General features: G+C 43.5%; 1 protein-coding gene and 1 pseudogene across 6 annotated transcripts; both read left to right on the top strand.

Moving 5' to 3' along the window:
• Positions 1-37,289: 37,289 nt before the first annotated feature.
• Positions 37,290-119,464, top strand: AK4 (adenylate kinase 4). 6 transcript variants are annotated; one of them, XM_050759248.1, is made up of 7 exons: positions 37,290-37,400; positions 38,012-38,286; positions 80,930-81,040; positions 82,301-82,420; positions 110,631-110,803; positions 116,677-116,795; positions 118,323-119,464. In XM_050759248.1, the coding sequence occupies exons 2-7, from the start codon at positions 38,142-38,144 to the stop codon at positions 118,435-118,437; spliced, it is 783 nt and encodes a 260-aa protein (XP_050615205.1). In that variant the 5' UTR covers positions 37,290-37,400; positions 38,012-38,141; the 3' UTR covers positions 118,438-119,464. The 6 variants fall into 6 exon arrangements, with proteins under 6 accessions (XP_050615205.1, XP_050615232.1, XP_050615309.1 ...); XM_050759275.1 differs by lacking the exon at positions 80,930-81,040; XM_050759352.1 differs by lacking the exon at positions 38,012-38,286 and having other exon boundaries at positions 37,310-37,400.
• LOC126936811 (40S ribosomal protein S29-like) lies at positions 38,885-53,437 on the top strand (annotated as a pseudogene).
• Positions 119,465-121,896: the final 2,432 nt, after the last annotated feature.

Below are 121,896 nucleotides of genomic sequence, written 5' to 3' on the forward strand. Positions count from 1 at the left end.
ATTTCCCTGTGCCTTTTGGTAGACCTCTCCATAGTTGGTTACCACGACTCTTGAGTTCTGTTCTTTATTATCTTCTTACCTGGTTGGTAGGATGTCTGCCTCAGTCCTGAGATATTTTGCCTGATCCTATCTTGTCTCATTCCTTTTTTTTTAGTCCTTGGGGACACTGTTTTGATGACCAGACCCAGTTTCTTCTATCTGAATGTCTATTTATGTCATTCCACAAGGCTTGGTCATCCCTGCTGGATGGCTCTAGTCCCAGCTTCCGATTCCTTACTACTCTAAGTAACTAGGTTAGTAGAAAATTAAAAGTCATGATAACTAGACATTATAATGTATATGCTTTATGCACTAAACATCTATTATTTCTCTTTTTTTCTTTTTTTGGGGGGTGGTGTGGATGGAGTCTTGCTCTGTCGCCCGGGCTGGAGTGTAATGGTGTGATCTTGGCTCACTGCAACCTCTGCCTCCTGGGTTCAAGCGATTCTCCTGCCTCGGTCTCCTGAGTAGCTGGGATTACAGGCATCTGCCACCATGCCTGGCTAATTTTTGTATTTTTAGTAGAGACAGAGTTTCACCATGTTGGCCAGGCTGGTCTTGAACTCTTGACCTCATGATCTGCCCGAGTGCTGGGATTACAGGAGTGAGCTACCGTGCCTGGCCAACACCTATTATTTCTAATCCTGACAACTCCAGATAAGATATAAAGAGACAATGGCCTTCAAATTGGGATATGTGTACACCCTCCTCTGAGTCAGGAAGACTTCCAAGAGGGATACAGGTATGGATAATACTATGGTCTGAATGTTCATGCCCCCTTCAAGTATATATATTGAAATCTTAACTTCCTAGTGATGGTATTAAGAGATGGGGCTTTTGGGAGGCGATTAGGTTATGAGGGCAGAGCCTTTTGAGTGGGATTAGTGCCCTTACAAAAGATGCCTGAGGAAGCTTGTTTACATCTTCCACCATAGGAATACACACTTAGAAGGTGCTATCTATGAACCAGGAAACTGGCATTCACAGACACCAATTCTGCCGGGCTGTGACCTTGGACTTCCAAGACTTCAGAACTATGAGAAATACATTTCCGTTATTTATAAGCCACCCAGTCTATGGTATTTTGTTATAGGAGCCCTAATGGACTAAGACAAATAGGTTTAAAGAAATCAGTTTTCAGATCCTGAGCTTCCATATGTGCTGGTCCTAAATTGATCTTCCTAAGAAGTGGACTGAGGGAGATGCAGGTCCTTTGTTCCTACCTTCCTACCCACCTACTACTTCACACAAAGAGAGATGTGCACTCCATCCATCTTAAGCTTACTTTGGTGCATTGCTCTGGGGTAAAAATATCCAAACAAAGAGGCAATTAGAAATATTGATGATGGTGTTGAGAACTGAGTAACCCTAATAACTGGGTATCGATCCCTTTTTGTAAGTCAGATGGTTTCTAATATTTTGTTTTCAACAAAACTGAAGGAGATCCTAATTAAGGTTGACAGTAGATAGATCATCGAAAAATCATTTTCGATGACATATAACTATGTGATTCTTTTTTTTTTTTTTTTTGGAGACGAGTCTCACTCTGTCGCCCAGGCTGGAGTGCAGTGGCGCGATCTCGGCTCACTGCAACCTCCGCCTCCCGGGTTCAAGCAATTCTCTTGCCTCAGTCTCCTGAGTGGCTGGGATTACAGGTGCCCACCACCACGCCCAGCTAATTTTTGTATTTTTAGTAGAGATGGGGTTTCACCATGTTGGCCAGGATGGTCTCAATCTCTTGACCTCGTGATCCGCCCCACCTGGGCCTCCCAAAGTGCTGGGATTATAGGTTTGAGCCACTGTGTGCGGCCAACTCTGTCATTCTTTTATTTATTTATTTATTATACTTTAAGTTCCAGGGTATATGTGCACAACGTTCAGGTTTGTTACATATATATACATGTTGGTTTGCTGTACCCATTAACTTGATATTTACATTAGATATTTCTCCTAATGCTGTCCCTCCTCCAATCCCCCACTCCATGACAGGCCCCCATGTGTGATGTTCCCCACCCTGTGTCCGAGTGTTCTCATTGTTCAGTTCCCACCTATAAGTGAGAACATATAGTGTTTGGTTTTCTGTGCTTGCGATAGTTTGCTCAGAATGATGGTTTCCAGCTTCATCTATGTCCCTACAAAGGACATGAACTCATTGTTTTTATGGCTGCATAGTATTCCATGGTGTATATGTGTCACATTTTCTTAATCCAGTCTATCAGTGATGGACATTTGGGTTGGTTCCAAGTCTTTGCTATTGTGAATAGTGCCACAATAAACATGTGTGCATGTGTCTTTATAGTGGCATGATTTATAATCCTTTGGGGATATACGCAGTAATGGGATCATTGGGTCAAATCATAATTCTAGTTCTAGATCCTTTAGGAATCGCCACACTGTCTTCCACAGTGGTTGAACTAGTTTACACTCCCACCAACAGTGTAAAAGTGTTCCCATTTCTCCACATCCTCTCCAGCATCTGTTGTTTCCTTTTTATTTTTTTTTTATTTTTATTTTTTTTTTTTGAGACGGAGTCTCACTCTGTCGCCCAGGCTGGAGTGCAGTGGCCGGATCTCAGCTCACTGCAAGCTCCGCCTCCTGGGTTTACGCCATTCTCCTGCCTCAGCCTCCTGAGTAGCTGGGACTACAGGCTCCCACCACCTCGCCCAGCTAGTTTTTTGTATTTTTTAGTAGAGATGGGGTTTCACTGTGTTAGCCAGGATGGTCTCAATCTCCTGACCTCGTGATCCGCCTGTCTCGGCCTCCCAAAGTGCTTGTTGTTTCCTTTTTAATGATCGCCATTCTAACTGGTGTGAGATGGTATATAATTGTGGTTTTGATTTGCATTTCTCTGATGGCCAGTGATGATGAGCATTTTTTTTAGGTGTCTGTTGGCTGCATATGTCTTCTTTTGAGAAGTATCTGTCCTTATCCTTTGCCCACTTTTTGATGGGGTTGTTTGATTTTTTCTTGTAAATTTGTTTAAATTCTTTGTAGATTCTGGATATTAGCCCTTTGTCAGATGGGTAGATTGCAAAAATTTTCTCCCATTCTGTATGTTGCCTGTCCATTCTGATGGTAGTTTCTTTTGCTGTGCAGAAAGTCTTACGTTTAATTAGATCCCATTTGTCAATTTTGGCTTTTGTTGCCATTGCTTTTGGTGTTTTAGTCGTGAAGTCCTTGCCCATGCGTATGTCCTGGTATTGCCTAGGTTTTCTTCTAGGGTTTTTATGGATTTAGGTCTAACATTTAAGACTTTAATCCATCTGGAATTAATTTTTATATAAGGCATGAGGAAGGGATCCAGATTCAGCTTTCTACATATGGCTAGCCAGTTTTCCCAGCACCATTTATTAAATAGGGAATCCTTTCCCTATTTATTGTTTTTGTCAGGTTTGTCAAAGATCAGATGGTTGTAGATGTGTGGTGTTATTTCTGAGGCTTCTGCTCTGTTCCACTGGTCTATATCTCTGTTTTGGTACCAGTACCATGCTGTTTTAGTTACTGTAGCCTTACAGTATAGTTTGAAGTCAGGTAGTGTGATGTCTCCAGCTTTGTTCTTTTTACTTAGGATTGTCTTGGCTGTGTGGGCTCTTTTTTGGTTCCATATGAACTTTAAAGTAGTTTTTTTTCCAATTCTGTGAAGAAAGTCGTTGGTAGCTTGATGGGGATGGCATTGAATCTATAAATTACCTTGGGCAGTATGGCCATTTTCACGATATTGATTCTTCCTACCCATGAACACAGAATGTTCTTCCATTTGTTTGTATCCTCTTTTATTTCACTGAGCAGCGGTTTGTAGTTCTCCTTGAAGAGGTCCTTTGCATTCCTTATAAGTTGGATTCCTAGGTATTTTATTCTCTTTGTAGCAATTGTGAATGGGTGTTCACTCATCATTTGGCTCTCTGTTTGTCTGTTATTGGTATATAGGAATGCTTGTGATTTTTGCACATTGATTTTGTATCCTGAGATTTTGCTGAAGTTGCTTATCAGCTTAAGGAGATTTTGAGCTGAGACAATGGGGTTTTCTAAAAATACAACCATGTCATCTGCAAACAGGGACAATTTGACTTCCTCTTTTCGTAATTGAACACGCTTTATTTCTTTCTCTTGCCAGATTGCCCTGGTCACAACTTCCAACACTATGTTGAATAGGAGTGGTGAGAGAGGGCATCCCTGTCTTGTGCCAGTTTTCAAAGGGAATGCTTCCAGCTTTTGTCCATTCAGTATGATATTGGCTGTGGGTTTGTCATAAATAGCTCTTATTATTTTGAGATACATTCCATCAATACCTAGTTTATTGAGAGTTTTTAATATGAAGGACTGTTGAATTTTGTCTAAGGACTTTTCTGCATCTATTGAGATAATCATGTGGTTTTTGTCTTTGGTTCTGTTTATGTGATGGATTACATTTATTGATTTGCATATGTTGAACCAGCTTTGCATCCCAGGGATGAAGCCAACTTGATTTTGGTGGATAAGCTTTTTGATGTGCTGTTGGATTCAGTTTGCCAGTATTTTATTGAGGATTTTTGCATCAATGTTCATCAGGGATATTGGTCTAAAATTGTCTTTTTTTGTGGTGTCTCTGCCAGGCTTTGGTATCAGGATGATACTGGCCTCATAAAATGAGTTAGGAAGGATTCCCTCTTTTTTTTTTTTTTTTTTTTTTTTTTTTTGAGACGGAGTCTCGCTCTGTCACCCAGGCTGGAGTGCAGTGGCCGGATCTCAGCTCACTGCAAGCTCCGCCTCCCGGGTTCATGCCATTCTCCTGCCTCAGCCTCCCGAGTCGCTGGGACTACAGGCGCCCGCCACCTCGCCCGGCTAGTTTTTTGTATTTTTTAGTAGAGACGGGGTTTCACCGTGTTAGCCAGGATGGTCTCGATCTCCTGACCTCGTGATCCGCCCGTCTCGGCCTCCCAAAGTGCTGGGATTACAGGCGTGAGCCACCGCGCCCGGCCTACAAGATTCCCTCTTTTTCCTATTGATTGGAATAGTTTCAGAAGGAATGGTACCAGCTCCTCTTTGTACCTTTGGTAGAATTTGTCTGTGAATCTCTCTGGTCTTGGACTTTTTTTGGTTAGTAGGCTATTAATTATTACCTCAATTTCAGAGCCTGTTATTGGTCCATTCAGCAATTCAACTTCTTCCTAGTTTAGTCTTGGGAGGGTATATGTATCCAGGAATTTATCCATTTCTTCTAGATTTTCTAGTTTATTTGTGTAGAGGTGTTTACAGTATTCTCTGATGGTAGTTTGTATTTCTGTGGGATCGGTGGTGATATCCCCTTTATCATTTTTTTATTGCATCTATTTGATTCTTCTCTCTTTTCTTCTTTATTAGTCTTACTAGCGGTCTACCAATTTTGTTGATCTTTTCAAAAAACCAGCTCCTGGATTCATTGATTTTTTTGAAGGTACTTTTGTGTCTCTATCTCCTTCATTTCTGATCTTAGTTATTTCTTGTCTTCTGCTAGCTTTTGAATTTGTTTGCTCTTGTTTCTCTAGTTATTTTAATTGTGGTGTTAGGGTGTTGATTTTAGATCTTTCCTGCTTTCTCTTGTGGGCGTTTAGTGCTATAAATTTCCCTCTACACACTGCTTTAAATGTGTCCCAGAGATTCTGATATGTTGTGTCTTTGTTCTCATTGGTTTCAAAGAACATCTTTATTTCTGTTTCCATTTCGTTATTTATCCAGTTGTCATTCAGGAACAGGTTGTTTGGTTTCCATGTAGTTGTCCGGTTTTGAGTGAGTTTCTTAATCCTGAGTTCTGATTTGATTGCACTATGGTCTGAGAGACAGTTTGTTGTGATTTCTGTTCTTTTACATTTGCTGAGGAGTGCTTTACTTCCTATGTGGTCAGTTTTGGAATAAGTGTGCTGTGGTGCTGAGAAGAATATATATTCTGTTGATTTGGGATGGAGAGTTCTGTAGATGTCTATTAGGTCTACTTGGTGCAGAGCTGAACTCTGGATGTCCTTGTTAACCTTCTGTATCTTTGATCTGTCTAATATTGACATTGATTATCATTGATCTGTCTAATAATTATGAATCTGGGTGCTCCTGTATTGGGTGCATATATATTTAGGATAGTTAGATCTTCTTGTTGAATTGATCCCTTAACCATTGTGTAATGGCCTTCTTTGTCTCTTTTGATCTTTGTTGGTTTAAAGTCTGTTTTATCAGAGACTAGAATTGCACGCCTTGCTTTTTTTGCTTTCCATTTGCTTGGTAGATCTTCCTCCATCCCTTTATTTTGAGCCTATGTTTGTCTCTGCACATGAGATGGGTCTCCTGAATACAGCACACGGATGGGTTTTGACTGTTTATCCAATTTGCCAGCCTGTGTCTTTTAATTGGGCATTTAGCCAATTTACATTTAAGGTTAATATTGGTACGTGTGAATTTGATCCTGTCATTTTGATGTTAGCTAGTTATTTTGCCCGTTAGTTGATGCAGTTTCTTCCTAGCATCAATGGTCTTTACAATTTGGCATGTTTTTGCAGTGGCTGGTACCAGTTGTTCCTTTCCATGTTTAGTGCTTTCTTCAGGAGCTCTTGTAAGGGAGGCCTGGTGGTGACAAAATCTCTCAGCATTTGCTTGTCTGTAAAAGATTTTATTTCTCCTTCATTTATGAAGCTTAGTTTGGCTGGATATGAAATTCTGGACTGAAAATTATTTTCTTTAAGAATGTTGAATATTGGCCCCCACTCTTCTGGCTTGTAGAGTTTCTGCCGAGAGATCTGCTGTTAGTCTGATGGGCTTCCCTTTGTGGGTAACCCGACCTTTCTCTCTGGCTGCCCTTAACATTTTTTCCTTCATTTCAACCGTGGTGAATCTGACAATTACGTGTCTTGGAGTTGCTCTTCTCAAGGAGTATCTTTGTGGTGTTCTCTGTATTTCCTGAATTTGAATGGTGATCTGCCTTGCTAGGTTGGGGAAGTTTTCCTGGATAATATCCTGCAGAGTGTTTTCCAGCTTGGTTCCATTCTCCCCGTCACTTTCAGGTACACCAATCAAATGTAGATTTGGTCTTTACACATATTCCCATATTTCTTGGAGGCTTTGTTTGTTTCTTTTTACTTTTTTTCCTCTAAATTTCTCTTCTTGCTTCATTTCATTCATTTGATCTTCAGTCACTGACACCCTTTCTTCCACTTGATCAAATTGGCTACTGAAGCTTGTGCATGCATCACGTAGTTCTCGTGCTTTGGTTTTCAGCTCCATCAGCTCATTTAACGTCTTCTCTATGCTGTTTATTCTGATTAGTCATTTGTCTAATCTTTTTTCAAGGTTTTTAGCTTACTTGCAATGGATTCGAACATCCTCCTTTAGCTCAGAGAAGTTTGTTATTACTGACCTTCTGAAGCCTACTTCTGCCAACTCATCAAAGTCATTCTCTGTCCAGCTTTGTTCCATTGCTGGTGAGGAGCTGCGATCCTTTGGAGGAGAAGAGGTGCTCTGATTTTTAGAATTTTCAGCTTTTTTGCTCTGGTTTCTCCCCATCTTTGTGGTTTTATCTACCTTAGGTCTTTGATGATGGTGACCTACAGATGGGGTTTTGGTGTGGATGTCCTTTTTGTTGAGGTTGATGCTATTCCTTTTTGTTTGTTAGTTTTCCTCCTAACAGTCAGGTCCCTCAGGTGCAGATCTGTTGGGGTTTGCTGGAGGTCCACTACAGATCCTGTTTGCTGGGGTATCACCAGCGGAGGCTGCAGAGCAGCAAATATTGCAGAACAGCAAATATTGCTGCCTGATCCTTCCTCTGGAAACTTCGTCTCGGAGTGGCACCCGGTTGTATGAGATGTCAGTCAGCCCCTACTGGGAGATGTCTCCCAGTTAGGCTACATGGGGGCCAGGGACCCACTTTAGGCAGTCTGTCCATTCTCCGAGCTCAAACACCATGCTGGGAGAACCACTGCTCTCTTCAGAGCTGTCAGACAGGGATGTTTAAGTCTGCAGAAGTTTTTGCTCCTTTTTGTTCAGCTATGCCGTGCCCCCAGAGGTAGAGTCTATAGAGGCAGGTGGGCCTCACTGAGCTGCAGTGGGCTCCACCCAGTTCGAGCTTCCAGGCTGCTTTGTTTACCTACTCAAGCCTCAGCAATGCTGGACATCCCTCCCTGAGCCCAGCTGCTGCCTAGCAGTTCGATCTTGGACTACTGCACTAGCAGTGAGCAAGGCTTCGTGGGCGTGGGACCCGCTGAGCCAGGTGCAGGTTATAATGTTCTGGTGTGATGTTTGCTAAGACCATTGGAAAAGCACAATATTTAGGTGGCAGTATCCCAATTTTCCTGTTACAGTCTGTCCCGGCTTCCCTTGGCTAGAAAATCCCTGGGCCCCTTGCGCTTCCCAGCTGAGGTGATGCCCTGCCCTGCTTTGGCTCACCCTCCATGGGCTGCACTCACTGTCCAACCAGTCCCAATGAAATGAACCTGGTACCTCAGTTGGAAATGCAGAAATTACCTGTCTTCTGCATCAATCACGCTGGGAGCTGCAGACCAGAGCTGTTCCTATTTGACCATCTTGGAACGGACCCCATATTTTAAACCAACCATGTGATTCTTGACATATAACTCAGGAGTTCAGAAAACTGAGTGATGTTGCTATAATAAAACTCCTTTTATTCCTATCTTCTTATTTATATGAACAGTTTTCTTGACTGTTAATATCCATAGAAACAAAACATAGAAATAGAATTGAAATATAATCTATTCCAGTAATAGTTAACATTAACTCATAGATTCATGAATATGTTGAAAACAACAACAATAAAAACCAGCTCATTGAAAGATGCATTTTCTACAAAATTTGCTTTTTTTTTTTTTGAGACAGGGTCTTGCTCTGTCTCCCAGGCTGGAGTGCAGTGGTACAATCTTAGCTCACAGTAACCTCAAACTCCAGGGCTCAAGCAATCCTTCTGCTTCAGCCCCCTGAGTAGATGAAACCATAGAAGTGTGCCACTGCACCTGGCTAATTTTTAAAATTTTCTTGTAGAGATGAGGTTTTGTTACTGCCCAGGCTGGTCTCAAACTCCTGAGCTCAAGTGATCCTGGTCTCAGCCTCCCAAAGTGCTGGGATTACAGGCATGAGACACCAAGTCCAGCCCCAAAATTTGTTTTAATATGTGAAAACAAGTTATTAACATATATATACACACACACATATATATACGTATATATATATTTAAAAGAGCTGTTATGTAAGAATGACCTCATGGATAAAATAAATCATGGTAGAATACAATTTTGAAGGAGAAGTGATAGAGAAATATGAGTCCAAGAAGAAAAGGGAATGATATAAAATGTTCAGGTGGGGCCCGTGGCTCACACCTATAATCCCAGTACTTTGGGAGGGTGAGGCAGGCAGATCATCTACGGCCAGGAGTTTGAGACCAGCCCGGCCAACATGGTGAAATCTCATCTCTTCTAAAAATATAAAAATCAACTGGGCATGGTGGTGCACACCTGTCATCCCAGAAGACTGAGGCATGAGAATCTCTTGAACCCAGAAGGTGGAGGTTGCAGTGAGCTGAGACTGCACCACTGCACTGCAGCCTGGGCGCCAGAGTGAGACTATGTCTCAAAAAATTAAAAGAAAAAGTTCGGGGACTATAGACCTGTTCATGTATTTTTTTTTTTTAACGAATGATATGCATATAAACTTACTTTTTGTTTTCTGGTTTTGTATCTTTTTTTTGTTTGTTTCTGAGGCAGGGTCACACTTTGTCACCCAGGCTGAAATGCAGTGGCACAACCATAGCTCATTGCAGCCTCGACCTCCTGGGCTCAAGCAATCCTCCTGCCTCAGCCTCCTGAGTGGCTAGGAATACATGCACTACCATTGTATTAGTCAGGGGTTCTCTAGAAGGACAGAATTAATACAAGATATATATATATATATAAAGGAATATATATATTTACACACACACACACACACACACACACACAGGAGATTACTAAGTATTAACTGACATAATCACAAGGTCCCACAGTAGGCCATCTGCAGGCTAAGGAGCAAGGAGAGTCAGTCCAAGCTGCAAAACTGAAGAACTTGGAGTTCGATATTTGAGGGCAGGCAGCATCCAGAATGGGAGAAAGATGTAGGTGGGAGGCTAGGCCAGTCTAGCCTTTTCATGTCTTTCTGCCTGCTTTATATTCGATGGCAGCTGATTAGATGGTGCACATCCAGATTAAGGGTGGGTCTGCCTTCCCCAGTCCACTGACTCAGATGTTAATCTCCTTTGGCAGCACCCTCACAGATACACCCAGGATTAATACTTTGCATCCTTCAATCCAATCAAGTTGACACTCAGTATTAACCATCACAACCATGCCCAGCTAAATCCTCCCATCCCAGCTTCCCAAAACGCTGGGATTACAGGTGTGAGCAACTATGCCCAGTTCACTTTAAGTTTTAAACTTCTTTGAATATATCTTTAAAAGTGATGTGGCCCTTTCTTTCTGTCTCTTATTGAACCTAAGTTGGAAGAGGTGACTGTGGTCTCAAAATGGAGGTAAAAACCACTACCTGGTTACTCCCAGCCTGACACCAGCTACTGCCAGAGGACCAGGACCCAAAGGAATCAAAGCAGTTGAGAAAAATGTTTATTGGTAGCTTGAGGTTTCAAATTGCAGGTGGGGCCAGGTGCAGTGGCTCATGCCTATAATCCCACTGCTTTGGGAGGCCAAGGTGGGATGATTGTTTGAGCCCAGGAGTTTGAGACCAGCCTGGGCAACACGGTGAGGCCCTGTCCCTACAAAAATTGTTTAAAAATTAGCAGGGCATGGTAGTGTATGCCTATAGTTCCAGCTACTAGGGCAGCTGAGGTAGGAGGATCACTTGACCCCAGGAGTTCAAGGTTACAGTGACCATGACTGAGCCACTGCACTCCAGCCTAGACTATAGAGTGAGACCCTGTCTCCAAAAAAATAAAATAAAATAAAACTGCAGATGATAGTTTAAGTGAACATTTGGAGAAATAGGGCATACTCATACATTGCAAGGTGATGCGCTTTCCCAAACAAAATGTTCCAGGGACTTTGATTTTCTGACTTACTCTCGTGTTGAAGATGCGGCAACACGTGATCACCACACAAAGTTGACGGGTGTGTAGTAGATAGATCCAAAGAGAATTGTTTCTAGAGGAGATTCCTTAAAGCCTGGTGCTCATCTCACAGTGAAAAAATCTGGGGGACTGTGCATGGTGGCTCACACCTATAATCCTAGCACTTTGGGAGGCCAAGGCAGGGGAATCACTTGAGTTCAGTAGTTGGAGACCAGCCTGGGCAACAGAGTAAGACCCCGTCTCTACAAAAAATACAAAAATTAGCTGGGCATGGTGGTGTGCACCTATAGTCCCAGCTTCTCAGGAGGCTGAAGTGGGAGGATCACTTGAGCCTAGGAGGGGGAGGTTGCAGTGAGCGGAGATCGTGTCACTGCACCCCAGCCTGGGCAACAGAGGGAGACCCTGTCTCAAAGAAAAAGAAAAAAAGAAAAAAATTTTGGATGGTGGTATTAAGAATATAATTTGAAAGACTATTTTGAAAATATGGGAAGACTGAAATTATAAAAGTTATAGAAGACAGGAAGAATAGAAGAGAGGATTTGATTTTGTAATTTTGATTATTATGATATGGTTGGTAAAACTATTGTTCAGAATATTGGTACAGTTGGTAAAACTATTGCTCAGAAATTCTTTTTTTTTTTTTTTAGACGGAGTCTCGCTCTGTCACCCAGGCTGGAGTACAGTGGTACGATCTCAGCTCACTGCAAGCTCTGCCTCCCGGGTTCACGCCATTCTCCTGCCTCAGCCTCCTGAGTAGCTGGGACTACAGGCACCCGCCACCACGCCTGGATGATTTTTTGTATTTTTAGTAGAGACACGGTTTTACCGTGGTAGCCAGGATGGTCTCGATCTCCTGACCTCGTGATCCGCCTGCCTCGGCCTCCCAAAGTGCTGGGATTACAGGCGTGAGCCACTGCGCCTGGCCGTGCTCAGAAATTCTTAACTCGGCTGGGTGCTGTGACTGAGGCCTGTAATCCCAACACTTTGGGAGGCCGAGGCGTGAGGATTGCTTGAGCCCAAGACTTCAAGACCAGCCTGGCCAACATCCTGAAACCCCGTCTCTAGTGATAATACAAAAATTAGCTGGGTGTGGTGGTGTGTGCCTGTAATCCCAGCTGCTCAGGAGCCTGAGGCAGGAAAATCGCTTGAACCCAGGAGGGAGAGGTTGCAGTGAGCCTAGATGGCACCACTGCACTCCAGCCTGGATGACAGAGCAAGATTCAGTCTCAAAAAAAATAAATAAATAAAATAAAATAAAGAAACAATAAACTCTTTTTTTCTTCTCTTTCTTTCCTTTCCCTCCCTCCCTCCCTGCCTCTCTCTCTCTCTTTCTTTCTTTTTTCTTTCTTTTTGTTTCTTTCTCTCTTTCTTTTCTTTTTCTTCTTCTTTTTTTTTTTTTTTTTTAACAGGGTCTTGCTCTGTCACCCAGGCTACAGTGGTGCAGTGGTGCAATAATGGCTTACTGCAGCCTTGACCTTTTGGAGCTCAAGCAATCCTCCCATCTCAGCCTCTCAAGTAGCTGGGACTACAGGTGCATGTCACCATGCCTGGCTAATGTTTTTGTATTTTTTGTAGAGATGGGGTCGCACCATGTTGGCCAGGTTGGTCTCGAACTCCTGACCTCAATTGATCCACCTATCTCGATCTCTCAAACTGCTGGGATTACAGGCATGAGTCACCACGTCCAGCTAGAAATAACAAACTCTTACTGGACATAATTGTGAAGTGAAAAAGGCTATTTTAAAACAAGTGGTAGAGTCTGCTGGATCACAAAGAGATCTTCACAGTGGATCTGACAACTTCATGGGTCATGGAGGAAACTCTGGAGGTGGTGGAGGGAACTCTGCTTGCAGTGGAAAATTCAGTGAAAGAAGAGGCCATGGTAGTGGAGGTGGTGGCAGCACAGGTAATTATGAAGGACATGATGGTAGATATAATAGATTTGAAGATGGTGGTAACAATGGTGGCAGATATGGTCCTGGTTATAGAATTAGAGGGTATGGTGAACTGGGATATAGAAACCAAGGCAGAGGCCAGGTGCGGTGGCTTATGCCTGTAATCCCAGCACTTTGGGAGGCCGAGGTGGGAGGATCATCTGAGGTCAGGAGTTCAAGACCAGCCTGGCCAACATGGTGAAACCCCATCTCTACTAAAAATACAAAAATTAGCTGGGTATGGTGGTGGGCACCTGTAATCCCAGCTACTGGGTAGGCTGAGGCAGAATTGCTAGATCCCTGGAGGCGGAGGTAGCAGTGAGCCAAAATCACACCGTTGTACTCCAGCCTGGAGACTGAGTGATGGAGAGAGCCTCCATCAAAAAGGAAAAAAAAAAAAAAAAAAGAAACCAAGGTAGAGGATATGGTTGTAGTGTTGGAAGATATGATAGTTACAACAAGGGAGAAAATTTTGGCACAACATTTATTTAAAATGTTCAAAAATTAAATATAATTAAATACAGTTAACAAAATCTTGTTAACAGTAGTGGCAGTGGGAATTATAGTAATTTTGAAAATTATAGTGGACAACAGCAATCAAATTATAGAACCATGAAGTGGGGACTGTTTTGGTGGGAGAAGCTTGGGCAGTCCCTAGTGTGTGGCTATGGATCTGATGGTATAAGTGATAGACGTGGTAGTAGAAGGTTCTTAGCAGGAGAGAAAAGAGGAATTGTCAGAAAAGCTGCAGATTATTTTGAGATAGTTGTCCTAAATGTAATAGAAGAATTATAAAAATCTGCCACAAAGGAACAATGATCATCCATAGCTAGAAAAGTTTCTGCAGCTTAAACAGTAAACCCTTCTTGTTCAAGACTGTTATAGCCACAGTTTGCAAAAAGTACAGTTAATAATACAGCTGGGCACAGTGGTTCACGCCTGTAATCCCAGCACTTTGGGAGGCCTAGGCAGGGAGATCACTTGAGGTCGGGAGTTCAAGACCAGCCTGGACAACATGGTGAAACCCTGTTGCTACTAAAAACACAAAAATTAGCAGGGTGTGGTGGCGCATGCCTGTAGTCCCAGCTACTCAGGAGGCTGAGGCAGGAGAATCGCTTGAACCCAGGAGGCAGAGGTTGCGGTGAGCTGAGATCGTGCCACTGCACTTCAGCCTGGGGGACAGAACGAGACTCTGTTTAAAAAAAAAAAAAAAAAAAAAAAATTCAGTCTAGTGTCAATTAGATGTACATTGCTGAGGTATTTTATCTATTGCAGATTTTTTTCCCCTTTTGATTGCATCAGGCATATTGCCCTGTAAATTGTGGTAGTGATACCAGGAATAAAATATTAAATAATTTTGGCCGGGCGCGGTGGCTCAAGCCTGTAATCCCAGCACTTTGGGAGGCCGAGACGGGCGGATCACGAGGTCAGGAGATCGAGACCATCCTGGCTGACACAGTGAAACCCCGTCTCTACTAAAAAATACAAAAAAACTAGCCGGGCGAGGTGGCGGGCGCCTGTAATCCCAGCTACTCGGGAGGCTGAGGCAGGAGAATGGCGTGAACCCGGGAGGCGGAGCTTGCAGTGAGCCAAGATCACGCCACTGCACTCCAGCCTGGGCGGCAGAGCGAGACTCTGTCTCAAAAAAAAAAAAAAAAAAAAAAAAAATTAAATAATTTTATTGGAAGCAGAGGACTGCCAAGTTGACTGAGGAGGGGTAAACTGGCCCAGGTTGGAAACAGAGCAGGTCAAAATTCTCATGCTGGTTAGTAGTGAGTCACACCTGTGAGTAGCCACTGCACTTTATCCTGGGCAGCAAGACCCTGTCTCTAAAAAGAGCAAGGAATTTAAAGCTTAAAAAAAAAAAAAATTGATGCAATAGTTTTAAAAGGTCAACATTTATAATACTCTGGAAACTACAGCCTTTGTAATTACTTAATGATTTAAATTCAAGATATCAACATAAAAAGGTGCAAGGAGGTGTATGTTATACAACAATTATTTTAGGGGTATGTGAATAAAAACACATGAAGACCACAGTCATAGAGGAAAGAACACAGGCTTTGGAGTTTGGAGGCTTAGAGGCTGTTTCCTAGCTGTGTGTCCTAGGGCAAGTCACTCTGCCTCTTCAGTTGCAGCCTCTGTGCTATTATTAAAATGGATTTAATAGTGGGGAGGATTAAGCCAAATAATACACATAAAAGAGGCTGAAATATGGTAGATAATAAATATTTCTTCCTCTCTCCTTACAATACAGTAAGAAGGTATTGATTCATCCACCCAACAGTAATTTTTAGCACCCATGTGTCAGTCACTATTCTAGGAGCGAGGGATTCAAGGTGAATGAAGCAAGCAGGGTCCCTGGAAGATGGATAAGAGTGGGCACATGGGGCTGGGCAAGGTGGCTCACGTCTGTAATCCCAGCACTTTGGGAGGCTGAGGTGGGTGGATCACAAGGTCAGGAGTTCAAGACCAGCCTGGCCAAGATGGTGAAACCCCATCTCTACTAAAAATACAAAAATTAGCTGGGCATGGTGGTGGTTGCCTGTAATCCCAGCTGCTTGGGAGGCTGAGGCAGAGAATTGCTTGAACTCGGGAGGCAGAGGTTGCAGTGAGCCAAGATAGTGCCACTGTACTCCAGCCTGGGTGACAGAGCAAGACTCCATCTCAAAAAAAAAAAAAAAAAAAAAAGAGTGAGCACAAGGAACCAGATTGCCTGGCTGGAATCCCCTCTTTACTAGCTGGATAATCATTGACAACTCACTTAACATTTCTCAATTTTGTGGTCTGTATGACAGGGATAATAATAGCACCTTGAAGAGTTTATGTGTTGAGTTGTTAAGGAGTCAGCACCGTGCCTGGCACATGGTATGCACCCGGTACATGTGAGCTATTCACGTTATTCTTCATGAAGCTTCCATCTGATGTGGGGAGAAGGAGGTGAGAATATTTGTCTGCATCTTACCTGTAAAGGAACTGAAGTTCAGAGAGGTTAAGTAAACTGCCTCCTAAGTCAAATAAATAGGAAGGGTGGAGGTGACACTTTGTCCTCTGTCCCATCAGACTTCACGGCCTGCACTATTTCTACCATGCTGAGTCGGCTATTTCATGACAGTTCTTCTCTCTCTTTTTTTTCAAATTGAGATGGAGTCTCGCTCTATTGCCCAGGTTGGTGTGCAGTGGCATGATCTTGGCTCACTGCAACCTCTGCCGCTTGGGTTCAGACAATTCTTGTGACTCAGCCTCCTGAATAACTGGGATTACAGGCGCCCGCCACCACACCTGGCTAATTTTTTTGTACTTTTAGTAGAGACGGGGTTTTACCACACTGGCCAGCTGTTCTTGAACTCCTGATCTCAGGTCATCCACCTGCCTTGGCCTCCCAAAGTGCTGGGATTACATGTGTGAGCCACCGCGCCCGGCCGACAGTTATTCTCGAGGACATTTCCCATTGCAACATTCTATTGGTGGGAGAAGGAGTTTTTTTAAAAAAAGTTTTCAATGGAGGACTTAGAAAAATCCAAAAACACAATTTATAAGCCCCCAGAGCTCTTCATGATCTCAGATCTGTACACTGAAAAGTCTAGTTTCTTTCCTTTTGGGTAAAACAGCATCTGTCAGATTGTCACAAGTCATCTGGAAGAATTCAGAATTAGACCCAGGAAACATGTAATGCATGGAGGTGGTGATTGCCTTACATTCAATATAATATAAACTGGTCTTTGCTTTAAGTTTTGAGGCTATGCCATGCTCCAGACACTTTCCTAAGTGATGAGGTTATCAGGTCAAATACAACAGTCTCTGCCTCTTTACAGTTAGTGCGGAGTTCCACACAGGAGACAAGAAACCTCAGCGTAATCCTAGACAGTGACAAGATGAGAAACCAGCAGGAGGAATCCTGAGAAGGAAGTGATTAACTTAGCTGTAAGCCAGGTGGGACCTCAGAGGAGTGGCCTGTAAGCTGGACCATGAGGGATGAGCACGCCCTCTTTAGTCCGTTCTTATGCTGCTAATAAACACATACCAGAGGCCGGGCGCGGTGGCTCACGCCTGTAATCCCAGCACTTTGGGAGGCCGAGACGGGCGGATCACGAGGTCAGGAGATCAAGACCATCCTGGCTAACACGGTGAAACCCCGTCTCTACTAAAAAATACAAAAAACTAGCCGGGCGAGGTGGCGGGCGCCTATAGTCCCAGCTACTCGGGAGGCTGAGGCAGGAGAATGGCGTGAACCCAGGAGACGGAGCTTGCAGTGAGCTGAGATCCGGCCACTGCACTCCAGCCTGGGTGACAGAGCGAGACTCCGTCTCAAAAAAACAAACAAACAAACAAACAAACAAACAAAAAAACACATACCAGAGACTGGGTAATTTATAAAGGAAAGAGATTTAATTGACTCACAGTTCAGCATGGCAAGGGAGGCCTCAGGAAACTTACAATCATGGCAGAAGGAGAAGCAAACACCTCCTTCTTCACATGGCGGCAGCAAGTAGAAGTGCAGAGCGAAGTCAGGGGAAAGCCCCTTCTAAAACCATCAGATCTTGTGAGAACACATTCACTATCACAACAGCAGCAACATGGGGGTAACTACCCCCATGATTCAATTACCTCCCATGGGTCCCTTCTGTGACACTTGGGGATTATGGGAACTCCAATCAAGATGAGATCCGGGGCTGGGCGTGGTGACTCACGCCTGTAATCCTAGCACTTTGGGAGGCCAAGGCGGGTGGATCACCTGAGGTCAGGAGTTCAAGACCAGCCTGGCCAACATTGTGAAATCCCATCTCTACTAAAAATACAAAAATTAGCCGGGTATGATGGCAGATGCCTGTAATCCCAGCTACTCGGGAGGCTGAGGCAGAATTGCTTGATCCCGGGGGGTGGATGTTGCGGAGAGCCGAGAACACGCCACTTCAGTCCATCCTGGGCAAAAGAGCAAAACTCCGTCTCAAAAAAAAAAAAAAAAAAAAAAAAGAAGGATGAGATTTGGATAGGAACACAACCAAACCATATCACCAGAGAAGAGGAAGAAGAGGATCCTGAGCCTGAACAAATATCTGGAGGTCTGAAAAGGAAAGAGCTAGGCAGGAGGGTCTGAGATACTCTGGGTGGGAGGGAACACTGTGGTGAGGCAAGAGGGTGAAGCTCCATGAAGGCAGGGATCCTTACTCACCCGGATGCCTAAAATGGCGCCTGGCTAACACTTAGTAATTACTTGTTGGCTAATTGGTAAAATCCTACCTCTTCCCCCAGAGATTCTGTCTCAGTTGGTCTGGGATAGGGCTGTGGTACTGGTATATTTTAAAAGCTCTCCGGGTTATTCTGATGTACTTCCAGCTTTGGTACCACTGAACTAAATGAACCACCTGAACCCATGGATTTGAGAAAAAAAAATTTTTTTTGAGACAGGGTTTTGCTGTGTCACCCAGGCTGAGTGCAGTGGTACGATCTCAGCTCACTGCAACCTTGGCCTCAGGTCTCAAGTGATTCTCCTGTCTTAGCCTCCTGTATAGCTGAGATAACAGGCGTGTGCCACCACATTTGGCTAATTTTTGTATTTCTTTTTTGTAGAGATGGGGTTTTACCATGTTGCCCAGGATGGTCTCAAACGCCTGGGCTCAAGCGATCTGCCTGACTTAGCCTCCCAAAGTGCTGTGATTACAGGTGAGAGCCACCATGCCTGGCCGAGAAATTTTCTTTATAGTTTTCTGTGGATCAGAAGCCCTACTCCTTGAAAAGACCTCAGATGATGGTATGTGGTATTTTCCTATTTTATGGAGCTTAGGGGTGGGAATGTAAACTGCCAAGGATTTGTTCGCTCTTGTCTTTTATCCCAGCGTTTTGGGAGGACAAGGCAGGAGGCTCACCTGAGACAAGCAGTTTGAGACCAGCCCGGGCAACATGAAGACACCCCCATCTCTACCAAAAAATATTAGCCAGGTATAGCAGTGCATGCCTGTGGTCCCAGCTACTTGGGAGGCTGAGGTGGGAGGATCTGCTTGAACCTGGGAGGATGAGGCTGCAGTAAACAATGATCATGCTACTGCCCTCCAGTCTGGGCAACAGAGCAAGATCCTGTCTCAAAAAAAAAATCTGGTAAGTATAGTAAAATATTAATGGTAGAATCTAGCTAATGCGTATACAGTTGAGTATATAAATATTTTTCAACTGAGATATATTTTTAAATTTTTTCTTTTTCTTTTCATTTTTGAAACAGGGTCTCGCTCTGTAGCCCAGGCTGGAGTGCAATGGTACCCAGGCTCAAGCCCTCCTACTACCTCAGCCTCCCAATTAGCTAGGACTACGGGAGCCTGCCACCACTCTTGGCTAATTTTTAAAATTTTTTTGTAGAAATGGGGTCTTGCTGGTCTTGAAATCCTGCCCTCAAGTAATCCTCCCACGTCTGCCTCCCAAAGCATTGGAATTGTAGGTATCAACTATCATGCCTGGCAGAAATTTTTCTTAATGAAATGGGGGAAAAAATTAGCTTGAGCCAAGGATAAAACACACTAACTGAGTCTAAATGAGAAATTGTAGAAACCTGAGTGTCATTTAGACCAGCATTCTACAAGGAGGCAGAGAGAAGGAGCTAAGTTAATCACTTCCTTCTCAGGATTCCTCCTGCTGGTTTCTCATCTTGTCACTGTCTAGGATTACGCTGAGGTTTCTTGTCTCCTGTGTGGAACTCCGCACTAACTGTAAAGAGGCAGAGACTGTTGTATTTGACCTGATAACCTCATCACTTAGGAAAGTGTCTGGAGCGTGGCATAGCTTCAAAACTTAAAGCAAAGACCAGGTAGAAAGGCCAGTGGTGCTGGGAGCTCTATGTTGGTCTGCTTAGCTAGAGCAGAAATGGAGGACTCTGCTGACAGAGGCCAAGATACTGATTCAGCTAGGTGCAAGTGACCTTGGATAATTGGACTGATGTCTCTGCACCTTAGTTTCTTCATCTCTTAAATAGGAGTCACATTAACGTCATTGTAAGTACCAAACTCAAAGAGCTGTTGTGAGGATCAAATGATATATCAAACAGTTTTCAAAGACAGATAGAGGGACTTTCCAAGAGATATGATGGCACAGATGATTTGAAGGGAGTCAGTGTCTGGATTTCCATTTCCATATGTAATTCTGCTAGAAAGAATTAATCTGAGAAAATGCTGAGTGTTGAGGTGTTATGCCAGTTGTCCTTTTCTGCTCACCTTTCCTAATCACTCATACTCCATTTGGTAAAATAAAAAGGCATGCTTGTCCCTATCTTGTTATGATACCTTGCATTAGGGGTAAAAAATTCCAGGCTGGGCGCAGTGGCTCACACCTGTAATCCCAGCACTTTGGGAGGCTGAGGAGGGCGGATCACATGAGGTTGGGAGTTTGAGACCGGCCTTTCCAACATGGAGAAACCTCGTCTCTACTAAAAATACAAAATTAGCCAGGCATGGTGGCACATGCCTGTAATCCCAGCTACTCAGGAGGCTGAGGCAGGAGAACCGCTTGAACCCGGGAGGCAGAGGTCGCAGTGAGCTGAGATCGCGCCGTTGCACTCCAGCCTGGGCAGCAACAGTGAAACTCCATCTCAAACAAACAAACAAAAACTTCCAGGGCTCCAAAAAGATTATTGAAGATACTAGAAGAGGTGAAAGCTCTTTGAATGCAGGCAACATGCATTCAAAGCAGGGCTGGCATTTTTTTTTTCTGATTTAACACATGCCCTGGGAAGGAAGAAGTATGGCCTCTGGAATGGCCTATTTTGGCCCCTGTTGGAATGTTCTAAATTCAGTTACACTGTAGAGTGGGCTAGGGATAAGATGACAATTTTTGTTTAACAAACTCAGCCTTTCTATCCCCTGACGGTTGTCGAAGAATCTATCACTTCTTCTGATAGGGGGCTTTTTGATAGCCAAAAACAAAGCAAAACAAAACAAAACAAAAAGGGTGTGGGGAGTGGGAAAGATAGGTAAAAAATATTGAAGAGAATAACAATTTTATTTAGGAGCAAATTCTTAGCGGGGCTCTCTCTCTCTCCTCTCTCCCTCTCTCTTTCTCTCTGAATTCAGAAGTGAAATGGTTGTCATGGGGATGTGTCTTTTTTTTTTTTTTTTTTTTTTTGACACAGAGTCTCGCTCTGTCACTCAGGCTGGAGTGCTGTGTTGCAATTTCAGCTTACTGCAACCTCCACCTGCTGGGTTCAAGCGATTTCCAGCTAATTTGTGTATTTTTCGTAGCGACAGGACTTCACCATGTTGGCCAGGTTGGTCTCGAACCCTGATCTCACATGATCTGCCTGCCTCAGCCTCCCAAAGTACTAGGATTACAGGTGTGAGTCACTGTGCTTGGCGGAGGTGTGTCTTAATCTGTTTATTTGAATAGAAAAATGTAGTCAGATCTTTACTGACCAAAAAGTTTTACTTGGCCCCTTGGTTTGACAGTGAAGGCTGACTTTGCTAGTTAGTTAATAGGTAGACATTTTTCATAAATCAAATGAGCTAAAAATATAGCCCTGAGATTTTGAATAAAATGTATTTAAATCACATGATGAGAGAGAAACGCTTTGTCAAAATTTTTATTACCCAAGGTATTTTGAAATTAATATTTTTGGCCAGGCGCGGTGGCTCATGCCTGTAATCCCAGAACTTTGGGAGGCCGAGGCAGGCGGATCATCTGAGGTCGGGAGTTCGAGACCAGCCTGACCAACGTGGAGAAACCCTGTCTCTACTAAAAATACAAAAAATTAGCCAGGCATGGTGGCGCATGCCTATAATCCCAGCTACTCAGGAGGGCTGAGGCAGAAGAATCGCTTGTATCTGGGAGGTAGAGGTTGCAGTGAGCCAAGATTGCGCCACTGCACTCCAGCCTGGGCAACATGAGTGAAGCTTGGTCTCCAAAAAAAAAAAAAAAAAAAAGAGAAATTAATATTTTCATTTCCTAAACCTTTCTGAATATATCAGGTTAGTCAAAATGTTTCTAGGTAGAAAAAAACAGGTGTAATTTAATAATCATTTGATAATTCTGGAGAGAGTCTTTTTGGCAAATGTTTCAGAAACTGAGAAAGTGAATGACTCTTATGACTGGACAGTGAACCCTTTTCTAAGTCAGGTGCTTTCTAATTCTTTGCTTGCCACAGAATTTTGGGAAGAATCAAGTTTTAGCCAATAGATCACTAAACAATGCATTTGTTTATTTATTTATTTAGAGATGGAGGCCGGGCGCGGTGGCTCAAGCCTGTAATCCCAGCACTTTGGGAGGCCGAGACGGGCGGATCACAAGGTCAGGAGATCGAGACCATCCTGGCTAACCCGGTGAAACCCCGTCTCTACTAAAAAATACAAAAAACTAGCCGGGCGAGGTGGCGGGCGCCTGTAGTCCCAGCTACTCGGGAGGCTGAGGCAGGAGAATGGCGGGAACCCGGGAGGCGGAGCTTGCAGTGAGCTGAGATCCGGCCACTGCACTCCAGCCCGGGCGACAGAGCGAGACCCCCTCTCAAAAAAAAAAAAAAAAAAAAAAAAAAAAAATAGAGATGGAGTTTGACTCTTGTTGCCCAGGCTGGAGTGCAATGGCACGATCTCAGCTGCCCACAACCTCTGCCTCCCTGGTTCAAGCAATTCTCCTGCCTCAGTCTCCCGAATAGCTGGGATTACAGGCATGCTCCACCATGCCTGGCTAATTTTGTATTTTTAGTGAAGAGGGGTTTCTCCATGTTGGTCAGGCTGATCTCAAACTCCCAGCCTCAGGTGATACGCCCACCTCGGCCTCCCAAAGTGCTGGGATTACAGGTGTGAACCACTGCAGCCGGCCTAAACAATGCATTTTAATGATAGATCACTCTGCGATTTTTGGAATACAATTTGGAAGGACTTAAAAGAGTTTAATGACGTTACTGTAAAAAATCTTCTATTCACATCCGCTGTCTTACATAAATGAGATTTCTCAATACTTTTATCTATGAAAATGGAACAGGCCGGGCGCGGTGGCTCACGCCTGTAATCCCAGCACTTTGGGAGGCCGAGACGGGCGGGTCACGAGGTCAGGAGATCGAGACCATCCTGGCTAACACGGTGAAACCCCGTCTCTACTAAAAAATACAAAAAACTAGCCGGGCGAGGTGGCGGGCGCCTGTAGTCCCAGCTACTCTGGAGGCTGAGGCAGGAGAATGGCGTGAACCCAGGAGGCGGAGCTTGCAGTGAGCTGAGATCCGGCCACCGCACTCCAGCCTGGGTGACGGAGCGAGACTCCGTCTCAAAAAAAAAAAAAAAAAAAGAAAATGGAACATAGAGTGGAATTAATGTTGAATACTATCTCAGCTGAGCAATTATATTCACATGTAATATGCATATGAATGAATTTCTTAAAATTATAATTTATCTTAGAGGCATTTATTATAAAGTATTAATTTTTATTTAATGATTTTGATCAAAATTAGTAATGCATTGGTCATTTTGCTCATTAGTGTACTACTAATAATTATAATGATAACTTAATTCTGAAGACTTGGGTTCTAAAAAAGAAGAGCTTATGATCACAGGAGATTAGCAAAATTAATTTCCATCTATATGCATATTTTTCTTGCTGAGTATATTAGGGTGATCAAGAAAAGTCTTCTAAGAATAAATATATGTTATATCACAGTAAAATGGAGGGAAAGTGGAGTGGAAATTTTGGTTCAAGGTGAAAAAGAATTCATGTAAAAATTTGGCTGTCATAAAAGAGCTTGTTCATGTAATTTCCTGTTTTTCTTTTTAGAGACAGTCTCACTCTGTCTACCAGGCTGAAGAGCAGTGGCAGTGGTACAATCATAGGTCACTGCAGCATTGAACTCCTGGGATCAAGCCATCCTCCCACCTTGGCCTCCCAGGTAGCTGGAACTACAGGCACATGCCACTATGCTTGGCTAATTTTTTTAATTGATTTTTGTAGAGATAGAGCCTTGTTATGTTGCCCTGGCTGGTCTCAAACTCCTGGCCTCAAGCAATCCTCCTGCCTTGGTCTACCAAAGTGCTGGGATTCCAGGCATAAGCCACCATGCCTGGCTTTGTAATTTTCAAGAGGATGCTAATGGCTATCAATTTGATATGGTATTTAGATTTCATTACACACATTAAAGGAGTGATGTGGCCGGGCGCAGTGGTTTAGACCTGTAATCCCAATACTTTGGGAGGCCAAGGCAGGAGGATTGCTTGAGCTCAGGAGTTAAGACTAGCCTGGACAACAGAGTGAGACCTGGTTTCTACAAAAAGTAAAGAAAATTAGCCAGGTGTGGTGGCGCGTGCCTATAGTCTCAGTGATTCAGGAGGCCTAGGTGGGAGAATGGCTTGAACCTGGGAGGTTGAGTCTTCAGTGAGCTGAAACTGTGTCACTAAACTCCAGCCTGGATGACAGAGTGAGACCCTGTCTGTCAAATAAAAACAAATAAATAAATATTTTTAAAAGGAGTGATATAAGTTTTATTTTAAAATGTGGGTATTTATAGGATGATTGGAAATTTCACCCCTTAAAACATTTCACATTTATGACGTACAATTTTAACAGTCAATGTCAAAATGTGTCTGGGTTACATGTTTCAAAATAATTTTGGGAAGTATTAGGATACAAAAGTTCAAAGGCTCCTGATACAGTATATGTGAAAAAATCATCCCCTCACCTATTTCTCTCCTTCCTGCGTATTCCAGCTAGGTGTGAGGGGCCGTTTTCCCTTAAAAGCCAGAATCCTGAGCACCATCCATGCTTCTCTCTATTCCTCTACATCTAACCAATTTATGCTATATCTAGGCAAAGCGTGTGTTCATCTCTTCTTTTCCATTTCCCCTGCTATTGTCTTATTTGAAGATCCTAAGATCTTTCTCCTAGAATATTGTTTTTGTTTTTGTTTTTTGAGGCGGAGTCTCGCTCTGTCGCCCGGGCTGAAGTGCAGTGGCCGGCTCTCAGCTCACTGCAAGCTCCGCCTCCCGGGTTTATGCCATTCTCCTGCCTCAGCCTCCCGCTCCTAGAATATTGTTAACATCTTCTTAATTAGTTTGTCTGACATCAGATTCAACTCCTTCTACTGAGTTATCTGTGAGGAAAAGAAATTTATCTTTCTTTTTCTGTTTTTGCTTTTTTTTTTTTTTGGAGATGGCATCTTGCTACATTGTCATGGGTGGTCTCAAATTCATGGCCTCAAGCTATCCTCACGTCCCAGCCTCCCAAGTAGCTGGGAATATGGGAGTGCCCCAGTGGGCCAGCTCCAGATTTATCTTTCTAAAATATCAAGTCAGTCACATCACTCTTGTACTTGTATAACTCGATGATTCTCCATTCCTTTAAAATAAAATCTAAATGGTTAGGATGGGCTGGGCATGGTGACGCATGCCTGTACTCCCAGCACTTTGAGAGGCCAAGGCAGTTGGACCACTTGAAGTCAGGAGTTTGAGACTATCCTGGCCAACATGGTGAAACCCCGTTTCTATCAAAAAATACAAAAATTAGCCAGGCGTAGTGGTGCACACCTGTAATCCCAGCTACTCAGGAGGCCAAGGCATGAGAATCACTTGAACCCCAGAGTGAGTCGAGACTGCATTCCAGGCTGGGCTACAGAACAAGACTCCACCTAAAAAAAAAAAAAAAAAAGTTGGGCATGGTGATGTGTGCCTGCAGTTCCAACTACTCCAGAGGGTGGGGGTGGCGGCGGGGGGGGTGGTCGCTTGATCCCAGGAGTTTGAGGGTGCAGTGAGCCCTGATCACATCGCTGCACGCCAGCCTAGGCAACAGAATGAGACCTCCATCTCTTACAAATGAAACAAAACAACACAATTCAATAATTACCAGTTTTGCTAGAAAGGCTTCTTGTGTCCTCAGACAGACTTGAGTGCTTTCCCCTTTCTTTTTCTTTTGTTTTTATTTATTTATTTATTTGAGACAAAGTCTCACTCTGTCGTCCAGGCTGGAGTACAATGGCATGATCTCGGCTCACTACAACCTCTGCCTTCTAGGTTCAAGCGATTCTCCAGCCTCAGTTTTCCCAGTAGCTGGGATTACAGGTTCCCCCCACAACCACGCCCGGCTAAGTTTTGTATTTTTAGTAAAAACGGGGTTTCACCATGTTGGCCAGGCTGGTCTCGAACTCCTGACCTCATGATCTGCCCACTTAACCTCCCAAAGTGCTGGGATTACAGGTGTGAGCCACCATGCCCGGCCTTGTTCTTTATTTTACGTATTTATTCAGAGCCTATCACATGCCTGGCACTCAGCGAGCACAGCAGAGCTGTTGGTTCCTTACCCATATTCCCCTCAGCCCTCTCATCAGATTTTCTGCAGAAAATTCTTGTGCATAGCAATAGCTTTCTGGGTCTTTCTGCTTGAGGGATGCCTCAGGAACAACCTTCTACCAATGAAAAACAAGTTGGTGGACAGATATCCCAGGACAATTCTGAAGTGTGTTCTACACAGCCATTCAGAGGGTCTCTGTGAGGTTGAGTTCCACTTGCTCATAGAGGTAACTCACTAATTCAGTATATTGTGTTGGCCTTTCTCCCTTTCCTGTTTGACTTTTTCTGTCCTTTACTGTGCTATCTAGGACCACCTCTCAAAGAAGTGACTTGATCCAATTCATTTTCTCAGGAACTGGGGCAATCCCAAGCCCAGACAACTAGACTCTGGGGATAAAATTGTTACCGGTGGAGGGTGCCCAGGTTCTTGGCATCTTGAACAAAGAATTGGACAACACTCACAAGAAAAGTAAGGAAAGAATGAAGCAACAAAAGCAGAGATTTATTGAAAATAAAAGTATGCTCCACAGGGTAGGAGCGCGCCAGAGCATAGGGGCTCAAGAGCCCCATTACAGAATTTTTTTGGTTTAAATACCCTCTAGAGGTTTCCACTGGTTACTTGGTGTACGCCTTATGTAAATGAAGAGGAGGATGTAAAATTACAAAGTCATTTACTTGGTGTATGCCCTATGTAAGTGGAGGGGATGTTACCTGTCATAGCTGAAGTGTTTCCATTTGAATTACTTCTAGGAAGTCCTTAGGTTCCCTGCCTCCAGGCCCTATTCTTCTGCCTCAAAATGGTGAGCATTCATACTTTACCATATTGCATGGAAATATCAATAGTAATGTAAGCTGCATAAGGACAGAGATATTTGTGTTTTATTCATTGATGTGTTGCCAACATCTAGAACAGTGTTTGAAATACAGTGTTGAATGAATAGTAGCAATAGCTAATATTTATTGAGGGCTTACGATGTGTTTGATGTCATTTTTCAGAGATAATTTAATCCTCAAAAACCTTATGAAAATAGATATTAGTACTATTAGTGGTAATTATTCCTCTTTGGATATAGGAGAATTAAGGTTAAACAATAGGTCTAAATCACCCAGCTTGTAAGTGATCGCCGGAGCTCAGAAATTAATACCCCAAAATATGGGGCTTTGACTTGCTGAATTGAAGAAGCCTCAAGATCTCTCTGACCTCCCACCTCCACCGTCTCTCCCAAAGCACAGGATGAAGTTGAAGTTCCTTTATCTGCCTAAGATCCAGACCTACCAAGAGCAATTGTTTTTAATTCTCCTCCTTTTAAGACCAAAAATGTAACCACAGCTGAATAGACCCTTTCACGAAGCAACGTTTCTGCCTCTTTCATTCAAATTCCAAAGAGAATGATTTACAAGTTAATCTCTGTTCCCATTCGCTGATCTATTCATTTTTTCTCTTCTCCCCTCCAAAAATCTATTTTTCCACCATAATCTGTTTTGCTAAGATGATATATAACTTTCTGAACCCTACTGGGAGAGTAGGTAATCACTGTGTGATTACACGTTAATAAAATGTGTATGCTTTTTCTCCAATTAATTTGTCTTTTGTGAATTGATATTTCAGGGAACCTTAGGAGAGCAAAGAAGTATTTCCCTTGGCTCCTAGAGTAACATTTAAAAATAATCTCTAGGCTGGGCGCGGTGGCTCAAGCCTGCAGTCCCAGCACTTTGGGAGGCCGACACGGGTGGATCCCGAGGTCAGGAGATCAAGACCATCCTGGCTAACACGGTGAAACCCCGTCTCTACTAAAAAATACAAAAAACTAGCCAGGCGAGGTGGCGGGCGCCTGTAGTCCCAGCTACTCAGGGAGGCTGAGGCAGGAGAATGGCGTAAACCCGGGAGGCGGAGCTTGCAGTGAGCTGAGATCTCACCACTGCACTCCAGCCTGGGTGACAGAGCGAGACTCCATCTCAAAATAAAATAAAATAAAATAAAATAAAATAAAATAAAATAAAAATAAAATAAAAAATAATAAAATAAAAATAATCTCTAAATATTTTCATAATTAAGCGGGGTGCAGTGGCTCACGCCTGTAATCCCAACACTTTGGGAGGTCAAGGTGGGTGGATCACCTGAGGTCAGGAATTCGAGACCAGCCTGACAAATATGGTGAAACCCCATCTCTACCAAAAATACAAAAATTAGGCCTGGCTCGGTGACTTACGCCTGTAATCCCTGTGCTTTGGAATGCAGAGGCAAGTGGATCATTTGAGGTCAGGAATTCGAGACCAGTCTGGCCAACATGGTGCAACCAATACAAAAAATTAGCCAGGCATGATGGCAGAAGCCTGTAATCCCAGCTACTTGGGAGGCTGAGACAGGAGAATTGCTTAAACCCAGGAGGTGGAGGTTGCAGTGAGCCGAGATCACGCCACTGCACTCCAGACAGGGCGACAGAGCAAGGCTCTGTCTCAAATATAAGTAAATAAATAAAATAAAAATACAAAAATTGGCCGGGTGTGGTGGCAGGTGCCTGTATTCCCTGCTACTTGGGAGGCTGAGACAGGAGAATTGCTTGAACCTGGGAAGCGGAGGTTGCAGTAAGCCGAGATCACGCCACTGCACTTCAGCCTGGGTAACACAGGGAGACTCCATCTCAAAAAAAAATTTTTTTTTTAATTATTATATCTCTATTTATCTACCTATATCTTACAATTTCCCTGGCACACAGTAATTACTCAATACATGCTAATTATCATCTTCTGCTCTTAACAGAAGCCCAAACTTAGAAGTCTCTCCTAAGTGGGATCCCCTTTCCTTACCCAGCCTTGAGGAGCTAGGCTTGGACAGAATAAACTCAGTATTCAGTTTCAGCCCCTTCATCCAGCTGGAGCAGGAAGAAAGCTGTACTTCCTCTGGCAGTTAACTTTGCACAGAGGAAAGACACGCCCAAACACATCTGATCTCCAGGCATGCCTACAAATCCCAAGGCAGCTTCTAGAAGGAATTCTGCTATTGATTGTAGTTGGGAAGATGGGAGTGAAGAATGTGAATGACACAGTCCTGTCCATCCCCATTACCAGATGTACAAATCGGAGCAAAGTTTTGAGCAAGACATCATCATTGTATCATTATGTTTGGGGGAAGAGAATAAGAGATTGTTAAACTGCTTTCTAGTGTTTCAAGGTGAAGAGACCAAGGGTGGGAGTTCCACATCTCCTGAGAGCCTGCCTCTATCATATACTGTTATTCTAGGAATGATTTGTAAACTCTGTTGCTCATGGAGAATAGTGGGCCATCCCAGGTAAGAATGTTGACTTCTTTCCTTCTAGTTTTCTTTTTGTAACAGCTTGGGAGCTTTTTTCTTTTCTTTTTATCTGAGAGGGCAGGGTTGTAAAATAAGTGCTGCTGCCTTTTCAAACCCTGTTAAGATGTTACAGGTTAATTGAAGGGGTGGCCTGCCCCTCCACACCTGTGGGCGTTTCTCGTTAGGTGGAACGAGAGACTTGAGAAAAGAAATGAGACACAGAGACAAAGTATAGGGAAAGAAAACGTGGGCCCAGGGGACCGGCGCTCAGCATACAGAGGACCCACTCTGGCACTGGTCTCTGAGTTCCCTCAGTATTTATTGATCATTATCTTTACCATCTTAGAAAAAGGGAAGTGGCAGGATCATAGGATCATCATAGGGAGGTCAGCAGTAAGACATATGAATAAAGATCTCTGTGACATGAATAAGTTTAAGGAAAAGTGCTGTGCCTTGATATGCATATGCAAACATCTCCATAAACCTTTTTAGTGCATAAAGAGCAGCATTGCCGCTAGCATGTCCCACCTTCAGCCCTAAGGCGGTTTTCTCCTTTCTCAGTGAACAGGACATACAATCGGGTTTTACACCGAGATGTTCCATTGCCCAGGGACGGGCAGGAGACAGATGCTTTTCTCTATCTCAACTGCCAAGAGGCCTTCTTTCCTCTTATACTAGTCCTCCTCAGCACAGACCCTTCACGGGTGTCAGGCTGGGGGACAATCAGGTCTTTCCCTTCCCATGAGGCCATATTTCAGACTATCACATGGGGAGAAACCTTGGACAATACCTAGCTTTCCTAGGCAGAGGTCCCTGCAACCTTTGGCAGTGTATGTGTCCCTGGGTACTTGAGATGAAGAGAATGGTGATGACTTTTCAAAAGTATACTGCCTTCAGGCACTTGTTTAACAAAGCACACCCTGCACAGCCCAAAATCCTTTAAACCTTGAGTCACCACAGCACATGTCTCTTGCAAGGACAAGGTTGGGGGTAGGGTCACAGATTAACAGCATCTCAAATACAGAATAAAATGGAGTCTCTTGTGTCTACTTCTTTCTATATAGACACAATAGCAGTCTGATCTTTCTTTTCCCCACATTAATAACCACGTGGGCTGGTAAAATTGGGGCTAAGATGATTATTTCACTTGTAAGAATGTATTAGGTCGGCCGGGCACAGTGGCTCATGCCTGTAATCCCAGCACTTTGGGAGGCCAAGGCAGGTGGATCATGAGGTCAGGAGTTCAAGACCAACCTGGCCAAGATGGTGAAACCCCGTCTCTACTACAAAATACAAAACTTAGCTGGGCGCGGTGGCAGGCACCTGTAATCCCAGTTACTCGGGAGGCTGAGGCAGGAGAATTGCTTGAACCCAGGAGGTGGAGTTTGCAGTGAGCCGAGATCATGCCACTGCACTCTAGCCTGGGCGACAGAGCAAGACTCTGCCTCAAAAAAAAAAAAAAAAAAAAGAATGTATTAGGTCACAAATAATACCATGTTAGTCCCTTGTACACCATGTATTCTTCTTTCAACACAATCTTTTGGCTTTTTGAGTATTTATTGAGTGCCTACAGAGAGAAAGGAACAGCACATGCTGGGACAGATATCTTACTACTCCTTCCCATTATTTTCCATTATTTTCTTTTCTGAATCTCTGCACGTATGAGCCATTAGCCTTTCTGTTGTCTTTCCAGAGAAGCTTCACAGAAGGCAAAGAGAGACATAACTCTATCCACTCATTCATGCAGCAGTCCGTCTTTTAACAGTGTTTGCTTGATAGTCTCCATGTGCTGCATTTTTACTAAGCTGTGTGGAAACCATGGTAAAAAAGATAAAGCTGAGGCCGGGCGCGGTGGCTCACGCCTGTAATCCCAGCACTTTGGGAGGCCGAGGCGGGCGGATCACAAGGTCAGGAGATCTAGACCACGGTGAAACCCCGTCTTTACTAAAAATACAAAAAATTAGCCGGGCGCGGTGGCAGGTGCCTGTAGTCCCAGCTACTTGGGAGGCTGAGGCAGGAGAATGGCAGGAACCCGGGAGGCGGAGCTTGCAGTGAGCCGAGATCGCGCCACTGCATTCCAGCCAGGGGGACAGAGCGAGACTCCGTCTGGAAAAAAAAAAAAAAAAAGATAAAGCCACTATGTTAAAGGAGCATACAGTCTTCATCAAATGCACCAGAAATAAACATGAAATTATGATACATGACAATGATGGAGAGATGTGGTAGCTGGAACAATGGGGGTTTGAATTTAGAGGTGAGGTCAGTGTCGTGCCTGTGAACTGTTGTTTGGGTGATATTCTTAATCATAGCATTACAAAAATCTGGTAAGTCATATTAAGTTTTTTTTTTTTTTGAGACGGAGTCTCGCTCTGTCGCCCAGGCTGGAGTGCAGTGGCTCCGTCTCGGCTCACTGCAAGCTCCACCTCTGGGGTTCACGCCATTCTCCTGCCTCAGCCTTCCTGAGTAGCTGGGACTACAGGCGCTCGCCACCACGCCCGACTAATTTTTTTTTTTGTATTTTTAGTAGAGACAGGGTTTCACCTGTGTTAGCCAGGATGGTCTCCATCTCCTGACCTCGTGATCCGCCCACCTCGGCCTCTCAAAGTGCTGGGATTACAGGCGTGAGCCACCGCGCCCAGCCCATATTAAGCTTCAAAGATATGGCCGGGCGCGGTGGCTCACGCCTGTAATCCCAGCACTTTGGGAGGCCGAGACGGGCGGATCACGAGGTCAGGAGATGGAGACCATCCTGACTAACACGGTGAAACCCCGTCTCTACTAAAAACTACAAAAAACTAGCCGGGCGAGGTGGCGGGCGCCTGTAGTCCCAGCTACTCGGGAGGCTGAAGCAGGAGAATGGCGTGAACCCAGGAGGCGGAGCTTGCAGTGAGCTGAGATCCGGCCACTGCACTCTAGCCTGGGCAAGAGAGCCAGACTCCGCCTCAAAAAAAAAAAAAAAAAAAACAGTTTCAAAGATATACTTTGAGGTACATTAGATTATGTGCAATGTATTACCAATAGTGGAGGAGATAATTTGATGTGGTACTATAAATGATTCAAAGTGGTACGTGGTCTGAGGCCCAGCATGGTGGCTCATACCTCTAATCCCAGCACTTTGGGAGTCCGAGGCTGGTGGAGTACCTTGCAATTAGGAGTTCCAGGCCAGCCTGGGCAACATGGCAAGACCCCCATCTCTCCTAAAAATACAAAAAAAAAAAAAAAAAAAAAAAAAAAAAAATTCATGGGTGTGGTGGTGCATGCCTGTAGTCCCAGGTACTTGGGAGGCTGAGGTGGGAGGACTGCTTGAGCCTGGGGGGCAGACACTGCAGTGAGCCAAAATCAACTCACTGCACTCCAGCCTGAGTGACAGAGCAAGACTCCGTATAAAAAAAAAAAAAAATTAAACTGAATGTTAGAAAGTAGTCCCTGTCTTATTTTGAGCCATGTGATTTCAGTTAAGCAGAGAGTCTCATTTAGATGCTGTATGTCTTAAACAGCTTTTAACACTTGGTAAACAAACTGTCCAACCTTCATCCCACCCTGCTTGACTCTGTTATTTTTTTTGTTTTTTGTTTTTGTTGTTTTTTTTTAAGACAAAGATTAAGCTCAGAAAATCAACAGGTGGTAGATTCCAGCTGGTATTTGGTACCTTATTTGGTTTTTCTTGTATTTATTTCAGTGTATCCTTTTACCTATGGTTAGTAAGTTATTATTATATACAATTTCTTTTTCAAATAAATTTATTTATTTATTTATTTATTTTTGAGACAGAGTCTCACTTTGTTCCAGGCTAGAGTGCAGTGGTGAGATCTTGGCTCACTGCAACCTCCATCTCTTGGGTTCAAGGGATTCTCTTGCCTCAGCCTCCTGAGTAGCTGGGATTACAGTCATGCACCACCACACCCAGCTAATTTTTGTATTTTTAGGAGAGACGGGGTTTCACTATGTTGGCCAGGCTGGTTTTAAACTCTGGACCTCCGTCCACCTTGGCCTCTCAAAGTGCCGGGGTCAGCCACTGCACTCAGCCTGAAATCAATTATTTAAACATACTGAGTCAATAAAAAAAAAAAACAAAAAACAAAAAACAGAAAAAAAAAACATGATAAGCAGATAACAGCCAAGGTGGTACAAGGTTATGGCAAAACTGTAAAAATAGGTGGAAATGACTGAAGTTTAGAAGAACAAGAGCACTGTGCTCAGAATGAGGAAATCTGATTTGAGGCCCGGCTGCCTCACCAGCTAGCTCTGTTACCTTGGGCAGATTGCCTAAGCTCTCAAATCCTTCATTTTCTCATCTGTAAAAACAGGAATAAGAATCTCTGTGCCACCTCTTTGCAGCTTGTAAGAATCTGATGAAGGAATATTTAAAAGTGTCATCAAATGTAAACTTTGTACTATCGTCCCAGGCAGGCAATGCTGCATGATGTTGAGTGTGCTCTGAGGGATAGAGACTTGCCAACATGAACGGATTATTACAAAGTGTATATGTTTGAGTATAGAAACCTCAGACTTTAAAGTGTGAGAGGGGAGACAAAAACATAAATAGTTGTGTAATAATTCAAAGACTGTGGTAAGTATTACAAATGGGTTAAAAACTCTAGACAAAGGAAATACGAAGAAGTTAATTACCTGAGTGTATGTATATGATAAGAATGGCTATCACTTACTGAGTATCTTTCAAGCACCAGGGAACTGACTAGGTGCTTTGTTGCATTATCTCGTTCATTTCTCACAATTCAGTAACTGGGTTTAGAAAGGCTAAATAATTGACCCATGATTAATACTGGTGGTGATGATGTTTACGACTGAATACTTAATGTATGCCCAGCCCTGTGCTGAGTCCTTTATATACATGATCTCATTTAAGTTTCATCACAAGACTTTGAGGTATTATTTTCCTTTTACAGATAAACTAAGGCTCACAGAGATCATGAAATTTGCAGCTAGTGAATGGTGCTGTTGCAATTTGATCTCAGGTGTGTTGGACTCCAAAGTCTGTTTCTTTATCTTCTGCTTCACTTCCAAGTCAGCAGCAGCTGAGCTGAGGGACCTTGAGATGGCCTTGCACTGAGATGGTCCGTTGAAGGCTCTTTTGTGAAATGCAAGTTTCCAATCTTGACTTGGTTTCTCTAATGTGTGTCACAACTCTTTGTTTCATAATTTATATTCCTAAAAGCATAAAGTCCTAGAATCATGTGAGTGGCTAGCACTGTTCCATGACACTATAAGGTGATGTTGGTAAAGACATTTCAAAAGTAGACAAAAGATCTAGATGGTAGGGTAAGGTAGGGCTATAGTATAGCTAGTCTGTGTGCACTAAAAGTCATATTTCCTGTGGAAAGTTACAGTCAATTATTGATAGATAGGAAGGGATCTTCAGGATGTACTAAATCCAACCTCCTCATTTTACAAAGTAAAGAGGTTAAGGGTCAAAGGTCATATATTGGCAGAGGAATCAGGACACCACACATCTTGTGTCTCAATGCTTTGTTCACTATGGCAGTGGTTTTCAAGGTGTGGTCTCCAGATCAGGAACCTCAGCATCACCTGGGAACTTGATGGAAATGCCCACCTTCAGTCCACTGAATCAGATTCTGTGTCAGGCCTCTAGCCCAAGCTAAGCCATCATATCCCCTGTGACCTGCACGTATACATCCAGATGGCCTGAAGCAACTGAAGATCCACAAAAGAAGTGAAAATAGCCTTAACTGATGACATTCCACCATTGTGATTTGTTTCTGCCCCACCCTAACTGATCAATGTACTTTAATTCTCCCCACCCTTGAGAATGTACTTTGTGAGATCCACCCCTGCCCGCAAAACATTGCTCCTAACTCCACCGCGTATCCCAAAACCTGTAAGAACTAACGATAATCCACCATCCTTTGCTGACTCTCTTTTCAGAGTCAGCCTGCCTGCACCCAGGTGAAATAAACAGCCTTGTTGCTCACACAAAGCCCGTTTGGTGGTCTCTTCACACGGACGTGCGTGGCACTGTGCAGGTGGAGCTCAGCAACATGTTTCAACATGCTTTCCAGGTGATTCTGATGCATGCTCACTTCTGAGAGCCACTCCAAAGAAGTATCTGCTACATATTATACATCATATGCCCCTACCCCCAAACCCCCAAGTTCTTCTCCCACTTTGTTCCCAGATGAAAGTTTGAAGGGGCTCAGTATCAGGTCTACAACATACTGAGATTTATTTATTGATCATTTATATGGGACAGACTCTCGCCCTGTCGCCCAGGCTGGAGTGCAGTGGCGCGATCTCAGCTCACTGCAACCTCCACCTCCCAGGTTCAAGCGTTTCTCTTGCCTCAGCCTCCGGAGTAGCTGGGATTACAGGCATGCACCACCACACCTGGCTAATCATTGTGTTTTTAGTATATATGGGGTTTCACCATGTTAGGCTGGTCTCATACTCCTGGCCTCAAGTGATCGTCTGCCTCGGCCTCCCAAAGTGCTGGGATTACAGGTGTGAGCCACCGCGCCCAGCCACACTGAGACATTTTAGCGGGAGATCAGTCTATGGAACAAACGCTGGTCTGGGGTTGGTGGCCTGGGTGTGCTGTCTGGCCAATTTTGTGCGTGGAGTAAGCAGTGGGGAGAGGCGCTGGGTGTCAGGAAACTATGCCAGGCCCTGCCCTCCACCAACCCCAAAGAGCAGTCAGAAACTGAGAGGTGGTTCTTCTCCACACCATCCTACTACTTGTGTCCCTCACCTTCTCTGAGCCCTGGGTATTGGCGCTGGGAACTCTGCAATGGATTTCCCGAAAGGCAGGTGGCCTGTGGAAGGCAGGCAGAGGAGGGGGCCTGCAGAAGGCAAAGGTGTACGGAAGGTATCTCTGCGCCCCTGCTGAAGATTTTTCACTTTATCCTGAAGGGAAGACAGTATCTGAGGCCAGGAAATAATAAAAATTGATTTTCACTTTAGCAACATTCCTGGCAACTGCACGGAAAATGGAATGGCACAGAAACTGGAGTCTTATGGGCAGTTATCCCACTAGTTGGGGTGGGAAATTAAAGGTTGTGTGTAAGGTGGGCACAGATCTAACAGAACGGGAATTGGGATATGCAGGGGAAGGTGGGTGGGGGAAGACAGACTCCATTTGGACTTGGTGAGTTATAGGTGCAGCACCAACATAATGCGCATGGAAGTCCTGGAATCATTTACCAAGAAGGTCCTGAGCACAGGTGAGTGACATCCCCTTCTTCCCTGTTCCCCAAGGCGCCTAGACTTTGGAGTCGGTCAGTCTTGGGTTTCAGCCTCCCGCTAGGACGCAATTTCTTGACCGCAGGATTCCTGTTGTTCACGGCTAGATCCCAAGCGCCTAGAATAGTTTCTGGCACACAGTAGGCACTCAACAAACATTTGCGGAATGAATCAATGAATGGATGGTCACATTCCATTCCTCGGCTGTAAACACAATGAAATCACCTAGCCGCAAACTTGGCGCACAGTAGGCGCTCATCAAGTTGTATTTTTCCCTTCCCTTGCAGTAGACCGCGGTACCCAGGCGACCGCGAAAGAGGAAAAGGGGTTTCTCTACCGCGCGTGGTCTGCACTTCGCTTCGCCCCCGCAGCCCTCGCTGGGTCGAGGGGAGCACGTGGGCCAGGCAGGCAGGGTGGGAGTGGAGTGGAGGGGAGGGGAGGGGAGGGGAGGGGAGGGGAGGGGGCGGTGGCTAGCGGCTCGCGCGGAGCCGGTCTCCCGGGCTTACGTAAGGCGCGAGTCCCGTGCGGCCGGCCCGGGCTCCGCGACTGGGCGGGCGGAGACGGCGCCGCCCTGCAGGAACCGGGCTGGAAGCCTTTCGGAGTGCTGCCTCCAGCCAAGGTGTGTGTTTATTTGATTGCTTTTGGTGGCGAGGCGCGGGGCTCGGGCTCGTCGCGCGCCCCACGGCCGGGGAGCGCATCCGCCAACCCCGGGCGGAGGTGGGCCCCTCCGAGCGCTCGCGGGCGGTGGGCAGCGGCGGCAGCTGAGACGCCGGGGGATGTGACAGCCGCCGAGGAGGGGGCGAGACGCCGACCACACGTTTCCCACGTGCGAGGACCCGGCAGGGGCTCAGCCCCTAGGCCGCTCGGTGCGTGGGGCGGCGGGGGCTGGCTTTGAGTCACCCCCTTGTGCCAGCTTCCCCGGCTTGGCGGAGACTGGCTTGGGGATGCCCGGCCGCCCGGCCCCCTTCTCGGACGCGGCGTGGGGAGCGAGCTGCAGGAAAGGATGAAAGTGGGACTGGTCGCGCCGACCTCTGACCCCTGGAGGCCGAGTCGGCAGGGCGGGGCACGGCGCGCTCCAGCAGCTCTGCGTGGGGGCGAGGAGGTGGAGGAGGGCGAGGAGGTGGAGGAGGGCGGGGAGGTGTAGCGTGGCGCTCACTCCGCCTGCGAGTTGGTCCCGGCGCTGGGCTGAGGGGAGGGGTTGTCTTAAAAAGTCTCTCCTTCCCCCTGTAGGGGCGGTCGGCGAGTCCCAGTGCGAGCTGAGGGTGCCAGAGGTAGGGGGCCGAGAAAGAAAGTTCCCGGGGCTCCCTCCGGGGCCGCGGTCGGGGCTGCGCGTTTGGCCGCCCCCCTCCTCGCGAAGGCAATGGCTTCCAAACTCCTGCGCGCGGTCATCCTCGGGCCGCCCGGCTCGGGAAAGGGCACCGTGTGCCAGAGGATCGCCCAGAACTTTGGCCTCCAGCATCTCTCCAGCGGCCACTTCTTGCGGGAGAACATCAAGGCCAACACCGGTGAGGGGCTGCGGGGACGAGGGCTGGGGGCGAGCCGCGTTGGGCTGGGGTGAGGCCCTGGAGGGACTGGGGCTCCCGGATCGCGGCGCCCTTCCCCCGCCCGCGTGTGGTCGTGCAGGCTCGTACGTGCCGGGGCGCATGCAGCTGGCGGCCGCGCGGCTTAACCGCGCCCGGGAGGAGGCCGAGACTCCAGGGGCGGCCGGTGGGAGGTGCCCGCGGCTCTTGTCTCCACCGCTCCTCCTGCCGCGAGGAAAAGCCCGAACCACCCGGGCGAGGGAACGAAAACTAGGCAGGGAAAACCCGGAGCTTCCCTCTCACGCTGCCCTCCTTAAAGCAGAGCCGCCCCCCTACCCCTTAGCCCTGGCCCCCTCCCGCGAGTCCCTAGAGAGCCGCGCGCCCCCTCCCGCGGCAGCCCAGAGGCGGAGCGCCGCCCACCTGTGGCAGTCGGGCGGGGCTGCGCGCCGGGGAACCTGTGGCGCCGGCGGGCTAGCAACCTTGCGCCTCTCCAGCCCCTCCACGCAGCCTCGGGGCTCGGGGCAGAGCCCTGGGTGGCTTTGAAAGGCCTGTCTGTTCGCTGTCGCCTTCTAAGGTAAACTCTTCCCAGCAACTCCCCCTCCTCCCGAAGCCGCCGGGCCTGGACGTCAGGAGACTCGGAGGAGACTCGTTCTGATAAATTACATTTTGAATGCAGCTTTCCTGGAAATGGCTTCTTGAGCTGCCTCCCTTGGCTTGAGATGCCTCCTTTGGCCGGCGTGGTGAACTTGGGGATATAGATCGCCTGATTTCTTAGTCTGACGGTGTTGAGTGCGTCCCTTTCCCCCTCTCCTCCCACTCCACGTTCACACCAGTTCCAAAAGAATTGGCGTTAAAGGGCGAGAGGTAGCGGTTGTGCTGCTGCGAGGCTCTTAACCCTTTTGGGATGGAGATACTGGTAATTAGCAACTCCTTTATGAAAAGTTGTTCTTCCCAGCGGGGGTCCTTTACTGTCGCTGCAGTTCTCAAGGGTGTCCAGGGTGGTTATTGCCCATCATGGACTAATTATCCGGGGATCTACATTTCAGAAGCACAGAGTGGTTTGAAAAGGAAGGTGGAGGACAGTACCGGAAAACAAAATGAAAGCTTAAAAGCAAGGAATTAAGTATCTGCCGAGTTTTATTCCCGACCTCTTAAGCAGGTTGAAAAAGCGGGCTTTTGCAGGAAAACTCTTCCCCCACCCCCATGTCTCAAAAGGAAGAATTATGTGTACCAGATTGCACTTGAGTTTTCTTTTGTGGGTATTGTTACCTCAAGTGCGCCTATTTTGATTTTGATACATTCAAATGCATTTTATTCTTGGAATGCTGCATTTGGAACGCGGTTGAGGGGAGAGCGGCCTGAGAGGGAAAGCTGGCTCTCATCCTAAGGGTTTTGTGTTTAGGTTGGGCTTCTTCATGATAGCATGGAGTCAGTGAAGGAAGACAACGAGGAGAGATGAGCCCATTCCATAATTCTCTGCATCTGACTAGGTGACTTGTTTCCTTCTATGAGCCCATTCTATAGTTCTCTGTACCTTACTTGGTGACTTGTTTCCTTCTGGAATGAAGGGCTTCACACTGTCCATCCTGGGGCTGGACTCAAAGCGCTTTCCATTTTTAAAGAGTGTGATGGGAAGTGGCTTATTTCTGCACTTTCTTAGGGGCTTTGAAAATTTTCCATTTGCTCTTTTCCCTTGTTCTCTCTCTCTCTCTCTCTCTCTCTTCAACTTTCCTCTGTTCTAAATTTTAGTTTCCATTCTCTTTCAAATGCCTTCATTTCCTCCCCAGTGTTCATCCCTGGAGTGAGAAGTGACCATGAAATGTTTAGATTTTCTTTTTTCTGTTGGGAATCAAGCAGTTTTTTGCATGAGCCAATTAAGAAAAAAACTTTTATCAAAGAAAGAAGAAAAATAAAGGACAGCAATTTGTTTTGAAAATGGCTTGTTTCTAGTGGACTTTCGGGTTATCGGATTATTTTTCTCTCTCAGAAGGTCTGAGAATCTTATAGGCTTACTGCCTGGTAAATAAAACATTCCATTCCACGGTATTTTTCTGTCTGTTACCTGCTGTTTGCTTTTAGCTAATTTCCTGGTGGGAAGCACAACCACCCTTCTGTATGTACCCTTTATAATGGAAGGTTTGGAGGAGACGATGAAGCCCAACAAAACCCAGGAAATAAAAACCCAGGAAATAAAAACCCAGGAAATAAAACCGTGTAGGAATTTGAATTGGAAAGTAGCTCCAGCCTGGATTTGGGCACACTCTTGTCTACATGGCTTTCCTCCTCCTGCAGCCTGGTAAAAAGCTGCTCTTTCAGGAAAGGGCCATTCTGATGTCATTGCTTCTTGGAAGTCTTCCCTCACCTCCTCTGGCAGAATTAATCTCTTTCCTCTGCACATTTTTTTTTTTTTTTTTTTTTTTTTTTTGAGACGAATCTCGTTCTCTCACCCAGGCCGGAGTGCAGTGGCGCTATCTCGGCTCACTGCAACCTCCACCTCCCGGATTGAAGTGATTCTTTTGCTTCAGCCTCCCAAGTAGCTGGGATTACAGGCGTCTGCCGCCACGCCCAGCTAATTTTTGTATTTTTCGTAGAGATAGGGTTTCACCATCTCTACGAAGGTTTGAGGCCAGGCTGGTCACGAACTCGGGACCTTAGATGATCCACCCGTCTTGGCCTCCCAAAGTGCTGGGATTACAGATGTGAGCCACCGCACCTGGCCTTCTCTGCACATACCTTATTGATTCTAATGTTGCAGTCACATATCATGCAGTGTAAAAATGCCTGTCTCTCACCCAGTGAGATATCTGCTGAGTGACTCTTGCGTGTCAGTGTTCTAGGTGCTGGGGACAATAGCATTGTTTAAGATAATTTTGTGCCTCTTTTATTTTTTTATTATTATTTAGAGATACGGGGTTTTGCTTTGGTGCCCTGGCTGGTCTCAAACTCTTGGCTCAGTCTCCCAAAATGTTGGGACTACAGGTATGAGCCACTGCACCTGGCCCATTCTTGGGCCTTTTGTTCTTTCTGTCTCTACCATTGCACACTTCCCACTCTGAAACTTGGAGGACAGGGATCAGGCAAAGTACCTAATGCATAAAAGGAGCTTACCAAGTTTGTGTGAAAGGCCTGGGTCACAAATTCTAGACAGTACATCTTAATCCAGAAGTCAAGCCACCTATAGCATGGAGTCCATTTTGTTTAATTAGCTCTGATTTATGGTAAAAGTTTGTACTTAATATGGATCTGAGATTAGCTTCATGATAGCTGTCACCCATTGGCCCTTCCTGCACTGCCTAAAGTGGTATAGGCTGAGGCTTATCAGATACCTCATTTGAAGAGTCACCCCCATATCTTTGGCTCAGATTTTCTTTAGCACACTGCAAGAGTAAATAGAAGGGAAAGTTCTCTTAGATTGTCAGGAGTTGGGTCTTACACTCTGTCATAAGGAATATTAGCTTTTCTCTGTGTATGTGTATGCACATGTATGTATGAGTACACACACACACACACACGGACTGGCACTTTATTGAGTGAGTCCCATTATAAATTCTGATCAAATTCTGATATTTAATGATAGATTCTTTTATTGGGTCATATCTAAAGGATATGCAAATCTTGTTTTAAAGGTTGGAGAAATAGTGATATTTTTAAAAACCACGTTATACTGGATCCACTATCTCAAGTGCAGGAAAACTGGCACATCTCTGTTTGGAAGCATCTTGGACTTCATTGAGATAAAAGATGTTAAGGAACAAACCTGTTTCTGCGCACGCGCTCTCTCTCTATATATATTTTTTGAGACGGAGTCTCGCTCTGTCACCCAGGCTGGAGTGCAGTGGCACAATCTCGGCTCACTGCAACCTCCGCCTCCCAGGTTCAAGCAATTCTTCTGCCTCAGCCTCCTGAGTAGCTGGGAACTACAGGCACGCACCACCACGCATGGCTATTTTTGTATTTTTAGTGGAGATGGGGTTTCACCATATTGGCCAGGCTGGGCTTGAACTCCTGACCTTGTGATCTGCCTGCGTCAGCCTCCCAAAGTGCTGGGATTACAGGCGTGAGCCACCGCATCCGGCCTCTGCTCTCAATATTAACTGCAGCTCTTGCTGGAGTTTTGCTGATGGGACTAGCATTTCAAGTTAGTCTATGGGCTGAGAGCCTCTTTTTGAAAAAGATGGCCTAGTTCAGAGGGCTCAGGGTTTTTTTGGTGCTCATTAAGTATAAATGTGTGTCTTATGTAAGAGGGAAAACTTCTGAGAACTGGAAGATAGAAACATTTTATTAGAGAGACTTGAGAGCCAGAGTCTAACAATGTATCTAAAACAGGTTTCAATAGTTATCCTTTTTATAGATCATACAGAGTCTTGGCTTATTACAGGGTTTCTAGAGTATATTCTATTCCATTTCCCCTCATAGCTTGGTGAGACTCAGGAAGTAGCACAGGTCAAGCAAGGATCTGACTGGTTTTGAGACCACTTCATATACACATTATTATTGCTTTTTTGGTTTCTTTGTTTGAGGATTTTCACACGTATTTGAAGAACACTATTTGTGACTTGAGTAAGGCATTCTGTGACAGTAAGTCTGCCTTAGCCACATGCACGGTGAATCTTTGCACATCCTTCCAGTGGGATTTTTTTTCTTTTGTTTTGAGGCATAGTTTCACTCTGTGACCTAGGCTAGAGTGCAGTGGCATGAACAGGGCTCACTGCGGCCTTGACTTCCCGGGCTCAAGCGATTGTCTTACCTCAGCCCCTTAAGTAGCTGGGGCTACAGGCATGCGCCACCATGCCCAGATAATTTTGTATTTTTTTTTGTAGAGATAGGGTTTCTACTTGTTGCCCAGGCTGGTCTTGAACCCCTTAGTTCAAGCAGTCTGCCCGCCTCGGCCTCCCAAAGTGCTGAGATTCCAGGTTGTGAGCCACCATGCTTGGCCAGGATCATTTGTTAGAAGTAGTTTTCTTCTGATCAAAGTCATGCCTTGTACAAAATTTAGAAAATTGTTTTAAAACGGTAGAAGAAATGGAAGCAGTAAGTAAAAAATTACCCTTAATTCCTTAAGGGTAATTGAAGCTAATAAATTAAAGGCGCCTGTCTTAGGTTGTGTGTTTAGGGAAGGCGTCTCCAGGAGGTGAATGTCCTTATTCATACTATAGAGAATGAGCTTGTGATGATTAGGAACAGAGTGTTTCAGGAAGAAGGAACAGCAAGTGCAAAGGCCCTAAGGTGGGAATTAGCATAGCGTGTTTGAGGAACGGAAAGAAGTGGCAGTATGTTTGGAGCGTAGCAGGCAGAAGGGATGTGGAAGTAGGTCAGCTCAGGTCAGAGAGACGAGCAGGTGCCAGATCAGGTAGAGCCTGGAGGATCCTGGTAAAGATTGGATTTTATTCCAAGGGCACTGGAAAGACAAGGAAGGGTTTTACATAGGACAATGACGTGAAAAGATTTACTTTCTAAAAGTTGATCTTTTGCCTGCTGTGTGGAGAGGTGAGGAAAAGGGAGACCAGTATGGATGAGGAGAGTGGCCTGTGTTTGGAACTTGTTGGTGGCAAAGGAAGAGAGAAATAAAGGGGTTTGAGATATGCACGAAGGCAGAGCTGACTGGAATAATGAATTGGTTGTGAGAGGTGATGGAGAGAAAGAAGTCTACAGTGAATCCTAGGATTTTGCCCTGAGCGCCTGCCTGGGTGAATGTGCTATAGGGTTGAATGAACTAGAATGTGGCTAACCAATCTTTTTGGAACAGCACATGCGTGGGCTAGCGCCTTCCTTTTACCTCGTTGCACTCCTGAGAGCAAGATGGGTCACCAGCAGCTGTACTGGAGCTACCCCTGAAAATTTAGCCAGGGTTCTCACTCTTGTCACGTCTGTTCAAACCGGCACGGTCTGATCCAGAAATATGGCCTTAATACGTGCTGCCAGTGTTTCTGTCAGTACGCGAAGGATATCAGCTTTATTAAGTTGGACTAAATAGTCTTCCTTCAAAGGATTATCCAAGTCATCTACCCAATAAAAAACCATGATGGTTCTTTGTACATCAACATTTAAACAAATAATGCTCTTACAAATGTCATTGTGTACAAATCACTGGACAAATACACTTTCTTTGGGATAGGTTTCTGGGAATAAAACTACTGGCCAAAATAGAACTTAAATCATAGTGATAATTTTTTTTTTTTTTTAAAGATGTAGTCTTGCTCTTGTTGCCCAGGCTGGAGTGCAATGGCGCGATTTTTGTCTCACTACAGCCTCTGCCTCTCGGGTTCAAGCAATTCTCCTGACTCAGCCTCCCAAATAGCTGGGATTACAGGCGCCCACCACCATGCCTGGCTAATTTTTGTATTTTTAGTAGAGACGGGGTTTCACCATGTTGGCCAGGCTGGTCTCAAACTCCTGACCTAGGTGATCCGCCTGCCTTGGCCTCCCACAGTGCTAGGATTACAGGCTGAGCCACCACACCTGGCCGACATAGGGAGAGTTTTAAACGTAGCTTACAAATATTCACTCAAGTTCTTGGTAGTTTATAGGTGCTACTTTATTTGTGTACTTTTTGGCTTAGTAAGTGTTTCAGTTAGGCCAGGAGTTCGAGACCAGCCTGGCCAACATGGCGAAACTCTGTCTCTACTAAAATACAAAAATTAGCTGGGCTTGGTGGCGCGCGCCTATAGTCCCAGCTACTTGGGAGGCTGAGGCAGGAGAATCGCTTGTATCCAGGAGGCAGAGGTTGCAGTGAGCTGAAATTGCACCACTGTACTCCAGCCTAGGCAGCAGAGCAAGCTCTGTCTCAAAAAGTAGATAAAAAAATAAAATGAAAAATATTTTATTTAGGTATAGATATACTTCATACATATATAAACTGATTTTCTGATTATAGAAATAGTATGTATAAGTTAGCAAAAGTTTAGAAAGATGAAAACAATCACTTGTAATTTACCAACTGGAAGGAAAAGTTATTGCTAATACTTTTTTTTTTTTTTAGATGGAGTCTCGCTCTGTTGCCCAGGCTAGAGTACAGTGGCACGATCTTGGCTCTTGGCTCAGTGCAACCTCCACCTCCTGGGTTCAAGTGATTCTCTTGCCTCAGCCTCCCAAGTAGCTGGGATTACGGGCACGTGCCACCACGCCTGGCTTAATTTTTTGTATTTTTAGTAGAGACAGAGTTTCACCATATTGGCCAGGCTGGTCTCGAACTCCTGACCTCAAGTCATCTGCCCACCTCGGCTTCCCAAAGTGCTGGCATTACAGGCGGTTGAGCCACCATCCATGGTGCTAATACTTTTATATACAGTATATCCTTCTAGACTTTTTCAGGAATACACACATACACATACATTTTGAGTTACATTATTATTGCATTGTATTATAGTATTACTGTTTTGAAAATTGCTTGCTTTAACAATGTATCATCTAATATTTTCCAATTCTGTTAAATACTGTTTTTTAATGTGAGTTACTTATGTACAATTCCAATATTCATATATAATTTGTTATTCCATTTTTAATTTTGAAAATGTAATACAGGTACATGCAGATGGTAAAAATTTTCAAATAGTATGCTCGGAATAGAATGGAAAGTTTCACACCCGTCCCTGACTCTTGGTTCCCCGGTTTCTCTCCACAGGGGCATCTGCTTTTAACTTTTTTTGGATGTTTATCCAAAGATTTTGTTATATATCTATAGCATTCATGTGTCATATCTATAGCATATTATAGTAGTGCCTCTTTTTTTTTAATGTACACATTCATTCTTTCTATTACACTTAAGATTAGATATTGGTTTCCATCAGCATGTATCAGTTTATTCTTTTAAAAAGATATCTGCATTCTCTTTTATTGTACAGATATATCATAGTTTGAAATCACACATTTAAATATTGAGAACCAAAGAAGCTTTGTTTATGTGGGTTATACATATAGATGTTAAATGTATTTGAAATTAAAATTGAGAAAATTTGCTGGCTGTGGGGGCTCATGCCTGTAATCCCAGCACTTTGGGAGGCTGAGGCGGGTGGATCACGAAGTCAGGAGTTTGAGACCAGCCTGACCAACATGGTGAAACCCCATCTCTACTAAAAATACAAAAATTAGCCGGGTGTGGTGGCACGCACCTGTAATCTCAGCTGCTCTGGAGGCTGAGGAGGGAGAATTACCTGAACCCAAGAGGCAGAGGTTGCAGTGAGTCAAGATAGCACCACTGCATTCCAGCCTGGACCACAGGGCGAGACTGTGTCTCAAAAAAAAAAAAAAAAAAAAAAAAAAAAAAAAAAAAAGAAAATTGAGAAAATTTAAAAATATTAATTCATCAAAAACAATAATAAATCCACTGTATGTTAACAGATTTCTGTGAAAATTAACTATTTTCCAAAATGAAATCTAATGAGAAAAGTGCTGTTGTTTTTGCACATTTGCAATTTTTTTATTTTTTTTTTGAGATGGAGTCTCGCTCTGTCGCCCAGGCTGGAGTGCAGTGGCCAGATCTCAGCTCACTGCAAGCTCTGCCTCCTGGGTTTACGCTATTCTCCTGCCTCAGCCTCCTGAGTAGCTGGAACTACAGGCACCCGCCACCTCGCCCGGACGTGGTTTCACTGTGTTACCAGGATGGTCTCGATCTCCTGACCTCGTGATCCGCCCGTCTCGGCCTCCCAAAGTGCTGGGATTACAGGCTTGAGCCACTGCGCCTGGCCTACATTTGCAAATCTTTCTGGCCTAATAGAATAAAACTTTATTCTCATATCTAGTTCTTCATTCGGTCTTTGGTGCTATGCTGTTTTGGTTAAAGTATTTGAAGAATATCCGGTTTTATACACATGTAATTAAAGGGGAACTCATGGACCCCTGAAAAGGTCTCATGGACTCACAGGAGTCCTGGAACCACAATTTCATCAGTCCGCTGTTGATTGGAATTTAGGTTATTTATAGTCATTCGATATACAGAGTGTGCTGCACTGAATGTCCTGGTAAATGTGTCTTTCAACAAATGTTTGAGTGCCAGGCAATCTTGGCTTGTGGGATGCAAAGAGGTGAAACAAGGTCTGTTCCCTGAAGGAGCTGCTGTTTTTTGGTGGAGACAGGCAGTCAGACAGGCAGGCAAACAAGAAGAAAATAACCCAGTAGGGCCGGGTGTGGTGGTTCATGTCTGTAATCCCAGTGCTTTGGGAGGCTGAGGCTGCAGGATTACTAAAGACCAAGCAAGTGTCCAAGACCAGCTTGGATAACATAGCGAGACCTCATCTTTACTAAAAAATAGTGTAAGAAAATTAGCTGGGTGTGGTTGTGCGCATCCGTAGTCTCAGCTACTCAGGACGTTGAGGCAGGAGGATCACTTGAGCCCAAGAGGCTGAGGTTGAAGTGATCTGTGATCATGCCAGTGCACTCCAGCCTGTGCAACAGAACAAGACCCTGTCTCGGAGAAAAAAAAAATTAATTGAGGCTGCAAGATGTGCATGCTTACAGAAGAGGCAGCTAACCCAGCATTTAGGAGGAGATGAGATTTGGGAAGGCTTTTTAGGGGAGGCGATTCCCGAGTTGAGTTTTGACAAATGAGTACAGCTACAAAAAGATGGCGTGGTCATTGTCATAGCGTACCTGAAACTCCTCTTCTGGAGGAGTTTATGGTCCACAAGACGTCCTTGCTTTTATGGCTTGGCCTTACTTTTTCTATTATCATGTTAGTCCGCATCCATCTCTAATGATGTTGTCAAAGGAAAGGGTTATCATGCCTGCCCCATATCACCTTTCCAGCCCTCATTACTTGTGTTTGCCTTTAAGATATACATAAACATAGTGGCGTTATAGTATATGCATTTAAATTTCGGCTTTTAACTTCTGGAACTGAAGGATGGCAAACAATCCTGAAACTAGTAAATTGGGCTTCAAACTGTTAACTGTAAATTCACCCATTCTGAAGGGCATGTTGAATTACCTGTTCCCTTCAAAATCTACCAAGTAAATTGTTAAATCGTATTAGATTATGCTAGTTGGCTGTTTAACAATCTGTATTGGTACATATTGTGAGGTTTAAGGACTTGGAAATTTTGTAAATTTTTTGGATGATGTACTTTCACAATGGACAATGGATCAGACATCTCAACCGTGTATTTTTCTTTAGCAAACTAGATTTTTTCTTTTTTTTTGAGACGGAGCTTCACTCTGTTGCCCAGGCTGAAGTACAGTGGTGTGATCTTGGCTCACTGCAATCTCTGCCTCCTGGGTTCGAGTGATTATTGTGCCTCAGCCTTCTGAGTAGTTGGGACTACAGGGTCCTGCCACCATGACCTGCTAAGTTTTTTTTTTTTTTGCATTTTTAGTAAAGACGGGGTTTCACCATGTTCGCCAGGCTGGTCTTGAACTCCTGACCTCAGGTGATCTGCCTGCCTCGGCCTCCCAAAGTGCTGGGATTACAGGTGTGAGCCACCGTACCCGGCCCAAACCAATTTTTTTTCAAAAAGCTTGAGTAGATAATAGAGGCTTTTGGATTACTCTGTGTATTTTACTCCCTCCATTTGATGTTTAAGCTCTCAGGTTGACCTTTGAGACATAGTACAAAAGGTCTTGTTTGTACAGCTTCATGTAGTTGAATTTAAATGGTTGATGTTATATTTTAACAGTCTCTAAGTTCTGAGAGTTTTTGTACTAGTTAAACAACAGATCCAGCAGCAAGCATCCCTTACTTAGCCAGACGGATAATATTGAAATAATGCAGAGTCATTCTTGTTTATCATCTAGCTTCCAAGAAGCTAGAAATCAACTATTTTCTGATCTTCAGCACCTTTTGTCTGGGCAGCAGTAACCTGTGACCCTGGCATTTTATAATTCTTGTGACTTGGTCATAACCAACATTTGCAGTGGGCGAAGCAACTGCCAGGCCCTGGACTGACTAATGAATACATATTATCTCTAATTCCCACACAGTTCTCCAGAGCAGTTGTTGTTATATCATTTGCTTTACAAATAAGTAAATGGCCTCAGAAAGGTTGAGTAACTAACTTGGTCAGGTGCAGTGGCTCATGCCTGTAATCCCAGCACTTTGGGAGGCCGAGGCGGATGGATCACTTGAGCCCAGGAGTTCGAGACCAGCCTGGGCAACACGGCAAAAGCCTGTCTCTACAAAAAATAACCAGAGTTAGCCAGTGTGTGTGGTGGCACATGCCTGTAGTCCCACCTACTTGGGAGACTGAGGTGGGAGGATTGCCTGAGCCCAGAAAGCTACAGTGAGTCTATAGTGAGGCTACAGTGAACTGTGTTTGAGCCACTGCACCCCAATCTGGGCAACGGAGCGAAACCCTGTCTCAAAAAGAAAAAAAAAGTTGACCGAGCGTGGTGGCTCACACCTGTAATCCCAGCACTTTGGGAGGCCGAGACGGGCGGATCACGAGGTCAGGAATTTGAGACCAGCCTAGCCAATAGGGTGAAACCCCATCTCTACTAAAAATACAAAAATTAGCTGGGCATGGTGGTGTGCACCTGTAGTCCCAGCTACTCGAGAGGCTGAGGCACAAGAATTGCTTGAACCCAGGAGGCGGAGGTTGCAGTGAGCCAAGATCATGCCATTGCACTCCAGCCTGGGCAACAGAGCGAGACTGTCTCAAAAAAAAAAAAAAAAAAAAGAGTTGAGTGACTTACCCTAAGTCAAACAGCTTTCCACACACAAACCTCCAGAGAAGTTGTTATATCATTTACTTACAAACAGGTATGTGGCTCAGAAAGGTTGAGTAACTTGTCCTAGGTCGAACAGCTAGTTAAAGAGAAACTAGCATTCAACCTGGGGCTCCATAGTTAGGATTCAACTTCTTCCCATTATGTTGTGCTGACATCTGAGTACTCTAGAAACTAGTGAAATACTTGTCTTATAAATACCATGTAGAGACAGTATGTCTTTGTCTGTTTGTGCGGCTATAACAAAATACCTGAGATCGAGTAATTTATAAACAACAGAAATGTATTTCTCACAGTTCTGGAGGCTGGGATTTCCAAGATGAAGGTGCTGGCAGGCTTGGTGTCTAGTAAGGCCTGTTGACTGCTTCCGAGGTTGCACCTTGAACTTTGTATTCTCACATGGCAGAAAGGATGGAAGGGGAAAAGGGCCAAAGGCCACATTAAGCTTCTTTGATTTTGTTTTTGATTTTTCTAATTTTTAAAATTTTCAACTAGAGACAGGTTCTCACTTTGTTGGCCAGGCTGCTTTTGAGCTCCTATACTCAAGCAGTTCTCCTGCCTCAGACTCCCAAGGTGATGAAGCCTCTTTATAAGACACAAGGCTTAATTTATTGTTTTTGTGTGGTTTTTTTTGGAGATGAGGTCTTGCTCTGTTGCCCAGGCTAGAGTGGAGTGGTGCAATATTGGCTCACTGCAGCCTGGAACTCCTGGGCTCAAGCAGTACTCTTGTCTTAGCCTCCAGAGTTGCAGGGACTACAGGCGCGTGCCACCGTACCTGGCTAATTTTTAAATTTTTGGTAGAGATGAGATCTCCCTATATTGCCCAGGCTGGTCTTGAATTTCTGGCCTCAAGTGATCTGCCTGCACCAGCTTCTCAGAATGCTGGAATCACAGGCGTGAGCCACTACACTACAGGGGAGGAGCCCTCATGACCACTTAAAGGCCTCACCTCTTAATACTATCACATCGGTTATTAAGTTTTAGCATGTGAATCTGGGGGGCACGTTCAGACCATAGCACCATGGATAGCAGGGAACAAGTATGCCGAGGCTCAGAAGGCCCTTTAAGGGTAGGGTAGAAGGATGTACTTTTTGTTATTGTTGTTCTGTCCCTAAAACATTAAAAAAAAAAAACCTGAAAAAGGAAGCACTGACTTCCTGCCATAATAAAAAGGACCAAAGGAGGTCAAAAATAGAAGCCATTTGTGTTGTGAGGAGGTAGAAATTGCTTTTCATCATAATGGTAAGAGTTCAGGAATAATGCCTGAACTTGGTGTTATTTTATTATTCATTTGTCCCATTTGTCACATGTCCCAGCGTTAGGTATGGGGAGGCTGGCAAAAAAGTAAAACTTGTTCTCTGTCCTTGAGGTACTGACAGTCTAGGGTTTGAGCTCTAAGTTCTACATTATGTTCCCAGAAGGCATGGCGGTGCGCGCGCATGCATGCAGGTAGAGCATGGGCGTCATAGACAAGGCAGCAAGGAGTGCTTTGTTCACATGTACCTTTTGCCTGTAATGCCTTTCACACTTCTTTAATCTCTCCTCTCATTGCTTCCATGAAGCCTTTCCACACCTGTTGTAGCTACAGGTCATTTTCTTCTCTAAAATTCTTATACCCATTGGTACCTTTAATTTGTTATTCATTATCTTTTATAAGATGTTCTATTTCATAATTTCAGTTATTGTCTGTTGCCATTTGAATAGAAAATTTTTTTCATGACGGTTCAGTTCAACTAATGTTTTAATAGGCTGTAATGAGAGGAGAGGAGACAGAAAAAATAAGACACCTCATATACCTTATGTCTTGTACCTGATATCTTCTGGAAGTACTCTAAAGAAAATAAGATAAAGAAAATAAAGAGTGGGAAGACTACTTGTGATTGTGAAGTTAGAGACCTCTTTGAGGAGGTAGTATTTAAGCTGAGCTCTGAATAAGGGTAGGAGTCAGGCATGTGAAGATTTGGTAGCAGGTGGGGCACAGTGGTTCACGCCTGTAATCCCAGCACTTTGAGAGGCTGAGGCAGAAGGATCACTTGGGGCTAGGAGTTTGAGACCAGCCTGGGTAACAGTGAGACCCCATCTCTATGGAAAATAAAAATAAAGTTAGCTGGACGTGGTGGTGCAGGCCTGTAGTCCCAGCTACTGGGAGGCTGAGGTGGATCACTTGTGCCCAGGAGGTGGAGGCTGCAGTGAGCTATGGTCACACCACCGCACTCTAGCCTGGGCGATAGAGTGAGAACTGTTTTAAACAAAAAGATTTGAGGCTGCGGAAACAGTATGTGGAAAGAGCCTAATATAGGAGTGAACTCAGTAAGTGGAGAGGAGCGGGGAGGAGGCTGGTGTCTCGAGCATTTTAAGTGGGGAGGAGATGGTAGAAGTGGAGACTGTATGTAGGGCCTTGAGGCATGGCCAGGAGTTTGGGCTTCATTGTAACTGGGTGAGAATCCATGGAAGGTTTTTAGGTTGTTACTTTTATTTATTTTTTATAGGTAACAGCTATACTGAATGTAACATTTGCATACAGTAAAATTTATTCTTTAAAAGTGTACAAATCAGGGCCGGGTGTGGTGGCTCACTCCTATAATCCCAGCCGAGGTGGGCGGATCATGAGATCAGGAGATTGAGACCATCCTGGCCAACATGGTGAAACCCTGACTATACTAAAAAAAAAAAAAGTGTACAAATCAGAGGTTTTTCTGTATTTTACAGAGTTGTAAAACCATCACCAGTATCTAATTTCATAACATTTTTATTTCCCCAGAAAGAAACTGTGTACCCATTAGCAGTCACTCCCCATTTCCCTCTTGCCCCAGCCCCAGGCAATTACTACTCTAGTTCTGTTTGTTTGTATGGATTTGCCTATTCTGGATAGTTGTATGTTAATATATGTGACTTTTTGTGTCTGGCTGCTTAGCATGTTTTCAAGGTGTATCTATATTGTAGTATGTATCAGTACTTTATTCACTTTTATTGTCAAATAATTTATTGAATGGGTATACCACATTTTGTTTATCCATTCATTCATTAATGGACACTTGGGTTGTTTCCTGCTATGGGACGTTTGTATGTAAGTTTTTGTGTGGATGTAAATGTTCATTTCTCTTGGGTATATACCTAAGAATAGAATACAGGTTCATCTGGTAACTCTATGTTTAATAGTTTGTGGAAGTGCCAAACTGTTATCCAAAGCAGCTGCATCATTTTACCTTCTCACCAGCAATGAATGAAGGTTCCAGTTTCTTCTCATCATTGTCAACTTTTACCTTCTGATAAAACAAAAACTTCAGCCAAGTTTAATTGAGCAATGAATGAGTCACGAATCGGGCAGCCCTCAGAATCACAGCAGATTCATAGAGACTCCAGCACAGCCACATGGTGGAAGAAGATTTACAGACAAAAAAAGAGAAATGACTACAGAAATCGGAAGTGAGATACAGAATGGCTGGATTGGTTACAGCTCGGTGTTTGCCTTATTTGAACACAGAACACTCAGCAGTGTATGAGTGGTTGGAGTATGGTCACTGGGATTGGCCAAGACTCAGCTATTTTTACAGGCGCGTACTCCTAAATTAGGTTTTTAGTCTTATCTACCTAAGCCATGTTGCAGTTTGTCCGCAAGTGTAACCTCCCAATGGGCTCACCTTGCCTGCTGCCTAGACAGAGCTGATTTATCAAGACAGGAATTGCAGTGGAGAAAGAGTAATTCACGCAGACCTGGCTGTATGGGAGACTGGAGTTTTATTATTACTCAAATCAGTCTCCCTGAGCATTCAAGGATCAGAGTTTTTAAAGATAATTTGGTGGGTGGGGCTTGGGAAGTGGGAAGTGCTGATTAGTCAGTTGGAGATGGAATCATAGGGGGTCAAAGTGAGGTTTTCTTGCTGTCTTCTGTTCCTGGGTGGGATGGCAGAACTTGTTGAGCCAGATTATGGGTCTGGGTGGTGTCAGCTGATCCACTGAGTACAGGATCTCCAAAATATCTCAAGAACTGATCTTAGATTTTACAGAATGATGTTATCCCCAGGAGCAATTTGGGGAGGTTTGGACTCTTGGAGCCAGAGGCTGCATGACCCCTAAACTGTAATTTCTAATCTTGTAGCTAATTTGTTAGTCTTGCAAAGGCAGACTGGTCCCCAGGCAAGAAGGGGGTCTTTTCGGGAAAGGGCTGTTATCAGTTTTGTTTCAGAGTCAAACCCATGTACTGAATTCCTTCCCAAAGTTAGTTTGGCCTACACCCAGGAATGAACAAGGGCAGCTTAAAGGTTAGAAGCAAGATGGAGTCGGTTAGGTCTGATTTCTTTCCCTGTCATAATTTCCTCAGTTATAATTTTGCAAAGGCGGTTTCACAAGGACTCAAATACAGAAGTATGGAGTCCTTCTCAGGTCATATTTTGCTTGCTTTAACCACCCCTCACTCCCTCCCTCCCTTTCTCTCTCTTTCGATTTTAACTACCCTGTTGAGTATAAAGTGGTATTTCATTGTGGCTTTGATTTGTATTTGTCTGAGGACTAACAATGCTGAACTTCTTTTCATATGCTTACTGACCATTTGCATATCTTCTTTGGAGAAGTTCCATTCAAATCCTTTGCCCATTTTAATTGGCTCATTTGTCTCCTTATTGAATTCTTTATATATTCTGGATACAAGTCACTTATCAGATACATGATTTACAAATATTTTCTCTTATCCTGTTTCACTTTCTTGATGGCTCCCTTGAGAGCACAAGTTTTTGATTTTGATGAAGTCCAGTTGATCTGTTTTTTCTTTTGTTGCTTATGCTTTTGGTGTCATAGCTAAGACACCATTGCCTAATCCACAGTGTAGCCATTGTTTTTAAACATGGGACTGACATCTGACTCACATTTTGAATAGATCACTCAGGCTATTTGGAAACTGGGGTTGAAAGTTCTACTGTGAAACTAGGGAGAACAGTTAAGAGGCTGTCAGTATTGGCAGACAAATGGGTAGACTTTAAACTTATTAAGCACTTGTAAAATCAGTCTGTTCCAAAAGCATTTTGTTAATCAGAGTAAGAAATGGTCTCTGCCTTCAACAATTTGCAAGATAAAAATACACCTAATTATTTTATAAAGCAAATTATATTGAGTGCTATAAAAATAGGAATGAAAACACTTTTTTAAGAACAGTAGAGGGAAGAGTTACTTGTATGAACTTTTATTAAGTTCATTTAAAAAACCTCTAGTGTCTAACATACAGTGCTTAATAGTTGTTTGTTACACCTCTGGACAGAAGAATTAGAGGGCTTTGGGAAAGATGGCGTTAGAACTGAGCCTTGAAGGATGGGCCAGGTAGTAGTAGGTGGAAACATGTGAAAGCAGGGTATTTTTTGAGACGGAGTCTCGCTTTGTCGCCCAGGCTGGAGTGCAGTGGCCGGCTGTCAGCTCACTGCAAGCTCCGCCTCCCGGGTTTACGCCATTCTCCTGCCTCAGCCTCCCGAGTAGCTGGGACTACAGGCGCCCACCACCTCGCCCGGCTAGTTTTTTGTATTTTTAGTAGAGACGGGGTTTCACCATATTAGCCAGGATGGTCTCGATCTCCTGACCTCGTGATCCGCCCGTCTCGGCCTCCCAAAGTGCTGGGATTACAGGCTTGAGCCACCGCGCCCGGCCACGGGTATTTTTTAATGTAGGGATCATGTCTGTGAGTAGACAATTAAAATTAAGGCAACTTTGTGAGGTGAGATGACACACACCACACCTGTAGTCCCAGCTGCTTGGGAGGCTGAGGCAGCAGGATCACTTGAGCTCAGGAGTTCAAGGCTGTAGTGCATGATGATCCTGCCTGTGAATAGCCACTGCATTCCAGTCTAGGCAACACAGGGAGATCCCATGTCTGGGGGGGAAAAAAAAAAAGGAACCTTCATTGAAACCTAGAGTTGGAGGAATTATAGACAAGAAGCTGGAAATGCCCCTTGGGGCTTACATGTAATTCCAGATTGAGTTCATAGTCGCTCGTGGGTGATGAATGCCTTCCTCAAACTCCTTTTGGTGGCTGTTTTTTGTAGCAGAGTGTGAAGTGGATTGTAGTGGGGGGAAACTGAAGCACAGCTAAGATGGTGCCACAACAGTTTAGATGGGGTCTAAACTGTAACAGTAATGGATAAAAGGGGATGTGAGAGGAGTGGGGGTAGTGATGGCAGTGTCTGATAGGACTGTAGGAGAATGGTGGGTGGGGCAGAGCCAAGTGCTGCCTTTTGAAGGGGTGAACTTGAATGACTGTGCTGGGAAAGTGGTCCCATTTAACACAAGGACGGCAGTCCAGGCAGTCCAGGCGTAAAGAGGATAATGAGCTTAACATACCTGTGAGAAGTTTCAGGTGGAGGTATCTGGTGGCCTTTGGCACAGCAAATGGTAGGCACAGGGAGTTAGCTATATGCTGTAGAGAAAATATAGGTGGACTTTAGAGGCAGGCATAACTCTGGCTCTACCTTTTCCTGGGGGAAGTTAATTAAACTTGATTCCTGAGGGTCAGATGGGGTCGTCTGTGTGAAATGCCTGGCAAGTAGGGGACTTTTCTCTATTGTTTGTTCCCTTCTTTTCTGGAGTCCTAATGCTTTGATTTCATTTATAATCTTCCTTAGTGAATGTGGAGCTTTGAATGGAAGCACTAGCACAATCCAGTGAGATTTAAGCTGTGTGTGCGTGTGTGTGCGCGTGCGTGTGTGTGTGTGTGTGTGTGTGTACCACCCAGCAGAGGCCACACTTGCTCACTGTTTATAAACCCCCTATTAGTTGTGCTGTCCTTCTGTTTTCCCTTGTACTTCTCTTGTGTTCAGTCTTGTCCAAACAAAAATATTTGCATTAAAGTTATGTGTATTCCTCTTTTGGAAGACTCCTTGAATCCATAATTGCTTTTTAAAATTTTTTTTGAAACAGTCTTGCTTTATCTCCCAGGCTGAAGGAATACAGTGGTGTGATCAAGGCTCACTGCAGCTTCAACCTCCCAGACTCCAGCAATCCTCCCACCCCAGCCTCCCGTGTAGCCGAAACTACAGGTGCTTAACACCACACCACCAATTTTAAAGTTCTTTTGAAGACGGGGTCTCACTGTGTTGCCCAAACTGGTCTTGAACTCCTGGACTCAAGCAGTTCTCCTACCTTGGCCTCTCACAGTGTTGGGATTACAGGTGTGAGCCACTGGGGCTGGCCATACTTCCTTTTTACAAATTGTGTCATCTTGGCCAGTGTGGTGGCTCGCTCCTGTAATCCTAGCACTTTGGGAGGCCCAGGTGGGCGGATCACTTGAGGTCAGGAGCTCGAGACCAACCCGGCCAACATGGCGAAACCCTGTCTCTACTAAAAATACAAAAATTAGGTGCGGTGGCTTGCGCTTTTAGTCTCAGCTACTCAGGGGGCTGAGGCAGGAAAATCACTTGAACCTGAAACCGGAAGTTGTAGGGAGCCAAGATCAGACCACTGCACTCCAGCCTGGGTGACAGAGCAAGACTCTGTCTCAAAAAACAAAAACAGAAACAAATTATGTCATCGTTAAGAGGGGCAGTTTTCTAAGTTTTCCTGTTGGTCTAATCGGATGGATTTTTTTTCAGGGCCTTTTAATGTGCTGGGCTGCTGATATATCTGATTCAACTCCTGGTCTGCCTGGTCTGCTTTGTTTTTTGAACTCAGCTGCTTCTGTTTTTTTTCTTCTGCATGACTGTGGTAGAACAGCCAATGTAGTTTACAAGAGAGCTATAAAATATTGATCGCATGTATGAGTACAGTTTCCCAGTTTTCTTAAATGGTAACTATAAATACTGTCTCAGGATATAATTTTGTTTTTCCAAAAGGGAAATAGTTTTTTTTTTTTTTGTTTGTTTGTTTGTTTTTTTTACTTGTGTTACTTTAGTGGCTTAGTTTAGAAAACAAAATCAAGGATCTAGCTTGGAGCACGAAAAAAATGCAAGATCTCCTTTCCGTGGAGCTCAGAGTTCTGTTTTGGTTTTCTAGGGTTCTTAGAGACTAAACACTATGCATAACAATGAATGTGTTAATTTTAATGATTTGTTCCATTTCTTAATGTCTTAGAATTGGAAGGGATTTTAAGTCATTCTGTCCAAGTGGCCATTCTGTGCTGGATCCCTTCTATAGCAGCTGACAGCTAACTCGCCTTCTCTGGAAACAGGCTCTTTCATTGCTGGACAGGTCTAATTGTTGGAAGATTTTTTTCCCCTTATACTGAGATGAAAGCCAGCTCCTTGAAACTGTCATCCATAAACTGTCATCCATTTGTCCAACTTCAGTCTTTTGTTGTCACATAAATTAAATCCACTAGCTCTTCAGATAATTGAAAATAGTTGCTAGGCAGCACTTCTCTGACTTAAGTTGTCTTTTTTTCCACCAAGGAAAATGGCCCCAGTTCTCTCTACCATTCTTCCCATATCATTTCTAATTCTTTTTCAGCCTTTCACCATGACCCTTTTAAATTGCAGTGGCCACCACTAACAACTGGTTAAGTGTGGTAGAACCACTGTAGTAGCTTTAGCAGGTTACTCTGCATTTTTTTTTTTTTTTTTTTGAGACAGAGTTTTACTCTTGTTGCCCAGGCTGGAGTGCAATGGTGTGATCTCAGCTTACTGCAGCCTCTGCCTCCCAGGTTCAAGCTATTCTCCTGCCTCAGCCTCCCAAGTAGCTGGGCTTGCAAGCATGTGCCACCATGCCCAGCTAGTTTTGTGTTTTTAGTAGAGATGAGGTTTTACCATGTTGATCAATCTGGTCTTGAACTCCTGACTTCAGGTGATTCACCCGCCTCGGCCTCCCAAAGTGCTGGGATTACAGATGTGAGTCACTATGCCTGGCCCTGCATATTCTTTTTGTTTGTTTTTGTAAAGATGAGGGTCTCTGTTGTGTTATCTAGGTGGGTCTTGAACTCCTGGCCTCAGGTGATCCCTCCCCCTTAGGCTCCCAAAGTGCTGAGATTATAGGTACCAGCCACCATACTCACCACACCCAGCCACCACACCCAGCCTGCTCTCCATATTCTATTCTCTTTCTAAATAAACACATTATTTGGAAAGTACTTCTGAACATTGTCCTGCAGGCCACACTCTAGCTCAGTTAGTCTCAAAAGCCTACCTACCGTATTTGAGGGTGCATACCAGGGCTGTCTCAGAACCTACCAGCTACTCCAGGACTCAAATCTGTAGTTCTGTCCCTTTGAGTCTGGCCAGAGATTTTCTCCCTTGGCTTATGCTGAAGAGTAAGATGGCTATCTAAAATCAATGGCAGGACAAAAATGCTGGGAGCATGGTGGAAATAACACTTAGCTTAGGCCAGGTATAGTGGCCCACGGCTGTAATCCCAGCTCTTTGGCAGGCTGAGGTGGGAGGACCACTTGAGGCCAGGACTTCTGAGACCAGCCTGGGCAATGTAGCAAGACCCTGTGTCTACAAAAATAAAAACAGCTGGCTGTGGTGGTGTACCCCTGCAGTCCCAGCTACTAGGGTGGATGAGATGGGAGGATTGCCTGAACCCAGGAGTTCAAGGATACAGTGAGCTATGATTGCACCACTGTACCCCAGCCTGGTTGGCAGAGTGAGAACTTGTCTCAAAAAAAAAAAAAAAGAGAAAAGAAAAACTTAGCCTAAATATTGCAAGATACTGTTCAGCAGTGAACAACTCATGACTGAATTTCCCTAAATTATCTTTAATTATAGTTAATTTGGATTGTTTCCACATATCTGGATTTTCTAAAATCCAGAACTGTATTGATTTATACCAAATGACGTGGTGATGCAAAGCTCAGAGAGGTAGTGTGGTTGTGTTTAAGAGTGTAGGCTCTGGATTTAGATCCTGATTTGACCACGCTAGCTCTGTGACCTTCGGCACAGTAGTCGAAGTGTTTTGGGTTTACTCATGTGTAAATGAGAGTAATGGTGGAGCTAGCGCACAGGGTTTTCTAGTATTACACAGATTCATGCATACTGACGGCCTGGGCAGGGCAAGGGGAGTGAAGCTGAGGCACTCTCCTCCAGTGAAGAGTTTAAGGGGGCACCAAAAACACTCAGCAATCAAGATAAATAATAGTTTAATGTGATAAAATGAACAACATACCAAAATTTCAAATAAATTCCAGATCTGGCCTGGTCAGGATGAGGGTGAAGTAAGACTGTCAGACATATGTAGGGTCGGATCCTATTTGCATTTAAACTTTCCATAGTTTTTTTAATCATGGATTTTTTGGGCGTGTTTAAAAGTATTACATTAGGGCCGGGCGCAGTGGCTCAAGCCTGTAATCCTAGCACTTTGGGAGGCCGAGACGGGCGGATCACGAGGTCAGGAGATCGAGACCATCGTGGCTAACCCGGTGAAACCCCGTCTCTACTAAAAAAATACAAAAAACTAGCCGGGCGAGGTGGCGGGCGCCTGTCCCAGTTACTTGGGAGGCTGAGGCAGGAGAATGGCGTGAACCCGGGAGGCGGAGCTTGCAGTGAGCTGAGATCCGGCCACTGCACTCCAGCCCGGGCGACAGAGCGAGACTCCGTCTCAAAAAAAAAAAAAAAAAAAAAAAAAAGTATTACATTAAAGTATTATTTTTTCTTGGTCATTGGTTGGCCGGTTTTGTGTGTGCGTGTGGCCCCTCTTCAATTCTTTGCTCACAGTCCCTCACTTCCTCACCCTAGGGTGGTGTGAGGCCAGTGTATTGGTATTTGTTGTTAGTAGTGATTACCCTAGGGTTAGTTTTGTAGAGGACATGAATTTTAGTGCCTCATGGAAAGTCCTGCCATTCCCCCACCCCCCAGCCCCAGGACATTTTCTGTTAGGTTGTCTCAGAGTCCCAATCCAAATCTCATAATTAAGATCAGTTTTAAGGTATTAGAGGATGTCATTCTTTCTTGTCTTCTGTTAAATGGTGCTTTGAATGTCATGTTTCAAACACTGCTGGAGCTCAGATCCCAGAAAATGAAAAATAGGTGCACTTAGCTTATGCGTAGAGGAGCCTAGCCAAACCAAACAGCACGTTTGAAACATTGCTTTTCCTTTATGGCTGAGATTGTGAAAGACAGCCACAGATGGTGGCTGAGCTCTAGCTGGAACTGCTGTTAGTCGGCGCGAGATGTTCTAAGTGACGGGAGCCAGGAACTCACTGTGGTGTTTCTAGAAGTTAAATTATGATGATAGGATCTTCCTGTAATACTGGTTCTGTTTCTTGCCTTTAGTTATATCTTGGAAATCTGTCACATCGTTAGTGACTGGTGAAAGGCCAAAAAAGTTTGCAGAATCAACTATTTAAAGCTTCGTTCTTGATAGTTCAAGTGTTATGCAAGGCAGAGCAGCCCTCTGTTAAGGGTTTCAGGCTAGGCATCTTCCTTGTTAGGGTGTCATTCCTGTTCTAATTACTGGTCTGTCTTTTCTTCTTCTTCCTTTTTTTTTTTTTTTTTTTTTTTTTGAGACAAGGTCTTGCTTTACTATCCAGGCTGGAGTGCAGTGGCATGATCATAGCTTAGTGCTGCCTCCACCTTTTGCTCAAGAGATCCTCCAGCTTCAGCCTCTTGAGTAGCTGGGACTACAGGCACACGCTACCATGCTTGGTTTGTTTTTGTTTTTGTTTATGTTTTGTACAGATAGGGTCTCACTGTATTGCCCAGGCTGGTCTGGAAGTCCTGGACTCAAGCAGTCTGCTTGCCTCAACCTCCCAAAGTGCTGGGATTACAGGTGTAAATATAGGCCTGTTTTTTTTTTTTTTTTTGGATATAGACTTATTCCGTGTTTCAAAAATAGTTGCTTTTTTATTTATTTATTTTTATTTTATTTATTTTTAAATAATTATTATTATTTTTTGAGACGGAGTCTCCCTCTGTTGCCTAGGCTGGAGTGCAGTGGTACAATCTCCGCACTGCAGCCTCCACCTCCCTGGTCAAGTGATTCTCCCGCTTCAGCCTCCCTGGTAGCTGGGACTACAGGCGCCCGCCATCACACCCGGCTAATTTTGTTTTTTCAGTAGAGACAGGGTTTCACTAAATGGCCAGGCTGGTCTCAAACTCCTGACCTCCTGATCTGCCTGCCTCTGCCTCCCAAAGTGATGGGATTACAGGCGTGAGTCAACACACCCAGCCAATAGTTGCTCTTAAAAGGTCAGGTAAAACGAATGTTGTTGATGCTTTGCCTAAAATACATAGGGCTGAATAGACTGATAATCACCATAGCAGCTATCATTGGATTTTATTAGGTTTAAATTTATCTGAAGATTGTCATGTCTTTAAGTCGCAAAGAAGTGGAATCTAATTATATACTTAGGGCCGGGCATGGTGGCTCGTGCCTGTAATCCCAGCACTTTGGGAGGCTGAAGTGGGTGGATCACTTGAGGTCAGGAGTTTGAGACCAGCCTGGCCAACGTGGTGAAATCCTGTCTCTACTAAAAATAAAAAATTAGCACATGCCTATAATCCCAGCTACTCAGGAGACTGAGACATAAGAATTGCTTGAACCCAGGTGCAGAGGTTAAAGTGAGCCAAGATCGTGCCACTGCACTCCAGCCTGAGCAACAGAGAGAGACTCCATGTCAACTCTCTCTCTATATATATAAAAAATATATTATTATATATTATGTAATATATAATATTTTATATATAGTTGTATAATATGTAATATATATATATTTAAACTCATTCCACTTCCCAAATATATATGTTATATATAATGTTATATAATGTGTGTGTGTGTATATATATATTTGGGAAGTGGAATGTGTTTAAAACGTAAACTTTACGCTTTTTAAAACGTAACTTTTGTTTTTTGACTGATTCCTTGGTGAAGTAGCTCTACTGCACCAATTGATCATCTTTAAAGACTGCAGGTATCTTCTGGTTTAGTGTTAAATGAAAAGAAAAAAGGGAGGGGATATTCTTGTCTCAAATATGTCACCTTCTTTGTACCAGTTTTTAGAGAGCAGCTGTGGCAGCTGCTGAATTATATATGCCTGCTTTGTTTTCCTCCTTTTATTTGGTGCTGGAGAAAGTGTGACAATTTTAAAGTGACTCTAAAATTAGTATATCTGGTGGAGCATTCAATTTCATGCATGTGTTATTTGGAATAGCAATATGGAATCAAATAAGATGCAGAGACTTGGGTATAGAATAAACTTACTGATGGAAATCAAGGGCCTGATGCACTGCAGGCAGTTTGATTTATGATGGAAACACCCTCAGATATCCAGGAACTCATATTGGAATAGAGACAACTGTGGGAATAGATTGTCCTACCCAGAAAGCAAAATCTGGCAGAGTTTGAGGTTTCCTATTGGGTAATTTTATTAGCTCGTTTTTAGATTAATTAGTAGAGTAAGACTTCCAGAGTTGCAAGATGAAACCCAATGCTTTCTTCTCTTCCTCGTTACTATTTCTACTTCTGGGCCATCTTGGCCAGCAAGAGCTTTTCTATTTATTTATTTATTTATTTATTTATTTATTTATTTATTTATTTATTTGAACTCTCACTCTGTTGCCCAGGCTGGGGTGCAATGGCATGATCTGTGCTCACTGCAACCTCCGCCTTCTGAGTTCAAGCGATTCTCCTGTCTCAGCCTCTCGGGTAGTTGGGATTGCAGGCATGTACCACCATGCCTGGCTAATTTTTTGCATTTTTAATAGAGACGGGGTTTCACAATGTTGGCCAGGCTGGTCTCGAACGCCTGACCTCAAGTGAGCCACCTGTCTTGGCCTCCCAAAGTGCTGGGATTACAGGCGTGAGCCACCACGCCCGGCCTAGCAAGAGATTTTTGAACCACAAATCTTGGTTGTCAGTACTGAATCATTATGGTGTGTGGCATGGTAGTGGCTACACCATATGGGAGTAGATGTGTTCTCATGGTGGAGGTTATTAGTGACCCTGGGTGACAGTCTGTGGCACCTGGCTTGCACCACAGAGTTAACATACAACTTTCTCACTTAACAGGAGATCAGCTGTCCCTGTCTCCTGTTTTATCTGCCAAATTAGAAAGACTCGGGCCCTCATCCTTTACTCAGTGGCTTCACAGCCCTCCACACCACATCTCTAGTACTGGGTATTCTCCTTGGTCACCTCTTCCTCAGATTGCATGCTTCTGTAATTTTTCACTTCTGCCTTTCAGTCTTTCCTTGGAAAGGCTGCCCTTTCTGTATGACTTCATCCCATGTTGGACCCAACCCTTCTTCTTTCCTTCTCCCAAAGCACTACTCATACCTGTAATCCCAGTACTGTGGAAGGCCAAGGTGGGCAGATCGCTTGTGCTCAGGAGTTCGAGATCAGCCTGGGCAGCATGGTGGAACCTCGTCTCTACACAATACAAAAAAATTAGCCAGGCGTGGTGACACACGCCTACAGTCCCAGCTACTTAGGAGACTGAGGGTGGCAGGATCCCCTGAACCCGGGAAGTCGAGGATGCAGTGAGGCATAATCGTGCCACTACCCTCCAGTCTGGGTAACAAAGTGAGAGCCCGTCTCAAAAAAAAAAAAAAAAAAAAGACTACTTAGGTAAGTTGGTTGTATTAAGGTTTGGGGTGATGGGGATTAAAGTCTGGTGCAAGGAACTTGACATGGCGGGTTAGACACCAGTGTCCTAAAAACCTATCAGCCATTCCCCACACACCCCTTCAGCCACTGCCTGCCCCTCCCCTGGCTTAGGTTCAGCTCATTGATTTCTTGCTCTTTCCCCTTCTGGAGATTCTGTTCTTTTTCTGTCTCTCAGCTTTCAATCCTCCAATACCAGAAGGATTTGGCTTTCTAATCCAGAAGGTTTCCCTCTTCACCCTCAATCCCCCAAATAAACCCTAGCCTTTTTTTTTTTTTTTTTTTTTTTTTTTTTTTTTTTTTTTTTTTTTTTTGAGACGGAGTCTCGCTCTGTCGCCCAGGCTGGAGTGCAGTGGCCAGATCTCAGCTCACTGCAAGCTCCGCCTCCCGGGTTCACGCCATTCTCCTGCCTCAGCCTCCCGAGTAGCTGGGACCACAGGCGCCGCCACCTCGCCCGGCTAATTTTTTGTGTTTTTAGTAGAGACGGGGTTTCGCCGTGTTAGCCAGGATGGTCTCGATCTCCTGACCTTGTGATCCGCCCGTCTCGGCCTCCCAAAGTGCTGGGATTACAGGCTTGAGCCACCGCGCCCGGCCCCTAGCCTTAACTTTATTGATCCAAAAACTCATTAAATTGTTTTTCCTGAATGAAGGGCCCAGAACAAAGCATAGGCAGATGTTTTGACACTCTAGTTGGTTTTTTTCCAACCTGATTAAATTTTTAGGTGAAGTTTATTTTCCCCCAAGTCTCTCTAAGAATGCAAGGAACTTGTTTCCTTAATTCAGAGACTGAGTTTTCTTAATTTTCTTTCCTAAATTCAGAGACTGAATTTCCCTTTGTCAAAGACAGACCCTCGAGTGTCAGGGATTATTATTATTTTTTTTCTTGGCTACAATTTGCCTTCTTTTTTCTTTTTCCATTCTTCATTTACTCACTTAATTTAAAATTTTGTACTTATGGGATCCTTTGCTCCCTGATCCTTTGTTTAAGTCACTCAGCACAACAAGACCTGTCCTTGAGATGTTCTCGTTCACAAGGGGACAGGGACTGATGGTTGAACAAAGAATTACGGTGTGAGAGAAATTGCTTGAGGAAGTGAGGGAAGGCTTTGGACCCAGGGTCTAGGGAGCCACTTGCTGTAGGACACGTGTTAAGAGTTCAGGCTTTGGAACCACATTGCCTGGGAAGCCAGCCAGGCAAGTTACTCAAACACTTTCTATTTCTTTAACCACAAACCAAGAATAATAATGGTACTACTTCATACGGTTGTTGAAAGAATTAATTGAGATAATACGTACAAGGGATTATAAAAAGACTTGGCCCAATATTTGCTTATTTATTTTTTCTTTTAAAATTTTTATGGATATTTATTTTTAATGTGCTTCACAGTAGGAATGAGCTTAACCCTGCAGTTACGTGAAACACATTTTAATAATTTATAATATTTTCTCTTTTTGTGTGCCAAACACTTTTTATTTTAAACAACCAAAATAGTGGTCATGACCTTAATTTGACAACCCACGGTCCAGTACTTCCTAAGTGTTTCATTACTGTTGCTACTGGTATCGTTCTTGCTAGCTGTTGAAGGATGATTGCGTGTTGGCCCGCTCAGTGGACCGCTTGACCTTGCTGAGAGCTGAGGAGGTCCTGTCAGAAGAGTGTCCGCATCAGCTCCCTCCCTGTTCCCGTTTCCCTTCAGGAGGTTGCTGAGCAGCACACATTTTTGGAGCCCTTGCTGTAGTTCTCTAACAGGGCATTGCCAGAGTTACTACAGAGAGAGAGAGGGAAGACTCTCATGGGCAGCAGTAGCAATCCATCCTGTGTGAGCAGATGGCACTGGAGAATAGCAGCCTTGCTTCTGCTGAGCTGCAGCCAAGATCCTGCTCAGGGAGGCAGCCAACAAGGTGCACGGCACAGCCGGATAGATTCACACTCCGGGCCTTGTGCAATGGCAAGGAATTACTATTTGTGTTGCTTTAAAAGTGACATTCGTCCTTATCCTCTGAATGCAGCTAGTACTTGGGCTATGCTCAGGTTACAGGGAGGCTGTTCTGTGGTTTTTACAGAGTAAGAAAATCCAGAGGTCCCCTGAGATTTCCAGTGTAATCCTACTCTGTAGGGCTGAAAGTGCCTGCTAGAGTGGATACCAAGGCAGATTTGCAGAACATGAGCTTGAGGAGACGGTTAAACATTCTGGGTTTAAAACTCTTCTGTGATTTTGGCAAATCTTTCAGATTACTTGCCGTTTTCCTATTTGCTCCCTTGCCCAACTTCTGTTGCATTCATCCCAATCTGCTTTTCTCCTCTGCTGCTTATATAAAGCCGCATGTGGTGTTACACCAGATGTTCATGGTGTGTTTATGAATGCATGTGTTCCTATCCTAGGCCAAGAAAATACTCTTGACGTAGGACGTCCAAAATTTTTTGGCTTATGAAGCTCCAGTATCTTTTACTTTCATGACTTATTTAGTTTTAAAAGAAGGTTACTGTACTGTTTTATTCTTTGAATAAATATGAAGGATCAAATAATAATTGATTTGCTGGAGGAATGAGAAAACCTAAGGAGAAAGAATTGGCTGGATATCCTTTGTGCTTAGAGATTGGATCACCTTCTTTTTCAGTAATGCCAGCCCCTCCCCTACCCAAAGTCATGGCTGTTGTCCATGCATCTTTTTATCTTGGCTATTATAGAAACATACCCACTGCCAACACATTTCTGGACCCTGGATACAAAATTAGACTAAGTGAATATAAATATCCAGTCTGGCTAGAGAGAAAAGAGTGAAGAGGCCTCACAAAGCATTGGCCCTTATTCTCAGGAAGTGTTCTAGGGAAGGAATGGTAAAAAGAACACTAACTGATGATTCAGGCCTGAGTTCCCGTCCTGACTCCCACCCTCACGTTTAGAATGGTCATGATGATCAGTTGCTTTCGCTGCCCGTAAATGCCGGGAGACTCTTAGTCTGTAAAGTCCCCTCCTCACCACAGAGATGGAACCTTTGTGGTTTAAGGGAAGCTAGTGTGGGGAGGCTAGTCCTCTACCCTTCACACAAGGCCCCAAATGCAGGGAATTGAAGTGCCACCGCAGAGACTGCAGAGGTCCAACGGTCTACCTCTTTCTTGCAGATGAGGAAACTTGAGGCCATGGTAAGTGAAATACGTTGCTGTGTTCAGAGTCCTGTGGGCAGTGAGTTGAAAGCAGAACAAAGAGCTGGGACTCCTGATTCCCAGCCTGGCAGTAGTAGTTCCTGGTATCATATATGCCATTGCCTCGGTGTGAAGCCGTTCCAGTGTGTCAATGTTTTTAAAAAGGGATTGTCCCTTGATAAAATGCAGATGTCAGGAAATAAATCACATTACAAATTCTTTTATTTTTAATCTCACAATTAGTGATTAAGAGATGTGCATTTGTACTTTTGAGCTCAAATCTAGGTTAAATAATTTTTCATTTTACTATTAATCTGCTTTTGACTTAGGTAATAATCGATTGTGCAGATCACAGATTTGAGTAATGTTGGCTACAACTTCCTTTGGTTGAAGACCAACAATAATTGCCCCTATCGTGAGCTAAATATTGCAGACTAAATGGCAAAGGAAAGGTATTGAAGACAGATGTATTCCATGTGAGGTCTCTTTTCCCTCAGAGACCAGTGATTGGTGACTTGATGCCACGAGCATACTAGTCTAATGACCAAAGGAACAAAAATGAGTAGGATTATAGTCTTCATGATTTCAAAGTTTTAAAAATTATATTAAATAAGGTGTAAACCTGTCTTTGTTACCTTCTTTAGAAATAGCTTACAAATCTCTACTGGCTTGGGGTTTATTAGGACACTTTTAGGGTAAAGTTTATCTGTGTCACACAGACACTCAGGAAAGATGGCTCAAAGAGAAGCAGTTGGGCTTTGTTGGTGAAGCCTTGTACAACCTCCCTTGAGGTGACTTCCATGTACCTATATGTTAAAAACGGTAAATCATTTCCTTAATGCTAACCTTTCTGCTGCTTCTGTCAGAGAATACTTTGGAATCCTAATCTCAGAAATCTTTCAGAGTTGACTCATGCGTTTTGTGGGTGTTTAAGAATGTCAGATAGCTTCAGGAGGAGCAAGCATCCACTTGTGGGAACAGATCCTTCCTTGTTAAGAAATTAGGCTTGGGATCCAAACACAACCTGTGGTAATGATCTTTCTGCACCAACTTGTGTAGACTGAAGCAATAGTTGTGAGCACCAAGGGCAATATGCACCAAATGTCCACTTATGTAGTCTAATCAGGTAAAAGAATGCTTAATTCAGTAATTTTCCTCAGTTGTTCAAGGCTTGCCAAAGAATCAGACTATAAGATAGCATTTAAAGAAACCATTGCTGCACATGATGTTTCATTTGTTGAGAAGGCTTTTCTGAGTCTTAATTGCCTGAAAGTCATGACCGTGACTGTCAGGGGTGAACGATACAATACGTAAGATATGGTAAAGGGTGTAGTGAGAAGTTTATCTAATAATTTGTAGGGTCCTATGGATAGGAAGGTGGAAGAGTTTAGAGGTATGATACTTCTTCATCTCAAGTAGAGTGGCTCTCGCTTGACTGTTAAGATAGCCTCTGGCCTCAAGGGGATGATAATCTGCTCTGGAGGATTTGTAAACAATGTCTGCTCCACTGGAGGAGTGAAATGTCAGGTAAAGGTACAAGGCCACTGCATATGATTGTACAAATCGTGACCTGTCGGGGGGAACCTGGCTAAGGGGTGTGCGGGGCCTGCAGTCCAACCCTGGTTCTGCCCACCAAGTGTTCCCAGGCACACGGCTGAGTCTGCCTGGAGAAATGAGCATCTTGAAATGTGTGCATAGTCACAGTGTGTTTACTCAGCTGGGGGCCCACAGGGCTGCCTCTGCCCACAGGGAACACCTCTGTAGTACAGACACTGAATGGACTAGCTTTAGCCCATGTGCTGGTGGATTACAGAAGTGGGGATTAACTCTCAAGGTAAGATAGGAGAAAAATGATCCGCGAAAGCTTCTTGGAGGAACACACAAACTGAAGGGTGTTTCTTCCAGCCAACTTTTCCTAGCCCTTCAGAAGCCCAACTCCAGTGTGGTAAGCTTCTTTCGGACCTGAGGTCAGATTGGAGTGTCCACCTCTGTGTTCTGTACTGTCTTTCCTCCACGAGTCTGTAGATTGTGGTAGGGTAGGAACCACAGTTGCACTTGACTCTGTGCCTGGCACAGATACGGGGTCGAAGGATGAACGATAAGGAAATGAGGGTGGGAGGTAAGGTTGAGAAGTAGTTTCTGGCTAGATCAGAGAGACTTTGAATGCTATCCTAAGGAGTATTCATCCATGCCATCCGACAAACCAAGGAACACACTGTGGTGTCAGCAAGATAGTGACTTGTGCCACCTTGTGTTTTCAGAAGGTCTCTCTTGGAGTTGTGTCTAGGATGGATTGGGGGAGGGAGAAGGTCTGGGAGAGAGGAAAGGAAGCTGACTGGTGAGAAGGTATGGAATTAAAGGATGCTTATAGTTTGGTAGGAAGCAGCCACATAGAAACTAAGTTTTTAGTTAGTTAGAGATACAGTACCTAAAGGAAGTGGTGGTTATACAGAGCAGAACCAGGTATTTCCTTACAGTCATCAGCTCAGTTCTTTAGTAAGAACCTATCCCTTTTATACAGGTGCTAGCATCATGTTTCAGCAGGGTGTACGCTAACATGCAAAATATTTCTGTTCAAGGAAATGCTCACAAACATTAAGAAGCAGCATGTAGTGATTAAGAAAATGAACTGGGGCCAACTTGCTTGAAGTTGAGTCTAGGCTGTATAACATTAACTCAGTTACTTTGGGTAAGTTACTTAATCTCTCTGTTTCAGTTTCCTCATCTAAGAAATAAGGAATATTATACCCTAGACTTCATAGATATTTGTGAGCATTTGATGAGTTCATGTATACAAACTTTCTAGAATTGGCCAGGTGCGGTGGCTCATGCCTGTAATCCCAGCACTTTAGGAGGCCCAGGCAGGAAGAGCCCTTGAACTCAAGAGTTTGAGACCAACCTGGGCAACATGATGAGACCCCATCTCTACAAAAAAAAAAATTAGCCAGGCATGGTGGCATGTGCCTGTAGTCTCAGCTACTCTGGAGGCTGAGGTGGGAGAATTGCTTGAGTCTGGGAGGTGAAGGCTGCAGTGAGCTGTGATCACACCACTGCACTTCAGCCTCAGTGACAGAGTGAGACCCTGTCTCCAAAACAAGAACAAAAAAGAAATGGTCTAGAACAACCCTTGGCACATAGAAACAAATACTTAGATCTCCATGTTCTTGAATGAAATTTGCAAGCAGCATCATTCCAAGTCCTTTATACATATTATGTTAATCACATACAACTTTCAAAACAACCCTGAGTGATATTATTCCCGTTTTATTGATGAAGAAACTGAGGCACAAACTTGACTGAGGCAAAAATATACATGACAGAACTCTTATAGCCTTTAAGTACTGGTGCCAGGATTTGAACTCAGTCAGTCTGGCTCTGAAGAGTATGTACTTGACCAATTATACTGGATTCAGAATTTTCTTTGGGCCTGGCACTGGGGCTCATGTCTGTAATCCCACCACTTTGGGAGGCTGAGGCAGGAGGATCACTTGAAGTCAGGAGTTCGAGACCAGCCTGGGCAACAAGGTGAAACCCCATGTCTACTAAAAATACAAAAACTGGGGCTCATGTCTGTAATCCCACCACTTTGGGAGGCTGAGGCAGGAGGATCACTTGAAGTCAGGAGTTCGAGACCAGCCTGGGCAACAAGGTGAAACCCCATGTCTACTAAAAATACAAAAACTGGGGCTCATGTCTGTAATCCCACCACTTTGGGAGGCTGAGGCAGGAGGATCACTTGAAGTCAGGAGTTCGAGACCAGCCTGGGCAACAAGGTGAAACCCCATGTCTACTAAAAATACAAAAACTGGGGCTCATGTCTGTAATCCCACCACTTTGGGAGGCTGAGGCAGGAGGATCACTTGAAGTCAGGAGTTCGAGACCAGCCTGGGCAACAAGGTGAAACCCCATGTCTACTAAAAATACAAAAACTGGGGCTCATGTCTGTAATCCCACCACTTTGGGAGGCTGAGGCAGGAGGATCACTTGAAGTCAGGAGTTCGAGACCAGCCTGGGCAACAAGGTGAAACCCCATGTCTACTAAAAATACAAAAACTGGGGCTCATGTCTGTAATCCCACCACTTTGGGAGGCTGAGGTAGGAGGGTCACTTGAAGTCAGGAGTTCGAGACCAGCCTGGGCAACAAGGTGAAACCCCATGTCTACTAAAAATACAAAAACTGGGGCTCATGTCTGTAATCCCACCACTTTGGGAGGCTGAGGTAGGAGGGTCACTTGAAGTCAGGAGTTCGAGACCAGCCTGGGCAACAAGGTGAAACCCCATGTCTACTAAAAATACGAAAATTAGCTGGGCATGATGGCACGCACCTGTGGTCCCAGCTACTCAGGAGGCTGAGGTGTTTTCTTCATAGTTACCCATAGCAAGTGCCAGGGAGTGATTTAAAACTGTATTTTTGGTGTGAAGGAAAAGAAGGTCAAGCTTTGAACAAAAACCAATTGAAGGGTGGATACTGGATGTCTGAAATGAGTCACTTAAGTGCCAAAATGCCTTAAATTTAAGAGTTTCTGCCGTAATTTCTGCCTCTAAAGGACTTTGACATCTATTTTTTTAACCAAGGTTTTTTATTTTTTAAAGCTTATTTTCTTATTGGAAGAGATTCATCAAAGTGATATTAGGGATAATTTATAGAATGAAGTTTTTCTTCACTGTATTTTTTTTCCCCCCAAATAACTACTTTAGTGCCAAAATACTCTTACAAGTGGGGAGATAAAGAACTTGCAGTTTGAAGAATCACAAAGCTATACAGTTCATCTTTGACCAGGCCCCTTGATGCATGTATGTGTGTGTGCATGTGCGCGCACACATGTGCACTGCTGTTATTAGTGGTATTTTGGTGAAGGGATGATACCAGGGTGAGCAAGCCTTCTCCTAGTTCTGTCCCATACACACAGTCTGATACTTCACGGTAGAGCAGTCTTACAACGGACTTGAGCTCGTTTACAGGGGTCTTTCACTCTCAGCATTTTCTGTAGAACAATGAAAAGAACATTGAGTAATTATCTCTTTCTGGTGACTTAGCCAGGCATCTTGGAAATTTGCTGTTTTGTGAACATTCCTTCAGCTCTGTCTTGTGTATCTAGTTTGCCTTCACTTTACAGACGGTCAGAACAAAAAGGTAATACAGATGTGTGGGTATATGTGTGCTACAAAGGATAACAATTTTGTATCTCCCACCCAGCCCAAGAAACAGAATGGTATCAGTACCCTTGAAGCCCCCATAGCTCCTTTCTCCATCTCTCTCCTCCAGCACTATCCTGCATCTTGTAATTATTCTCTTGCTTTACCATATACTTTTGTATATGCATGTAGCCCTCAACATTATATTGTATAATTCTGTGTTAGACTTTTACATAAACTGGCAGGCTCGTAAGGCAAAAAACTATAGAATTAAGCCTCTTTTTTGAGACACAGTCTTGCTGTGTCGCCCAGACTGCAGTGCAATGGCGCGATCTCAGCTCACTGCTACCTCCGCCTCCTGAGTTCAAATGATTCTCCTGCCTCAGCCTCCCAAGTAGCTGGGACTACAAGCGTGTGCCACCATGCCCAGCTAAGTTTTGTATTTTTAGCAGAGACAGGGATTCGCCATTGTTGGCCAGGCTGGTGTCAAACTCCTGACCTCAAGTGATCCGTCTGCCTCGTCCTCCCAAAGCGCTGGGATTACAGGTGTGAGCCACTGTGACCGGCCAGAATTAAGCCTTTATTATTTTTATTTTGGGGTTGTGCCAGTAAATGATAGGAAGCCATTGTTATAACTTGACCTTATTTTGATAGGCCAAGTTGTCATCTGTTTGATGTCACCTGGCCAAGCAATCTGAAGACAATCACAGATAACTTTTTTTTTTTTTTTTTTTTTGAGACGGAGTCTCGCTCTGTCGCCCAGGCTGGAGTGCAGTGGCCGGATCTCAGCTCACTGCAAGCTCCGCCTCCCGGGTTTACGCCATTCTCCTGCCTCAGCCTCCTGAGTAGCTGGGACTACAGGCGCCCGCCACCTCGCCCGGCTAGTTTTTTTGTATTTTGTAGTAGAGACGGGGTTTCACCGTGCTCGCCAGGATGGTCTTGATCTCCTGACCTCATGATCCACCCGTCTCGGCCTCCCAAAGTGCTGGGATTACAGGTTTGAGCCACCATGCCCGGCCACAGATAACTTCTGATGCCCCCTCCCTTTGTGGTTTCTCTGACACTTAGGAAAATGTGCCACAGCCTGGCACAGAGTAGTTGCTCAGTAAATTTTTTATTTTTTAGAGGCAGGAGTGCCTCTCTCTGTTGCCCAGGCTGGAGTGCGGTGGCGCAGCCATAGCTTGCTGCACCCTGGAAATCCTGGGCTCAAGTGATCCTCCCACATGAGTCTCCGGAGTCGCTGGGACTACAGGTGTGTGCCACCATGCCTGGCTAATTTTACATTTTTTATTGAAATGGGGTCTTGCTATTAATATGTTGCCCCGGTTGGTCTTGAATTCCTGGCCTCAATGGATCTTCCCGTCTTGGCCTCTCAAAGTGTTGGGATTACTGGTGTGAGCTACCACACTCAGTTCAAGGGTACGATGTTTGTATCTTGAGTGCCTTGTGTGGTACCTGGTGCATAGATTTGCAGAAAATTTTTGTTGGAGAAGTGGTGTGTTCAGAGAGTTTTCAGCTGTGGTTCTGAGTAATTGGAGTGGCTTTGGAATCGAGGTGATGATCTGGGGTGAAACAGGAGTAGCTCTCTCATAGGTCATTGCATGGCTGACTTTTCCTTTCCTGAGTCACAAAACACACTTGTCATTGTCCTTTTGCTGGCCTTGCCTGCATTACTTACTGAAAAAAGAATATGACAAAGAGAGAAATAAGACATTCAGATAAAAAAAAAAAAGAAAAAAAAAGACCTCATTTGCCTTTGCTTAAAGCATTAGTAGTTGAGATTTGATCCTGAGATGCTTTCATTCCAGTTGATGGATTTTACCTAACTAAAGTCAATTATTTTGAGGTGTTAATCACCACTTTTATTAAAACAAATCTTTTTGTCTCCAGTGTCAAGAAACTAAGGTAACCTAGTTGACTTTCTGTAACCCTGGACTAGTATTTTAGAGATAATCTCTTCAGTAGTGAAAGGTGAATTGGCTGGCAGATTCAATGTTTGACTAAATGCTTTCATTTAACTTCTGACCTACAGCCTATTCCTATTTCATAATGTATTTATGTAGAACTGTATTGGCAGTGTAAGAGCCTCTCTACCTTAATTGTGATAACTACTGGCTGTTTAATTTTTCTGCCTGACACAGAGTAAAATTCCATAAACTTTTGCTATTGAAAGCTTTTGGTGGATTAGCACCCAATCCCAGTGATTGGGATTCTAAGCTCTGGAACAGACCTCATGCTAGATTGATATAGGGCCTGGCACATAGATGCTTAATAAATATCAGCTGAATGAGTATTTAGTGGATTTAAAGAGTATTCAAACCACAAAACTAACCATACCCTATATTATCAGAGGGAACAGTGTACCTTTTTTTTTTTCCTTCCTATTTCAGGACCAAAATCAACCTTTTCTATTTTGGATCTTTATTTATTTTTTCTTTCCTTTGTTTTGTTTTGTTTTGTTTTGAGTCAGAGTCTTGCTTTGTTGCCCAAGCTAGAGTGAAGTGGCGTTATCTCGGCTCATTGCAACCTTCACGTCCTGGCTTCCAGCGATTCTCATGCCTCAGCCTCCAGAGTAGCTGGGACTGCAGGTGCACACCATCACGTCCAGCTAATTTTTTGTATTTTTGGAGGTTTTGCCATGTTGGCCAGTCTGGTCATGAACTCCTGAGCTCAGGCAACCCACCCAACCTTGGCCTCCCAAGGTGCTGGGATTACAGGCGTGAGCCACCGTGCCCCGCCAATATTTATTTCTTTTTGAGAGTCATTCAGTCCATGCAGTGTTTGTGCTGACTGTCCTGAGTATTTAGGGTTGCTGTAGAGTGGATTTTGTGCTATATAAATATCCGTGTGTGTGTGTGTGTGTGTGTGTGTGTGTGATTTTGTGCTATATAAATATCCGTGTGTGTGTGTGTGTGTGTGTGTGTGTTCTCATGGTTTTTCTAAAGAAATGTCATCTGCTTATTGGCTCTTCAACTTAGAGGTATTTTCTTTTTAACCAGCCTTAAGATGATGCAGAATGTAAGTCCAACATCCTACTCCTTCAGCAGTTGACAGTGTTTTGGCATATGTGCTGCCCTGAATACAGTGATTTATTTCAGTCTGTTGATGTAAATGTGGACCGTTTTAATGTGTAGGAATTGAGGCTAACAAAATGTCTTTCCATATCCTGGAAGCATGAATTTTGGAGAGATGACCAACTTAATAGATAGTCTTAAGTTTTGTGTTATCGTATAATTTTAAATGCAGTATTATCTTAAAATGCACAGTTTAATAGATAGTCTTAAATTCTGAAAATTTGTATATTATCTGATCTAGTTAGAAATTGAAAATGTATATTTCCCAAGGTTACCAAGATTGTATCTATTTGAATTTAGCAGTGATTGAATGAAATAGGTTGTTAAGATGAATTGCCACAAAATTCATATTGTTGTAAGATAGGTGGAACATTGATTTTCTTCTACTATACTTCACATTGTGGATGATACCATCCATCTATCTTTCTCTCTATATGAACACATAATTTTGTTATATGTAATGTTTATAATCTGACACTTCATCTTTCCCTTTCTGAAAAAATTCTTTTATTTGTCACCTTAATCAATGGTGTTTTGTTTAATCTCATAAACACATGATGGATTTATTTGTTGGTTTTGTTGTGAAACTTAAGAAAAAGGCAAAGATAGTGGCCTATTTGGGACACCTTGTATTTATTACACTTATTTGAAACCTTTCTAGTGCTTTCTGAATTATTTGTGTGTGTGATGTGTGTGTTTGTGAACACACTCAGGATTCAGAAGCTGCGTGGGACCACGTATGTGTGTCCACAGCCCTTCTTTGGAATACTGCTTCAGAAATTAGAGCAGGTATGTCCATGCATGCTATCATCCGTATTTAATGATGCTGCTTTCTCTTCCAAGCAAACTGACAAGGGCAGATGAAGGTCCAGTTTTCCGAAATGGGCCTCAGTCTTCTGACATGATGTTTTACTGCAGTTTGCTGTTGTCATGAGGTCTTCATTCAGATGCGGATATGTTAAGGTCATTTTGCTTTGTCTGGGGATCTTTCTGGGTTTTCATGGTGGAGATTGAGATATGTGGGACAAGTTTGATCTTCTCTCAGGTTAGAGGACATGTTGCTTGCCCTGCTTCAGAGAAGAGCCAAAGCTGGCAGGAATGGCTGCAAAAGTATGCTGCACTTAGATCATTCAATTAGTAAATTGGAGTAAGATGCCTTTGGAAGTCTTCCACAGAGTTATTTTAAACTTGGGGTCATACTGCTTGTGTTGGATTAACTCAAGGTTCTCTCTCAAGGGGCACATAAAGATTTTCCTCCACTGCTTCTGCTTTATTTAGTTCAGGCCTTCATCTTGTGCTTGGATTATTATTGCAGCCCCTTTTCTTCTACCATGCCACCTACATCCAAATGTCACATTGCCATGGGCCTGCGACCTGTGTAGACATGTAAGGCCCTGTGCTTAGTTTAGTGCTATGCTGTTGTCACCTTGAAATTCTTCATTTTCCAACAAGAGGAACATTTTCAATTTGTACTAGGCCCTACAATTTCAGTAGCTGGTCTTGGCTCTACGAATAGCATTTCTAAAACTACCTACTTAAAATTCCTCAAAGTTCACGCTCCGTATCCTGCCCATCCAGCACCATCTCTTAGTGGTGCGCTTTTCTTTGACTGTTAGTGCTTGAAGACGTTCTTCCAGGTGTACCAAATGGCCCCACACCTGTGTAACATTTGCTGTTGCTGTTTCCTTCTTCTCATTTCCCCTACCCCAACTAGTTCACTTCTATTCCTATTCATGTTTTGAAATGCTGAAGAAATGAGACTGGGCTGTGAAACCTAATATGACCTTCTTTTTTTTTTTGAGATGGAGTCTTGCTCTGTCACCCAGGCTGGTGTGATCTTGGCTCACTGTAACCTTCACCTCTTGGACTCAAGCTTTTCTGCCTCAGCTTCCCGAGTAGCTGGGATTACAGACAGGCATACGCCACTGTGGCCGGTGAATTTTTATATTTTTAGTAGAGACAGGGTTTCTCCATGTTGGTCAGGCTAGTCTCAAACTCCTGACCTCAGGTAATCCGCCCACCTCGGCCTCCCAAAGTGCTGGGATTACAGGTATGAGCTACTGTGCCTGGCCTAATATGACCATCTTAACTAGTCATGATCACACTTTGCTTGTATTATACCTCTTTTCTAAAGGTTGCTATCTGGTGAGGTTGGGCCATATTTGATTTTGGGATAATGATTCTATGGTAACTCTCCAAGATGATCAGATTGATTTTTGCAAGGTAAAAGAAAATTCTCTTATCTTCAGGTGTTCATTCATGCAACTTATTTTTTAAATTTTTTTAATTTTGATTTAATTGTTTGAGACAGAGTCTCACTCTGTCGCCCAGGCTGTAGTACAGTGGTGCAGTCTCAGCTCACTGCAACCTCTGCCTCTTGGGTTCAAACTATTCTTGTGCCTTAGCCTCCCAAGTAGCTGAGATTACAGGCATGCATCACCATGCAGCTACTTTTTTGTATTTTTAGTTGGGCGACTGTGTTGCCCAGGCTGGTCTCAAACTCCTGGCCGCAAGTGATCCGCGCCCCCTTGGCCTCCCAAAGCGCTGGGTTTACAGGCATGAGCCATCATCCTGGCCCATGCAACACATTTTTATGGGGCATCTAATATATGCCAGACTATATTTTAAGCACTGAGGATGTGGCATTGAACAAACTATTTTAACTTTTCCTTCATTGAGCTGATAATTTCTAGTAGAGGGGGCAGAAAGTGAATGAAAAAATACCTCAATATGTAATTAGATCTGGAGTTCTAGAAAACAATGCAGAATACACATTTTGGTCTTTCACCTTGGAAGATGTATATTGTTTATCTACCTTAAAGTTTGGTGGATGAGACTAAGAATGGGGCTCTCGGCCTAGCGTGACTATTGCAGAGTGGGACAGCACCCAAGTTGCCAGTTACTCCATGCATCTTTTCTGATAGTGATTGTTTAGACATAGAACATAGATACCACCCAGGTATTACCCAAGAGAACTGAAAACATACACTCACACGATGTATATGAACATTCACTGCATTGTTATTCATAATAGCCAAAAAGTAGAAACAACCCAAATATCCATTATATATATGAATAAAATGTGGTATAACCATACAATGAAATGTTATTTAGCTATAAAAAGGAGTGAAATATGGATATGTGGTACATGGAAAACATTATGCTAAGTGAAAGAAAACAGTCACAGAAAACTATGATTCCATTTATAAGAAGTGTCCAGGGTAGGCAAATCTACAGAGACCAGAAAGATTAGTAGTTGCCGGGGGCTGGAGGGAGATGAGAAGAAGGAGTGACTGCTAATGGGGCAGGGTTTCTTTCTGAAGTAATGAAAGTGTTCTGAAATTAGGGAGTGGTGATGGTTGCCCAGCACTGAGAATATACTGAAAGCTGCTGAGTCCTAGATATAAAAATGGCAGATGTTATAGTGTGTGAATTATCACAATAAAGCTGTCATAAAAAATACTTGGGATTACCTTCTATTTGAAGGTGAGGATCTTATGAAGATTAAATGAAATGAAATAACATAAAGCACTTAAAGCCCAGTGCCTGGGACATAGTGTGCACTCAACTAATGGTGGTTGTTGTCGCTCCTAAAGTAATACTGTTTAAATATCTCTAAACTGGAACTTTTATTTATTCACTGCTACATCTCCAGAATATGACCTGTTATGGGGTGTGCAGTCAATAAATATAATACTTGTCGAATGAATGTGGCTTGCTCACATTCATGTTTAGTCACATTCACCAATGGGACTGTCTTTCTTGTTCCGCCTCTTGCAGCATGTTAGGGAGACTGCATCAAGTGGGCCTGTGTTTTGAGCTTCTTGTCTACTGGTAGTACTCAAGAGGTATGGAGCTCTTCACAGCCCATCTTTCAGTGCTTAAGTTGGGGTTGGGGGGGTATAGACGCAGTCTGGGGAGGCAAGGGCTCTACCTAAATTAAAGGTGAAAGTGGGGAGGCCAGGCATGGTGACTCACGTCTGTAATCCCAGCACTCTGGGAGGCAGAGGTGGGCGGATCACTTGAGGTCAGGAATTGGTGACCAGCCTGGCCAACATGGTGAAACCCTGTCTCTACTAAAAATACAGAAATTAGTGGGGCGTGGTGGTGCACACCTATAATCCCAGCTACTTGGGAGGCTGGGGCAGGAGAATCGCTTGAACCCAGGAGGCAGAGGTTGCGGTGAGCAGAGATTGTGCCACGGCACTCCAGCCTGGGTGAGACTCCATAGCAAAAATAAAAAAAAAAAAATTGGGGTCAAATGATTCTTGAGCCTTTTTCTAGTAATATAATTCTGCTTATTTTATTTTATTTTTTTGAGATGGAGTCTTGCTCTGTCGCCCAGGTTGGAGTGCAGTGGTGCAATCTCAGCTCACTGCAAGCTCTGCCTCCTGGGTTCATGCCATTCTCCTGCCTCAGCCTCCCGAGTAGCTGGGACTACAGGCGCTCGCCACCACGCATGGCTAATTCTTTGTGTTTCACTGTGTTAGCCAGGATGGTCTTGATCTCCTGACCTCATGATCCGCCCGCCTTGGCCTCCCAAAGTGCTGGGATTACAGGCGTGAGCCACCATGCCTGGCCTACTTATTTATTTTTTTTGAGATGGAGTCTCGCTGTCACCCGGGCTGAAGTGCAGTGGCACGACCTCGGCTCACTGCAGCCTCTGTCTCCCAGGTTCAAGTGATTCTCCTGCCTCAGCCTCCCTAGTTGCTGGGATTACAGGTGTCCGCCACCACACCCAACTAATTTTTTTTTTGAGATGGAGTCTTGCTCTGTTACCCAGTGCAGTGGTGCAATCTTGGCTCATTGCAACCTCTGCCTACTGGATCAAGCAATTCTCCTGTGTCAGCCTCCCAAGTAGCTGGGATTACAGGCACCCACTACCACACTCAGCTAATTTTTGTATTTTTAGTAGAGATGGGGTTTCACCATGTTGGCCAGGCTGGTCTCGAACTCCTGACCTCAGGTGATCCGCCTGCCTTGACCTCCCAAAATGCTGGGATTACAGGCATGAGCCACCACACCTGGCTCTTTGTGTTTTTTCAAAAAACTGAACTGGTCTGTTGAGAATGTGATTCTCTCTCTCTCTCTCTCTCTCTTTTTTTTGAGATAGAGTTGTTGCCCAGGCTGGAGTGTAATGGCGCGATCTCGGCTTACCGCAACCTCCACCTCCCGGGTTCAAGTGATTCTCCTGCCTCAGCCTCCCGAGTAGCTGGGATTACAGGCATGTACCACCACACCCGGCTAATTTTGTATTTTTAGTAGAGACAGGGATTCTCCATGTTGGTCAGACTGGTCTCAAACTCCCGACCTCAGGTGATCTGCCTGCTTTGGCCTCCCAAAGTGTTGGGATTACAGGCGTGAGCCACTGCGCCCAGCCGAGAATGTGATTCTTAAGCATTCATTATCAGTTCCCCAGAGAGCAGAGGATTTCATTTGTGGTTAAAAAAATCAAACAACAAAAAACAATAAAACACAAATTTAGTTCTTAGAAATGTACAGATTTAAACTGATAGTTTGTTCTGCTGAACCTAACCACAATTTCTACATGTAGGAAATTAATATTTTAAATGAAGATAGAAACAGTTTTCCCCTGAAAGTATTTATATCATTTTCTTAAAACTTCACATCCTTTTATGAACTTGGCATTCCACTAATAACACTGAGTTGCTTTTACAACTGTGTCGGCAAGGTGCCATGTGCTGATATTGAGGTTGATGAAAAGAAGTAAAGCTGCTGCTGTTTGTATTATGTGGCATTCTTGCTAGACCACTGGAACTTTTTTCCTTTGGTCTCTGTAAGGAATGGTTGTGCTTCTCATCTTCCTTTAGTCTTCTGTACATTGTGTGGTTGATCACGTTCCTTGTTACCGCAAACTGTTGAGAGGCTCAGTGCCCAATTTGTGGCCTGCCTCTAGGAAGTATCCAGGGCTTCTCTCTATCAGCCTTTTTATGTACCATCCTGCTTCTTGACTTTATTTTCTACTCTTTTTTTTTTTTTTTTTTGCCCAATTTGTGTATTTTTCTTTCTTTCTTTTTTTTTTTTTTTTTTTTCCTGTTGCCCAGGCTGGCATGCAGTAGTGCAGTCAGTGATGCAGTCAGTGAGCTTGAGCTCACTGCAAGTGCAAACTCCTGGGCTCAAGTGATCCTCCCACCTCATCCTCCCAAAGTATTGGAATTACAGGCGTGAGCCACCACACCTGGTCACTCTTTCTTCCTTTTCTTCTGGGGGGGGTGGGGGGTGGGCTATGGTATCTCAAAGAGCTGCTTTTATACTTTTTTGGGAGATAAATGTGTTAAATAAGCAGCAGTCCCACCTTATTGATGTGAATGTTTTAAAAACTTAAAACATACCTACAACTACCTAGAAATTTCCTTGCATATCAGGAAGGATGGAGAGAAGGCAAAACTGTCAGAAAAGAGTTGGTAAGCTTTGTGTTTGGGAAGTTTTTTTGAAAATCTTTTTTTTCTTGTCTTTTTAATAGAAGTTGGTGAGATGGCAAAGCAGTATATAGAGAGAAGTCTTTTGGTTCCAGACCATGTGATCACACGCCTAATGATGTCTGAGTTGGAGAATAGGCGTGGCCAGCACTGGCTCCTTGATGGTGAGTTGAAACTGTGGGTAAACCGAATTTCTGGGAATAGTCAGTTAAGGTCTTGCACACTCTCTTAACTTCTTACTGAATGGAAAATGCCTTATTTTCTAAACTTTCTGTCCGTTATTTAATATTGCAGTTTGGCAACATGATAGGAACCCATTGTGGTGAAGCCTTTTATTTCTTCTGTCTCCAGATCACCATCATGAGAACCACTGACTTGAAGCAAACCTTCACTAAATTTCTGTTATTGCTTCAGCCCTTTTGTTTCCATAAGTCATCCTGAGTATAACTCCTCTTCAAACAGAGGTTCTTTCATTCCCCATAAGACACACAAAATACAATTATGAGTTATTGTTTTTCACCTGTCAGATTAACAGAGATAGAACATTGGAAAATCCTTTATTGAGTGTATAGGAAACAAATGTTGTTGAAAGTATAAAATGAGCAACCTTTGTAGAGCAATGAGCATTATATATACTTTCTGATCCAGCAGTTCCATTCTGGATTTCTGCCTAAAGATGCAAGGAGGTTTATTTTAGCATTATTGGTAAATAGGAAGACACTGTTACTGACACTATAAAATAATCATTATATATGTGGTATTCTGAGGACACAAAGAAGAAAATTATTCTGTTGGTGGGAGGAGGGGTTGGAACAACTGTATGGAAAGTGATGAATAGATAGATGGTCCTCACGTAGATGAGTGGGGATAGGGAAGGTCTTTTTTTTTTTTTTCAGCAGAGGGACAATGTGAACAGGGTGAAAGGGGAATGAGTTGTCTTAGTATTTTTTCTGAGCCAGCAAGCAGAGATTGGCAGAGGAAATCCTGGGGTAGATAGCCTTTGATTTTGCATAAAGGTGGTGGAACTGGATTTTGTTGGCTTTAGGGAGCACTGAAGAGTTGTTAAGTAGGGGTGTAATATGATCATATTTGTCTCAGAAAGACTATTCTGTTAGCAGCACAGGAGAGGTTAGGTGCTGGGGCATGGAGGAGAGTTGTGACTACAAACTAAAGATCATTGGAATAACTGGACTAAGGGATGTCAAAGGCCTGAATTTAAGCAATAATAGCAGTGGGATGGAAGGGAGGCACCATTCATAAGAGAGTGGGTTGAGGAGAAAGAATTGATAGGAGCTGTGGCTGATGTTAGGTACTACAGCCCCAGGGTTTTCTTTTATTGCCTTCCAGGCTTTTTGAGTTTCTTAGCTTTCATCTAAGAAAGACCCTCTCTACACTTACCTAGGCATGTTAATTTCTCTAGACTCTACTTTTAACTCACAAAAGTTAGCCCTTTTCTTAGTCTGTTTTCTGCTGCTACAACAAAGTACTTTGGGCTGGGCAATTTATAAAGAAAAGAAATTTATTTCTCATGGTTCTAGAGGCTGGAAAGTCCAAGAGCATGGTGTCAGCATCTGATGAGGGCCTTCTTGCTGCATCATCCCATGTCAGAAGGCATCAAATGGGGAAGAAGTGCATACCTCTGAGAGGGAATGGGAGCTGAACTTATCCTTGTATTAGGAGCCCATTGTTTTATCTAGAACCCACTTGTGTGATAAGCGCATTAACTCATTCATGAGGGCAGAGGCATTATGACCTAATTACGTCTTAAAGGCTCCATTTCCCATAACATTACATTGCCAATTAAATTTTTTTTTTTTTTTTTTTTTTTTTTTGAGACAGAGTCTCGCTCTATCCCCTAGGCTGGAGTGCAGTGGCGCGATCTTGGCTCCACTTCCTGGGTTCGCACCATTCTCTTGCCTCAGCCTCCTGAGTAGCTGGGACTACAGGCATCCGCCACTGAGCCTGGCTAATATTTTTTGTATTTTTAGTAGAGACGGGGTTTCACCGTGGTCTCGATCTCCTGACCTTGTGATCCGCCTGCCTCGGCCTCCCAAAGTGCTGGGATTACAGGCGTGAGCCACCACGCCCGGCCTATTACATTGCCAATTAAATTTCAACGTGAATTTTGGAGGGGGCATTCAAACCTTAGCATTCTGCCTCTACCCACCTCCCCACCAAAAACAACTCATGTCCTGCTCACATACAAAATACATTCATTCTATCCCATTAGTCCCCAAAGTCTTAACTTGGTCTAGCATCAACTCAAAAGTCCAAGCTGAATCAGACATAGGTGAGACTTATAAAGTACAATTAATCCTGAGACAAATTTCCTTCAGCTGTGAGCCTGTGCAATCAGAGCAAGTCATTTACTTGCTATGGTAGGAAGGTATATGATGGACATTCCCATTCCAAAGGAAGAAATAGGCAAGAAGGGGCAGGTGGTCCCCAATAAGTCCAAAATCCAGCAGGGGAGACATTAAGTCTTAAAGATGGAGAATAATTTCTGTTGACTCCATATTCTGACTCCTGGGCACACTGGGATGGGAGTTGGGCTCCCAGGGCCTCAGAAACCCCACCCGCTATGGCTTTGCTGGGCTCAATCCACTCAGCAGCTCTCATGGGTTGGAGTTGTATACTGGTGGATTTACAGTTCTGGGGGGTGTTGACAGTGGCCCACTCCCATGGCTCCACTAGACATTGCCCTAGTGAGGACTCTGTGGAAGCCTTGACCTCACAGTTCCACTGGGCTTTGTCCTAATGGGGGTTGTCTGCAGTGGCTCTGCATTCAAAGAGTGCCTGGCAGGCCGGGCGCGGTGGCTCAAGCCTGTAATCCCAGCACTTTGGGAGGCCGAGACGGGCGGATCACGAGGTCAGGAGATCGAGACCATCCTGGCTAACACGGTGAAACCCCGTCTCTACTAAAAATACAAGAAAATTAGCCGGGCGAGGTGGCAGGCGCCTGTAGTCCCAGCTACTCGGGAGGCTGAGGCAGGAGAATGGCGTGAACCCGGGTGGGGTGGAGCTTGCAGTGAGCCGAGATCCGGCCACTGCACTCCAGCCTGGGGCACAGAGCAAGACTCCGTCTCAAAAAAAAAAAAAAAAGAGTGCCTGGCATTCTTTGAAATCTAGGTGGAGGAAGCCATGACCTGTAGGTCTTGCATTTTGTGAGATGCCACCAAGGCTTATCCCTTTCCGAGCAGGTCGAGCCATGCCTGAAGCTGTTTGAATTATGGCTGAGGAGGCCAAGGAATGCTATCCATCTCCTGAAACATTCTACCCTCCTAGAGCTCTGGGTCTGTGATGGGAGGAGCAGTCTGGAAGATCTCTGAAATGCCTTTTAGGTCTTTCTTCCATTGTCCTGATTGATAGCACCTGGCTTTCTTCTAGCCATGCCAATCTGTTTAGCAATAGGTTGTTTGACCACACACTTAATATTCCCTCTTGAACATGCTTTTCCACTCTGAACATGGCCATGCCGAGAATTTTCCAAATTCTTCTGTTTTGCTTCTCTTTTAACTATATGGTTATCCCTCCGTATCTGCTGAGGGTAAGGGGTGTGGGAAGGGATTGGTTCCAGGACCACTCCCTCATACCAAAATCCACGCATACTTAAGCTCCACGGTCGGCCCTGTGGAACCCATGGGTACGAAAAGTCAGTCCTCCATGTGCAAGGGTTTTGCGTACTGCATATACTGTATTTGGCCAGATGTTGTGGCTCACACCTGTAATTCCAACACTTGGGAATTCCAACACTTTGTGTTGGAAATTACAAAGTGTTTGGAATTCCAACACTGTGGGAAGCTGAGGCAGGCAGATCACTTGAGCCCAGGAGACCAGCCTGGGCAACATTGCAAAACCTTATCTCTACAAAAATTAGCCATGTGTGGTGTCATGTGCCTATAATCCCAGCTACCTGGGAGCTGAGGTAGGAGGATCACCTTAGCCTGAGAGGTTGAGGCAGCAGTGAGGCATGGTCACACCACTGCACTCCAGCCTGAGTGAGACCCTGTTTCAAAAGAAAAGAAAAAATGTTCGTATAAAGTGTGCCCTCAGAGTTCAAACCCGTATGGTTCAGTGGTCAACTGTATTTGATCGTCTCTTTGCTCTCACATCTCATTTTATGCAATTAAAGTAACCACACAGCAGCTTGAAAGCTTTACTGCTTTGATATTTCTTCCACCACATATACTAGTTCATCGCTCTTAAGTTTTGCACTCCATAAATCCCTAGGGCACGGACAAAATTTGCCAAGGTCTTTGCAACTGTATAACAAGAATAACTTTTACTCCAGTTTCTAATACCTTCTTTTCTGTTTCTGTCTAAGACCTCATCAGAATGGCCTTTACTGTCTAATTGCTGCCAATATTCTGGTCATGACCACTTAGTAATTTTTTTTTTTTTGAGAGATGAAGACTGTCGCCCAGGCCGGTGTGCCATGGCATGATCTCAGCTCACTGCAACCTCCACCTCCCAGGTTCAAGCAATTCTCTTGCCTCAGCCTCCCAAGTAGCTGGGACTATAGGCATGTGCCACCACGCCCAACTAATTTTTGTATTTTTAATAGAGACAGGGTTTTGCCATGTTGGCCAGGCTGGTCTTGAACTCCTGACCTCAGGTGATCTGCCTGCCTCAGCCTCTCAAAGTGCTGGGATTACAAGTGTGAGCCACTGTGCCTGGCCCATTGAGTAATTTCTGAGAAGATTCAGACCTTCCCTACAGCTCCCCTCTTCTTTTGAGCCCTTGCCAGAATTGCCCTTGATGCATCATTCATGGCAATCTAGGGTGTTACTAGCCGCTTCCTTCAAATTCTTCCAGCCTCTACCCATTACCTAGTTCCAAAGCTATGGCCACATTTTTAGATATTTGTTATGGAAGCAACCCCACTCCTTGGTATCTATTTTTTGTCTTAGTCTGTTTTGTGCTGCTATAACAGAATACCTCAGGTTGGGTAATATAAAGAAAAGAAATTTATTTCTCACAGTTCTGGAGGCAGGGAAGACTAAGACCATGATGCTCACAACTGTTGAGAGTCTTCTTGCTGTGTTGTTGGAAGGCAACACATGATAAGAAGGCTCACATAAGAGAGGGAATAAGGGGTTAAACTTATGCTTTTATCAGGAGCCCACTCCTGCGATAACCAACCCATTAATTCATTCATGAGGGTAGAGCTCTCATGACCTGATAATCTCTTAAAGGCCCCACCTCCCAATACCTTTAAATTGGCAATTAAATTTGAACATGAGTTTTGGAGTGAACATTCAAACTGTAGCACCCCCCCAATGCTTTTTGTGTAGATATTTATCATGACTGATAAACTTTGACTTTGCCACCACCTAACAGTAATTTCTCTAGTTTAAATTTTTAAATTGTAAGTCTTCTCACCTTGCAAAATGAATTTGTGTAGTTTTAGGGAACTTAAAAATCTGTGTTTAAAAAGGATCGTCTGTGTTAAACTCCCCTGGAAAGAGGGTTAGTGTAATAATTGAGAGCATGGACCCCGGTGCTGTCAGACTGCCTGACTTGAATCCCCGCTCTGCCACTTTCTGGTAGCCTGTGTGACCTTGGGCCTCTGGTTGCTCATGGAACACAAATTAGCAAAGAGTGGCAAAGTGAGCAAATATATGTAAAGTGCTTAGAAGAGTGCTTGCCCTGTATAAGTACTATATGAGTGTTTGTCATTATTTGTTGTGACTAGTGTACAGGTCCTGAAGTTTTTTGGGTGGGGGTGACTTTTTGAAGTATCCACTTCAAAAATAGCTCTAAAAGTATTTAGCCAGGCAGAATAAAAGTCAGTTTCAGTTATGGAATGTTTTCTGTATCTTTTCAGTGCTTGTTTTTGCCATGACTTCCTCTCAGGGTTGAATAACTGAAGTTCTTTGACATCATAGGCCTGTTTTAGTAAAGTACGTCAGCCTCCCAAGTGATTTGGTTAGTATTTCTCTCCTTGAAAACCCATCTGGTCACTTTTTCAGTTGCGACTTTTCTTTAAAGCTCTGGAATAAATCCATTTGGCAAGGTGTGGAGTGCGAGGGATGCCTGGTTCCTATGTTCAGCTTTAGACTCCTTATGTTACACAGGCACATGCTCTGCGGAGGATGTGCCTGTTGAGCATGCTAAAGGTGATTGAATGTGGAAAGGTCGAGAAAGGCATTCTGATGACAGATGACTCATCATCTTGGTCCATATGGCTGTAGAGAGGCATCCTGCAAATGGTGGGTGGAAATGAGTAGAGTGGATCCAAGCCAGGGGAACCCCAAGTGGGGATGTGGGGAGGGGAGGGAGGGTGAGTGCTCTGTGGTTTGGTCAGCTTTGCTCTTGCTAAAAAAAAACGTTCAGCACTACCTTCCCTTCACTGTGCTTTCCAGTTGGGTAAGAAATATTCTTGTTTTGTTTTGTTTTTTTGAGATGGAGTCTCTTTCTGTCATCCAGGCTGGAGTGCAGTGGCGTATCTTGGTTCACTGCAATCTCTGCCTCCTGGGTTCAAGCGATTCTCCTTCCTCAGCCTCCTCAGTAGCTGGGATTACAGGTGCACACCACCATGCCTGGCTAATTTTTTGTATTTTTAGTAGAGATGGGGTTGCACCATGTTGGCCAGGCTTGTCTTGAACTACTGGCCTCAAGTGATCCGCCCGCCTCGGCTTCCCAAAGTGCTGGGATTACAGGTGTGAGCCACCGCACACGGCTAATTTTTCACTTTTTAAAAAAAGGGTCGTCTATTAGTCCGTTTTCACATTGCTGATAAAGACATACCCCAGACTGGGTAATTTATACAAGAAAAAGGGTTTAATGGACTTACAGTTCCATGTGGCTTGGGAGGCCTCACAATCATGGCAGAAGGCAAGGAGGAGCAAATCACATCATATATGGATGGCAGCAGGCAAAGACAGTGAGCTTGGCAGGGAAACTCCTGTTTTTAAAACAGATCTCATGAAACTTACTCACTATCATGAAACAGCATGGAAAAGACCTGCCCCCATAATTAAGTTGCCTTCTACCTGGTTGATCCCATGACACGTGGGAATTGTGGGAGCTACAGCTCAAGATGAGACTTGGGTGAAGACACAGCCAAACCACATCAGGCCAGCAGTGAGGTATAGCCATAGAGAGAGATGTATTAGTAACTGGTTTTTTTTTTGTTTTTTTTTTTTTTTTCCATTTCTAAACTTGCCTGCTTACCTATGCCTTAAAATAGCAATCCAGAAGTTTCCCCAAATCAGTTCTAATTTATCTTTATGTACCAAGATGTAGTAGAATTATCTGCCATATTATTTTAGGGGTAGCTATCAAAATATTTTAAATCGGTATTTCAAAGTTTGGTTTTGTAGAAAAACAGCCTTAAATTTTGGAATTGTAAATGAAATGTAATTTAATCCTTTTCATTGGTAATAATGATAACCTTTAGCGCAAGAGTCATCATTTGGTCCATGGTTGTATTTGAACCCTGGTTTGTTTGTTTCATTCTGAGCAATGCTGAACACTAACAAGTGTTTTCTGAAGGTAATTCTGTTTTTAACATAAGTCAGAGTAGTTTGAATGTGTGCGGTGTTTTTGTATGTGTCTGTTTTCCCTTAGAGCTAAATGATTTCAGACTTGAGATGTTCCTGGCTACGCAGTCACTCAGAGCCCTTGGTGTAGGTGTATGTTCAGAAACTAGACTGTAGATGCTAGAGCCAGAGTATTTTGCCCTGATTTTGCGAATGTTTTACCATACGAGGCTAGTACATAACAGCTTTGACCTTATCCTCTCCACATTTTTCCTTCTGATTCAGACCTCTGAGGAGTGTCACATCCCACTGGGCAACATATGTCTGTAGAAAAAAGCCAACAGTATCTTCTGAATCACATCTTTTAGGAAATGCCAAGGGTAGTTTTTTTTCTGTTGTCCTTGTGAATCTAGGGTATGTTTCAAGAATAAAATGTATAATAGATTTGTTTAGAAGGTCACTGAAGAATTCTGCTTTAATAATAAAAAAAATCAACTTTTTCTTCCTGCGTGTGTGTGTTCACGTGTAGGAGGGCAGTAGTTTATCTTAGTCATTTATCTTTAAGTATTTAGCCCTGAAAAATCATTGCCACATAACCCTTCTATCTCAGGTTGTTACTAAGGCAGTGATGTGTATTCTGGTATCTTGAATGGAAAGCTTAAAGCAATTCTGGTGGTTTCTAAAGAATGAAGAACAGTTGTAAAATTTGTGGAACTCTACTAGGGTGCCGTGACCATCTATGCCTGTCAAACGTGGATTGCACAATTAAAATATTTGGTTCCTCACCATTGTAGCTCTGTTCATTCAGTAAGCATTATAATATCTAATAGGTCCTGGATATTTCTAAAGTGAATAAAGTACAAGTATAACTAACTTTGCACTGGGCTGGTGACAGTAAAGAAGAATGTGTGGAAAAGAGGGAATAGAGGTAGACTAAGCTTGTCAAGGAGCTCCTGATGTAGGAGGGTTCAGAGACATATATTCAGTCACACGTGGTACAGGTGAGGTGTTCCAAGAGGTAAGTGGAATGAGTTTTGCAAGTAAGGAGTGGCATTTTTGGTCAAAATGATTGCATGAAAAAAGATGGGTGTTTAGATTAGTCTTAGTGCTACATTTCTGGAAACTCTATCCATGACCCAAGACAATGTAAATATGCCTGACAGTTTTTTTTTTTTCCCATCATCCAAAATTCTGATTTGAGGAGACAGTTGGGTGTGGTGGCTCATGCTTGTAATCCCAGCAGTTTGGGAGACAGAGGCAGGAGGATCACTTGAGCCCAGGAGTTTGAGACCAGCCTGGGCAACACGATGAAAGCCCCTCTCTACAAAAATATAGAAAAATTACCTGGGCATGGTGGTGCACACCTGTCTATACTCACAGCTAGTCAGAGGCTGAGGTGGGAGGATCACCCCAGCCTGGGGAGGTCAAGGCTGCAGTGAGCTGAGATCACGCCACTGCACTCCAGCCTGGGCCACAGAGCGAGATTCCACCTCAAAAAGAATAAAAATGAAAAGAATTTGGACAGTGACCCTTAGATGAATGTTATTTTCTTTGTGGGCGTTTTTCCCCTGGACTTTGAACATAGAGTTTGATCAAGGCATTTCTTTATTGTGTGTTTGGTTTACATGAAGGATCAGCAGTTATTTGGAGTTTGGTTTGCATAAACAATTATTTTTGGCGTGGTGCGGTGACTCACGCCTGTAATCCCAGCACTTTGGGAGGCTGAGGTGGGCGAATCACGAGGTCAGGAGCTCGAGACCAGGCTGGCCAACATGGTGAAACCCCGTCTTTACTAAAAATACAAAAAATTAGCTGTGCGTGGTGGTGGGTGCCTGTAATCCCAGCTACGCGGGAGGCTAAGGCAGGAGAATCGCTTGAACCAGGGAGGCAGAGGTTGCAGTGAGTCGAGATCATGCTACTGCACTTTAGCCCAGGCGACAGTGCAGTAGCTTAGGCGACTCCATCTCAGGGAAAAAAAAAAAAAAAAAAAGTAACCAGATAACTGTAACAGTGTTCCCTAGAATGCTGTGTCATTAAGTTTGTGTTGTAAAGCAGGTTTGACAATTTTTATCATGTTAGAAGAAGGAATTGTAAAACCCAAGACCTGTGTTTGATTATAAAGCTTGACTATCTCTTATCCAAAATGCTTGGAACCAGAAGTATTTTGGATTTCAGATTTTTTGGATTTTAGAGTATCTGCCTTATACTTACTGGTTGGGTATCTCTAATCCAAAAAAAAAAAAAAAAAAAAGCAAAATCTGAGATTCTTCAATAGGCATTTTCTTTGAGGATCATGTTGGCACTCAAAATTTTTGATTTTGGGGCATTTCAGAGTTCAGATTTTCCTATTAGGGATACTCATACTTTCTACCATAAGTATTTGGATATTCTCAAATAAAATAATTTGTAGACATATAATTAATTTCAAGTTAAATAGTGCACTAAGATCAAATGACTTTGCTGGAAAAAGATAGGCAATAAGAAGAAAGAGTGTATCTGCTTCACTTAAGAAAGACTAGGTAACAGGTTTTTTTTTTTTTTTTTTTTTTTTTTTTTGATGGAATTTTGCTCTTGCTGCCCAGGCTGGAGTGCGATGGTGCAATCTTGGCTCCTGCCTCAGCCTCCTGAGTAGCTGGGATTACAGGCGTCTGCCACTATGCCTGGCTAATTTTTTGTATTTTTAGTAGAGATGAGGTTTCACTGTGTTGGCCAGGCTGGTCTCAAACTCCTGACCTCAGGTGATCTGCCCACCTCGGCCTCCCAAAGTGCTGTGATTACGGGTGTGAGCCACCGTGCCTGGTCTAGGTAACAGTTTTCTAAACAGAGTAATACTGGTTGAGTTACACAGGAAATACCACTATTCAGTGGGGTTATGAAGAGACATTTGGGTGACATGTGACCTGAAATTTTAGCACACTGCCATCTTCTTACACACTTTATCCAAAGTACACAGCGTGATCAGACTTTGTATCTAGCTGCTGATTCCACTGAAGCTGTTGCTACTCCTTTGTTAATGCTCCTAGGTGATTGCATGAATTTCTTCTGGTGCTAAGCATTCATAATTTTCGAAAAGTACTTATTGATCAGCAGCTGTGTGCCAGACACCACAGTAGAGCAACAAAGAGACTACGTGGGGCCTGGTTCTCCTGATACTCCAGTAGTGTTTTCAGCTGTTTTTTTTTTTTTTTTTTTTTGAGACAGAGTCTTGCTCCGTCGCCAGGCTCAGTGCAGTGGCGCGATCTCGGCTCACTGCAACCTCCGCCTCCCAGGTTCAAGCGATTCTTCTGCCTCAGCCTCCCAAGTAGCTGGGACTACGGGCAGTGCCACCACACCCAGCCAATTTTTGTATGTTTAGTAGAGATGGGGTTTCGCCATGTTGGCCAGGATAGTCTCCATGTCTTGACCTGGTGATCTGCCTGCCTGGGCCTCCCAAAGTGCCGGGATTACAGGTGTGAGCCGCCATGCCCAGCCAGTTTTTAGCTTTTCTGCTACCCTAGGCAGTGAGGGTTATCTTTAATTTCTTTAATTTAAATCAAAAAACCCTGGTAACTCACTTTTTCTCTTAGTGACTTTTCCTACGTTCTGCACCCTTGATGTCAATATGAGCTCAGAGTAGCTGACTGAAAAACATGATAAAGCCTTGGATCTTTTCTCTTTCTCATTTGATATAGATTCTGTCCTGCGTTCCTGTCCTCCATGTCCATTTCCAGTGTTTTTCTTCTGATTGATCTGACTGCTGCTTTGGGGTGAGGAACAATTGTACCATAGTATAGTAGACAATGGTGGTTTATTTTATGTGTGTCTCAGAGATTGACTAGATTTTAACATTAAAGAACATTAAGGGGACAATGTGAAAAACATATGTATACACATATTTGACTAGACCTTAGAAAAGCTTGGTTCATGGATCAATAAACAAATTGAATATACATTTTTTGTGTCTTGATAAGCTAGGCATCCGTCATTCCCAAGAGGGAGTAGCATGCTTCCTGACCTCATAGTCCAGGAGTGCTGCACAAATGGTTGCAGAATAGGTAGGGTCTTAGGAGCACCAGTGAAGAGGGAGTGAAAGGTGACGGCTGGTGCAGAGAGGGAAGACCCTCTTTTGAAGGTGAGGGAGGCAGGTATTAGGAAGGCTTCCTGGAGAAGCGGACACCCAGAATCATATTTGCAAGGTGGGAATGAAGCACATTTTAGAGGGAGGGAAGATCACGTGGAAAAGCTCTAGAGTTATGAAACAACGTGGTGTGTTCTGGAAACCACAAGTAGTTGGGTAACCCTGGAGCTGAAAATATGAGCAGATGAGGCTGGACAAGTGGACAGGGGCAAAGGTTAAACCTTTCATGAAATTTAGAATCAGGGAGTTGAATAAGCGTCAAAGTTAATATTAAAAATGAGTTGGGGGAGTTAAAAGTAAAATTTAAAACTTTGAGTTTAAAAGTGTGAACAACATATTTTTTAACTTTATTTCCAACATTTAAAAGTTAACTGGATTGACCGGGCACGGTGGCTCACGCCTGTAATCCCAGCCCTTTGGGAGGCCGAGGTGGGCGGATCACGAGGTCAGGAGATCGAGACCGTCCTGGCTAACACGGTGAAACCCCGTCTCTACTTAAAATACAAAAAATTAGCTGGGCGCGGTTGCAAGCGCCTATAGTCCCAGCTACTCGGGAGGCTGAGGCAGGAGAATGGCGTAAACCCGGGAGACGGAGCTTGCAGTGAGCCAAGGTCGTGCCACTGCACTCCAGCCTGGGCGACGAGCGAAATTCTGCCTCGAAAAAAAAATCACCCCTCGTCCGTTAAACCTTGTGTAGTAATGTAAAACAAAACAATATAAAACTCTTGATTGTCCTGTCACCAATAAGAGAACCCAGATTTTGGAGAGATGGACAGGTTGATTAGGGATAAAGGGAGAATGAGGTGTGGAAAACTGCAGAGAATTTAATTTTATCTTTTTCTATAATACATGATCACTATAAAACATCCAGGCCATATGGAGAATTGCAACAGAAAACAACAAATCACCTGAAATTCCACCAGCCACAAACAACCAGGGTGAACAGTTGAAAACCATCATTCTAGATACCTCCCTGTACACATACGTAGATAGAAATGTGTAAGAAGGCATCAGACTTTCTGTGCTTTAAAAAAGTATTTAATTTTACTGAATTTTTTTTTTTTTTTTTTTTAAGATGGAGTCTCACCCTGTCACCGAGGCTGGAGTGCAGTGGCACAATCTCGGCTAACTGCAATCTCCACCTCCCAGGTTCAAGCGATTCTCCTACCTCAACCTCCCAAGTAGTTGGGATTACAGGCATGCACCACCATGACTGGCTAATTTTTTTTTTTTTTTTTTTTTTTGAGGCGGAGTCTTCACTCTGTCGCCCAGGCTGGAGTGCAGTGGCACCATCTCGGCTCACTGCAAGCTCCGCCTCCCGGGTTCGCGCCATTCTCCTGCCTCAGCCTCCCGAGTAGCTGGGACTACAGGCGCCCACAACCGCGCCCGGCTAATTTTTTGTATTTTTAGTAGAGCCGGGGTTTCACCGTGTTAGCCAGGATGGTCTCGATCTCCTGACCTCGTGATCCGCCCGCCTCGGCCTCCCAAAGTGCAGGGATTACAAGCGTGAGCCACCGCGCCCGGCCGACTGGCTAATTTTTTATATTTTTGATAGAGACAGGCTATCACCATGTTGGGTAGGCTGGTCTCAAACTTCTGACCTCAAGTAACCCACCCGCCTTGGCCTCCCAAAGTGCTGGAATTACAGGTGTGAGCCACTGTGCTCATCCTTAATTTTATTCAAATTTAACAATAACAAAACTAAAGTGAACCTGAAGGAATTATTACTGAGCTTCAGATAAATCTTTTTTCATCACCAAGGATATTAATTCCTATGAGAGCTCTTCAACATTATAAAAGCCACTAGACTGACATTTGTTTTGTTTTGTTTTAAACTCACATTTCAAATTTAGACAGGAGGCATTGTCTCTCTACAGTGAACCATGAGGGAATTTATACTTCCTTTAACCTCCTCTCACCCTTCGTCTCTCTCAATTTTTTTGGCTTTTGTCATTAAAAATTTATTACAGTTTTCTTCTGCGAATGTAATGCCTCAGTTTTTTTCTTACATTAAAAAAATTTAGATGAATTCTGTGCACTGGTTCTTTTACCCACCTCTACTCATTTTATTTTGATTAATCTCTTGGTTATATCTGTGAATATACTAGAAATCATTGAAATGTACACTTTAAATGAATTAATTGTATGGTATGTGAATTATATCTGAGTAAAAGTGCACTGCTGTTTAACACAGCTTTTTCATTCAACACTGGGTTGACTGGATTTTGTTGGATATTTTTTTTCGTCCCTCCCTCTTCTCCCCTCTCTGCAGAACAGCTCATAATATGTTTGGGAATGTCTAATTTTTCTATAGTTAGCTAACTGTGATATTTTTGAGTTGTTCTTTTGTCTTTCAAAACATTGCAACCATTGTTTCATTGTCTTCTGGCCTTGTTCCCCATTTTATTTTATTTTTATTTGTTAAATAGAGACAGGGTCTTACTCTGGCACTCAGGCAAGAGTACAATGGTGCAATCGTATTAATAACTCACTGCACTCTCAAACTCCTGGATCCTCCCGCCTCAGCCTCCCAAGTAGCTAGGACTATAGGCATATGCTGCCATGCCCAGCTAGTTTTTTATTTTTTGTTTAGACAGGGTCTTGCTATGTTGCCCAGGCTGGTCTTGAACTCTTAGGTTCAAGCAAACTTCCTGCTTGAGCTCTCCAAAGTACTTGGATTTACAGGTGTGAGCCACTGTGCACAACCCTTTTCCACCTGTTTCAAGGTGATTTTTTTTCACCCCGGTTATTTCTTCATACTTGAAGTCAATAGAATAACTTGATGTTGTTTTTATTTATTTCTGTATGTCCTATATAGAGTGTGTCCTCCTGATCTGCAATTCAGTTCTTTCCTTTCAGGGAAGTTTCCCTGTATTACATCCTTTTTGTCATTTGTTCAGATTTTCTATTTCAATAAAACTAGTTATATTGGATATTCTATTGACTATTTTTTGTCTTTATACTTTAAATTTTTCTTGCTTCTGTGTTTCCTTCTACTTTCAGGCACACTCGTATCTTTTTTTTAATTTTTTTTTATTTTTTGAGACGGAGTCTCGCTCTGTCGCCCAGGCTGGAGTGCAGTGGCCAGATCTCAGCTCACTGCAAGCTCCGCCTACCAGGTTCCTGCCATTCTCCTGCCTCAGCCTCCCGAGTAGCTGGGATTACAGGCGCCCGCCACCTCGCCTGGCTAGTTTTTTGTATTTTTTAGTAGAGACGGGGTTTCACCGTGTTAGCCAGGATGGTCTCGATCTCCTGACCTCGTGATCCGCCCGCCTCCCAAAGTGCTGGGATTACAGGCTTGAGCCACCCCGCCCGGCCACACTCGTATCTTTTATTTTGAGGCAGGAGAGAATGAAACTTTGTTTATATTCCTTAACTGTTTGATTTTTCAACCTGTACGTGCCGTGCACCTGTGCTGTGGGCCCTGACACTTACTGTTCCCTCTACCAGCAGTGCCCTGTCTCCAGATATCTGGGTGGATTGCTGGATACGGATCCCTACACAGATAACCATTCCTCAGAAGGTCTGTCTTGTACCATTCTGTCTACCCACGTCACTCTTCTTACATTATTATAATGTGACATTATGTATTTATCAGCATATTTGATTTTCCATTCCTCCCCTATCCCTCCACCACCAGTGCAGGCCCCAGAAAGCACAGGTTATGTCCATTTTGTTCATGGCTGTATTACCAGTACCTATAACAGTGCTTGGCATATGGTAAAGACTTATACGTCCAGTTGTAGACAGGTCATGCCTGCAATCTGTAGCTGAGCCTTTAGAAGGTATACTTGGATTCTGTTACTTTTCTGGGGATAGAAATACAGTCCTATGGTGAAATCATTTACAAATTTCTTTAGTCTTAATTGCAATACAGTGGGACCAGTTTTCCCCTAATTTGTATATGGGGACTTACATTCAAAGAACAAGCAAGCAGGCCAGACGTGGTGGCTCATGCCTATAATCCTAGCACTTTGGGAGGCCAAAGAGGAGAATTGCTTGAGTCCAGCCTGGTTAACAAAGCCAGACCCCATCTGTGTGCACGCACGTACACACACACACACACACACACAAAATCCAGGTGTGGTGATGTTTGCTTGTAGTCCAGCTACTTGGGTGGGGGGTGGCTGAGGCAAGAGGAACCCTTGAGCCCAGGAGTTAAGAGGTTGCAGTGAGCTATGATCACATCACTGCCCTCCATCCTGGGTGACAGCGAGACCCTGTCTCAAACAAAACAAAACAACAAACCGAGCAGAATTCTTAAACGGAAGAGCCTTTAAGCAGGGGGTTTGCAGATGACAGCTCCTTCCTCAATGGAATATGCATTTGCCCTTATGGGGAAAGGGCTCAGTGATTTTAGTGTAACTTATTTAAGAATGAGGGTTATAAGGTAACAGTTTTATCTGTGTCTTTATTCAGGAAAAATCATTGCGATGATCCCAGAGGATCTCAGTGATGCCATTTGGGAATTTCCCCAAGAATTCCTACCTGAAAGGAATTCATCTTTTATTTCCCTAAGCCTCTTTGAAGATGCACACTTGTGGTTTAAAACCAAATTTTCTGGAGTACTTATCTTCCGCTTGTTAGTGGATCACCCAGTAGTGATTGTAGCATATCTAGGTTTTTAAAGTCTTTTTTTCTTTCTTTCTTTTTCCTTCCTCCTCCCTTCCTCCTTACCTCCTTTCCTGCCTCTATCTTGCCCTGTCACCCAGGCTGGAGTGCAGTGTCACGATCACAGCTCACTGCATCTTCAGTCCCTTGGGCTCAAGGAATCCTCCCACCTCAGCTTTGGGGGTCTTTTTCCATTAACCTATAAGCTTCCTGAGGGCAGGACCCACTTATTTCAAATTTCTCAAACCCTGGGATCTATAACTAGTGTCCCAGGAAGCTTCCATGAGCAGGAAGTGGGTTCTAGAGCGCTCGGCACGGTGGGGAGTATGGGGCTCACAGAGTGACAGGAGGGAGCATAAACTTCAGTTGCCAACATCTGGAGCACAGCTGCTGCTTTTGTTTTCTTTTTTTTTTTTTTACTTCTACTTTCATTTTAGGTTTAGGGGATAACTTGTGCAGGTTTGTTACACAGACTACAGGCCCCCGCCACCACGCCCGGCTAATTTTTTTATGTTGGTGGTAGAGATGGTGTTTCACCATGTTAGCCAGGCTGGTCTCGATCTCCTGACCTCGTGATCTGCCCGCCTCAGCCTCCCAAAGTGCTGGGATTATAGGCGTGAGCCACCGTGCCCGGCTACATGGGTAAATTTCGTGTACGGATGATCCTGTCACCAAGGTAGCATAGTACCTAACAGGTAGCTTTCCAACCTCTGCACCCTGGTCCTGGTTCAGGCAGTCCCTGTTGTCTGTTGTGCCCATCTTTGTGTCCATGTGTATTCAATTAGCTACCCCTTGTAAGTGAGAACACATGGTATTTGGTTTTCTGGTCCTGTGCTAGTTCTCTTAGGCTAATGGCCTTCAGCTGCATCCATGTTGCTACAAAGGACATGATCTCGTTTTTATGGCTGTGTAGTATTCCATGGTATATATATACCACATTTTCTTTATCCAGTCCACCATTGATGGGCATCTCTGTTGATTCCATGTTTTTGTTATGGTGAATAGTAACTATTATGAACATACAAATACATGTGTCTTTTTGGTAGGACAATTTATTTTTCTTTGGATATATACCCAATAATGGTTTTGCTGGTAGTTGTAAGTTCTTTGGGAAATCTCCACACTGCTTTCCACAGTGACTGAACTAATTTACATTCCCACTAGCAGTGTATAAGTGTTCCTGTTTCTCTACAACCTTGCTGGCATTTGTTGTTTTTTGACTTTTTAATAGTAGGACAGCTGCTGCTGCTTTTCACCATCTTTTAATAATAACTGGATGACATGGAATCTGGAGGTCTTTGATACAAATGTACAAGTAAACATTGTGTAAATAGATAAGGAAAGTATAAGATAGGAGAGAGAAAAGGCCTTTATGAAGCAGGTTTTGGTGGTGATTAATTTGCTACTAAGGCTTTCAGTTGGTGGTGTGAATGATTTGAAATCCTGGGCTAGGGAAGGCTGTGGAAGAATAACCAACCACCTGCTTTCAACTTTAAGCTAATCATTCAGTGATTGAGTGTCATGAACAATGGCTTGCATTTGTAACTTGGTTCTTACTTACTCAACAACTGGGAAGAGATCGGTGGTCTGAAGCAACTATGTTAGCTCCAGATCTTAATGGAGGTAGGAAGGGGGCTGATGTCGCACAGCCTTTTCACAAGCTGCCAACCCCAGGCGGATGTTGGAAGTTGCCCTTCCGAACTGCCCTTTCATTTCCATCAGGCGGAGGGCTTGCTTTGCTGCCTGGGAATGTGGTGGTGGACTCTGGCTCTGCACCCTTTCTGCAGAGTGAATGCACTCCAAATTAGAAAAACAGAAGTGTCCTACTTTCTATTCCCCACCACTGCCTCAGCTTGTTGCTGCGGCACCTCCTGCTTCAGCTGCCCTTCCTTGGGCTCTTGGCATGGCTGGGAGGAGCAGGTGCCAAGGCCCAGTGGCCAGCACTGCTGGGAACGCAATACCAGTCAGGAATTTAATGATATCTCACTGCACTTAGTACATATCTTGGGGGGTCTTTAAAAAAAACAACCTGTAGATGTCACAATTAGTGATATATAACAAGACAGATTCTGGAAGTAATTTAAAAATATAAAATTTCAGCTTTCAGTCTGGATTGGCTGTTTGAATGAAAAGAGTGAGCAGCTTTTCTAGGTTTGGTTAGGAGATGAGGAATAGGGATAGTCTGGTGTGGAAACATGCGGTGGAACAGTCCCCTCTGAGGAGCTAACGGGAGGAAAGCAAGCAGTCCATGCTTAAACATGATCTTTATTTTACGTTAGCTATTGGCATTTCTCCTTCTTCAACAATTAATGGAATATATTCACATTTGGAATGGGCTAATTAAGGAACCTAGAATAACGCTAGTCAGTCATTTAGAAAGCCTTTCTTGGAGTGTTACTTTTAGTAAATGTAAAAGCATACTTCAACTTGTAATGCTCTCTAAATGGAAAAATTATAAATGCTGCCACCTGTTGACAGAATTTGAGTGTGCATTCTACTCCACTTGGTCAGTGATCCCTGCCCACAGGGGATCTTACTGGCTGGATAATGACCCTCACTAAAAATGCTTTAAAATGTGCTGGTCTGACTGTACCTTATCTGACATTCTGTTCTTGGCAGCTGATTGGTGTGAGAATTACACCTGAATTGCTTTGATTTGTTCAGCCCAACTTGTGACACGGATGTAGATCAATTTAAAGAATGCTGAAGCTCCCAGGCTACTTTATAGACTCCACCATTTTAAGGCACCATTTCATATTATATGCCCTGAAGCCTTAAAGTTAGGATCTGTGGCTGAAAAGTATGTTTTTCTTTTTCTTTTCTTTTTTTTTTTTTTGAGATAGAGTCTTGCTCAGTCACCCAGGCTGGAGTGCAGTGGCATGAACATGGCTCACTGCAGTCTCACCCTCCTGGACTCAAGTGATCCTCCTGCCTCAGCCTCCTGAGTAGCTGGGACTAAAGGCACACACCACCATGCCTGGTTAATTTTAAATTATTTTGTAGAGACAGGATCTCATTTCGTTGCCCAGGCTGGTCCCAAAATCCTGGGCTCAAGTGAAATCCTCCCAAAATGCTGGGACTGTAGGTGTTAGCCATTCTTCTCGGCTGAGTATCCATATTTTAAAAGTCTTGTAGACGAATAAATGCTGCTACTCACTTTGTAGAGCCCTTGCCCTTATGTCTAACCAGAGTGAGAGAAAGCCCCTCTTCAGGACCTGTGACACCACACCTGTGAAATAGCACCCCAAACTTTGGAGGCAGCCTTAGCCTATCCCCAGGGCCTTTGTGACCACTGCTGGGTCTATCTAGTTCCCCACACTTGCCCTGAAAATGGCACTCTTCGAGGCCAGTCACTTCCAACTCTGCCTTTCACTTCTGAGAGGAAGGTAAGCCATCCTCTTATTCTCCTTTCTTTTATATCTGCTTCGGTTTCTCTAATATTGATTCCCCTCCTCACCTTACCCTCTGGAATCCTTTTTCCTGACAGTTTCCCCCACCCTCCTCGCCACAGACCCATGCTATTTGCAGAAGTCTCCACTTTCTGTAATAAAGAGAACCTAGATTTCCCCTTAGGATGCGACTTTCTTTCTTGTCTTTTCTGTTACCGAGGACTTTCTCCTATGTGAAAATCTCATGTTGGGTGATGGTGATGGTGGTGGTGGTATTATTATTCTGCCTCCTAGTGTGTCTTTCATCCTTTGCTGAAAGCTCAAATCTATCTTTATCCTTCATGTCTTTCTTGTTCCCAAACCTGCTGTTTGTCTTTTTACCTCCAGTCCCACATTGCCTTCATTTTTTCCAAGTACTGCCCACCCCCTGCCATGCAATTTATCCTGAGCTAGCCACTATTCTGGAATTTACATATAGTAATTTACTTATTTCTCATAATGACTTTATGAATTAGGTATTATTATTTTCATAGGCATAGAGAAGTAAAGTAACCAGAGTCACAAGTAAGGGGCTTAGCTGGACCTCAAACACAGGCAGCTTGCCCCTGGATCTATATTCCTAACTGTGAATCAACTTTTCCTTAGTCATGTGTTTCAGGTCATGTGCAAAGACGCTCATTGCAGTTTGACTGGAAACAACTTGGATGTCCATCATTAGGGGATTGGTTAAATTATGCTTTATCCAAACCATGCTGTAGTCTGCAGTTATTAAAGAGCATGATTCCCAGCACTTTGGGAAGCTGAGGCAACAGGATTGCTTGAGGCCAGGAGTTCAAGACCAGCCCAGCGAACAAACCAAGACCCTGTGTCTGCAGAAGAGAATGAGACAGTAATATGTATTATGCAGAAAAAAATCTCCAAAGAGAAAAAGCAAGGTGCAGAACATTTCTTGTTGTGTATGTGGGAAGAAAATCATCTGTACGTGCAGTGCTGGATCAGGCGGTTCCTGAAGCCATACAAGATTTGGATTCCTCAAGTCGTTTTGTAAGCTGCCCGTCACAGACATCAGGATCAGGCATTTCTCCCTGTCTGAGAATTTGCTTCTCACAGTCTGCCGTTTTCTGTTCAGGAGGAAGACAGCATGGTGTGGTACATGGCGTGTGATTGTAGAGACAAATAGCACTTCATTTAAATCTAGGTTCATCACTTATCATGTGATCTTGAGCAAGTCATTTCACTTTTCCCAGCCTTGGTTTTTACAGTTTTCAAATGGGGATAAGGCCTACCTGACAGAATTATTGTGACTTTTGAGATAATATTTGCTCATTCAACAAATATTTTTATTCAGCACCTACTGTGTGCAAAGCACTCTTACAGCACTAAGGATATAGCAGTAAACAATAACTTAAAATGTTCTACTCTGATTTAGCTTACTTCTGGTGGGAATAGAAGCACTTATAAAGTAAATCGTATATGGCAAATGGTGATATATACTCTGAAGGAAAACAAAAGGAAAATAAAGGGTGAATAGGATTGTTGGCATGTGGTAGAGTGCAGTTAGAGAAGTCTTAACAAGGCACCACTGGAGCCAAGATTTGGAGGAGCTGAGGATATACATGGGAGTCTGGAGCAAAAGTGGAGGGGACATGAACTGTGAATGTCCAAGGTGGGCACATGCGTGCCTGCTTGAGAGCTGCAAGGACGCCAGTATGGCTGGCATGGAAACATGGACAGAGAAATGAGGTGAGAGAGGTGGCAGGGCAGGGGCCCAGGTGGGTAGGCCTTTGCAAGCCTGTACAGTTTTGGCTTTTCCTCTGCATATAATATATCTGGCACATCAGGGATGCTCTACAAGTGGTAACTGTGATGATAAAGATGCCACCGTGATGCTCTGCTCTTTAGGTAGGTAGAAGAAAGATAGATGGGGCAACATTGTGGGCACAATCTCAGTGCACTGCACCCTCTGCCTCCTGGGCTCAAGTGATGTTCCCACCTTAGCATCCCAAAGTGCTGGGATGAGCCACTGTGCTCAGCCTAGGATCCTCCCCCCAACTTTTTTTTTGAGACAGGATCTTGGCCTCTCACCTAGGCTGTAGTACAGTGGCACAATCACAGCTCACTGCAGCCTCGACTTGCTGGGCTTAAGCGTTCCTCCTACCTCAGCCTCCCAAGTAGCTGGGACTACAAACGGGCACCACCATGCCCACCTAATTTTTGTACTTTTTGTAGAGATGAGGTCTCACTATGTTGCCCAGGCTGGAGGATTCTTTTTAACGATTACTTTTTATATGCCTGATACAGCAGCATCATTGGATAGAAAGAGAGAGCACTTTAGCAGAAATCTAAGGACCTGATGTCAAATGCATTGTGCTGTTGGCTTTCACTGAATCCAAACTTAATTAAACTGACGGTAATAACTTCTCTGTCCACCTCATAGGGTTAATGAGAAGAATAAGAGATAAGTAAATTTATAGAAATGCTTTGTGAACAGTTTCGTATATGTGAAGCATAAAGGCTATGTTTGCTGAGCTGCAGACTTGGAAGCCATGTAGTCCAGCTCCTTCGAAGGCATAGTTGTCTTGTCTTTGTGAATGCTTCTAGAAGAGGGCACTCACTACAGAAAATACCACAAATTTGCCACTTTTCTTGATTTGGATCCTTAGTTACAGTTAACAGCCTGCACGTGCACTGGTTCCTTAGAAGTTGTGCCGTGTTGCTGCCTCAAGGTACACTTGTACTATCAACAGCTTAAGAGTGAGTCTTTGTGTTGACTCCATCTGTAACCCAAATGAAACCCCACCATGATAAGGTGTTGAACTGGATCAGGAAAGTAGATTAAGGAGCTTTACTATTAAAGAGTCAGGTAGGTGGTGAAAGGGGCAAACTGAGAAACCAAGGGAAGGAGGCTTATGGAAGTAGTGGCTGTGTTGTGCCCAGGTTCTGTGCTGTGCTGGGGTTGAGCTCCCTGTGACTAATGACTACCCGTGCCGAGCTGTAACTGCCACAGAGAGCACCAGGGACTCCCCAAACTCTTAGAAAAAACCCAGAAAAGGAATTAAATGTGGGCAATTAAATGTGGGTGGATGAGGGCCTTTCTTTGCTGCTGCTGCTTTTGTATTGAATTGGGAAATGAGCTGAGCTTCTAGGTGAGCTCTACCAAAAGCAGCGGCGACTGTTTATTAACCAGCACGCTCTCCACGTGCCCAGCACTTTGCATCTTATACATTTTACAGGGATTGTCACCTTTTTTTGAGACAGAGTCTCGCTCTGTCACCCAGACTGGAGTGCAGTGGCGCGATCTCCACTCACTGCAAGCTCCGCCTCCTGGGTTCACGCCATTCTCCCGCCTCAGCCTCCCGTGTAGCTGGGACTACAGCCACCACTATGCCTGGCTAATTTTTGTATTTTTAGTGGAGACGGGGTTCCACCGTGTTAGCCAGGATGGTCTCGATCTCCTGACCTCGTGATCCGCCCATCTCGGCCTCTCAAAGTGCTAGGATTACAGGCGTGAGCCACCGTGCCCGGCAGGGATTGTCACTTTTAATCCTCAAACTGCCCTGTGCAGTAGGCATTACCATTTGTCATGGGCTGAGTTGCAGATGTGTCCTCTGACCCGGAATTCGTGTGTTGAAGCCCTAACCATGCCCCCTCCCCCCGCCCCTGCAATACCTCAGATTGTGACTATATTTAGAGATAAGGTCTGTAAAGAGGTGATTAAGTTAAAATGAGGTCATTAGAGTGGACCCCAATCCATTCTGACTGGTGTCCTTATAAGAAAAGGACATTTGGACATGGATACATAGAGTAAAGACCATGTGAAGGCAGCAGGAGAGATAGCCATCTATGAATCAGAGGCCTCTGAAGGAACAAACCCTGCTGATACCTTGGTCTTGGACTTATAGCCTCCAGGATTGTTTAAGCTACCCAGTCTGTGGCAGCCCTAGAAAACTAATGTGCCCTTGCTTTTTTTTTTTTTTTTTTTTTTTTTTTTTTGTGGTGGTGGTGGTGGTTGTTTGTTTGTTTTGAGATGGAGTCCCTCTCTGTCGCCCAGGCTGGAGTGTAGTGGCACGATCTCAGCTCACTACAACCTCTACCTCCCGGGTTCAAGCGATTCTCTTGCCTCCGCCTCCTGAGTAGCTGGGATTACAGGCGTGGGCCACCATGCCTGGGTTATTTTTGTATTTTTAGTAGAGATGGGGTTTCGCCATATTGGCCAGGCTGGTCTTGAACTCCTGACCTCAAGAGATCCATCCTTCTTGACTTCCCAGAGTGCTAGGATTACAGGCATGAGCCACTGTGCCTGGCCCCTTTTTTCATATCTGAGGAAACTAAGGATCTGAGAGTATATGAAACTTGCCAAAGTTCTCATAGTTACGGCTAGGTAAAGGCCAGGGATTAAATCCAGGTGTGTCTGTTTTCAAAGCATGTGCTAATACCTAATGTGTTATATTGAGTCTTGAGAGTGTCTACCTTAAGGCTGTTTCTCCTCACTTTTGAAATAGTGAGTGGCACCCAGATCTTTGACTTATGTCTGGTACATTGTTCTTACTAATATACCATGCTTGCTCCCCTGCCACTACTTCCCTTAGAGGTAAGATACTGGACAAGTACATGAGCGCCTCTGGAGAAGAACTGCTCAAACAGGTGACTAAGTTAGGGACTTCATAAATCTGGAAAGATTTGCATGTGTTTGGGACTTTCCTTCCCAGCTGTCTTCTGATGAAATGAGATAGAGGCAACTTGTTCTTCAAAGTGGTTTGTTACCTGCTTAGAAGTAGAGTTAAGCCTGACAGAAAAATGGGGCGGATGAGTGTTTGGTATTATACTTGCACTGTTGCTGTCACTGAGAAGTTTGGTGGTTTGTCATGAATCAGGGGTAAATATTAGAAATACCCAAGTCCTGCTCTCACTCCTAGATGTTCTACTCTAGGAAGTCTGGGACAGGATCTGAGCATCCATCATCACTGATTTTTTTCTTTTCTTTTTGAGGAAGAGTCTTGCTCTGTCACCAGGCTGGAGTGCAGTGGCGCGATCTTGGCTCACTGCAACCTCCGCCTCCCGGGTTTCAGTGATTCTCCTGCCTTAGCCTCCTGATTAGCTGGGATTACAGGTGCCTGCCCATGCCCGGCTAATTTTTGTATTTTTAGTAAGAGATGGGGTTTCACCAAGTTGGCCAGGATGGTCTTGATCTCTTGACCTCAGGTCATCCACCTGCCTCGGCCTCCCAAAGTGCTGGGATTACAGGCCTGAGCCACCGCACTCGGCCCTGATTTTTTCTTTTGAGTCTTCCTTGATGATTTTGATGTGTCTCATCAAATGGAGAATGCTTGAAGTTGTGGAATGATTTATTTCTGTAGTTGTTCCTTCTAAACCAGCTTCAGGTACCTGTTGCTTGTAGTCTAAACCACTGGAAATTCATTATCATCTGTGGTCATTAGCAGGTCTGAATGTGAGAGTCCAGTAGGTAGCAGGTGCTATCCAACATGTTTTTGAAATTTGTCTTGCTGAGTTCAACCTATGTTGTACACTTTGCATTTTACTCCTCCAGAGGGCTCCAGAGCTCAGCTGAGCAGACTGGCTTGTACCCTCATTAGACAAGGAAACTAGCCAATAAGATTCGAGCTTTTATTTGTTGGAGGAACTAACGTTACATCATCTTTTAGAGCTTCCTATTCTTTTCTAGTGGTTACCCCCCCGCCGCCCCCTACCCCACCCCCTACCCCACCCCAAGCTGTCAACCTCTATCTGAAGGATATGAAGACTGTTTTCTTGTCAAGGTCACAGAAGCTAGAACACAAGGCAGGGACTGTCGCTAAGATTTCAGGTCTTTAGAAGAGGGATCTCTAAAATTCTTTGTTTACATTTATCAGTGAAAATATTGAATTTACATCTTCAATATATGGATAATTATGTATAAATTATTTATTTACCCATGCAATTTCACTAATGTGATACCTTTTTTTTCCCCCAACAGTCTTACTCTGTCACCCAGGCTGGAGTGCAGTGCTGTGAACTCAGCTCACTGCAACTTCTGCCTCCCAGGTTCAAGCAATTCTCGTGCCCCAGCCTCCCTAGTGGCTGGGATTACAGGCATGTGCCACCACGCCCGGCTAATTTTTGTATTTTTAGTAGACATGCAGTTTTGCCATGTTGACCAGGCTGGTCTCAAACTGCTGGCCTCAAGTGATCCACCGGCCTGGGCTTCCCAAAGTGCTGGGATTACATGCATGAGCCATCATGCCCGTCCACTAATGCGACATTCTTTTAAAAGAACGGACCTCCCCCTTCCCCAAGGTTCAAATATTTTCTTTTTATACTCCAATGAAGATAACTTTGGAAGCCACTGCTTTAGAAAATGCTTTTCATTGGTGCAGCAGAGGTTTGGGGGGAAAGAGTTTATAGATGATTTTGAGGTTGTTTGGGCTGTAGGTACCTTTTTTTCCTTTTCTCTTTCTCTTTCTCTCTGTTTCTCTGTCTTCTTTTCTTTCTTTTTTTTTTTTTTTTTTTTTTTGGAGACAGGAGCTTACTATCTCACTCTGTCACCCAGGCCGGAGTGCAATAGTGTGATTGTAGCTCACTGCAGCCTTGAACTCCGTGGGCTCAAGTGATCCTCCCACCTCAGCTTCCCAAGTACCTGGGACTACAGGTGTGCATCACCAGTAACAGCTACTTTTTTAATTTTTATTTTTGGTAGAGATGCATTCTCTCTACATTGCCCAGGCCGGCCTTGAATTCCTGACCTTAAGTGATCCCACTGCCTCGGCCTCCTAAAGTGTTGAGATTACAGGCGTGAGCAACTGTGCCTGGCCTTGCAGGCAACTTTTTTTTTTTTTTTTTTTTTTTTTTTATACTTTAAGTTCTAAGGTACATGTGCATAACGTGCAGGTTTGTTACGTATGTATACTTGTGCCATGTTGGTGTGCTGCACCCATTGACTCGTCAGCACCCATCAACTCGTCATTTACATCAGGTATAACTCCCAATGCAATCCCTCCCCCCTCCCCCCTCCCCTTGCAGGCAACTTTTTATTCCAGTTGTCATCTTGACATTTTAGTGAAGAGTGGGTTGTCCAGGGAAAGGCAGAACCTGACGGGCATTGAGAGGGGATTTTATGTGGATGACTCACAGGCAGTAAGGCAGGCTTTGGAGGGAATATTGGAGAGTTTACAAGCAATAGGTATCTGAAGCAGTAGTGTGGGTGGATTTTGTTACATTCAACTCAGTGAGCACTCAGAAATCAGATTGGCATTCACACAGACTTAGGGGTTTCAATGCAGTGCTGCACATTCATGTTTGAGCCACCAACTTTCTACAGTAAGGAAAGGAGTTCTTTGAATTGTAAGTGCTGCAGGGCCATGAATACCCATTTTTAAGTTGTCATCTTGATACTTCCAATTTGGAAGGGTAGAGATGGGCTGGTATTCTTATCTGAATGGATTTAAAGTTTCTCTTCTGGATATTCCATCTTTTATTATACTTTCAGCTCTTCATCCACCTGGTTCTTTTACCTAACTAGGATATAAAGACATTTTTTAAAAAGTGATATTAGATCCAGCAAGATTTTTGTCAGAGCAGATAAACTGGAGTGATTTATTTAGGAAAAAGTTACCACTATGCAGCCCCACCCAAGCCAAACCTGGAGTTACATTTAAAGAGGTCAGTCTCTGAAGAAAAGTGTAATTTGGGGTCATATGACCTAACTCCTGAGGTCACCCAGAGCTTATACTTAAATCAGAAAAGGAAGAGATGCCCATGAGCCCACATTTTAATTTTGTTATTTCCACACATTTAGAAAAGTAGGAAGAATAAGTTTTGCAGTATCCCAATAGATTTAAAAACTCTAGTTCCCTTTAAAATCTTTTAAATAGACTTAAACAATTTAAAATTTTTTTCCAGCTTTATCACAGTATACTTGACAAATAAGTGTATATATTTAAGGTGTACAACGTGATGCTTTGATACATGCAGTGTGACATGATTACCACAGTCAGGTTTAATAATTAACATATCCATCACCTCATACAGGTATGATGTCTTATGTGTGTGGCGAGAATCCTTAAAATCAGCTCTCAGCACATTTCAAGTATACAATACAGTATTTATGATAGTCACCATGTTATTAATCAGATTGCCTACTTTGGTTAAAGTGCAGAGTCAGGTGAAGGTCTGGGTGGAGGATCATACTTTAATTGATTTAGACTCTAATATAAATGTATATAGTTAGTTTTGCTAACCTAAGAACCTACTCATAAACAGCTAGTGTTCAAAGGATATAAGATATGATATTTTCCCTTCACTTCTTTAACAGAAAGTGGAAATGAAGGTGATGTAACTTGCCTGAGGTCACACAGGTACTTAAGAGCAGAGAAAGGACTAGAGCCAGGACTGGCTTAGTGATTTTTAGTTTAGCACATTTTAAATTTTTATCATGTGATTCCTTAATCTTTGAGTCTTCCAAATGCAGAAGCTAGGTTATAGAATAGCATATTTTATTTTAATATTACATTTATGGAGGTAGACGTTCTTGGTTAAAGCTCTTTTTTAAAAAATAATTTCAACTTTTAGATTCAGAAGATACATGTGCAGGTTTGTGGTATGGGTTTATTATGTGGTGCTAAGGTTTGGGATGCAAATTATCCCATCATGCAGATAGTGTAAAGCTCCTTTTAGAATGGTATATGCAGATTTAATTCTGTCGCTGAAAATGTTTCAAGAACTAATTGGAATTGGGCAATATCTTGCGCATTTGACTTGTATTGTTTTTGGCATTTAGGTTTTCCTAGGACATTAGGACAAGCCGAAGCCCTGGACAAAATCTGTGAAGTGGATCTAGTGATCAGTTTGAACATTCCATTTGAAACACTTAAAGATCGTCTCAGCCGCCGTTGGATTCACCCTCCTAGCGGAAGGGTATATAACCTGGACTTCAATCCACCTCATGTACATGTAAGAATATACAAAGTGCTTTCACAACCCAACAAGAAAAAGACAAACAATTTCCATTGAAAAGCGGAGAAAAGGATATAAGTAGACCATTCAAAAAAGAATAAATCTACATGACTAAAAAACATTTTTTGAATGTTCAAATGTAGTAGTCAGGGAAGGGACATTTAAGTATTTAAATAGGATATCTCTTTGGATCCATTAGACTCGCAAAATCAAAATATAAAAATTTTAATTTTATATTTATTACCGATAAATATAGGTATATAATGTATATAATTATATTTATTTAAAAAATAAAACAAAGTCTATTGCTGGTGGGATCTGGGGAAAATAGTACTCTCATTTTTGTTAGCTAAAGTATTTGTAGCCTACTTTTTAAAGCAACATAGCAATGTATATTATGAATTTTAAGTAAATATTTAATTCAGGCTACTTTTAGGAGAATAGCTGTGGAAATGGAAGCATTAGTAGATTAGGTCATGTATACATTGATGTTTGTTTCAATGTTGCTGTAGTGGCCAAAAAACAAAACCAAAAAAATCTCAAAAAAGCAAATGAATGTTCATCTATAGGGAAATGGTTAAATGAATTGGAGAATATTTACACCATCTTGGAATATAATATAGTCAGTAAAAAGAATGAATTAGCACTACTTAAAACTTAATACACCTTATTTTTAGATAAGCTTTAGGTTTACATAAAAATTAAATGGAAAATCCCCTCCCTCACTCACACTTCTCCATTATTAGCATTTTGCATTAGTGTGGTACATTTGTTACAGTTAATAAACTAATAATAGAAAAGTTATTAACTAAAATTCATAGTTTGCATTGGCGTTCTCATTTTCTTTTTTATAGTCTGGATTTTGACAAATGCACAATGACATGACATTTGTCCATCATTACTGCCTTATACAGAATCGCTTCATGGTCTTATAATATTTCCTGTGCCCTACCTATTAATTCCTCCCTGATTTTCCCCAAACTTCTGAAAACTACAGATCTTTTTGCTGTCCTTATAATTTTGCCTTCTATAGAATGTCGTATCATTGGAATCATATAGTATGTCTGCTTGTCAGACTTGCTCCTTTCACTTAGTGATATGCACTTACACATTCTGTGTTTTTTGGAGGCTTGGTAGCTGATTTATTTTTGTAAGTGAATAATGTTCCATTCTATGGATGTACCACAGTTTATTCATTTTGAAGAACATCTTGGTTCCATGTCTTGGCATTTATGAATAAAGTTGCTCCAAATATTCATGTGCACAGTTTTGTGCAAATGTAAGTTTTCACCTATTTTGAGTAAAAACCAAGAGTGTAATTGCTGGATTGTAAGTATATATTTAGCTTTGTGAGAAACTGGCAAAAATTGTCTTCCAAACTGGTTATTTGATTTTGCATTTCCACCAGCAGTAAATGTTTCTGTTTCTCCACATTGTCACCAATATTTAGTGTAGTCAGTGTTTTAGATTTCAGCCATTCTACTAGGTAAGCATTATAGTTTTTTGACATGGAGAAATCTTCTAAAAGTTTTTTTCTCTTCTTTTTTGAGATGGAGTCTTGCTCCATCACCTAGGCTGGAGTGCAGTGGTGTGATCTCGGCTCATTGCAGCCTCTGCCTCCTGGGTTCAAGTGATTCTTCTGCCTCAGCCTCCTGAGTAGCTGGGATTACAGGCATGTGCCACCATGCCTGGCTAGTTTTTGTATTTTTAGTAGAGACGGGGTTTCACCATGCTGACCAGACTGGTCTCGAACCCCTGACCTCAAGTGATCTACCTGCCTTGGCCTCCCAAAGTGCTGGGATAACAGGTATGAGCCACCGCGCACGGCCCTGAAAGTATTTTTCAATGAGAAGTACAAACAGCAGAATGATCCCATTTTTGTAAAACAGTGACTACACCTTTTTATATGTGTATCTGTTGGTGTGTTGAGTGTGTGATCTCTAGCTTTATAAGATCAGGGAGAAAGTCACGAGGGCTGTATCCTGAGCTGGAACTGGATGAGGGAAAGGAATCATAGTTGATGTGCAGAGTGGGCAGGTGGTTAAGTGACTAGGGAAGGCTAAAGGAATAAAAAGATTACCCTTAAAAGGTTCAAAGTATAATATTGATACAGTTAGCTCAAATTAGACATGTGTAAAGGTATATGTATACAGATATTTTAACAAATTTACTTAAATAATTATTGTTCTTTTTGATAAAGACTTTTTGGTTTATCTTTATGATAAAGACTATTTATCTGATAAAGACAGATTGAGTTGTCTTTACAATAGTGAACTCCAGTTTTAAACGGGTGGTAGGTACTATTACTTGTTATCATTCAAATGTGGAATGCATGGCATTGTGTTTTATTAGGTTAATCTTTATGGAAACATTATTACACTTGAATATAGATGGAGTCAGTAATTACTATAGAAAATTACTTCAAGGGGCTAAGAATGGCTTCCCAACTCCTGGGTGCCATTGTGTCAGTAAAGTCCCAATGAGACTTTTTCACTTGAGTTAAGCACTCCTTTTGAAGTCTTTTAAAAATGTAAAAGTGGGCCAGGCCTATTGGCCTGGGGGGGAGGGGATCAAGGCTGTAGTGAGCTGTGATTGTGCCACTGCACTTCAGCCTGGGTGACAGAGTAATACCTGGCCTCCCTCCCACCTCCAAAAAAGGTAAAAGTTCTGTAATTATTTTATTAGATCCCTTCCTGATATCTGTCTCAAGAAGCTATGATGGGGGAAAAATGGGTGGGAGTAAAAAAGAAGTTCTGACAATACAGATGGGAACACTGAAGTCCAACACAGATGCTTTACATTTTGGCTTTGTCTAGACCTGCTGATGCAGAGATTCTCATAAAATTTGAAAAGCCTTACCACTGAGTTGCTTTTCAAAGCCTGGGTTTCTCTCAAAGAACATCTGCAATTACCATGCTGCTTTTGAAGACCTTAGTGAAAGTGCTAACCTAGATCAACTCTACCAGCTGTGGTGAAGTGGCTATGTTGTCTGGGGTATATACCCTGGGGTTCGTCATCTGGCGCCAGGAAAATTTAGGACATGGACACGAGGAGTTTAGGAGCGGAGGTTTACAATAGGCAGAAGAGAAGAGAAAGAGAAACGGCTGTCTCTCTGGAGAAGAGTGCGCTCCAAGTGGAAAAGACCAGCTGGTGGTGGATGCCCTGGATTTTATAGTCCAGGGTGAGGAGATGGTGTCTGATTTACATAGGGCTTACAGATTGGTTGGATCAGGCACGACGTTTACATAGTGCTCAGGGAAGGCTGGTGGCCCCACCCTAATCTTATTATGCAAATGAACTCTCCCTGGCCTGCCGACTTTTGTCTGCTGCTTACTGTACACGGGCTGACAAAGAGAAGGGAAGATGGAGCCACCATCTTGAACACGTCTGGTCCGTTGTTGCTGCCAGCATTCTCCCGTGCAAGCTCCCAGCTTGCTTGTCTATGTCTGCAGCTCGACTTTACAGGCTGCTCTTTGTTAGAAAATGATTTGGGTTGCTTTTCATTAAAGAGAAAAGCCTTACTGAGGACTTCCATCCCCTTACTAGCTGCCTAAGTGATTTCTTCTTAACTCCTATGTCAGTGGTGGCCGGGTTCCCTGGGAAGGAGGGGCGCCGTTGCTCTAGCATCATTCTGCTTTCTGGAAACAGGGTTGTATTTGCTGATGCTCTGAAATTCTGGAAATGACTTTCTGAGCCTTGTGACTGTAAGTAAAATAAAGAACGTGGCAGTAGAGGTAATATACAGCCTTCTCCCATCCCCATCTCTCCTGTCATGTTGGGTTAACAACCATGGAATACACATGTGATAATTACATGGCTCACTCATAAATCATAAGAATAAGTCATATACCCGAGGCCCTGAGCTGTAATGGAATTTTAGTGCATTTCACATTTATAGCCAGTTCCTGATGATCCAGTTGAGTTGCCTGTGCCTCTCGGTTCTGTTCTGGCCTACCTTCTGACAGATTTATTTCTTGTGACTATCTCCCCTGGTGAGTAATAGTCATGGACATGGGAGGCAAAATTCAAAACGTGTCCATTCTGCAATTTGTAAGGAGCTAGATTCCTGGGGAGATTAAAACAAATTGAAAATCAAGGTTTTTTTTTTTTTATTATAAATTTACCATTCTCAGAACGTTTGTCCCTGATTGTCATGGGTAATTTAATAATTCCTATTTTAATACACCTTTAAATATGTCATTTTAAAAAATATTCTAATTCATGCCTTCTATTTTTCTTTTCCTTAATTTTTGTGGTTAAGAGTTTCACTAAAATAAATGTCATTTTTTATTATTAAAAAAATTTTTTTTGAGACAGAGTCTCGCTCTGTCACCCAGGCTGGAGTGCAGTGACATGATTTCACTGCAGCCTCTGCCTCCTGGGTTCAAACGATTCTCCTGCCTCAGACTCTTGAGTAGCTAGGATTACAGGCACCCACCACCACGCCTGGCTAATTGTATTTTTAGTAGAGACGGGGTTTTGCCTTGTTGGCCAGACTGGTCTTGAACTCCTGACCTTAAGTGATCCGCCCACCTTGGCCTCCCAAAGTGCTGAGATTATAGGCATGAGCCACTGTGCCCCACCCAACTGATAAATGTTGTTACATATGATGAGAGTGGGGAGTTCTTGCCTTTTTTCCCAAATTTATAGTGTGTTCAATATTTAACCCTATGTATGATGTCAGCTATAACTTTATTATAATGTGCTTCATGAGATTTTTTTGGGGAGAATAGAAGGCTAGCAAAATAATTAGACAAACACACTGCAGAAAATCATATACATTTTCAAATCAAATACATAAGACCAGCCAGGTGCAATGGCTCATGCCTGTAATCCCAGCACTTTGGGAGGCCGAGGCGGGTGGATCACCTCAGGTCAGGAGTTCAAGACCAGCCTGACCAACGTGGTGAAACCCCGTCTCTACTAAAAATACAAAGATTAACTGGGCATGGTGGCAGGCGCCTGTAATCCCACCTACTCGGGAGGCTGAGGCAGGAGAATCACTTGAACCCAGGAGGCAGAGGTTGCAGTGAGCCGAGATAGAGCCATTGCACTCCAGCCTGGACAACAGAGTGAGACTCCATCTCAAAAAAAAAAATAAAATAAATAAATAAATAAATAAAATAAAAGCTGTATTAATCAGAACTAGCAGTTAAGGTATATTTTTTGTTTATTTTACATTGAGAAAGCAGCAACACATAAGAAAAGCTAAAGTGTTTAACAAATCAACACCAGCTTCCCTTTTGAGTAATATAATTTAGGTGAGGACACAGTCACTTCAGTTTTTTTTTTTTCCTTCTGTACGTTCCTACAGCGTATGTCATTATTCGATCTAGTAAAATAACCTGAATAAGGGAAATTTCATAGAAGCGCCAGGATAGAATTGGAAAGCTGGCAGAGATGGTACTGAACTGTATTCTCCTAGATTAGTATTTTTCCTAAGTAAACCAAGTTGGTTTTTTGAGATTTTGTTTTCTGCATTAAGAACTCAGGCTTTATTTTAGAAGACAAGGTAGTTTTAGGGATATTTAGAGAACCAAGATGACATTGTCTAAAGGTTTGTTGTTGGGGGAGGTTGCATGGAATTTTAGGCCGAATTGAAAGTAGCATTTATCAACAGCACTGGAACGTGTTCGAAAAGATCTGAACTGTTAATAAAGATTTAATGTCAGCTCCCAGGAAATAAGGTTAACATACTGTTAAGTGTGCTATTTCTTTTTCTACTACTCTTACAATTAACACTGTCACCAAGGCCTAATTCTTCATGTGGTAGGAGTCAAAGGTGAATACACGGTTTTGCACAGAAAAGTTTTTACCTGTGAAATGGCCCAACTGTTGTCTATATTAATTGTTTTCTTTGGTATTTGTAGGGTATTGATGATGTCACTGGTGAGCCATTAGTCCAGCAGGAGGATGATAAACCTGAAGCAGTTGCTGCCAGGCTAAGACAGTACAAAGACGTGGCAAAGCCAGTCATTGAATTATACAAGTGAGTGTGCGTCGATATTTTCATGACAAAGGACAGACTGGAAAGGTGTGGAGCCTACGGGGAAGAACACTGGGCTGAGGCAGAGTAGTGTTTCTTTAAGACAGATAAACACTAACAACCCAAAACCTTCCCAGAAGTCAGATGAAATGCTGGAGCTGTACATGAAAGATAAATTTCCGTACTTTTATCCTGAAACTGTTAGAACATAAGGACCCCAAACCTGATCATCTCTATCTGTTCTGGATGTAAAACAACATTGAGATTTATTTTCATTTTCTTAAAATTTTAAGTGACTGAGATAGTGGTCCCACATATGTTGATACTCCCACATACAAATATCTGGTTCGGATAGAAGATTAGAAGAGACTTTTGGTGTGTCCCTTCTTGAAGTGTCTGTAGGGAGTTTAACAAAGAAAGGCTAAAACCATAAAGCAGAGATTAAAAATTCAAATGGCTGCAGGGGCTAGGGCAGGTATTGGAAATGAGTCTCAAACATGGTGAGGGATATGTCAAGCTAGGCAGCTGAATGACAGTTGAACTTGACAGGGTGGCTGCTCCAGCCAATTAGCATTCTAGGGCACACAGGCCAATGATTCCCATTTTTCAGGAAGAGCAGAAGTCTGGCTTTCTGTATGTGTGTTTTGGGGGAAATCTCAGTTTTCATATTGGCAACATATTTACATTTTTTAAATAACATGCAAGTCAAACAAATCTCTATGCTGAGTGCATTCAAAACAGCAGTTTATACTCTCTGTTACAATCACTTTCTGGCTTTGTAGTCCCCAGGAAATTTAGCAAACCTTTAGATGAGAGTTTTATGATCATATTATTATGATACAGCAATCATGTGTTCCATGATTCATTAAGTAATAAGGGTTTTTTTTTTTTTATTTTTTTTTTTTTTTGAGACGGAGTCTCGCTCTGTCACCCAGGCTGGAGTGCGGTGGCCGGATCTCAGCTCACTGCAAGCTCCGCCTCCCAGGTTCACGCCATTCTCCTGCCTCAGCCTCCCGAGTAGCTGGGACTATAGGCGCCCGCCACCTCGCCCGGCTAGTTTTTTGTATTTTTTAGTAGAGATGGGGTTTCACCGTGTTAGCCAGGATGGTCTCGATCTCCTGACCTCGTGACCCGCCCGTCTCGGCCTCCCAAAGTGCTGGGATTACAGGCGTGAGCCACCGCGCCCGGCCAATAAGGGTTTTAATATACCAAAGCTTTTCAGTGGTTTGCTTTTGAAAATTGTATATTGAGGCACATTTGGAATGGTGCCTATAATGCTATTCTTTGATATGTTTTAAAGGGGAGAAAAGAGGTGGCATCATGACAAGCATACCAGAATTGCAAAAGCTATGACCTTATTTAGGTACACCCAGTGGAAGTGTTGATACCTTTGAAAGGGGCTGGTTTAGCACTTAGTGTGATATATGATATAGACCATAAGATCATGCTTGTTTTATATCTAGGATCTTCTGCACTAATATGTGGAGAAGAAACCAAAAAAGCCATTGTATGTTGGACTTTGTTTTTCAGGAGCCGAGGAGTGCTCCACCAATTTTCCGGGACGGAGACGAACAAAATCTGGCCCTACGTTTACACACTTTTCTCGAACAAGATCACACCTATTCAGTCCAAAGAAGCATATTGACCCTGCCCAATGGAAGAACCAGGAAGATGTGGTCATTCATTCAATTGTGTGTGTAGTATTGGTGCTGTGTCCAAATTAGAAGCTAGCTGAGGTAGCTTGCAGCATCTTTTCTAGTTGAAATGGTGAACTGATAGGAAAACAAATGAGTAGAAAGAGTTCACAAGAAGCTCTCCTCTGCCTTTGAAAAGGAAGGTCACCTACACATGTTTAAGGTGTCTCTGCACGTGTCTCAAGCCCTTCACAAGAAAGCAAGTACAGTGTGGATTTCAAGTGGTGTGTAACTTCAGCTCCAGCTGGTTTTTGACAGCTGTTGCTGTGGTATTCTTTTTTACACATGATGGTGATAGTTTCTGCTTCTCCCCATCCCCACAAAGGCTGTTGAACTACAGCACCAGGAAGCCTGAGAATGAATCCTAAGGGCTCCAGCCCAGACTTCGTCCCAGGCTTTCTGGTGTGTGCCCCCCCGGTAACAGTGAAATTGAAGCTGCTTCCTCACAGTGGTTGTTTCTCTGGTCTTGAGTGACTGTGTCCACAGATCATTTTCTTCCGGTAGGAATAACTCCTTTTCTGTATCCGCACTCCATGGAGTCTCTCCTTTTCAGACATCCTGGGATGAAAGAATTTGGCTTTTTTTTTTTTACATCTGTTTCACTCTTTGGCCGTTAAACAAAACTGATAGTTATTGCTCTTATCCCTCTCAAATTCTTCTAAGAACTGAGAGTGATGGGGTTGTATTGAATTTCTGTATGCACCGGGAACTGAGCTATGAAGAGGATCTTATTAAACTGCTGGTCTGACTCATGGATTGACACTGTTCCTTTCTTTTATTGTGAAAAAAAAAAACCCTAAAAGTCTTGGGGACCCCCTAAAGTCTTTTGGGAATCCTCAAAAAGCATGGGAAATACAAGTATTTAGCTACATAAATGTTGTAAGATCATATCTTATGTATAGAAGTAATAAGACCGTTTGGAATTACTAGACTAATTGAATAGTTACGGTTTCTATTCAGTACAATAAAATGTATTTTAAGGCGCGGTGGCTCAAGCCTGTAATCCTAGCACTTTGGGAGGCCGAGACGGGCGGATCATGAGGTCAGGAGATCGAGACCATCCTGGCTAACACAGTGAAACCCCGTCTCTACTAAAATATTCAGCTACGGGAGGCTGAGGCAGGAGAATGGCGTGAAAGGCGGAGCTTGCAGTGAGCTGAGATCCGGCCACTGCACTCCAGCCTGGGCGACAGAGCGAGACTCCGTCTCAAAAAAAAAAAAAAAAAAAAAAAAAAGAAAGTGCTGCTAACTATTGATGCTGACAGTGTTTCACTCCTATGAGTGACCCAAACATATTCTAAATAGGTGGTAAAGGGAGTGGAGCCTGTGGGGTTGAGCAGAATGTTGTACTAACTGTGCTTGGACTAAGTATAACAGCTTTATGATTATGGGAAAACAAAATCTTTCTTTATTTTTTTTTTTTTTCTGTTCCAAAGATTCATCCTGTGGGGTGGCCATAAAGTCTAGAATTAGATACTAATATTTTGACATTCGTTATAACATAGTATCAATAAACCATTTGTTAAAAGATTTGCCTGGTTTCCAGACTTGGTGGCCACCTTGAATAATTCTTCCTATCCTCTGGGAAGGATGATGAAATTTATTCCTGCTGCCTTAAAAATATGTATCCCTTCTTCATGCATCATGACTGTCCCCAGCGAGTATCCTTTACTATTCCTGGGAGTGACTCCTGTCTGACTTTTCATACTGGTGAGAAGAAAAGAAGCCTATTGTAACACTTTAGTGATGTTGAAACACATTACTTACTTTGTGAAGATGTCCCAGTGAATGCTCTGTCAATTCGCTGCCGTATGTCATCTATATGATAACGAATGCATCTTCCTTCTAAGTACTGCCCAAACTCTTGCCAGCTCCTCTCCCATTGTCCCTTCATGTGATTATTTTTTGGCTACCTTAGTGGAAATATAGACCAGTCTTCTCCCCATCCATCCTCTCAAACATAATGAGGTTGTTTATTTTTTAGATGTATGCAGTGAAAATGCCCAGTCAGGTCTATGAATCGTCAGTGCATTATATTGACTCTGAGCACTTTAGAATGTAGAGTTGCAATTGAATGCCAGCTGTGGAGATGGGGTGCATATCAGATATGTAGATAAAACTCAGGTTTGCTGGGGAACCAGGTATAGAGAAAAAAAGTCTGATACAAGGAAAATTGCACAACTTAGAGTAGTTCTGCTATAGATAAAATTTCCACAAAATAGGAAATGTAGAGAGTTATTCTATAGAATACTAGAAAGAGTAAAGACTGCTTTTTGGAAAGAGGAAAATCTTCAAACTTCTTTCTTCACTTCCCTTTGTGTTTAGCTGACCCTCCAATGTGATCATTGCTTTTAGAGTTTGGGAGAGGTATGGGAAGTGGCCTGATCCCTGCTTCCATACTTCACTCCTCCATCCATCCATCCTTCCCCTCCAGCTAAATGGACAATTCTAGCCAACACTGAGTCACTCTTAAGTCTCAGCAGTGGGTGTGTTTGCTGAGATTGTCCAGCAGTTGAGCAGTTTGGTCTCACCTCCCTCGCTAGCTGAGACCAAAAAGAGACAAATACCTTTTTCATGGTCTTAGAAACATAATGCTTATTTCGTGGTCAGTGGCTTTTAAAAAATCTATTTCTGGTTTTCTTCAACAAACTCACTAGTTTTCCCTTAAATGATTTTGTAAAATTTAAAGTTATCCTGAAAATGTTTTGGCAAAAGTAAAATTAAAGGGACATCTTTTTTTTTTTTTTTTTTTTTTTTTTTTTTTTTTTTTCTGTTGCCACACATGGCTGTTCCTTCACCTTTAAGCAAAGAGAGTGGTTCAGCTGGTTTCTAAGATGCCAACCTGACCTTGCATTCTGTCATTCTACCCAGCTCTTAGTTCAGTTTGCTTCCATTATCCTAACAGGCTTCTTACTGACTTAGAACTTGGAAAGGCTGCTATATTTAATACTCTCCAACACTAACGCAGACTTAAGATAGATACTGTTTATTGAAAATCTACTGAGTGAAATGTGCGGTTTTAGGACCTTTATAAGCATCTCATTTAATCTTTCTAGCATCCTGTGAAACAGCCATGATTTCATGTTGATAAACAAAGAAGACAGGGGTCCCAGGGATGTGAAGCATTTTGCCCAGGCTTCTGCTGCTGGTGACCAGTGTAGCTGGAACTCCAGCTCAGGTTTTCCTGACTCAGAAGACTGAGCTTGTTCCTCGATGTTATTAATAGCTACTTGTGTCCAAGCAACCAAGGGCCTTGAGTCTACTTGGTTCTGCTTATGGCCTCACATCAAGAATAATAGAGCTAGTCTAGGTATGGTGGAGCTGGTCCATGCCTGTAGTCCCAGTGCTTTGGGAATCCTTGATGGGAAGATTGTCAGAGGCCAAAAGTTCAAGACCAGGCTGGGCAATAT

The sequence above is a fragment of the Macaca thibetana genome, chromosome 1 (genome assembly GCF_024542745.1).
Source record: "Macaca thibetana thibetana isolate TM-01 chromosome 1, ASM2454274v1, whole genome shotgun sequence".
In the NCBI taxonomy this organism is placed as follows: domain Eukaryota; kingdom Metazoa; phylum Chordata; class Mammalia; order Primates; family Cercopithecidae; genus Macaca; species Macaca thibetana.

Coding starts and splice junctions, on each gene's coding strand:
- AK4 (XM_050759248.1), top strand. CDS start 38,142: ATGGCTTCCAAACTCCTGCGCGCGGTCATCCTCGGGCCGCCCGGCTCG. Junction 38,287..80,929: donor GAACATCAAGGCCAACACCG/GTGAGGGGCTGC, acceptor TTTTTGAGATAG/AGTTGTTGCCCAGGCTGGAG. Junction 110,804..116,676: donor TCAATCCACCTCATGTACAT/GTAAGAATATAC, acceptor TGGTATTTGTAG/GGTATTGATGATGTCACTGG.